General features: G+C 33.6%; 4 protein-coding genes across 4 annotated transcripts; 1 reads left to right on the top strand and 3 right to left on the bottom strand.

The window, feature by feature from the left end:
- Window positions 1–65,531: 65,531 nt before the first annotated feature.
- Window positions 65,532–66,281, bottom strand: LOC132718055 (nerve growth factor-like). Its single transcript, XM_060701668.1, has one exon. The coding sequence runs from the start codon at window positions 66,279–66,281 to the stop codon at window positions 65,532–65,534; it is 750 nt and encodes a 249-aa protein (XP_060557651.1).
- Window positions 66,282–72,764: 6,483 nt separating this feature from the next.
- Window positions 72,765–92,464, bottom strand: LOC132718001 (glycogen phosphorylase-like). The gene is made up of 6 exons (XM_060701613.1): window positions 91,932–92,464; window positions 88,129–89,215; window positions 87,023–87,157; window positions 76,920–77,244; window positions 74,340–74,625; window positions 72,765–73,159 (listed from the first exon to the last, which is right to left on the bottom strand). The coding sequence occupies exons 1-6, from the start codon at window positions 92,426–92,428 to the stop codon at window positions 72,916–72,918; spliced, it is 2,574 nt and encodes an 857-aa protein (XP_060557596.1). The 5' UTR covers window positions 92,429–92,464; the 3' UTR covers window positions 72,765–72,915.
- A 7,252-nt stretch (window positions 92,465–99,716) lies between these two features.
- LOC132717960 (uncharacterized) lies at window positions 99,717–104,541 on the top strand. The gene is made up of 2 exons (XM_060701559.1): window positions 99,717–100,716; window positions 103,528–104,541. The coding sequence occupies exons 1-2, from the start codon at window positions 99,755–99,757 to the stop codon at window positions 104,081–104,083; spliced, it is 1,518 nt and encodes a 505-aa protein (XP_060557542.1). The 5' UTR covers window positions 99,717–99,754; the 3' UTR covers window positions 104,084–104,541.
- Window positions 104,542–111,770: 7,229 nt separating this feature from the next.
- On the bottom strand, window positions 111,771–132,031 carry LOC132717991 (2-oxoisovalerate dehydrogenase subunit beta, mitochondrial-like; the record flags this gene model as incomplete). The annotated part of the gene is given in 4 exon segments (XM_060701605.1): window positions 111,771–112,769; window positions 113,695–113,781; window positions 117,186–117,331; window positions 131,860–132,031. Coding segments are annotated over 4 exon segments (546 nt in total), but the record flags the coding sequence as incomplete, so codon positions are not given.
- Window positions 132,032–137,545: the final 5,514 nt, after the last annotated feature.

Below are 137,545 nucleotides of genomic sequence, written 5' to 3'. Positions count from 1 at the left end.
ATATGCTTCCCCCAATGGTACCCTCTATTATGTACACGTATTAGTCGAATTTCTCATAAAACACAAGAAGTCTTGGGCTGGAAAATAAGTTCGATAATCAACGTTAAATGGCGGTGATATTATTCATTTTATTATAAAAATATGAATGATCGCTTGTTTTAATAATAAAAAAAAAATATTGTAGGAAAAAAGTCCAACCATCCATCAGATTTCTGTTACTTACTGCGAATTTATATTAGACCTGGCTCTGTTAAATGTAAACGGCCGCCATTTTTAAAAGTTGTGTATTTCACGGGAGGAAAATTATTGTGTTTGATTCAGAGGGATATCATTTGGATTTGTTAGTCATACACCTTTTTAAAAGAAAGAAAACTTATTTGAGGATTGTTACAGACAATATATAAGTGTTGACAGACGTGTAAACATTCAAAAAAACGACTAGAAAATTGGAAACTTGGAATTGTTGAAAGGCTGCCTTACGAACGCTGGGTTGTTTACTTATACTTCGGACTGATGGCTGTTTTCATAAAGCATACGGCAGTTATTGCTCTTAGGATACTTAAATATGCCCAAATGTCATCAAGAGCAGTTTTGCATGGGGAAAGAATGTATTTTTCAGATTGTAAAAATGAAACAAACAAAAAATAAGAGAGGAAATTTGGTGATTGGTAATTTGGATGAATAGAAGTAAATTTCTTCTTTTTATTACTTTTGACATTGAAGTAATTAATCAATTTCAGCTTTGCTTTTCTCTAAACATCCTGACAAAATTGTCAGCAAAAAAAATATTGAGGTACCACATTTGGAAAATCTTAAAAAAGTAGTTTCGTCATTGAAAAGTGTGAAATTATATTTTGAGTATTTTAACTGTGAAATTATCAGATATAATTTCACGGATAAATCACTAATCCACTGAAAAGCATAAAATAGTATATTGTAACTATATGATTTTCTTATTGTTTTTTTTGTTTAGGATAGTGACTCATATCTACGTGCGTATTTTCTTAATTATAGCTGTACGTGAATTTAAAAGGAAAATTTGTGATTTACGTCAATGAAAATATTGACAATAAAGTTTTGATTTAATGCCAAAGGTGTTTGTCCTTACATTGAAAAACATAAGTACTTAAATGGCGCAAAATAGTGTCCGTTAAGTAAAATGAAATCCTGACGAAACCGATCTCGGCATTTACAAAAGGTCATTTCCGATAAAGTTCGTTGCAAGAGGACTGTGTATGTTTGTTATAAAGGCACATGATGCCTCAGAAATGACTTTTATTGTTTTTTACTTAAACATCCTGTAACACATTTGTTATGGTTTTATATCATGAATATTATGCTCAAATAAAGATTTATCAATATTGTCAGTTCCAAAATAAGCATTATTTGTAAAGATATTACCGAATTAACATTTCATGCTAATAAAAGGAGATAATAAGAAATTTATTTTCTGTGAATTCTGAGTCAATTTTTTTCAAAAAGAAATGAATGCTTATATTTTAATGATTACATATAATGTGGACAAATATTTGCAGTACATATTTTACATATTCCTCAATGTTTGAATATTGTTTTAGAAGCATAATTATATACATGTATAAAATTTCACCTAAGTGTGGTTACAACCTTAATTACAACATTCAGGATCTTAAAGAAGGTGCAAACATGCTTGAAGAAATATTTTAAATTAAAGCATTTTTGTAAAAACTTATCATCAAAAATAAGTATTGCTGAATGTGAAATAACTTGTCTGAAAGGTAGCAAAATATAAACAAGATTTTATTTTGACTGCTATACAAAATATTAAATCGCTGTGACTGTTCTAATTACCAAGGAGCAAAGCATGTACAGGTTGTTAAAGATATACTATGCTCATCCTACAGTAAAATAGTTTTAATTACAGAAATTTATTTAAATCTATGGAAATCTTACTTAATATGTCTGATGTGAACAAAAGAATGAATTATGTATGGGAAGCTGCGTTCCTTATAAAAGGTCAAGTAAAGTTGTTCTTTTCTTTAAAAAAACTGCCAGTTTTATAAATGACACTATATATTCATAGTAGAATTATAAACATAACATAATAACTTTGTGTGAAGTCAAAACATGTTTATTTTTGTTTACAAAGAGACTGTCTAGCAATTTCAATATTTTCTTATATCAAATTTGAGCATAGTACTGAGCATAGAAGTGATCTTGAACAAGGGATAGGGATGCAGGTGTTGCGCATGACACATCGTTTTTGTTATAGTGACTATTTGTGGCAAGTATTTACAAAATCCTTTGATCTATGAAAAAGTTATGGACCGGACACAGAATATACCCCGTTACGGACTATGTTAATCTTTGACCTCCAAGTGTGACCTTGACCTTGGAGGTAAGTGACCGGTTGTTGCGCATGACACATCATCTCAAAATTGTGAACAATTATAGCAAGTATTTACAAAATTCTTCAAAGATAAGAAAGGAATGGACCGGACACGACATGTACCTACAAATAGACAATATTGACCTTGAATGAGCAAGTGCGACCTTGACTCTGAAGGTAGGCGTCTGGTTGTTGCGCATAACATATGGTAATAGTATAACAAACATTTGTGCCAGTTATTTCAGATTTCTTTGATAAATGACAAAGTTATGGACCGAACACGAAAATGTGACGGAAAATAAAATTATCTGTAGTGTTCAGCCATCCAGACTGACAAAACATTTCACTGACACCTCTGAAAGTTCTTATTGATAGCAGAATGACTACTCAAATTATCAGAAGGAATAATGAAAAGCAATCCTGTAAATAACCATAAAAAAGCACATTAATGTTAATGCCGGGAACTATGGGAGAAATACAAATTAATCATTGAAAGAAAGTGTAAAATTATATTTTTGGCTATGGTCGATTAATAAGATTTGCCTACAACGCTGTATCAGAGAAGTTGTCAAATGTACCAGTCACCTCTATTTGTTACTCAGCTTAGAAAACTTAGCCTGGTGCAGTAGACACCCTCGATTTTAATTTTTGAACAATCGTGTACTGAGATATTATAAGTGTAAATTTTCTTGCTCGAGGAAACATCGCCTTGTCCTTAACGAAATTTTAACTTACTTTGATTTCTAGTCCGACGCGTTAACTTATCAGTCTTGCAACGACAATAAATCACCAAAAAAGCCAATCAGTGTTAATCTTAATACTAAAGCTCGGTTTGATTGACCAATTCTAAGGATTATGTTATTATATCACTATTTAAATATGAGTAACTAGTAATAGTATGAGTTTATACTGGATTATTTTATATTGTATTATTTTACATTGTATTATTTTGCATTGTATTATTTTTTATTGTATTATTGTATATTGTATTATTTCATTTAAGACCAGAGGTTTGTTAAAAAATGTCAAAATAAAATATACCATCAATTTCGATTTCATATTTATCAGGTCTGCTTATGACGTCTGTAATGGCACCTTTATTTTTTTTTCTTAGAAATCGGTTTGCTAAATTAAGTGTACTCTGAGTAGCCACTCCTGTAGTCCATTTAAATGTGGCAGAAAACATGACAATATTTAATGAATCTTGGCAACCACTTGTACAATCATCGAACTTAGTGCTTACAGGGCATACATTGGGTTGTTATTTGTTTACAGGGGTATAACTAACAGAATGAACAAAAATATACAAAACAATATATTAATTCTTCTTAGTGTGTCATCCAATGATATGAATTACTGTGACATTGTGCCCATTCTGCTGTAAATTTTGAGAGTAAATTTAAAAGTCAAAATAATTTGTTTTTATTTTTTTCCATATTTATTCTATTTTTAATGAATATTCAATAACCCACGTGGCACTCGGAAATTTCTATACCGATAATGCTCAGTTCATGAAAAGTGTGGGGCAGTTTCGGCAGTTTTTTTTTTAAACTTTATCCTAAATATTTGAAATAATCAAGTATTGGTCAATACAATAAAAATAGTCAATCTTTTGAAATATATCTGAAACCATCTAATTTAACAGAACATTTTTATAACATTAAACATGACAAAGTTTGAATCCCCACAATGACCTTGACATAACTCGTAGAAACCCGAGTCTTGTTTGCGACACAGCATATATCTATAATTATTTCATATGTAAACGAAAATTGAAATCCTTTCATGCATACTGAAGTTTTAGAGCGGACACGACCACCACCATCTTTATTTATATAATATAAAAAAATGACAAAGTTTGAACCTCCACAGTGACCTTGACCTTTGTGGTAGAAACCCGAGTCTTGTTTGTGACACACCATACATCTATGGTTATTTCATATGTGAAAGAAAATTTGCAATCCTTCCGTGCTTACTGAAGTTTCAAAGCGGACAAAACCACCACTTTCTATATTTATATAACATAAAAATGATAAAGTTTGAACCCCCGCAGTGACCTTGACCTTAGTCATAGGAACACGAGTTTTGTTCGCTATACACCATACATCTATGGTCATTTCATATATGAAAGAAAAATTAAAGTCCTTTCATGCATACTGAAGTTTCAGAGCGGACAGGACCACCACCATCTATATTTATATAATATATAAAAAATGACAAAGTTTGAACCCCCATATTGACCTTGACCTGAGTCGTAGAAACCTGAGTCTTGTTTGCCACACACCATACATCTATGGTTAATTCATATGTGAAAGAAAAATTACAATCCTTCCATGAATACCGAAGTTTCAGAGCGGACCACCACCTTCTATTTTTTATAACATAAAAAATGACAAAGTTTGAATCCCCACAGTGACCTTGACCTAACTCGTAGAAACCCGAGTCTTGTTCGCGACATACCATTTATTATGGTTATTTCATATATGAAAGAAAAATTAAAATCCTTTCATGCATACTGAAGTTTTAGAGCGGACACGACCACCACTGTCTATATGTTTAAAGCCGGACGGACTGACAGACGGAAGTTCTCACGGGACAGTAATTATGTGGCTACTCTATTGTTCTCTCTATTGTTCTTTTTAGCCACACAAAAGAAAATAGCCACATAAAAGCATTACGGAATGAATGACATCAAAGAGAAAGAACAGTTACCTATTGTCCCTCTAGCCACATAATTAGTAATTACTCTCCTTGAGTGCGGACAAACAGACAGACGGACGTTTCGATTTTAAAAACAACATATGTATTAAAATCAAATGGACATGAAAGAATACAAACCAAATCATTCTGATGGCTTTGATATTTGAACTGTAAGTCTTATTTGACCTCGCTTTGCTCTTTGTTTTGTTTTTAATTCATCACATAGTTCCCTTTTATATGTTTTTTTCCTTTGTATCTTATGTAAACGTTATCGCAAATCATAATGTGGTAAAGACTTGCTGGCGATGTGCATAAAATTATTTCTAAGAGTGTTCAAATATAAATGTAACATTTAATTCTTCGTACTTCAATAATGTTGTTTTTTTAATTCATCTTCTACAGATATACAAAGTTTTAGTACCTGAATTCAATCTTTGAAGGTATTTTCATGCATAGTTTTAATGTATATTAAACCGAGGTGTTTGCGCTGAACAAATTTTCGACCTGAAATGTATTTTGTTTTGCTTTGAAAACAAAAACAAGTCACAAGGGAAAAGGTCAGGTAAATACACTGAATGATGGAGCACAACGACTTTTTTCTGCTTCAGAAAGTCTTGCACTTTAGACGCTTTGTCATGCAGCATTCTTTTGCCGGTCTTCATTTTTAAAAATATTATTTTTAGTTTCAGTATTGAGTTTTTGAACTAATTTTGTCCACTACTTCATTCACCTTCCTTCTTATAAAATGATATGTCCATTTTATTTATTGGATTTTCAAAGATGACTAATATGCTATCGTAAGCATATATGAAACATTTCAGTATAAAAGGGAAAACTTCTTAAGCGGCCGTCTCAGTATTTATCAATATAAGATAAACATAAGATAAGATATACATTGAAGTGGACAAAGAAGACAAAGAGGTGCAGCTATTTCATTGACTAAGGTTAGAAAATTTACAAATTTTATGCTTCAATAACATTTGCTATAAGATATTAGTTTGTTTTGATTTTTTATAACGGAAATAGTATTTATCTTATGCGTGATTTTTGCTCCAAATGCATGCGTACATTTGTTGAAGGCCCGTTATGCATCAAAAATGCTGTTATTTTAATTTCTCAAAATCTATTTTATTTGTCTTTATTTTTGGTATACTTTTATACTTTCCAAAACGATACTCATTTCTAATTAACTATCTTTCTCTTCGGTTTCTTTTTGGCAATATTACATTTAATTAATAAGTAATTTAGTGTTTTGTTTGGAATTTGAATCTTACATTTTGCTACTTTTATGACAATTAATTTCTTCAAGTTACAAATATCTAACATGCTCTAAAACCGTTATTTAAATATTATGATAACTCCTGGTTTTCCTTACTTAAGAAGTACAAAAATATTCGTTGCTGGGGAACAATGTGCCTTTTAAAAAGCTTGCTTTGAATTATTTCAGATGAGAGGATTTACCGTACAAAGTATGACCGCAATTGTTTTGTTGTCATCATGTCTGGTTATGGCAGCCGCGTCACAGAAAGGCGTAAGTGTCGCATCTATACCAGACGCCCGCAGATTTTCGTCAGGAGGTCAAAAGCAATCGGCATGCCCAACGAAGAGCCTTTACGTCATCAAGAAGACCGCACTAGATATTTTTGAAGACAAGGTATATGTCTATCCGGTTATAAATATGAAGAATCTTGCTTACGATCAAGGCTTTTACGAATCATTCTGTGACGAAGAAAATTGCAATTGCCTGGGAATTCAACGTAAGAAATACAAATCGTCCTGCCAAACAACATACAGTTATACCTACGCTCGGATTGTTAAAGGCGGCGAAATTGGCTGGGGCTACATCAAAATCAGGTCTGGGTGTAGATGCGTTGTTAGAGAGAAGCGAAGAAAAATACAACAAGAATAAATGCTCTTCAAGATCATTGTTTTTTAACATGATCAAAAACATTTTAAGAACAGTGAGTTACTTTTTTTGGAAACGTCCTTTTAACATGATCAAAAACATTTTAAGAACAGTGAGTTACTTTTTTTGGAAACGTCCTTTTTGGAATAATTGAACAAACATCTGTTTACTAAAATTTGTCAAAATTTTCAATTACATTTTTCACGTCTAATGTTTTCTTATTTATTTATTTTTCATTCATTCATTCATTCTAATTTCGTGACAGGATGACAATGCATAGAATACGCTTAATCTATGTACATAAATAACTTTATAAAAAAGTAAAAAATAAACATGTACATTTAAATTTAACAACATTTTCCGAGGGAGATTTTGACTTTTACGATTTTAATATTTAAAACATATTTGTACTTATTTCAAATTCATTTTTTTTAAATATTTATTCTATTCTTGGCATATGATTCAGTACTGTGTGGTAGCAACTATAATCTTTAATTCTTTCTCTTTTTAGACATTTCAAGATATTTATTGCAAGCGTTCATGTATTGCTCAATAAACTAATGCCTTTACAAAAGATGACATATTTCATTCAAAAACTGTTTTGGTAATCAATATTTAGGGGATAGGTGAATTCAGAAATAAGCCTGAAATATATAAATGTATTAAAACGAGAAACTTTTAAAATGTTGTGTAACCATTTATCACAATTGCAAACACCTCTCGCTTTGCCGATGATAAGGTATGGCACAACAATGTACAATGTATAAAATATGCAAATGAGCCGCTAAATATGAAATTTATTTTCTTCAGATGAACCTACGCAGTTATGTTTTCACTGATGTGATGTTAATTTGAAGTAACAATTTGAGTTGGTTAAAATTATAAAACAGTTACATATCGCTACATATATTTCAATACTTAATACCTATAATGTTTGCAACGGGATATTTTAAATGCCACTGAAGAACGTCTATGCATGTGAATTGTTTTTGTAGCGGGGTGAAACAGATATGGAAGTTTTCTCCGTATTTTAAGAATATGACAAAATTGTGATAAATTTTACCAGAGGTTCGCTAACAATTTATAAACGGAAAATGTAAAATAGAAATGAACGATAATTTTATACTATTTCACGGTAAAAGAAAATTGAGCTCGCTTTGAGGCTTTGCATTTTTCATATTAAGCATGTAAAAAAAATTATATACCACATAATTAGAAGTGTCAGTATTCATTTAAAGAATAATATCGATCTTAGCGGTGTTTATCGGCTAACACTGCTTTGGAGATTTGATGCGTAGAAATTGACCACGAATTCGAAGGCCGTAGGCCTGATTTTTGCGCATCAAACCAACAAAACCAGTGTCAAAATAGCCGATAAACACCATTAAGATCGATATTATTTCGATTCTAACAAGATAACATGAGAAAGATCACTAATGTTATTTTTCAATTTAACTTTTCTTGTATACTTGAATTGACGTCATTCTAGCGCGTTTATGAATGAGTTGTAAACTTAGGATGACGTCATTACGCTGCCTACAGATTTGCGACGTTTTGTCAAAATATTTATTAACTGATATGGATCAAATATGTTGCGTTAGTGACTGTGAGATATTATTACAGTATTAAGAAAACATTACAATAACAGTTAATATCAATAAAATGCCTTTTATCAATGCTTTAAATGCTTTGTAAACTATATAATCAAGGAAGAAAACATAACAGCCGCATATACAAGTTGTCCCTAACCAGTGTTTATTGGCAGTTTAAAACGGGTTTTTTTCTTCTTTGTCTTAAGTGACAAAATTACGAGGTGTGTTCGAAGTATTTTTCAAACCTTATTATATTGGGATTTCTATTAAAGACTTCAGAAATATATTTTTATACCCCCGCACAACGAAGTTGTAAGGGGGAGGGGAGGGGTATACTGGAATCAGGCTTGTCATGATGACCCTTATTGATTTTGAGGTCACTGGTTCAAAGGTCAAGGTCACGGGGGCCTTGACTGAAAACAGTTTGTCCGCCCAATAACTTAAGATTCCTTTGACCCATAGTCTTCATATTTGGTATGGAGATTAATCATGATAAGTAGATAATCCCTATTGATTTTTAGGTAATGGAATAAAGGTCAAGATCACAGGGGCCTTGACAGAAAAAAGCATGTCCACCAATAACTTAAGATTACTTTGACCCACAGTTTTCATATTTAGCATTGAGGTTATTCATGATTGGTAGATGCCCCTTATTGATTGTGTGGTCACTGGGTCAAAGGTTAGGGTCACAGGGGCCTTGACTATATAAAGCTTTTTGTCCAATAAATTAAGATTCCTTTGACCTACAATCTTTATATTTTGAATGGAGGTTTGGCATGATTAGTAGATGACGCCTATTGATTCTGAGGTCACACAAACCTTAACTAGAAAAACTTATTTTTGTTTAACTGCATTAACAAGTCAATTTACGTTAGAAAATTTAATATGTTCATCTTAATTGGAAGATATTTTCCTTGAACATGGTGTGTATTAATAAGAAAAAGGAAAGAATCTACAACAAAAAATAGCAAACTACCTTTTAAGTCAGAGACGCGTCCTTAAGCGGTTGTCCAACGTGAACGAAAAAAATGTTATGTGATCACCTACCCGGAGTTTGGTTTCGACTTGCTACAATATCATGTATTTTCAACATTTAGAAAGTAACACTATGTAGACGTCCATGGTCGAATTGGTAAAGTATTTGTCTTCAAACCACCCGCTCCTTGATGCTGCGGATTTGATTCCTACCAGGGACTTTTGTCTCCTTCTTGTGAGGAGGATATTCAGCGACCTGGTTTTACTCATAAGGAGCCGGCACAGTGTTTATAACATATAAAATGCTTATTTGAACATCTGAACACACTTGAAAAAATTCTCACCATCACATAGCAAAAGCACCGAAACCTAATTTTTTACACTTCATGTTGTAGTTGTTGTTGTTGATTTTTTTTTCTTAACTGAATCGGTTTTCAGAAAGGCAAATGTCCTTTAAAAAGTCTTTATGTCTACCTTTCTGAAAAACAAACCGAAAAAATATTCTTAAACCGCTTTTCGGTGCCAGGAATAAACATCACGTAAAAACATACAACCGCAAACTTTAACATTGCCCACAGGACCTCTACAAAAGTTTTGTTAGTCATGCCATTTTGGTCAGAAAGGCCCCGCCTTGTTAGCACTTTAAATAGATCTGCATAGTTACACTGCGTTTAAAATCCTTTTCTCGGAAGCCACAATGCCTGGACCATAGCGTTTGAAGATCGCATGAAGCATCCTCTTATGGGCATCTTTAAAAGTTATATAAACCATGTCGCTGAAGTTTAAATTAGGTCATAGCAAAAATGTTTTATTATTATTGTATAAGTCAAATAATTTTTCAGTTATCTTAACCATAATTAATTCAATTTGCAGCACATTATATAACGAAAGCATAAAATACTACAATGATGCTGTTTGAAAGCTATATTATATTTGACAAATATGTCTTTGTTAGTGGCAAAGCTTTTTCCTGTTCGACAATGCTGTCCTAATCACTCCACATATGTTGAAGGGAAGTTACTCTTAAAAACCAAATGTTTATATGATATTATTTGCCTCCCTTTGAATGTAACACGAACTGTATTTCGTCGGCATTCAATTATTTATCAGATAATTTGGTAGCACTTGCCTCGAAATCATAGTCTAAACATACAATTTAATCAAATGACATCTTTTAATTTCAATAAAGGCACACCCAATTATTTATTTACAAGTCATATGCCATTTTTACAAAGTTTACAAATAATTGTACCAATCGTTGCCCAATACTCTGTGAAAGCATTTATTTAAACAAATGCCATATTTAAAACCTTGAATAATTCACTAATTTCCCCTGCTTCCTGAAATAAGCTAACACTCTGAAAAATGACATTGTTATAAGAAAATAATGTACTTCTTTAGTCATAGTTTGATATAGATTGAACTCACTACAGTGTTGCAGCAGTACCTTCATCGATGATCATCATCGTGGAGAATAATATCTTCTGTGTCGATGGATTATGTGAAAATATTAGAAATGGAAAAGAATACATGGTGATTTTGACTGTAGGTGTGTGGAACATTTTTATTTTGTGTATTTATTATAGACTTTGAAATATGAATTTTTTTCAAACGCCTTATATTAAATTTTTGATATGTATAGATAAGTACATGTGCTGGCATTGACAAGTATACATTTTATTTGAATTTGACAGGCGCTTTAAGCTCGACATCCCATGTGTCTGTGGTTGTGATGGCAGAGATCTAATCATGAAAGGGGAGATCACTGCCTGGGAGATTGGCTTTCACGGTTGGCGCCAAACAAGTAAGAAACTTGGATAAATTTTGTGAAAATTCTTTACATATGACAGACACTTAATTTGTTATTTTTGAAAATGCCATTGATTGCACTGTATGTTAGTGATGTTTGTAAAGGAATCGGGCGAATTCTTGAGTATGCTGCAACCTCATGATGATTGCCCATATTGGTATATTTTAGGTGTGATTTCTGTTGGATGAGGGTATATAAATTGCTGTCAGTCATTATTTTCAGGGGCAATGCATGCAAACTATTATTTTATTCAATGTATGTCATATATCCTTGAATAATGCTGAGCAACTAGTAATCTGCCTGTGTAACAGATTTTGAAATATTTAGAATTGTGTTTCTGGCCCCACTGAACTAAAAAAATGTTCATTTTTAGAAAAAAATACAGGGATGAACTGAATATAAGAATAGTTTTCATTGGTCATTTTAAAATTACAAAATGAAATATGGGTATCTCATTGGCCATTCTGAAAATAAATGTAAAGAATAGATCTTGTCATTCTTAAATAGTTCTAAACTAAAATGTAAAGGCATTAATGAAATAAAATGTAAAGGAAACGTGCTAAATTCAGGGGTTATGACATTTTCTAGTGAACATTTTATTTTACGTAAGAACTTACTGAGTTTATTTTACACAAGATCTGAGTTTCAAAAGTTTGTCCAAAATAACGAGACTATAATACCAGAACTTATCAGGAAACCATTCTAAATAAATGCTTTCTGTTAATATAGAATTTTACTAATAAAAAATATTTTTGATTTCACTTTCGTGAAATTTAAATAAGTTTTTTAAATTGTATCAGTATGTCTAAATAATGATTTCGAAGAAATTGTCACACAGGATATGATTAAGATCAAAGGGAGGCTAATAATATCATACATGCATTGACATTTAAAGATTTACTTCCCTTCCCCTAAATAGTACACGTTTTTTAAAAAAAAAGGTATAAGACTTCACATTTGTCAAATAAAGAGTAGCTTTGCAAACAGTTATGACATCATTGACACAAAAAAAACGTAGATTTTCTGGCTAATTCTTCACACTAGCAACTGATTGTATACCTAATTATTTTATCACAGTATCTTATAACGCTATGTCGTACTGGAAACGTGGAATAATTTAGATACTTTATGCGAGCTACTTGACGATAGTATCATATCAGTCGCTATCTTACAGTTTCAAATGCGGACATACAATCGTATACTACTGGAAATCAGTATAGTTCTATACATATATAATAGTTCCAGGTTTACAAGAATAGATTTACCCAGAACAACGATTATGTAAGTGCTACCTTTCGCGAAGCCATAAGTAAACATTGCTTAATTAAAATCACAAAATGTTTATAAACCATTTCACAATTATATAAAAAAGGGGGTGGGGGGGGTAACTATGGCGGCTGATTTGGAACACTTTTGTACGTCGTTTTGTCGCTACCGACAGCACGACAAAGCGCCAAAAGGAGCGTTGTCGGACTGTAGTATTTCGTCCTGTCGCTAACGATGCACGTCACCAAACGGAGCGTTGTCGTGCGGTGTGTTGTCAGGATGTCACATTGATGCTCGGCTCAAATCAAAGGGTGGATTATTTATTTGTATATATATATCGATATATCGACAATGCGCCGTTTGGTGTGCTTCGCTATCGCTAGGAGCTCGTTATCGCCTCTTCGTCTTAACTTCTTGTCACTCCGAAATGAGCCAACATTTGTTGGTCATTTCAGTATCGGCTAAAGTACCAAATTTCCAAATTTACCTTTTTGCACTAATGTTTTTATAGCCTGATGCAAAGCTTGTGTGTTAATTTGATTTGCATGCTTAAGGATCGTAAATAACAGGCTTCGCACCTCATATTTACATGTATTGTGTATTGAGTTAATAATAAAATCTGGAAATCTTGAAATCACTAAACATAACTGAATTTTGCACTATACATAACTGAACCTCGCACTATAGATAATTGAACCTCGCACTATGTGAAGGAGAGGACTACTATGAGCTATTGTAGCTCTCGGTCCAATTCCTTACTGCTTGAATTGTAAATTAGTAACATGTATATATTTCTTTGAATAAAAATATGTTTAAACCAACGGGCATTATTTCAGGCACGAGCGGGCACCTGGGTAGAACCACCGACCTTCCGTAAGCCAGCTGGATGGCTTCCTCACGTGAAAGATTTCGACCCGAGTGAGGATCGAACCTACAGCGGTGAGGGACCTGTGATCTCAAGTCAGCGACCTTAACCACTCGGCCACGGAGGCCCCTAAAGGGGTGACATGCACAACTTTTGTTTTTAAACTGCACTTCTTTATTACCGCGTTTCAACACTATAAAATTATTAAAATATTATTATTATTATTATTATTATTATTATTATTATTATTATTATTATTATTATATTATTATTATTATTATTATTATTATAACTATCATTATTTTTATTATTATTATTAATATATTATTATTATTATTATTATTGTTGTTATTATTATTATTATTATTATTATTATTATTATTATTATTATTATTATTATTATTATTATTATTATTATTATATACTACAAAGACCGTTTGAGTTACTGCTATTTATGTATAAGAAAAGCTAACGTTGTACATGTATACTTTGGCACATGTTTATGCCAAACACGAAGAAGTAAAATATAATATTGAATATGATTATGTTAGAGCAGCCGACAAGTTGAGTTCTATGTTCTAAAGTAACGGAAGCTCCTGTAAAGGACTGCATACTTAAATAACGCTTTTTGTAGAACCTCGGCCTTATCTTTCACTAAATATTAATAAATTGCTTTTTGGCCTATATAATACAGAAATTTAAAAATAACGTTCCCATGATTTATGTCGTAAAATATTCTCAGGGAGTTTAAAAGTGTTTTATTTTTAGCTGATATTACATTCATTTTGTATCATTTTGAAAAAGTTTCATTGCGAGAATTCCATCCTCCTTAAGTGTATACCTAAATTTTGACACACAATAAAAGCTCTGCAACGATGATTAATAGTCGCTGGGTTTGTGTGCCCAGGATGGAAATCTGTGTGTGGGGAGTGGGGGAAGGTGGGAGGGGGAATCACATCATAAATGAAATACTTATCTTAATTGTAAATTGTTATATTCAAGCATTTCAAAACTGTCATATAATAGTATTGATTCGTGATTCGTATAAATGTGTAAACGTGAAAGTGAAATTTACTGATGACTTAAAAATAGAATCTTTTCCCATAACTAGTAAGTTTAATTTCTGGGATAGATGAATCCTATGTTTAAAGAAAATTTTACCAAGCCCAATTTCTTTTTTTTGTATTGTATTCAATAAGAACGCGGACATTGACGTATACGCGTACCGTATTTAGAACATATTTAATCTGCGACCTTAGCTAACCAAGCTGCACTATTTATTGACGATAAAATTGTTATTTCAATTATGTTGTTTTTTTTCCAGACAACGTAATATCAATTATCCTTAAGGGTGAAATTACTTAATTTCATTCATTGCATGTGACTTTTTTCAACTACTTCTTTAAATGGAATAACTGTAGTCAATTCTGTTTTTATCTAAGTAGACAAGATGTATTGAAAATATTGATATTTAAAGTAGAGATTTAAAGCATTATACTTTCTTCTATTTTTCTCATTTATATACGAAGGAAATATGACCCAATTTAAAAACGATTGAGGGCATTCGTGTCCTATGGAGACTTTTTGTTTATTTTAAACTACAAGAACGCAATAAGCCATTAGGTGGTATTTATATGAAAACCAGTTTTTAGTCACTTAGTCACCGGTATTGCTGTTGCCATTTGCTGGCTTGCATTTTAGATTTAAGTCCAGGTACATCTATATTACTAATAACTGTATGTATATGTTTCTGCTTAAAAAAAAAAGCCCAGCTGATCTATGTAAAAAAAATCAAATTATATATTGTTAGGCTTTTGGGTCTCAGTGGAATTTGTCTCTTTAATAATACTTTACAGTACTGTATTAATTTGGAAGAGAATTGCATTTAGTTTGTGTAGGCATCATATTAATTGTGTAGACATTTTAAGTTGTTTATAAAGTGTTTTAACGTCCTAATATACACTTGATCTAATAGTAGATCAAGTAATATGTTTAATTACTTTGATAATTCTGTCACTTTGTAAAAAGTACACTATAATCAATAAGCAAGGTTTTTTCTTTTTGAACAATATTTTTTGTTTTCACTAAATTTCAATAAACTGTATTAGTGCAAATTACAATTAAGGTATAAGATACCTAATGCAGAAGATAACGAGTTTACATCGGGCGTAAGTTCTAGAACTACTGATGTATTTATTTTTATTTATTTATCTTTTTTTATTATTTTTCTTTGCCCGGCCCAAATATGGTTTCATTTCATTATTTTTCATTTCATTCTTTAAATTGAATTCAGACATATTTGTAAATTTATATATTTTTATTTAAATGAGTGACCATAGGGTAGTTTTAGAAATTGAAATATTTATATTTCCAAATGGGGAAGGAAGGTAAACCTCACTCATTTATAGCACAAATATTCAGAACTGTATCTAGAAAATCATTATAGAGGCTCATAGGGAAGACTGTGCTTGCCTAACTATGTTGCCTCTTTAAATAAAGTCTTTACTATTATTATTATTATTATTATTATTATTATTATTATTATTATTATTATTATTATTATTATTTTATGAAAATATAAAGATTCCTCATTGAAAGGTGAAGAAATGACCGGTTTTCTAAACACACCCTCTTCTGTGATATCAAATATGACAGAAACCGCTTTCAATTCAGATATGCTTTTCATTGGTTCTGTTTCTTTTTATTTCAAAACAATGGATGTTTCTTGCCACTTCTAACGTTAGATGATGATGAAATAAAAATGGATCCTGATCTGACTGCGCGGATGCGCAGGCTGGTCTGGATCCATGCTGATCGCAAACGCACTATGTTGGTTTTGTCGTGACGCGGCTCATCTGGTGTATGTATTTACATGAATGTTCGTAAAACAAAATCTCAATAATATCCCCAATTCCTCGTTTATTTCCTGAAAGCAGTGTATACTACATGTATATTAAATGTCTATGATAATGAAACTGATAGCATGTTTGTACTTTGATTTCATTTGCTTATTTAAGTGGCCTTCAGTTTTTATTTTCTGATTGAAAAAACAATTCTGCTTTGTTTGCGATTAAGTATTTAAGTATTTTTATCTTTAAAAACGAATTATTACACTGTTAAGTTTTCTTCAAAGTTATTTATAATGCGTCATTGACGTTCGTTTCTAAAAAAAAGATCAGGGAAACGAATCTTCCGCTTGACTAATCTAAATTGAGAGAGGACATGTAGATTAGAGGAATCGAATGATTTCCTTATCATTTATGTATTATATCTTCGGCAAATTTCATTTCACACCTTAATTCGTTGATTTGACAATTATATAAAATGATTTATCTAACAATAACATATTAAACCTTTAGAAAATCAGAAGGCCATTTGTCTTGAAATTGCGAAGATACTTACAAGTTTAAATGATTATGTTGTTGTTGTTTTTTTCCTTATAGTTTGATCCTCTGTAGAAGTTCTGTGTGACTGAATGTGAGAATTCTAACAAAAATTAACAAGGAAGTCGCCACAAAAGTCTTGTCAATAAATGAAGCTGGTAGAATCTTGGGAGCGGTACGTTCAGTTTGTTTGCGCATGCGTTGTATCTTACATATAGAATGCACAGAGCTTTGATTTCTTTTCATATGTTTGATTCCTTTCAATTGTGAAAGTTTATCGTGGATGGATTTCAAGAATTTATCAGGTTAGAACAAACAAATTTGATATACAGTTCTATTACAAGAGATTTTATTTCTTTTATTTCGAATGCATTAAATTCTAAGGTTTTGTTTTTGTCCTTAGAATGTAAATCTTGAGTGTTTGATTCATATTACTCAATAATAACTGTCGAGTAGACTAGACAGTGCTAAATATGGTTTATTTAAGATGATAAATGCGTCCTTTCTTGCCCTTACATCCAAAGACCTAAGGGTGAGGGATTTAGAAGGACCGATGGATTTTGACTTTTTGCAGATGATAATGCACGAGAAAAGTTGCATTATTAACGCTTTTTTGAATTTCTTATTTTATCTTATTATAATGATTATTTAAGTTGATTAATCTATAATGGTAAGTCTGTATTAAAATAAATAATTACGTTAATAATATTTAGTATTAGACACAGTAGCAAACCAAGAAATAATTATACATGTATGTTGTTCGTAAGTACATGATCCAATACAAGTATATATTTTGTTAAGTGTGAGGTACATGATCTGATATGACATATATTTTTGTAGCAGGTAATAATGGTTTTTTTTAGAACAAGGTATTAGTAATCACTGTGAACTTATTATTTAATCAGCATCTTTTTTCAAAGAATAGTTTATGATAATATCCAAATAATACATTTCTGTTCCAAACATGATACATAGAATACGAAACAAGTGTCTGATATTACACAATTTATGAGGCAAGGCTACGAGAGAAAAAAGAAGGGTAATGCTCAGACACTTGTTTGGTATTCTGTTTATAATGTTTGAAATTTTAATATGCGTATTTTTCTTTGAATTTTAAATTTACAAAAATCTTGTCAATAAACCTATCGGGTAATATATACCAAGTGTCACATCTATAAGAAATAGTTCCAAATGTTTTTAGTCAAATGTAAGAGAGTAATATTTTTTTTTTAAAAATTATCCGATTCAAAGTTTAACAGTTTAATATTGAAACCTGCAACATTCCTACATGGAATTACATAAATTGATGTTCATAGAATACCATTTAAATGAATAATAAGACAAAAAAAAGCCACTTAAATTTTGATAATAGAATTATAACGGGACTGTGATTGTAGTCAGCTAATTTTACAAAACGCTTTTACTTGCGCATATTAAAAATGTGCTACAATGACACGTGATTTTGAATTCTATCCGTTTATGTATGTCTTCTCTTTCTTCAATGTAATTCTGAAATTGTTAAGCAAGATTAATATTCAATGTCTTGTTTCATTGCTAATAAAATGCATGTCTGTTTATCTATTTACTGTTTTCAGGAAAAATGGCATCAAACAAACTCGTCCCAATCACACTTATTGTTGTAATTTTGGTCACTGTCTTATCAGTGCTCGCAATACTTCAATATTATTCGGATGATGCTCACGTCAGTTTAACACAACTTCAATCAAATGACTCAGATACACACCCAAGTGACACTAAACATGAAAGCAGAGAACAGATCAATAGTAATGAAGGAATTGAACAGTTTTACACGCACGCATCACCACCATCAGTAATCATTTCAACTACGCAGATATCTGAAACTCGCCATACTCGCCAGCCAATGGTAAGAAAGTACGGTCGATATAACGAAACGCGCAATGGAGTCAAATCTGTTCAAAAGAAGCGTAAAAGACCCCAAAGATTAGAGATCAGCCGACAGTCTTGCATATCACGAACAAAATACGTCCATAAAAAGACGGCAGAAGATGTGTTTGGTGATACAGTTGACGTATACCCAGTGATAATTGTAGGCAGTCTGGCTATTGACCAGTACTTTTATGAGTCGTTCTGTGATGAAGAACGGTGCGAATGTGTTGGTATAAACAACAAAAGCTATTCATCATCATGTCAAACAACACATACTTACACGTATGCGAGGATTGTAAAAGGCGGCGAAATCGGTTGGGGCCTCATCAAAGTCAGATCTGGATGTAGCTGCGAAATTGAAGAAAAAGTGAGCAGAAGTGATTTTTCCATTGCAGACCTTATGAATTAAATGACTGGTTTAATGACACTATGTTTTCACACTTTGTTCAGCTTTAGTGTATTTGTATATGCACTCAAAAGATATTGATGTTTACATTTACAAAGAAACTTTTTACCTTACAACAATATTTTTCAATATCCGTGATATCTACACAACACAATGCACCTTATTGAAACAAATATTAAATTAAATTATAAGGAAAAGCTGTTAATTAAAACTCGCAAAAACTTTGGTGTTTAGCGTATACACGACTCACAGGTATTTGGACAAAAAAAAATCTTAAAAAAATATATGGCAACCTGTTCTATTTTGTGATGTAAAAATATTAGAGACTGATGGGGCATTCTACTTCATTAATTTTTCATTACATCTTCAATTTACAATTTCAACTTCATGAATTTCACGATTTCAATTTGATTAAATAACTATTTCAGCTTCATTAATTCAATCTTAAGTTTTGAATTTCTATGAAATTGACACAACGTTTTTGTATAGCATCTATATAAAAAGAAGAAATAAGTTAATGACATATAATATATGTTATCTTAATATAGGTGTGGCGTTCTAAAGTAATGAGTGAAACTGGACGTTATATCAGTGAAACACCAGAGCATGAATTTGTTTATTTTGTACCGTTAATAAAAAAGAAAATGAAATGCACTTTTAAGTTCAGCTACAGTCTCATAAACATCCCGGCAGAGCCCCGGTAGACGTCCGGGGTGCTCCGGGAACGACCGTGGTACGACCAGGAACAACCGCAGTACATCCGTAACTCTGCCGGTATCGTCCGGGATGATCCGGGAATATTCGGCATTCGACCCCGGATGGAATAAAAATTTTAATATCACCTGGGTGGTCCGGGATGATCCGGCAAGTATAGCTTTGCCGGCTTCATCCTTAGCTCTGCCGGGACCGACCGGGGTTACACCGGGGAAGCACCGTAGCTCTGCCGGCACAAACTGGGGATGATCCGGGTCATGATATAGCCTGTAGAGCTTCGGTAGAGCCACGGTGAATGCTGACAGAGCCCCGTTGAAGGCCGGCAAAGCCACGGTGAAGGCCGGTTGAGCCCCAGTGAATAACAGCAGAGCCCCGGAGGATGCCGGCAGAGCCTCGGAAGATGACGATGGAGCTACGGTTGATCCCGGTAGAGCCACGGCAAAGCCCGGTTCATTTCAAAATAATCACGATAATTTGCAATTATTTCACTTGTTTGTATAAAAATCCTTCCTTTCATCCAGTCTTGCATAATGATTTTTCAGAAAATTATCATGAATTACTGTTCTGGAACAATAGATTAAATAAAAATTATGCATCAATGTAATCATTTTATCGCGTTTTCAATCAACCGGGATTCTACCGGGATCGTCCTGGGCTTTGCCTGGATCAACCGGGGCTCTGTCTGGATCATCCGGGGCTCTTCCGGCGTCATCCGAGAACGATCAGGGAAGCACCGGCATGAACCGTAGCTTCACCTTGGCTCTGTCTGGATGATCTGGAGCTCATCCTGGGTGATTAGTTAGGAATTATCGTAGTGCTACCGGGAGAAATTTGACCGCAACAATAATTTCACCCCGGGTCGTCCCAAATCACCGGGTAACTTACCGGGATGGTCTGCCGGGAGTAATTTAGACCGCAGCTTAACAACAATATCAGAGTAGACATTCATAGAAAGCAATTGTTGAATTCAGGTTTTATGAACAAGAACGATAATATTAAAATTAAATATTGTAAACTTTCCACGAAAAGTAACTAAAAACCTAGTAAATGCTTATCTAAAAAAAATCTTTTTTTAATCGTTAGAATATATTTATTTGTGACAAAAGACTTTTTTCCCGAACATCTTAAAATTCAAATCTTTATGTAAATTCAAGTGAATGTAGATATGTACATTGTTTTGTATCATTCACGACTGTTAATACTAAAATATTGATGATGTGTATAGTATAATAATTTCATGAGAACAATTTAAAATGTATATATGTTGAAGGCGTTAGTTTGTTATGTTAAATTTTTCATTTTCATTATTTGTAAATTGTCATACACATTTCACTATAATAAAATATTTACTTTCTCGCTTGCTCACCCACTCACTCACTCACTCACTCACTCACTCACTCACTCACTCACTCACTCACTCACTCACTCACTCACTCACCAACTCACCAACTCACTCACTCATTCACTCACTTACCTAATTACTCACTTACCTAATTACTCACTTACTTACTCTATCGACTGTAAAATATGTGTTTGAATTTTGAAAAAAAAGAATCAAAACTGCTATTATAAAAATTATGGTAGTAATTGCCTTAAAATCGAATGACGCATGCGCAAAATCATTGCTTAATGGATAAAAGGTAGGATAAAGTTTTGTTGCGGAACAGTTTATTATGTTTACGTACTACATTAATAAGTTAGAGTCTATCCGAGGGTTTAATACAAGAATTCTACAAGAAGAAAACTTTGTATGTTTAAAGCCAGTTATTTTTCCCATAATATTTCATCGAAACCCCAAGCTCCTAAAATTCAAAATGGCTTGTCGATATTCACATATTCGTATATCTTTGTTGAAACTACCAAAATATAATATTCATTTCATTTTTTGATAAATATTAATAAAATTGTAAATGGACTGTTTTCTTAAATTTATTGATTTTTTATGAAAAAGAAGAATTACATAACAAATTTTAAAACATTTTATAGTTGAAGAATGTATGAAAAGATTTTATTATGAAAAACTAAGGTCCACTGTACTTGTGCTTCAAATGACTTAAGTATATAAAATAAAACACCATTAGAAAACTAGTTTGTGGTATATTTTGCCATTTTACAAAAGTTTGCTACACCTATGGCTTTTCTGTGTATCCTGGAAGCGAAACGTGGGTGTGGTAAACCGATCCTTATACAAAAAATGGTAATGACACACGCTACCTCTGTGCAATCCCAACACAACCACTGCTAAAAGTGAAAATAAATGGTTTAAAATCTTACTGATGTTTGGCTAAAATGCAGAAATGTTTACAGAATGTAAGATCAATTTCTCATTTTAATATTTATATTTCTATAAAAGGCACAGTATGCCTTAGAAACAAGTAATTTTTTACTTATTTAAAAAGGTCAAACAAATATCTTAATGTTAAGATATTGGTTTTAGAGAAATGTTATATGCTTATTACCTGCAAAAGTAGCAATGTATGTGAATTTTTTTGTCGTTAAAGTAGGAAAATGTAAACAAATTAGAATATTGACTATCCAAACAAAATACTTATTCACGATCAGTGTACTTAATGCCAAAAAAGCAGCAGACGAAAAAGATGGTTCCGGTTATTGGCCAATGAGTGACTTTTTGAATATTATCAAAGTGCACCAAAATCAAAAAGGTTTTTAGAAATAAAAATAAAAGCCTTTCTGATGCATAGTGGGCCTTTAAAATCCCGTGAAGTTGATCAGTTAAGAGTTGAATTTTGCACCGGCCGCTCTGCAGAACCCTTTGATATAAGCCAATACAAACACTGTTTACAAAATTTGGTCGGGACAAAAGAAACTGAACAAATGTTTCCATGACAGCCTCTGTGGACAAATTTGTTGCCAACAGCAAAATCATGTATGTATCTGTTAAAGTATTGCTGTACTTAGGAAAAGGGCTACTGCAGAAAATGTAAATGTCCTTAGGCTGATCTTCCATGCACATCGTTATGCGATTGTTACGGCTGCTGTAACAAGCTGCGAAATTTCAAACATTGTTTTATATATCATACAGTGGCCTTAAATTTTTCATTGTATTCTGTTCAATATACGTTTTAAAATGAGAATCTGACGTAAAAAATAGAAATGTTTCATTAAATTAGCGTTTCTTATAGAACTAAGTCATTAAAAGTTTCACTTTAAAGAAGTTTTCAGTGGTCACTGTAAAATGTATTGTTCTTACATTGATAATATAAGTTATATAAGGATAATAAGGTATAGAATAAGTTTCAAAAAATAATTTTAAAACTTCATTTTATTTAGAGTTATAAGGTGAAGTCCGAAATGTCTAAAAAAACGTGAATAATGTGTCATTTAATGTTAAACCATAAAAATCCTACACAATTTGTAATGCCACAAATTATGTGGAACTTTTCATTTTTTTTTTTGTTCAAAACACATTAGAATAACATATAACTCTAGATATTTCATTATTTTAATGGTATAAAATAAAACTCAGTTGAAACATACATTTTAAAAGTCTTATTTGCACTTTGTCCTCAATTTTGATGTACCTATTTGATAGCAGGAAAATATTGTTTGTATTTAAACTTCTAACTTAAATTTTGATACCCATTTAATATTGATATAGAAATGTATGTATTTGAACACATGTAATTACAAAATGTCACCTTGTAATCTGTGCCTCTCAAATAAAGATTATGTTATGTTATGTTATGTTATGTTTTTCAAGAATGCCTAACGCTTAACAGAATGATTTTGTTTCTTTCTGTAGAAAGTTCAAACATGTTTATAATGTTGTAATAAAACACTTAGAGCATCAGCAAGATGCTTCTCATTTGAAGTATGCAGGAAAAATATGAACAATATATGATAAAGGTGGCAAAATTTAAACAAATACCGGCAAAATGTAAACAAAGTGGTATTTTGACTTTAATACAAAATACCAAACACACTAAAACTTTACTTGTTTCCAAAACTCAAAAGAAGCAAAAGGTTGCTTAGCTATATGGCAAAAGAGTAAAGTTTTTGAAATTGTAAAAGGACATTAAAATAATATAAAGCTTTAAAAAAGGATGGCACTGATACAATCTGGACAATACTTATGTATAATTCTGTTGGTCACGGCGATTATTTGTTATTTTTAAACATAAATTTGACCATAATAATCACTATATTAATACAATCAGAATTTCACCAAAACATATTTGATAATTTTATAGGAAATTAATGAAAGAACATTTAACAAAATGTTATTGCTATTGGCCTTCTTTAAATAAATTTATATGTTTAATGAACAATTATGAGTATGGACAGATAATCAAAGTATATCTACTTCGCAAATATGTTTCGTGATAAAATAAATAATTGAATTTTTTTTCATGTATAGATATTTTTACATAAAGCATTCTATTATTTATAAACATACAATATACATGGAAATGCAATCATGTTTTTGGTTCTTTATAATAAAAAAAGAAACTGTATAGATAATTTGTATTCAGTTTACTTCATACTTTTCTCATTTACTTTTTTGTAATGGTCATTTTGTTTGTTGCAACAGACATTGTTAAATGTTTATCGCTTTTGAAATAAGATATTGTAGTGTTGGTAACAAACAATCAAATATTGTTGTTTATGGTTAAGTTCATCGTTGTTCAAATAAAAGGTTAGAGTAAAGATTGATCAATTATGGCCAAATGTCAAATTGTTTTGATTCCTGCCTGTTTGGTTACAATTAACATTTGGATGGACATAATGTCACTGACGCTTACCTGGTGATGTTTCATCTATTCTGTGACCTTTTGTTATTTTTTTCTTTTTGTAACAATACATATGTATTGGTGGGGTTCTTCAGAAAAACAACAGTGTGTGATGTTTTCTTAATTTATTCAGGTATAGAAGAAACCTATAACAAAATAAAAAGATTATAATACAAATAACAAAGGGAAATATAATACAATAGAAAATTCATGAATTGCATATTTCATAATTTACAATAATTACAATATAGACATTATAAACATTTCACAATTACAATTAAAATAAATATATACATACCAGGCTTTAAATAGATGAGATCTAATTTCAAATAAATAATTATGGATCAGAATAAATCTATGATATTTCTATAAAGAAATATATATACTTCGAATATCTGACTAAAGAGATGTTATTGCCTTGAATGCAATGAAAGGAGTGGTCAGTTACCAAGAAATATTAGCTATCCCAGAACCAAATCATCTAAAAATAACTTGCATACCAAAACCAATCATCCATCACTCAACTTGCAAAACCAGTTCAATCACTCATAACAAAAGGTACAAAGACAAACATGAACACATAACACCACAATAGATTTGGTTTGGCCTTAAAGGTAAATTATTACCGTAAACATTCTAAAAAGATAACTTGGCTTAATTTAACCTTATCTACACACTCCCCCCTCTAGTTAAAAATGACACCGGCATTTTCTTAAACAATTATTAATGAAACCTGGATTTATGAAAAAAATAACATTATGATCAATTCGAAAAACAAAAATGCAATTCACTGTATATTCATATGACGACATAAATATATCATATTATTTAAGATATACTGCCCTCCTATAACTATTTTGCAATAGTTAAACAGTAAAATATAAAGAAATAATGCAATACAGTAGAGTTGTCAATTCTACTTGAAAATAATAAATACATAGTATATACCTCCATACATAGGACCTATATGAAATTTAAAATGACTGCATACAAAAAAATGAAACAACATTATACAATAATTATATCCATTCTCCATACCTATCCGGTGGATGTATTACACGTCTAGGGCGTGGGATAGGGCGTGAAGATAAAACGGGCGTATGTACTGGAATGACTGGAATAGTCACTGGAGTACTTGGTCTACTCACTGGAGTAACTGGTACACTTACTGGAGTAACTGGAACACTTACTGGAGTAACTGGAACACTTACTGGAGTAACTGGGATAGTTACTGGAGTAACTGGAACACTTACTGGAGTAACTGGAACACTTACTGGAGTAACTGGTACACTCACTGGAGTAACTGGGACATTGTCTGGGGAATATGTCACAGGATTGGGGTGAATCCTGGGAACAAATGAAGGGATAGAAATAGAAGGAGCATCAGAAGAATGTCCATAATCAACGCGAGTATTGCGACTGCGAGTAACTGGAAATCTCCTCTGTGGTATGATGTATACACCAGATGATGATTCAGAAGAGCTAGAATCAGCATCATACTCTTTCTGTATAGGAACACGTCTAGGTTTTGGTTTAGGCTTAGTTTCAACAGGTAAATCTGTATCTTCTTCAGGGATAGAAATAAATGGAAGAAGCATATTTCTGTGAAGGGTTCTGACAGGACCTTTTCGAGACTCAAGTTGTACTTTATATACAGGTTGGTCAGGAAATGGTATGTCAATGATAACAAAAGGGTCCTTCTCCCACTTATCTGCCAGCTTCTGTCGCCCTTGAAGATTGACTTTTCGGACCAAAACAATATCGCCTACAACCAATTTGTTCTCGCGAACTCTACGGTCATATTGCTTCTTGTTTTGATCAGCCCGCTTCTTGGCAACATCACCAGCTAACCGATAAGCATATTGAAGGCGTTCCTTCAAACGAGAAACATAAGTAGTAGGAGAAAGATGTTCAGAGTTAGAAGGAAAAGTACCAAGATAGGCATCAACAGAAAGACGGGGATGCCATCCAAACATAAGAAAGTGAGGAGAAAAACCTGTAGAAGAGTTCTTGGTGGCGTTATAAGCCTGAACAAGAGAAGGAACAAAATCTGCCCACTTAGATTTATGATCTTCTGCCAGAGTACCTAACATTCTGAGAAGGGTCCGATTAAATCGTTCCGCTGATGGATTTCCCATAGGGTGGAAAGGAGTGGTTCTTGTCTTTCGAACATTTGCAATCTTGCAAAGTTCCTTGATGACTCGACTTTCAAAATTCCGCCCCTGGTCAGAATGCAGCTGCTCTGGAAAAGAATAGTGGACAATAAAATGTTCATATAAGGCACGAGCAGTGGTAGTCGCCTTTTGATTACGGCAAGGAATAGCCTTGGCGTATCTGGTAAAATGGTCGGTAATGACCAAGACGTCCTCATACCCTCCTTTGGACTTCTCCAGCTTCAAGAAATCCATACACACAAGTTGCATGGGTCTTGAAGTCTGGATTGGAACCAATTCTGCAGCAGGTACAACCGGTGTCTTTCTGCAAATACAACTTTTGCAACCTGAAATGCGACTATTAAAATCTGCCTCCATGCCAGGCCAATAAAAACGTTGACGAGCTAACCATAGAGATTTATCACGTCCGGGATGGCCTACATTGTCATGAACACCAGTAAAAGCTATATTCCTATGAGAATAAGGATTAACAAGTTGTTGTACTTTTTCTCCATCCAGAGTGGCGGTACGATAAAGAACACCATCTTTGATAGAAAGACGAGAGAAGTCACGAAGAGATTTGACGTCTTTCGACATCTCCTCCCCCCTCGGACGAGAACCAGAACGTAGGATGGAAAGAACAGAAGATATATCAGTAATATTTGGTCAGATATCTCTTAAATAATAAATTCCTGGTAAATACCAGTACTTATTTATTAAATATTTCCTGGTTGTCACCAGTACTTACCCATCAATTCACAAAAAATGTAGAATAATTATTACAATGTAATTCCTGGATATAACCAGTACTTTCATGACTCAAAAGTAATATACCAAATAATGAAATGGGCAGTTCAAATTAAATATCTGGGGAAAAAAATCAAAGGTGTTTATTTACCCAAAACAAAAAAAATGTCAACAATTAATACCCTTAATAAATTGCCAATTACCAGATGACTTGATACTGCTATGCCGTCCAACCAAATGACTTACCAATCAAACAAACGCCAAAAACAAAATAAACCGAATAAATCACACGACAGCACTCACTTTCAAACAATTAAAAATACTTTCATGCGAATTGGTTCTGGGTGTTAATTTGTTAGTTTGTAGACAAGTAAAGATAGAAAGATTAGAAATAGAATGCAATATATATATTCAATACACAAAGTAAACAAACACAGTAATCAAGATCCTTATATTTTTCTAAATATCTTTTTCTATGTCAACAAAATAATTGAAAGACCCTAAAGTTTTTTTATATCTATCTAAATATATCTAAACTATTAATTTCATTGTATCAACACAGATCAGCAAATCAATGTATATTCAATATAGCCAGTGAATCACCAAATATTTACAAACAGAATAATAATATATACACAAATATATAAAAAAAAACACACAACAAATAAACAGTAGCGGTATTTTAAAAAGACTTATCAAGATATAAATGAAATAGAATTAAGTTTCTTGTATATAGTATTAACTATCCGAAATTTATGGTTTATCCGAAATTACCTAAAGAAAAATATGAAAGATCGCGAAATTGTGTGACAAAATTACATTATCGGTGTTTACTTAAAATAAATCAAATGACAAGTCCTATTTAATGAGAGAATCAAAAATTTACCCTAAAAGAAACTGACTTAAACCAAAAATCTACTTAATTTATGTAAAAATATAAAGAAATTTACCTTGTTATTAAATGTTCCAAAAACAGGTCACACAAAATTTGGAATATGGGCCGAAAGTAGTACCTAAGTTAACAAAGAAAAATAGTCCTTACAAAAAATAAAAAATACCGCCAAAAACAATAAAAATACACAAGAATAAAATATGTACTTACATGATTATAAAAATTCCACAAAGACAAAAATAAAAATCACAAAATATCACAGTTCAGAGTTCCAAATTCCTCCGCGTCCTAGATATTGCACTTCTCCAGCTGATTACTATTTACAATTAAACGTTCATATATATGTACAGTCTAGAAGTTGTGGCGCGAAGAGCTCTTATGAAAAAAAGATGGGAGGGGGTGGGGAATAGGGGTGGGAGGTATACCTATGTACAGATGTAAGAAATCTCTCCTACTGCTGCCTTGGTTGCCGCGGTGAGGTTTCCTGGGATTGTCCTGGTCTTTGCCGCTGGATTCCAGGTGGCCTCCAACCAGAGAACAGCTCGCCTGGCCTTCCAATAATTCCTGTCCGTTGTCGGGGAGCCAATTTGTAGTGGTGGGGTTTCTTCAGAAAAACAACAGTGTGTGATGTTTTCTTAATTCATTCAGGTATAGAAGAAACCTATAACAAAATAAAAAGATTATAATACAAATAACAAAGAGAAATATTATACAATAGAAAATTCATGAATTACATATTTCATAATTACAATATATACATTATAAACATTTCACAATTACATTTATAGTAAATATATACATACCAGGCTTTAATTAGATGAGATCTTATTTCAAATAAATAATTATGGATCAGAATAAATCTATGATATTTCTATAAAGAAATATATATACTTCGAATATCTGACTTAAGAGATGTTATTGCCTTAAATGCAATGAAAGGAGTGGTCAGTTACCAAGAAATATTCGCTATCCCAGAACCAAATCATCTAAAAATACTTTGCATACCAAAACCAATCATCCATCACTCAACTTGCAAAACCAGTTCAATCACTCATAACAAAAGGTACAAAGACAAACATGAACACATAACACCACAATAGATTTGGTTTGGCCTTAAAGGTAAATTATTACCGTAAACATTCTAAAAAGATAACTTGGCTTAATTTAACCTTATCTACACACTCCCCCTCTAGTTAAAAATGACACCCGGCATTTTCTTAAACAATTATTAATGAAACCTGGATTTATGAAAAAAATAACATTATGATCAATTCGAAAAACAAAAAATGCAATTCACTGTATATTTCATATGACGACATAAATATATCATATTATTAAGATATACTGCCCTCCTATAACTATTTTGCAATAGTAAAACAGTGAAATATAAAGAAATAATGCAATACAGTAGAGTTGTCAATTCTACTTGAAAATAATAAATACATAGTATATACCTCCATACATAGGACTTATATGAAATTTAAAAATACTGCATAAAAAAAATGAAACAACATTATACAATAATTATACCCATTCTCCATACCTATCCGATGGATGTATCACACGTCTAGGGCGTGGGATAGGGCGTGAAGATAAAACGGGCGTATGTACTGGAATGACTGGAATAGTCACTGGAGTACTTGCTCCTACTCACTGGAATAACTGGTACACTTACTGGAGTAACTGGAACACTTACTGGAGTAACTGGAACATTACTGGAGTAACTGGGATAGTTACTGGTGTAACTGGAACACTATACTGGCGTAGTAACTGGAACACTTACTGGAGTAACTGGTACACTCACTGGAGTAACTGGGACATTGTCTGGGGGAATATGTCACAGGATTGGGGTGAATCCTGGGAACAAATGAAGGGATAGAAATAGAAGGAGCATCAGAAGAATGTCCATAATCAACGCGAGTATTGCGACTGCGAGTAACTGGAAATCTCCTCTGTGTATGATGTATACACCAGATGATGATTCAGAAGAGCTTAGAATCAGCATCATACTCTTTCTGTATAGGAACACGTCTAGGTTTCTAGGTAGGAACACATCCGTGTTATTTGTGCCGTGTGGCGGCTGTAAAAAGTCGCCCCGTACATTTAATCAATGATGTTATATTTTTCGATCCTTGAAGATCGTTTTCAGCACGACATTATTGTTGTGCTTGTGGTATTTTTTAGTTTCAACTTTTTGGTATTTTCTAGTTGGGTGGTTCCAATATTTCCTACTTGAATAATGTTGAATCACCCTTAGGATATGTTGCCTGCTTTTTAAATTTGTCTTTTGACGTCTTATCTGTGATACGCAGGCTTCATAACCTCTGATCCCCTTTCAAAATTCTATTTTATTTTAGTTCCGCCCATTGTTTCTCGTTTAGGGCACACGCCTTTTATCACTTGGGGACCATACGCCGCTTTTCATGGAATGGCACGGAAGTGTCACATTGAAGGTTCCATGATAACCGCCGTATGAACACATCTGCGGATGTTTTTTTAAAATCAAAATTCTACCATTTCATGTTTAAATGTTGAATTCTGCTTAAGCCGGTGCTAGGGGGCGTGGACGGTAACTTGCACTTTCCAGTACCGTCCATGAACAGACTCAATCAAACCGAGCCTGCAACATTTTCAATTTTGCCGTGTTGGGCTCTCTTTAGGGATTCTTTATTTATCTATTTTTTGGTTTAGGCTTAGTTTCAACAGGTAAATCTGTATCTTCTTCAGGGATAGAAATAAATGGATGAAGCATATTTCTGTGAAGGGTCCTGACAGGACCTTTTCGAGACTCAAGTTGTACTTTATATACAGGTTGGTCAGGAAATGGTATGTTAATGATAACAAAAGGGTCCTTCTCCCACTTATCTGCCAGCTTCTGTCGCCCTTGAAGATTGACTTTTCGGACCAAAACAATATCGCCTACAACCAATTTGTTCTCGCGAACTCTACGGTCATATTGCTTCTTGTTTTGATTAGCCCGTTTCTTGGCAACATCACCCAGCTAACCGATAAGCATATTGAAGGCGTTCCTTCAAACGAGAAACATAAGTAGTAGGAGAAAGATGTTCAGAGTTAGAAGGAAAAGTACCAAGATAGGCATCAACAGAAAGACGGGATGCCATCCAAACATAAGAAAGTGAGGAGAAAAACCTGTAGAGAAGAGTTCTTGGTGGCGTTATAAGCCTGAACAAGAGAAGGAACAAAATCTGCCCACTTAGATTTGTGTGATCTTCTGCCAGAGTACCTAACATTCTGAGAAGGGTCCGATTAAATCGTTCAGCTGATGGATTTCCATAGGTGGAAAGGAGTGGTTCTTGTCTTTCGAACATTTGCAATCTTGCAAAGTTCCTTGATGACTCGACTTTCAAAATTCCGCCCCTGGTCAGAATGCAGCTGCTCTGGAAAAGAATAGTGGACAATAAAATGTTCATATAAGGCACGAGCAGTGTAGTCGCCTTTTGATTACGGCAAGGAATAGCCTTGGCGTATCTGGTAAAATGGTCGGTAATGACCAAGACGTCCTCATACCCTCCTTTGGACTTCTCCAGCTTCAAGAAATCCATACACACAAGTTGCATGGGTCTTGAAGTCTGGTTTGGAACCAATTCTGCAGCAGGTACAACCGGTTTGTCTTTCTGCAAATACAACTTTTGCAACCTGAAATGCGACTATTAAAATCTGCCTCCATGCCAGGCCAATAAAAACGTTGACGAAGCTAACCATAGAGATTTATCACGTCCGGGATGGCCTACATTGTCATGAACACCAGTAAAAAGCTATATTCCTATGAGAATAAGGATTAACAAGTTGTTGTACTTTTTCTCCATCCAGAGTGGCGGTACGATAAAGAACACCATCTTTGATAGAAAGACGAGAGAAGTCACGAAGAGATTTGACGTCTTTCGACATCTCCTCCCCCTCGGGACGAGAACCAGAACGTAGGATGGAAAGAACAGAAGATATATCAGTTATATTTGTCAGATATCTCTTAAATAATAAATTCCTGGTAAATACCAGTACTTATTTATTAAATATTTCCTGGTTGTCACCAGTACTTACCCATCAATTTCACAAAAAATGTAGAATAATTATTACAATGTAATTCCTGGGATATAACCAGTACTTTCATGACTCAAAAGTAATATACCAAATAATGAAATGGGCAGTTCAAATTAAATATCTGGGGAAAAAAATCAAAGGTGTTTATTTACCCAAAAACAAAACAAAAATGTCAACAATAAATACCCTTAATAAATTGCCAATTACCAGATGACTTGATACTGCTATGCCGTCCAACCAAATGACTTACCAATCAAACAAACGCCAAAAACAAAATAAACCGAATAAATCACACGACAGCACTCACTTTCAAAACAATTAAAAATACTTTCATGCGAATTGGTTCTGGGTGTTAATTTGTTAGTTTGTAGACAAGTAAAGATAGAAAGATTAGAAATAGAATGCAATATATATATTCAATACACAAAGTAAACAAACACAGTAATCAAGATCCTTATATTTTTCTAAATATCTTTTTCTATGTCAAAAAAAATAATTGAAAGACCCTAAAGTTTTTTTATATCTATCTAAATATATCTAAACTATTAATTTCATTGTATCAACACAGATCAGCAAATCAATGTATATATTCAATATAGCCAGTGAATCACCAAATATTTACAAACAGAATAATAATATATACACAAATATATAAAAAACACACACAACAAATAAACAGTAGCGGTATTTTAAAAAGACTTATCAAGATATAAAATGAAATAGAATTAAGTTTCTTGTATATAGTATTAACTATCCGAAATTTATGGTTATCCGAAATTACCTAAGAAAAATATGAAAGATCGCGAAATTGTGTGACAAAAAATTACATTATCGGTGTTTACTAAAAATAAATCGAATGACAAGTCCTATTTAATGAGAGAATCAAAAATTTACCCTAAAAGAAACTGACTTAAACCAAAAATCTACTTAATTTATGTAAAAATATAAAGAAATTTACCTTGTTATTAAATTTTCCAAAAACAGGTCACACAAAATTTGGAATATGGGCCGAAAGTAGTACCTAAGTTAACAAAGAAAAATAGTCCTTACAAAAAAATAAAAAATACCGCCAAAAAACAATAAAAATACACAAGAATAAAATATGTACTTACATGATTATAAAAATTCCACAAAGACAAAAATAAAAATCACAAAATATCACAGTTCAGAGTTCCAAATTCCTCCGCGTCCTAGATATTGCACTTCTCCAGCTGATTACTATTTACAATTAAACGTTCATATATATGTACAGTCTAGAAGTTGTGGCGCGAAGAGCTCTTATGAAAAAAAGATGGGAGGGGTGGGGAATAGGGGTGGGAGGTATACCTATGTACAGATGTAAGAAATCTCTCCTACTGCTGCCTTGGTTGCCGCGGTGAGGTTTCCTGGGATTGTCCTGGTCTTTGCCGCTGGATTCCAGGTGGCCTCCAACCAGAGAACAGCTCGCCTGGCCTTCCAATAATTCCTGTCCGTTGTCGGGGAGCCAATTTGTAGTGGTGGGGTTTCTTCAGAAAAACAACAGTGTGTGATGTTTTCTTAATTCATTCAGGTATAGAAGAAACCTATAACAAAATAAAAAGATTATAATACAAATAACAAAGAGAAATATTATACAATAGAAAATTCATGAATTACATATTTCATAATTACAATAATTACAATATATACATTATAAACATTTCACAATTACAATTAAAGTAAATATATACATACCAGGCTTTAATTAGATGAGATCTTATTTCAAATAAATAATTATGGATCAGAATAAATCTATGATATTTCTATAAAGAAATATATATACTTCGAATATCTGACTTAAAAGATGTTATTGCCTTGAATGCAATGAAAGGAGTGGTCAGTTACCAAGAAATATTCGCTATCCAAGAACCAAATCATCTAAAAATAACTTGCATACCAAAACCAATCATCCATCACTCAACTTGCAAAACCAGTTCAATCACTCATAACAAAAGGTACAAAGACAAACATGAACACATAACACCACAATAGATTTGGTTTGGCCTTAAAGGTAAATTATTTCCGTAAACATTCTAAAAAGATAACTTGGCTTAATTTAACCTTATCTACACATAGTTTTGCAGCTTTCACTGGCTTCCCGTATAAATCAAGACATTTGGAATTTTTAAATATTCAGCTCAACTTGCCTTATCTATGCGTTTTGCCAGGATTTTTTATCTTTTACATTGCACTGTCTCCGTTCAAAATGTAAACAGTTTGTATTTTCACTTTTGCTGCTCCGTTTATCCTAGTCTGTGAAGTTTATGTGCTAAATCCAGTTAAAAATCGTTAATAACACATGTTTTCTTTTATTGTGTGAAGAAATTGTTTGAAATCCATGTTAAACCTTCCAAATGTATTGATTTAATTTGTAAGCACTTGCACATTGTTATTGTACAGTAGGCGGCCATTTTGTTATGACAACTTCCGGTTGTATTGCTACGGACGCCGGCGCGCTACGGATATTTTCCGTATTGTTTACACTGTCTTGATTTGAGTATATATAGCTATGGCCAGTTTGTTAAACTGTAGAAAACGTCCTTATCATGTAATTATTTTTGTCTTACATTTCTATCTTTATTTTTAGTGTCTACTCGGTATGATTATTCAAAATTTAAGAATTTATCATTTAATGATTAACCTGCCTTTGCCCTGTCTTTTTTTATGTTTGGGGTCCGCCTAAACTCCTTGCCATTGGTTCTTGTTGCTGGGTCATATAGAGTTTTTCCGCCTTTCCTTGTTGATCTTGTTTATCCTATTGCATCACTGCTGCAGTAGATGCGCGCTTTTGCTACGTCATTAATGCTGCATTGATGCGTTCTTGTTTAATGACACAAGAATGATGCATTTATGCATCATTTTGTTGCATGCTACATCGGTAGCACTCAGTTTTGTATAAACACCAGACGTCTTGCTGCGTTCTGGGACTTTAGATATTTTTTCGGCTTGGGCACCCGTTACTCTAGTAGCTATATTTAAAGAACAACTTAAAGCATTTATTTTCTGAAAGGTTAGTGTGACTTAACAAAATAGCGAATAGACACTAGACAAAAATCATTAATAGTACATTTTTCTTGGTTTAATAAAAGATTTTCTATTTTCAAAGTAATATTTTTGTAAGAGAAATCTTATAATATTTTGTAGATTTCTTATTGATAAGTAATAATAGAGTTTTCTAAATATCTTTAAATATCTTGTGCATTTTAAATCATTTATTACATTTCCATATGAGTTTGAGGCTTGTAAGGTCAATATACGATGAAGAGTAATTAGATTATAAGTTATACATATACTTGCACAAGGGTTTAACATTTCAGTAAATATAGTGGTTATCCATAGGTTGGTAGATAATTCAATGAGCGTTTATTAAGTTGTAAAAACATGAAACTTTGTTATCAATTCATGCACACTTTCTGGTTGCTTTAGATTTACCAGAAAATTAAATTGGTTATACTTTATCACTTGTCTTTTGTCATTGTGTACAAAAATAGATTTTAATTCTTATTTAGCCATACTGGTTGAGGCCCCCTTTATTGAGTATTGAAGTCCATAGCCCATTTGTTTGCCTTTTACCCTAAAGCCTAAGTCCTGTATCCTGACAATATTGTGAGGGACTCAGAACATTGTGATAACCAGCCTGGTGAACTGAGCAGTATTAGTGGAGCTGATATCAAGTTCGAGCACTCACACACTCAATCATCCGGACACTACATTGTCTATAGAATAATGTATTTTACAATACAAAGGCCATCCGGACGCCAGGACCGCTAGCGCGTAACATATTTTTGATAAGTGAAGCTGGTATCAAGGTCGAGCACTCACACACTTAGTCATCCGGACACTACATTGTCTATAGCATATTGTATTTTACAATACCAAGGCAAGCCAGACGCCAGGACCGCTAGCGCGTAACAGTATTTTCCGTTGTTTCTAAATCTGTTGAAAAACAGTTAAAAAACCATTGCATGAAATATATACAACTAAATGAAAATAAATTTGAAACTTAACTAAGAAAAGTATGCCTTTTGTGTAATAGTTTATGTAAATGAAACGAGTTAGTTATAACAGTGGCTGGACAACATCGAGGGAGACGTCTGCAAAAAAATGGCGAGGCCGTCCGGCAGAGACGATTTTTTGCAGAAACATCCCGAAAATAAGCGCCAGCCACTGTTATACCCCCGCAACTTACGAGTTTCATAAAATATAACTGTTTTATCGCAATTTAATTATTCTTATAACAGAAATTAGTTAAATATTAAACTATGTGCATTTCCCTTTCTTGTGCCCTTTCGCTTTATTTGGAAATAGAGGCCCCAGATAAAATGAATCAATACCAGCTAATCCTGTCTTAGGGACCTCACTGTAAGCTATATATAATAAAGCAGTGAGTGCAGCCGTTTTAAATTGTTGTCGCTGTTGCAAAAAAGGGAATATAACAATTACCTCTGAATACACAAGAGATATCAACAGGAAACTTTGTAGGTAGATAGATCTCATATGAGTAAATGTAACTCTGCCTTGCCTAATTTTGGAGTTATTGTCGTTTGTACATTTTTACACTGTGATCTTTGTCCAGGACATATCTCATAAACTATAAGAGAGATCAACAAGAAACTTTGTAGGTAGATTTATCTCATTGGGTAGAAGTGCAGTGGAAAAGAACCGTAACTTTGCTTATAGCCTATTTTTGGAGTTATTGCCATTTGTTCATGTTTACACTGTGAACTTTGTCCGTAGGTAGATAGAGCTCATTGAATAGATGTGCTTTGCAAATGAAACGTTACTCTGCTTTGCCTATTTTTGAAGTAATAGCCTTTTGCTTCATTTTACACTGTTAACTTTGTCCAGGTAGTAACTCTGAAACTACAAGAGATATCGACAATAAGTAGTTTACAAAAACTTTGCGAAGAGCAACACCCAGTTCAACCGAGTCGTTTTGTATTTTGAATATGTTTCCCAATGCCCCCTTTGACCATATGCCCGGTTTGGACCTCCGTAAAAAACTAAACCGATATATAGCCGGTGCATAAAAACACAACAATAATGTTTGTATTTTAGGGCTGCATTTACGCATGTTTTATTGTTTGGGTATATAGTATATTATGACTGTATCATGGGAACAACACAATTTTACTCTTTATAAAATCTATAAAAATACATGTTTTTCATAAGTTAAAATTTTTTACCACATAACGTTTTATTTCTATTCTTAAGCTGGTACAAGGGGTGGGGGCGTAGACTGCAGCTTTTTCTTAACTTCTGCATGCACAATCAAACTAAGCTTTTCAATTTTGTCGTGATGAAAATTTCTAAGGCTTCTAATGACCGCCTTTCTCTCCTAGAACGGAGAGTATATTACCCAATTTTACTATCCAATTACAAGAGGTTAAAGATATTATTGCAAATTTAACTTTAAATAAAGCAACAGGGCCTGACGAAATTAGCCATCGAATTTTGAAAGAAACGCGAAACAGTATTTGTTATCCTCTTAGTAATTTTTTTAATAGATCACTCAATGTAGGCTTCCTGGAAACTTGCAAAAGTTATGCCTCTTTTTAAAAAGGGTGACCCCATATCCCCTCCAATTATAGACCTATATCACAAACAAGCTGCTTTGGGAAAGTCACGGAAAGAATTGTACTTAAGCATATATTAAACCATTTGCATTGTAATAAATTGATATATCCGTTACAATCAGGGTTTCTTCCGGGCTATTCGACAGTTTATCAACTAATCGACATGTATCATCAAATTTGCGAATCATTTGACAAAAAGCAATCTTCTTGCATTGTATTTTGTGACATATCAAAAGCGTTCGATAGGGTGTATCATTCGGGTTTACTTTTCAAACTGAAACAATATGGTGTAAATAATGAACTTCTTACATAGATCGAAAATTATCTATCTAATCGTAAACAATCTGTTTTTGTTGGTCCTGAATGTTCTGAAGTGCTACATATATCAGCGGTATACCTACTGTATCAGAAACTACTTCTTATCCTTTGCGAAATAATAACAACTATGTTACTATAGCTAGACGCACTCAATTATATAATGCATCGTTTTTACCATCCTCGTTAGAATTATGGAATAACCTCGACACAAATGTTTCACCACCGCCCCCCCCCCCCCGCCAAATTTCTAACTTGAAATGCTACTGGTGTACTGAAAACACTACAAAATATCAAATTTGTGTAAAAGCCCTCTTCAGCTTTTCAGAAGGGCTCAATTTGGAAAAGTTCAGACTATAAGTAAAACTTTTATATTTCTAATAAGGACTCGACGAACTCCTAAAAATGTCTCAGAAACTCAAAACTAGATCAAAAACTTCCAATTAAGACTTTGTAAATTCTTATTTAGTCCGGATACCTTAAACAAACCTAGTAGGACCTTTCTACACTACAAAGACCGTTTGAGTAATCCTGTTTATGTATTAGAAAACCTTACATGGTTCATGTATACTTTTTCTGGGATGGATGAATCCTATGTTAAAAAAGAAAATTTTACCATCCCCAATTTGTATTGTGCGTACATTGACGTATACGCGTACCGTATTTAGACCTTATTTAATCTGCAACCTTGGCTAACCAAGCTGCACTATTTATTGACGATAAAACTGTTATTTCAATTATGTTTTTTCCAGACAACGTAATATAAATTTATCCTTAAGGGTGAAATTACTTAATTTCATTCATGGCATGTGGCTATTTTTCAAATTCTTCTTTTAATGGAATAACTTTAGTCAGTTCTGTTTTTATCTAAGTAGACAAGATGTATTGAAAATATTGATATTTAAAGTAGAGATTTTAAGTATTATACTTTCTTCTATTTTTCTCATTTATATACGAAGGAAATATGACCCAATTTAAAAAACAATTGAGGGCATTCGTGTCCTTTGGAGACTTTTTGTTTATTTTAAATTACAAGAATGCAATAAGTCATTAGGTCGTATTTATTTTCCAATGAATGCATAATAAAGAGTGTTCTGGACGAAGGTTGCTGGTTCGAACCCGAGAGGCCATTGTACATCGCAAATCAGTCTTATACAAGAAGAAAATACAACATTTTTTGTAATAACTTTTTTATTTCTTTTGGCGAATAATTTCCATCATGACTGGGTATAAAAGCAATTTAGGAACTTTAAATACACATCATATTTGCTCCGACAACGGTCGCAAATAGAAAAAAACGTTATGTTAAATTTCAGCTGAGAGGAGTAGTCAAATATGAAATTTTGCAAAATTAACACAATTAAAATGCACCGACAACGGTTTCACGTGTTATGTATGTCCGATAATTACACAAACATTTTTGATGTCCTTTGAATCATATCATAGTGTTGCAAGAGCACCGACAACGGTTGCATCAAGCAATTGACTAATGTCTATTCGATTAGCAATTGACTGTTATTTAGGTACTCCGTCGCCCAGCATAAAACATATGTCCCAATCATGACGAAGCGTTGTGATAGCTGACTCCTGAAATGTAAACAAAGCACAGCAGAAAAAAGGGTTGCGGAGGGCGGGAAATTAAAAACCTAGATTAAGATTTTAACAAAAATTTTAAAATATGATCAGCAGCTACCTTTCTCATAGAGTTCCAGAACGAAAAGGAAGCAGCGGGCTCGCGCAGCTCCTTATATATAGTGTTCTAAATATAGCTCTCAGACTGAGCATGCGTATTGATACGCAGTACAACTGATCGATAGATTAAGACATGTGTCATTCATGTAAAATAAAAGAGTTTAATCTTGAATGATTAAACTTTGATATTATTTTCCAATGAATGCATAATAAAGAGTGTTCTGGACGAAGGTTGCTGGTTCGAACCCGAGAGGCCATTGTACATCGCAAATCAGTCTTATACAAGAAGAAAATACAACATTTTTTTTGTAATAACTTTTTTATTTCTTTTGGCGAATAATTTCCATCATGACTGGGTATAAAAGCAATTTAGGAACTTTAAATACACATCCTATTTGCTCCGACAACGGTCGCAAATAGAAAAAACGTTATGTTAAATTTCAGCCAAAAAGGGACTCGAAGAATGAGAGTACCTTCCGCCAAAGCGGTTTAACATAACGACTAAACCCAGCCACGTTGAAAACTCTAGAAGTTAATATTAGAAACCTGATTTATATATAAATTGTTTAGGAATAACTAACAACCAATACTGATAAAAGTGACAAATCTGTCTTTACGTCACTAAATCACATCGGGAAGATAGGCTGAATGAATAAATGGTCTCGGAAATTTTATTTAGCATCAGGTCATACGTAAGAGCATTCAAGCAGATAATGACAACAAATTTAAGATCTAGGTAGGTGCTGACTTTAATATCAGTGGTCTCAATAGTGAGGTTAAATTAAGAATAAAACAATGAATTGGGACCGAATATGGTGGTCTTAAAAGTGGATAAGCGGGATGGTCTTAATTCTGGATTATGTAACCATTGACATAAAGAACAGAAAATTCCATTCTTTTAAAAAATGGTCTTAATAGCGGGGTGGTCTTAATTCCGGGTGGTCTTAAGGAGGGATTCTACTGTATATTATAGCTTCTTGGAGACAAGTGTGTATCGTCGTACCTAAAGAACATTGAGGCTAGAGTTTATATACCGGTATTTTAGGTAGCGACCTCGCCAGTTATTACATATAGGTGACTATAGAGCTGTTTTATACGTTTTCTTGCTCGGTCAGCGTGATATAACGCCATGATCGCCATGGTAAATTATGTGACCAAATTAGTTTTGTATATGGAAACTTACTTCTGATAATATCTATGAATTATTTTGAGATCCGCAATAATAGCCGCAGATGTTTTAAGGCCTATATCCTTGCTTCCACAATGAATACGAATACAGGTTTGGATTCATTCTGCTTAAAGGAAGTTAAGTAGGCTATACTTTGTTCGAGATCCTCGATTTTCATACCACCCATATGTTCCCAGCTATAGTGTTCCTAACACCGTCTGGTGTTGAACACAGTCTCTGATATGCACCGCTTAAAATGAAGGAACCAGTATAAAGTAAGGAACCAATTATCAATACCTTAAAGAGACTTGGAAATTTGGAGCTTAATCGTCAATATTAAGGTAAAGGTATCCGCCAGCGGTCTACCTATACTGTGATAGCAAATGTTACATTTAAGTTGCCAAAAGCGGATCGCCGACCAATAACAACATTATAATTGACATTGCGTTTGTTAGACTTATAGCAAATATCACCTCACCAATTATGACATAAATAATACATAAATATGTATACCATCGAATCGATCTGGTATTATTATTATCAATATCTTTGTCAAATTACCATTATCATTCTTAAATCATATTATCATTTCATCATTATATTTATCAAACTATCATTTAAAGTAGAGATTTTAAGTATTATACTTTCTTCTATTTTTCTCATTTATATACGAAGGAAATATGACCCAATTTAAAAAACAATTGAGGGCATTCGTGTCCTTTGGAGACTTTTTGTTTATTTTAAATTACAAGAATGCAATAAGTCATTAGGTCGTATTTATATGAAAACCAGTTTTTAGTCACTTAGTCACCCGGTATTGCTGCTGCCGTTTGCTGGCTTGCATTTTAGATTTATTTCCAGGTACATCTATATTACTAACAATTGTATGTATATGTTTCTGCTTTAAAAAACCCAACAAATGATCTTTGTAAAAGAACCAAATTTTATATTTTTAGGCTTTTGGGTCTCAGGGGAATTTGTCTCTTTAATAATACTTTACAGTACTGTATTGTTTTGGAAGAGAATCACATTAAGTTTGTGTCGGCATCATATTAATTGTGCAGACATTTTAAGTTGTTTATAAAGTGTTTTAACGTCCTAATATACACTTGATCTAATAGTAGATCAAGTAATATGTTTAATTACTTTGATAATTCTGTCACTCTGTAAAAAGTACACTATAGTCAATTAGAAGGTTTTTTCTTTTTGAAAAATATTTTTGTTAACAGTAAATTTCAATAAACTGTATTAGCGCAAATTACAATTAAGGTATAAGATACCTTATGCAGAAGATAACGATTTACATCGGGCTTAAGTTGTATGTATTTTTTTTATTTATTTATCTTTTTTTATTATTTTTCTTTGCCCGTCCCAAATATGGTTTCATTTCATTATTTTTCATTTCATTCTTTAAATTGAATTCAGACATATTTGTAAATTTATATATTTTTATTTAAATGAATGACCATATGGTAGTTTTAGAAATTGAAATATTTATATTTCCAAATGGGGAAGGAAGGTAAACCTCACTCATTTTTAGCACAAATATTCAGAACCGTATCTAGAAAATCGTAATATGAAACTATAAAGATTCCCAATTGATAGGTGATGAAATGACCGGTTTTCTAAACACACCCTCTTCTGTGATATCTAATATGACAGATACGCTTTCAATTCAGATATCAGCCGCGTCACAACAAAACCAACATAATGGGTTTGCGACCAGCATGGATCCAGAACAGCCAGCACATCCGCAAAAGCTGATCAGGATCCATGCTGTTCGCTATCAGTTTCTCTACTTGTTAAGGGGTTTGTAAGCAAACAGCATGGATCCTGATCAGACTGCGCGGATGAATCTGGATCCATGCTGGTCGCAAACGCACTATGTTGGTTTTGTCGTGACGCGGCTCATCTGGTGTATGTATTTACATGAATGTTCGTAAACCAAAATCTCAATATTTCCCCAATTCCTCATTTATTTCCTGAAAGCAGTGCATACTATATTAAATGTCTATGATAATAAATCTGATAGCATGTTTGTACTTTGATTTAAGTGACCTTCAGTTTTTATTATCTGATTGGAAAAAAAACAATTCTGCTTTGTTTGCAACTAAGTATTTTAGTTTTTTTTTTGTTTTTGTTTTAAAAATAATCATTAAACTGTTAAGTGTTCTTCAAAGCTATTTTTAATGCGTCATTGACGTTCGTTTCTAAACGAATCTTCCGCTCTTCTAATTTAAATTGAGAGAGAGGACAGGTAAATAAGAGGAATCGAGTGATTTCCTTATTGTTTATGTATTATATCTTCGGCAAATTTCATGTCCCATCTTAATTAATTCTTTTGATTTGACAATTGTATAAAACGATTTATCTAACAATAACATATTAAACCTATAGAAAATCAGAAGGCCGCTTGTTTTGAAATTGCGAAGATACTTACAGGTTTAAATGATTATGTTGTTGTTTTTCCTTATAGTTTGATTTTCTGTAGAAGTCCTGTGTGATTGAATGTGAGAATTCTAACAAAAATTAACGAGTAAGTCGGTACAATCTTGGAAGCGGTACGCTTAGTTTGTATGCGCGTTGAATCTTACTTATAGAATGCATAGAGCTTCGATTTTCATATGTTGATTACTTTCAATTGTGAAAGATTATCCTGGATGGATTTCAAGAATATTTCAGGTTAGAACAAACAAATTTGTTATACAGTAATATTACAAGACATTTTATTTTTATTTCGAATGCATTAAATTCTAAGGTTTTGTTTTTGTCCTTAGAATGTAAATCTTTAGGTTTTGATTCATATAACTCAATAACAACTGTCGAGTTGACTAGATAGTGCTAAATATGGTTTATTTAAGATGGTAAATGAGTCCTTTCTTGCCCTTACATCCAAAGACCTAAGGGTGAGGGATTTAAAAGGACCGATAGATTTTGACTTTTTGCGGATAATGCACGAGAAAAGTTGCATTCTTAACGCTTTTTTGAATCGGTAATTCAGCGTTTCTTTTTTTATCTTATTATAATTATTATTTAAACTATAATGGAAAGTATGTAATAAGATAAATAATTACATTAATAATATTTAGTATTAGACACACTAGCAGACCACGAAATAATTATACATGTATGTTGTTCGTAAGAACATGATCCAATACACGTATATATTTTGTTAAAAGTGAGATACATGATCAGATACAACATATATTTTTGTAGCAGGTAATAATGTTGTTTAAGAACAAACTATTATGATTCAACATGTAAATGTTCATTCGTAATCACTTGAATTTATTATTTAATCAACATCTTTTTTCAAAGAATAGTTTATGATAATATCCAAATGATACCTTTCTGTTCCAAACATGATAAATAGAATACCAAACAAGTGTCTTATATTTCAAAATTTATGAGGCAAGGCTAAGAGAAAAAAAGAAGGGCGAGGCTCAGACACTTATTTGGTATTCTTTTTATCGTGTTTGCAATTTTAATATGCGTATTTTTCGTTGAATTTTAAATGAACCAAAATTTTGTCAAGAACTTATCGAGTAATATACACCAAGGATCATATCTATAAGAAATAGTTCCAAATGTTTTAGTCAAATGTAAGATAGTAATATTAAAAAAAATTATCCGATTCAAAGTTTAACAGTTTAATATTGAAACCTGCAAAATTCCTACATGGAATTATATAAATTGATGTTCATAAAATACCATTTAAATAAATAATAAGACAAAAAAAAAACACTAAAATTTTGATAATAAAATTATAACCGGAGTGTCACTGTAGTCAGCTTATTTTACAAAACGCTTTTACTTGCGCATATTAAAAATGTGTTACAATGACACGTGATTTTGAATTCTATCCGTTTATGTATGTCTTCTCTTTCTTCATTGTACATCTGCTGAAAGTGTTAGGCAAAATTAATCTTCAATGTCTTCTTTCATTGCTAATAAAATGCATGTCTTTTTATTACTGTTTTCAGGAAAAATGGCATCAAACAAACTCGTTCCAATCACACTTATCGTTGTAATTTTGATCACTGTCTTATCAGTGCTCGAAATAATGCAATATTATTCGGATGATGCTCACGCCAGTTTAACACAACTTCAATCAAATGACACTAAACTTGAAAGCAGGGAACAGATCAACAGTACTGAAGAAATTGAACAGTTTTACACGCACGCATCATCACCACCAATTATCATTTCAACGACGAAGATATCTGAAACTCGCCATACTCGCCAGCCAATGGTAAGAAAGTACCATCGATATATCGAAACGCGCAATGGAGTCAAATCTGTTCAAAAGAAGCGTAAAAGACCCAAAAGATTAGAGATCAACCGACAGTCTTGCATATCACGAACAAAATACGTCCGTAAAAAGACGGCAGAAGATGTGTTTGGTGATACAGTTGACGTATACCCAGTGATAATTGTAGGCAGTCTGGCTATTGACCAGTACTTTTATGAATCGTTCTGTGATGAAGAACGGTGCGAATGTGTTGGTATGACAATAAAAACTATTCATCGTCGTGTCAAACAACACATACTTTCACATATGCGAGGATTGTAAAAGGCGGCGAAATCGGTTGGGGCCTCATCAAAGTCACATCTGGATGTAGAAAAGGTGAACAGAAGTGATTTTTTCATTGCCGACCCTATAAAATAAATGACTGGTTTAATGATACTATGTTCTCACACTCTGTTCAGCTTTAGTGTATATGTAAATGCACCCAAAAGATATTAATTTTTACATTGACAAAGAAACTATTTACCACATGATAGTATTTTTCAATATCCGTGATATCTACACACCTTATTGAAAGAAAATAATAAATTGAATTCTAGGGAAAAGCTGTCAATAACGTATATGTTTAGCGTATACAAGACTCACGGGTAATTGGTAAAGTTTTTTGTTTTTGTGTTATCTCAGAAAAAATATGACAACCTGTTCTATTTTGTGATGTAAAAAGATACTAGAGACTGATGGGGGCATTCATCTTCATTAGAATTTCATTACATCTTGGATTTACAATTTCAACTTCATAAATTTCAAAATTTCAATTTAATTAATTAACTATTTCAGTTTCATTTATTCAATCATAAGAATGCACGTTTTGAATTTTACATTTTCTTCTTACGACACAAATTTAATGTATAGCCTCTATTATTGTATAAAAAAAGGAATAAGTTATTGACATATAATATATGTTATCTCAACTAAGGTGTGGGGTTCTCAAGTAAAGGATTCAATCAGTGAAACACCCGAGCAGAGATTTTGTTTACTTTGTACCGTTGATAGAATAGAAGATGAAATGCACTTTTTATTTCGATGTCACTTTCACAACAATATCAGAGTAGACGTCTATAGAAAAACAATTATTGAATACAGGTTTTATGAACATGAACGATGTTATCAAAATCAAATATCTTGTTGTAAACTTTCCTAGAAAAGTAGCTAAATACCTTGTTAATGCTAATCTAAAAAGAAAGAAATATTTTTTAATCATTAGAATATTTTGTTTATAACAAAAGACTCATTTTTGTCCCGAACACCTTATGATTCAAATGTTAATGTAAATTCAAGTCAATGTAGATATGTTCATTCTTTGTATCATACACGACTGTTTATACTAAAATATTTATAATATGTACAATAATGTATATATGTTTTAGGGAGTTGGTTTGGTTTGTTCAAATATTTATGTTTGTTATTTGTAAATTGTCATAGATATGTCAATGTAATAAAAGATATACTTGTTCACTCTCTCACCCACTCACACACACACACACACACACACACACACACACACACACACACACACCAACACACACACACACACACACTCACTCACTCACTCACTCACTCACACACCAACCTATCTACCTACCTTCTTACCTATTTACTTACTTACTTTATCTAATGTAAAATATGTGTTTGAATTTTTTAAAAAAAAGAATCAAAAACTGCTTGTATAAAAAGTATGGCTTATCAAATTTTCACATATTCGTAGTTCTAAGTTCAACCTACCATATATTCTTATTATTTTTGTTAAATATAAATATTGTCAATGGACTATTTTCTTAAATTAATTGATTTCTTATGAAAAAGAAGAACAACATGACAAATTTTAGGCCATTTTATAGTTGAAAAATGTATGAAAAATCGATTTTATTAACAAAAACAAAGTTCCATTAATACCGGTGCTTAAAATGATTTAAGTATATCAAACAACCATAAGTAAACTAGTTAATGATATATTGGGCCATTTTACAAAAGTTTGCTACACCTATGGCTTTACTTTGTCTTCCTTGGCTCAAAAGTGTAAGTGGGGGGGGGGTAAACAGACCCTATTGCAAGTAATGGTAATGACACAAGCTGCCACTGTGCAATCCCAACACAATCACTATAGTGAAAATGAATTTGAAACCCTACTGATATTTGGCTAAATTGCAGATTCATTTATAAAATGTAAGATCAATTTCTCATTTTAATATATTTCAATTAAAGGTTCATTATGCCTCAGAATCAAATATTTTTTACTTACAAAAATGTATTTAAAAAGGGCAAACGTGAATATCTTAATGTTAAGATAATGGTTTTAGAGAAATGTTACATTCTTGTTACCTGAAAAAGTAGCAATGTATGTGAAATTATTTGTCAATAAAGTAGCAAATTGTCAACAAATTAGAATATTGACTTCCATACAAAATACTTATTCACGATCAGTGTACTCAATGCCAAAAAGCAGCAGATGAAAAAGATGGTTCTGGTAATTGGCCAGTGAGTGACTTTTTGAATATCATAAAAGTGCACCAAAATTAAAAAGCTTTTGAGAAATAGAAATAAAAGCATTTCTCTTTAAAACCCTGTGAAGTTGATCAGTTAAGAGTTGAATTTTGCACCGGCCGCTCTTCAGAACCATTTAACATAAGCCAATACAAACACTGGTTACAAAACTTGCACAAGACAAGAAAAGCTGATCCAATGTTTCTATGACAGCGTCTGCGGACAAATGTGTTACCAACAGCAAAATCATGTATGGAATTGTTAAGGTGTAGCTGTACTTAGGAAATGGGCTACCACAGAAGATGTAAATGTTCTAAAGCTGATCTTCCATGCACATCGTTATGCGATTGTTACGGCTGCTGTAACAAGCTGCGAAATTTCAAACATTGTTTTATATATCATACAGTGGCCTTAAATTTTTCATTGTATTCTGTTAAATATACGTTTTAAACTGATAATCTGACGTAAATAGTAAAAATGTGTCATTAAATTAGCGTTTCTTATAGAACTAAGTCATTTAAAGTTTCACTTTTAAAGAGGTTTTCAGTGGTCACTGTAAAATGTATTGTTCTTACATTGATAATATAAGTTATATCAGGATAATTAGGTATAGAATAAATTACAAAAAATAATCTTCAAAACTTCATTTTATTTAGAGTTATAAGGTGAAGTCCGAAATGTCTAAAAAATACGTGAATAATGTGTCATTAAATGTTAAACCATAAAAATCCTACACAATTTGTAATGCCAAAAATTATGTGGAACTCTTCATTTTTTTCTTTGTTCAAAACACATTAGAATAACATATAACTCTAGATATTTCATTATTTTAATGGTATAAAATAAAACTCAGTTGAAACACACATTTTAAAAGTCTTATTTGCACTTTGTCCTCAATGTTGATGTACATATTTGATAGCAGGAAAATATTGTTTATATTTAAACTTATAACTTGAATTTTGATACCCATTTAATATTGATATAGAAATGTATATATTTGTACACATGTAATTACAAAATGTCACATTGTTATCTGTGCCTCTCAAATAAAGATTATGTTATGTTATGTTATGATATTCAAGAATGCCTAACGCTTTACAGAATGATTTTGTTTCTTTCTGTAGAAAATCCAAATATGTTTATAATGTTGTAATAAAACACTAAGAGCATCAGCAAGATACTTATCATTTGAGGTTTGCAAGAATGCACAGTTTAAACGCTAAAAGTTTAAACGATTTATTCTATCCAATCAAAGGGCTGCAAGCTGTGTGGTATTTTCTGATCTTTGCAAAATCATACTGACTATCTGTATGTATTTTCCTGTATAAGTTTATTTTTATATACTGTAATTCATCTTACGCAGTGACTGCATTTAGATTTTTTCATTAACAGTTTGAGATTGATACATATGGAATTTTGCATGACTAGAGTTGCATCAAAAAATCATTTTTCATTTTTTATGACAGCCACACGTTATCCTAGCATATCGTGGCTACTTCCTTAAAATGGAACTTCAAAAAAAAATAGTCTCAACTAGGATTTGAACCTTAGGCCTCTCACATCTTAAACGAGCGCACTCCCTCTGCTCCAAGGTGAAGTAATATGTATCTACTTTGAATAATCAAAGGGCTGCAAGCTCTGTGGTATTTTCTGATCTTTGCATCTAAATCATACTGACTATCTGTATGTATTGTCCTATATAGGTTTATTTTTATATACTATACTATAATTCATCTTACGCAGCGACTGCGTTAAGATTTTTTTCTAGAACAGTTTGAGATTGATACATATGGAATTTTGCATGACTAGAGTTGCATCAAAATCATTTTTTATGATAGCCACATTTTATCCTTGCATATCGTGGCTACTTCCTTAAAACAGACACTTCAAAAAAAAGTTGACTCGACTAGGATTTGAACCTTAGGCCTCTCACACCCTAAACGAGCGCGATACGAGCGCGATACCCATGCACCATGGTGAAGTAATACGTAATATGTAGCCTGAATAAAAACAAATACATTGTAATTCTAAATTGAGAATTCTCATTTCGTGTTTGTAATCCTTATCAATTTCGAGGTATTTTGTTCACGATAAACCTGTTTAACACTGATAAAAATAATTTAGCGAAAATCTTCTCGCCAAAACAGTCCGACATGTATATATTCCACTACTCGGCAGTCAGATTTATTTGTATACTACGCCCTGGAGTATTCAGTAATCGACATAGCTAAAAATAGCATTTTCATTGATTAAAATGATATTCATCCGCGAAATTTGTGATTGTAACCGCATATTTCTATTGACTAATCTGAACTTTCAATGCACTGTAATTCGTTAAATGCCTACATTAAAAATTATTCTGTCTTTTGAATAGCTGGTTTTTAAGCAGTTTTGAGTAAGAACTACTTTGCGTTGTTAGGTCTGTTAGGAAATTTTGTGTTAGATCGTGAATGTTAGCTATGTATTTACTGATCTTGCGATCAGAAAATACAAAAACAAATACATTGTAATTACACCGATAAACACTTTCCCCAACTAGCAGATGACAGGGTATTCTTACCAGTAGGCTAACCGGTTGCCTATCTCACTGTATAAATAGTATGTAAAATGAGCTGACATATGGTAGGTATAACAGTTAATTTAAATACTTTGGTGTTAAAAGATATGTAAAATTATATACTGTGACAAAGCTAAGATCCTAAGCTTTCCATTGATGTAATAATTTTTAAAATCGGACATTCAATCACAACAAACTAGCGGTTTTAAAATGGCTTGATTTGTATTGTTTCATCGTAAGTCTCGAAGATAAGGGAAACAACTCGTATTTTTTTCACTTGATATACCTCGGTTATTTACGTAGTTCATATGAAAAGTGTTTATGGGAATCCATTTCGTGTTTGTAATCCTTATTAATTTCGAGGTATTTTGTTCACGATAAAACTGTTGTTTAACACTGATGAAAATAATTTAGCGAAAATCTTCCCGCCAAAACAGTCCGACATGTATATTTTCCACTACTCGACAGTCAGATTTATTTGTGTACTACGCTCTGGTGTATGGTAATCGACATAGCTAAAAAACGCATTTTCATTGATGAAAATGATATTCATCTGCGTAATTTGTCATTGTGCATTCATGATAATCCGAAGCCTTACGGAAATATACGAACATTTTTCACTGGGTAAAAAAGATATTCATTCGCGAAATTTGCGATTAAACCTCATATATCTATTGACTAATCTAAACTTTTAATGCACTGTAATTCGTTAAATGCCTAAATTGAAAATTATTCTTTCTTTTAAATTGCTGGTTTTTAAGAAGTTTTAAGTGAGAACTACTTTGCGTTATAAGGTCTGTGAGGAAATTTGTGTTAAACTTTGTATGTTAGCTTTATATTTACCGATCTTGCGATCAGAAAATACAATCAAAGTGCTGCTGCACTGAATGCGACGGACATGCAACCGGAGAGACATAAAGGCTTGTTTTAGAAAAAACAAAACAAAAACAAAACACAAAATATATAACAGAGAAAATTTGTCCCATACAAGTTCGAGATTTGTAGAGCAATGTATTTTGTGTCCCAAACTAATATAATTCAGATTTTCTACTTTCAAGCACTTAAATACAGAATGATATTTATGCCTAAAAACTCTGGTCAAACTTGTATATCAGTGTCCTTATCGATTTATTCCAAGAAATGATATGTAAAAAGAGAGAAAAATACTGTCAACGAAATATTTCTAAAATAAAACCATGCAAATAAACTTCAAGCATAATACCGGTACATTATACATTTGAGAATGCTATTTAGAATTGCTTCGTGTTATATCATAGTGGGCATATAGACAATAAAATATAAGTCATTTGTATTTTTATTTCTCTTGAATATGTCTCATTAAAAAAGTTTAGTTAAAATCATCAGAAATTAATATTGTTTTTTTAGATCTTTTTTATTTACAAGGTAAAGATGTAGAGGCCAGAGCACATCGTTTTTATTTTAATTTAAATGTCACTTAAGCACTACAGTGTTTAGTTGTCCTTTTCAATTTCACACTAAATTCCATTTTGAACTTGTTTGTTTCTTACAATTGTATAGAATTTCTTAGAGTATTGCATGTAATCCGCTGGTTTATTACATGTATAATGTGTACTCCTTAGTCGCCTGTCCAAAAATCAGGCCAGGTGAAGCAGAATCTATTTTTAGAATAACGTGACCTAGAAAAATATGTAAACAAACCACAAGAATGGGAAGTAGAACTGATATTATAACTTCCTGACCATGAAAGGCTACATGGTGGTGAAGTGTTGAAAAACTCTCTTCTTACATGCATTTTTAAAAATAGATATTTATACTAACCATTGTACTGTATCTAATTTATCAATAACTGCTGAATATTCAGCTAAACCCGTGAGTCACGAAAATAGTTCTTCTTTTATTAATGCACAAGTTATCCTAGAGTCACGAAAAACTTTTGATTTGTTTATAATAATGTTTTGTATAAAGTAGAAATATTTATTTCCTACTAATAATGTCTTGGAACTCAGAGCTTACACCTTTATTGTAGTACAATTTGCTGTCCTACTTTTTCGACAGCGGTAAATCGTTTCGGCAGTAATTTGCATATTGCGCAATAATACTACGGGACTACAACGTTTGTATCAATAATAGACGTTCATATTTTAACTTGGATAACTTAATTTGAAATTGAAAAGGCTAAATATGGAAGATTTTAAGATATCCCGACAAAGTATGGGAGTTTTGAAGGATCAAATTCATGTACTATTTCTTGGGCTGGTAATCAGTTTAGGACACTTTGCGCGATTGTAGCCGACAAAATCCCATGTGTAGATTATTTAGCTCGAAACGCGCCTGAGGGCGCGTCCGTCGCAAAAAAAGACGGTACTACATCTGCATCAATTAGTTAACCCCTCCGCAAGCTATATTTAGCCGCGTATATAAGAAGCTGCAGACCACGCTCCCAGCCCCTTCTCTCTTCCCCTCGAAGCGTGCACGTCGCTGAGAAGGCACAGGGCATTGGCAGAAGATTTACAACTTGGCTGGTAGACAACTTTAATTTTGCCTTCAACCGTGGGCGGTAACTACGGAACTACTACTTCGTCACTTCTGCGGACCAGCTGCCGATGTCCTGACTAATGCCGAGGGGAGTGGCCCTACAAAGTAGGCTGAGACGACGAGGATGGTGTACTAGGGTGCGTGAGCCCCTAGTACAGATAGACGGCTTGTAAGGCAGGCCTATAGCTGGCACAAACAGCCCTGTTCAGGGCTAAACACCTTTCCTATTGTCACAGGTTACTGTACATTTAGGTTCTCATTGACTGCCGTACAGTGACTTACTTTTCGGCTCAAAATTCATATCTTTGGCTAATACTCCGTGGAAATTGCATGGAGGTAAATTATCACTATTTTGTGCTTCAAAATTAACTCTTTAAGGACATGACTTGTGACATGTCCGGGGTCCGTACTCGACAGCGAAAGCTGCATTTTGTGCCCGAGAGGGCGGATGGACCCTTATTAAGCTTCAACTAAATACATACATGCCCCCAGCCTTTTCAACTTCGCCAGCGTTAAAGAAGGTACGGGACATTATTAAACTTTATGTAGAACACAATATTTCAAAATACTGAATACTAAACTGGAAAGATAATGACCTGTCGTCATTTTCAAATTAATTAAGTTCCTTTGTTGTTGTTTTTGTACAAGCAATAAACAAATTTCATTGTTGGAAATTGAAGGTTTATTTTAAAGATTTAAGTCGGTCCTCGTGGGCAAGTTGTTTTGAATATGGTCATGATCAATTTATTATTTAGTCGCTGCTTAATACATTTGATCAACATTTGATCAATTAAATGAATTTCAATATGTCATAGATATAACATTGCTGCTGCGTTGACGATTTCTGGGTTTGCGTAAATCATACCATTATACCTTTCTTATGCCTTGACCTCACGAGACGAAGTTGAGTGAGGTTGCATAAGAAATGTCACGTGATTATGGTTTAATTTACGCAAACCCAGAAATCGCCAACGCACCAATGGTGTATCTGTTTTAACCTATAGCTCCGCCCAGAAACACTTACTCCTTCGATCTTAATTTGCATAGCAGAAATGACATTTAAATGAGCTGTCAATCAAAATAACATGACGCTACCTATTGCTCCGCCCAGAAAAACTGAAAATTATACCATAGTCTGGGTATGGTATAATTTACAGTTATGGGAAATTATACTTGGAAGAATTTTACATAAGAAGCTTCGTCTTGTGAGGTTAAGGCATAAGAAAGGTCACGTGATGATGGTATAATTTACGCAAACCCAGAAATCGTCAACGCAGCAATGGTATATCTATTACTTTAGATCTTAAGAGAAGTAAAAAGATTCAATATTTAATAAAATATGAAACAATATATGATAAAGGTGGCAAAATGTAAACAAAGTGGTATTTTGACTTCAATACAAAATACCAAACACACTAAAACTTTACTTGTTTTCCAAAACTCAAAAGAAGCAAAAGATTGCTTAGCTATATGGCAAAAGAGTAAAGTTTTTGAAATTGTAAAAGGACACTTAAATAATATAAAGCTTTAAAAAAGAATGGCACTGATACAGTATGGACACTATTTATGGATAATTATGTTGGTCACGGCGATTATTTGTTATTTTGTAAAACATAAATTTGACCATAAAAATCACTTTATTAATACAATCAAAATTTCACCAAAACATATTTGGTAATTTTATAGGAAATTAATGAAAGAACATTTAACAAAATGTTATTGCTCTTGGCCTACTTTTAATAAATTTATATGTTTAATGAACAATTATGAATATGGACATGTTAACAGATTATCAAAGTATATCTTCTTTGCAAATGTATTTCGTGATAGAATGAATAATTGATCTTTTTCATGTATAGATATTGTTTATATAAAGCATACTATTATTTATAAACATATATGGAAATACAATCATGTTTTTGGTGCTTTATAATAGAAAAATGTTACTGTATAGATAATTTGTATTCAGTTTACTACATACTTTTCTCATTTACTTTTTTAGAAAGGTCATTTTGTTTGTGGCAACGGGCATTGGTAAATGTATATCGCTTTTGAAATAAGATATTGAAATATCAGTAACAAACAATCACATGTTGTTGTTTATGGTTAAGTTCATCGTTGTTCAAATAAAATGTGAATAAAATGTGTTTGTAAAATAGACTGAAATGCTATAAATGTTGTAACATTTAATGCTGAATTAATATTATAGATTGATCAATTATGGCAAAATGTCAAGTTATCTAAATTTCTACCTGTTTGGTTACAATAAACATGTTGATGGACATTATGTCGCTTCAACGAGCCTTTAAATTCAACAATATTAAAGGACAGTAAACTTTTTCTTGTGTCATCCAGTAATTTGCCTTTCTCAAAAATAAAATCTTTTGAAAGACTTAATTCTTGGATGCGGATTTGATGCTGTAGCTATATGGACCTTATTGGAGAATTGTATTTTCAGTTGTTTCTAAATCTGTTGAAAAACACCATTGCATGAAATGTATACCTCTAAATGAAAATAAATTTGAAGCTTATCTTAAAAACAATATGTCATTTTATGTAATAGGTAAGTATATGAAACAAGTTAGTTATAACAGTGGCTGGGCGACATCGAGGGATGTTTCGACAAAAAAATGGCGAGGCCGTTAGGCCGAGACGACTTTTTGCAGAAACATCCTAAGATGTCGCGCGAGCCGCTGTAATAACCCCATAACTTACAAGCTTCATATAATATTACTGTTTATCGCAATTTAATTATTCTTATAACAGAAATTAGTAAAAAAAATAATACTATGTGCATTTCCCTTTCTCTTGCCCTTTCGCTTTTTTTTGGAAATAGAAACCCCGGATAAAATGAACCAATATTAGCTAATGCTGTTTTAGGAACCTCACAGTTAGCTATATATCATAAAGCAGTGAGCGCAGGCGTTTAAAGTTGTTTTCGCTGTTGCAAAAAAAAAGGAATATAACAATTACCTCTGAATACACAAGAGATTTCAACAAGAAACTTTGTAGGTAGATAGATCTCATATGAGTAAAAGTGCAGTGCAAAAAGAACCGTAACTCTGCCTTGCCTAATTTTGGAGTTATTGTCCTTTGTTCATTTTAACACTGTGATCTTTGTCCAGGACACATCTCATTAACTATCAGAGAGATCAACAAGAAACTTTGTGAGTATATATCTCATTTGGTAGAAGTGCAGTGGAAAAGAACCGTTACTTTGCCTACAGTCTATTTTTTGAGTTTTTGTCCTTTGTTCATTTTTACACTGTGATGTTTGTCCGGGACGCAATTTTTAAACTATAAGAGAGATAAACAAGAAACGTTGTAGGTAGATATACTAGTATCTCATTTGGTAGAAGTGCAGTGTAATAGACCCGTAACTTTGCCTATAGCCTAATTTTGGAGTTATTGCCCTTTGTTCAATTTTACACTTTGAACTTTGTCCGGAACATAATTTTGAAATCACAAGAGACATCAACAAGAAATTTGTAGATGGATAGAGCTCATTGAATAGATGTGCTTTGCAAATAAAACGTAACTCTGCTTTGCCTATTTTTGGAGTGATAGCCTTTTGCTTCATTTTCACTGTTAACTTTGTCCGGGCCGTAACTCTGAAAATACAAGGGATATCGACAATAAGTAGTTTCGCTGTGTACAAAATGTGCAAAGAGCATCACCCAGTTCAACCGGCTAGTTTTGTATTATGAATATGTTTCCCAATGCCCCCTTTGACCATATGCCCAGTTTGGACCTCCCGATATATAGCAGGTGTATAAAAAACACAACTGTAATAAATCATTTGAGTTATCAAGTGAAAATACTGTGCTGTTATATATGAATACAGTTTTCAAATCATAAAAGGAAGTGTACCGAGTATATTATGGGTAAGAAAAAAAAAACAATGAAAAAGCTCAAAGCCATGCGATAATTTATAATGTTGGTATTTTAGGGCTGCATTTACTCATGTTTGGATATATAATATATGATGCCTGTATCATGGGAACAACACAATTTTACTCTTTGTAAAATTTAAAGAGATACATGTTTTTCATAAGTTAAAACTTTATACCACTTAAGGGATTGCGTTATTTCTACTCTTAAGCTGGTACTAGGGGTGGGGGCGTAGACTGGAGCTTTTTCCTACCTTCTGCATGCATAATCAAACCAAGCTTTTCAATTTTGTCGTGTTGAACATTTTTAAGGCTTCTAATTATTTGTTTATACAAGTTTCTTAAAGGTCACCATGCAAAATAAAAACAAAACAAAAATAACGAAGAAACAAACAAAACACAAAAAAACCCACAAAAAACGGACAGCTTTCTTAATAACTATTATTGTGCATGTGTGTTGCTTTTTAAATAATCTGCACGTCAAAATGGAAATTAACTGGGAAATAGACAAATCAAGCATACTTATCTAAAGCATTGCAAAAAGATTAGAATTCACGATTTCAACTTCACGAATTCACGATTTCAACTTCATGAATTTAATTTTGTGAATTCACGATTTCAGCCTCACAAATTCACGACTTCAACCTCACGAATTCACGATTTCAACTTCATAAATTCACAATTTCAACTTCACGAAGTTGAAATCGTGAATTCGTGAAGTGAAATCATGAATTCGAAATCGTGAATTTCACGGAGATGAATTCGTGAAGTAAAAATCGTGACTTTATTTAATTGAAATAGTTTAATCAGGAATTATTGAATTTGAAATCGGGAATTCCTGAAGTTTATATCAGGAATTCGTGATGTTGAAATCGGGAATTCATGAAGATGAAATCGCGAAATCATGAAGTTGAAATGTCCCGCCGGTCTTTCGTAACTGAGTGTACATTTGCACTTGTTTACTTATTTACTATACAATTATCGAAGTTTGCTTTTAAAACTGATAGTGTTTTGATTTCTTATGAACTAATCGATAGTTCATCATTAATTTACAACTCGTACTTTTACAAAATGTACTAATCAAATAAACACTATACATGTACTTTATCGCAAAACAATTTCGTTTCAGTTTAAGATTTATACCATGTGATGCATGCATGTTTGTCTACACCCAATAAACTTTTGCCTATGATGATCATCAGGTTCAAGAAAATATCGTTACTAATGTCCTTATATGTATTTTTTATCGTCATTCGTGTCTTAATGCGTCGATAAAAAATGGAAAAAAAATGCTAGCAGGCTCATAGGAACGGGGGATCCACCGCTTAATTTCAACCAATCGCTTCGTAATATCATTGCTAATATTTCCCTAAAACATATAGTCTCGTCGCTTTGATGCATCGTCCCTTGTGTCATTGAAGTATCGTTTTGTCATTTGGCACATCGTCTCGTCGCTTTGCTGCATCGTCACCATCATGCCAAGGCATTGTCATTTCACTGCTTCAGCGCATTGTCTTGTTACTTCGGTGTTTGGTCCTGTTGTTTTAGCACATCGTCTCATCGCTTCGACATATCGTTTTGTCGTTCCTGAGCGGGCAATGTCTAATCATGAAATTACGTTATTGTCCCATCTCTTTTGTCCATCGTTTCGTTGACGAACTGCCAAAGCGTCGATCTCTTAATTAGAAGCATTTACAAAATTATCTTGGTTGAATGTCTGCGCAGCTCTTGACCAATGCTTTCTAATGAACACTAACATATTCTTAGAACATCATCTCATAGATTAGCAATATAAATAGGAAGGTACATATATATGAATATAAAGACGTGAAAATGTATTCAATGTTCAATTACTGAATGTGATTGAAACAGAATTTCACTTTTTAGAGAAAAAAAAATTGAAACCGTATTACTGTCATTGGCAAACATAACCAAATAAAGTATTGATGCTCTTTGTTAATTTTTGAAATATTTTATGTTCTCCAGAAAACGCTGTGTTAATATGACTGATATTGTATTTTCTCTGATCATATGTTGATGCTTAAATTTTGACAGCAATAAATATTTTGAACTTGACAGAAATGTGCCAGTTTATCATTAATTCGAAACAAACAACCAAGCAAACAACATCGGAATTTTATGGCTGGAAAATTATGCTTAATTATTGCTTTTATCACAAAAAACATGCAATATAAATAAATACACATGTACAAAACTGAACAGGTGCTTATTGTAGAAGCTTTGTGATAAAATCATATGATGTACAGTGTCACATGTTTTGAATGTTCACACGCTTTGTGCTGTCCTTTCTAGTAAAAATTGTCATTAAACTTTAAGTATTTTCATTCTATAACCTCATATCCAATTTTGTACCCTTTTTCCTTCTTTCCTCCTTAGTTCTTTTCATTTCACTTATTACCTGTCACTCCCTTTCCTTAATCACCGTTCCTACCTCTCCCGTCTGTGGTTCGGTGCATTCTGGGCGCCCTGCTGGTGTGGCTGGGTTGTGTCTGGCCTGCGTTCTGTGAACATTGCCAAAGAGAGTTCCCATTTGAATTTAAACATAAGAAATGCGGTAGGTAATTCATTATTAATTTTAATGAATATATGAACTATATCAATCTATATCATTAACTAAAGGTCAGCATATAATGGTGGCTGTACTCTGCGGGGCTCTGGACAAAAATATGAAAGTACCTTTTTTGTCGTACTTTCGCTCCGCAGAGCGTCAGGCGAAAAAGCGATAATTCGAGGGTCACCACTTTATGGTATTTTCGCTCCGCGGGGCGATAGGCAAAAACACAATAATACGACAAATATACTACTTTGTCGAGATTTCGCTCCGCGGGGCGCCACGCGGAAAAAATACGACAATGCCACCACTTGTTGTGCTTTGATACCAAGGGCAAAGGTACGACAAAGTTGTTACTGTCTGGCGCCTGCGAAGCAAATATACGACATGGCACAAATCAGCCACCATAGAATATTATGAAATAATTAACAGTATTATGTACTTTAATGCTCGCCCATATGGTCTCTCCGGTGGCGAGAGTAAACAAACAAACATACAATGTGTACGTAAAGACCTTTGATAGTAGTATTTAAAACCTTTTTATCAGTTATTTATACATTTATGTGTTTGTGATAATAGGTGTTCTCATCTAAATCTATGTAACTTTAAATACCTGTTGTTTTTCTTTCGTTCAAGGCCTGAATGCACTTGTAGTAAGACCAGCCTGTGCATCTGCGCAGTCTGCTGTTCGCTTACCAACTCTTTTACAAGTAGAGAAACTGATAGCGAACATCATGGATCCTGATCAGACTGCGCAGATGGGCAGTCTGGTCTGGATCCATGCTGGTCGCAAACGCATTACGTTGGTTTTGTCATGACGCGGCTCAATAGTATCTCTTCATCTCTTTTACTCTTACAAACAGCTTTAACAGGAGATAAAAGATCGGAAATGGGAGGTAACTTGTACAGATTATCGTTTATCAGTATTCTCTTCTTTTGTTGGCTGTGTAATTGCAAACGGAAATTGGTTACAATTGTAAAATAATCACAATACGATACAAATTAGACAAGGTTAAAAATAATGTCAAATTTCACAGACTGTATCAGTTCTATTTACATTAGTTTTCTTATTAAACATTTAACATTGCTATCGAGGACTAGCTTGACATTGAAAGATGTGCCTGTCTAAAAAGTTAGATGTCCGCAGATTGCTTTTGTAACTATAAAATAGCCCGTGATGGTTTTGGGGTGTTGAGAGTGTTAGGTCCTTCTTGGCATGGCTTCGAAATATATGCCATTCAAAGCTATGCATTCAAACCCTTCCGGTGACTTTCTCTATCATGTGAGGATGTTATGGAGATTAAAAGTTGGAATATAATTTATAATTTATTCAGGTGTTTATACACAGAACAAACTGTATAATAACAGTGAAAGCTTAACGATGGATGCTCTACTGTACCAATGTTTAATTATACATGTATAAACAAAACCTCGTCGAGTCCGGTATAATTAAAAAAAAGACCTTTGGACAAAACATAAAATGCTTTCAAAACAAATGTCGTTTCTATCTTTTTCTGAAGTTTATTATTTATCCGTTAAAACACTTATACAGTATTTCAAAAAATCTTTATCACAGTATGACAGAAATGATCATCTTGAAACCTTCCTAAACAGCATAAATAGTGACATATTCAATATTATATTATCAAATATATTTAAGTGTATATGTTCTCATTTTATTAAATTACAGTCAAAAGTAATTTTTCAATTTCCTTTTTGAATAAACACAATAATTATATTAAAAGTATAAAAGTAAATTTGTAATAAATAAACAAAAAAGAAAACAATGTTCATTCAAACAATCACATCAATAACTAGTATATGGGAACGATTGTACGATACATATATTTATGTCAAAAGGTCAGAAATATTTATAACATTGCTTCTTCTTTTTTCGTTTACTACACAACTACACCCTGATCTGATTTTAAGAAGACCCCATCCAATTTCCCCACTTTTTACAATCCTTGCATATGAGTAGCTATGTGTTGTTCGGCAGGAAGATTCGTATTTAGTAGTGTCTACCCCAGCACATTCGCATTTTTCAACATCACAGAAAGTCTCATAAAAATATTGATCAAGTGCAAGATTTCCTATGTCAAGCACAGGGTAAACTTCAACAGTATCATCATAAACGTCTTCTGCAGTCTTTTTGTAAACGTAGTTAGTGTGCGTTTGGCACGATGTTTGTTTTAGTCCTAACCGTTCGAGACTTATACACCCCTTTTGATCAAATTTGTTCCTGTTGTGTTTCCTGGATGTTTGGTCTTATTTTCGTTCCATTCTGCGGATACGCTTTAAAGTTCTTAAATATAGGCCGTTAAGTTTAGAACTCTAAAATTTCTTCAGCTAATACTGATTCCTGGTCATCTAATTTAAAATATTTCTCATTTCGCAATCGTAGCATACATGCCTTTGTCTTGTTCCGGTGAAAAATTGTCAGAGCATCCGCGCAGTCTGATCAGGATCCATGCTGTTCGCTTACCAACCCTATAACAAGTAAAGAAACTGATATCGAACAGCATGGATCCCGATCAGACTGCGCGGATGCGCAGGCTGGTCTGGATCCATCCTGGTCGCAAACCCATTATGTTGGTTTTGTCATGACGCGGCTCATTTGTATTCGAGAAGTATCTATATTTCAGAATATAATAAAGTTAAAGGCTAATTTGCTTTTAAAGTTCATATCTGACATAGAATCTATAATAACTGACTGTATACCTTGCTAAAGTTTCATCTTACATTATTGTATTTCCGATTGTAGAAAATTATATAAATGAACCTGGCCGACATTACGAAACATCGTTCATATCTGTGTTAATAATACATTAAGAATAACAAAGAAGCTGAAAGATTTTCTGTCATCATATAAAAATATAATTATTCATTTTTTAAAATTATCTGTTACAAGTAAGTGAATTTTCCTTATCTGAAGGGAACGTCGGCCTCAAATCGTGATGTTTTAATGAAATTATATTAAAAGATTCTTCTAACTGATGTTCCTGGGTAATGTACGTAAATTATCTATGTTAGATCAGTAGGTAATTGTTGTTCTAACATTAAAGCAGCATGCCTCCAAAATTATTATTTTTCAATGAAAATTAAGGCAGTGTTGGAAATAGTAAAAAAACAATGTCATACAAAGTCTTCAAAGTAGATTCAAAATGGAAACAACATAAGTTGATTAAATGTTATGGTATATATCAATTTTAACGTACTTTAGTTTGATGTTTTTCAATTGTCCATAGGCTTGCCGCTCTAAATAGTTCTAATATTCATTTTATATAACTGTACTTTTGTCAGAAATTTAGTCACTTATATTCAGACGGAAAATCATCTTTTTCTTGCTAGAAGGTATCTCTTTATTTCCTTAGAAAATTATGTCCATTTTTTTGATGAAAAAAATGTCTGTTGGACTATTGAGGCGACTGTTGTAAAGTTCATGTTAAGAGATAAAGACGCTCACGTTTCTTGAACAAACCATACTTAGCTAAGAGTATTACGATTGTTGTAACGAAAGGCTTGCTCCTGGCCGGATTTGAACCCTCTCGGTCAGCAATCCTAAGATTACATGTCTGGTGCGTTAACCACTCGATCATACCACATGAAAACCACATGTGTTGACAGAGGAATAAACAAACAAAATCTTGCCCGTTTAAAAATGGGCAAATACTATTTACAATGTCCAAAGATACAACTCGTCATTACCTGCAATGATCAGGCGTTTGATCATGTATTATAAACCTACACAGTTTTCTAATTTTATTACTTGTTTTAATACACTTGAGCCGTGTCACGACAAAACCAACATAATGGGTTTGCGACCAGCATGGATCCAGACCAGCCTGCGCATCCGCGCAGTCTGATCAGGATCCATGCTGTTCGCTTACAAACCCTACAACAAGTAGTGAAACTGATAGCGAACAGCATGGATCCTGATCAGACTGCGCGGATGCGCAGGCTGGTCTGGATCCATGCTGGTCGCAAACCCATTATGTTGGTTTTGTCGTGACGTGGCTCATTTCTTATTGCGACCTCTTTTCGGGCCCCAGTCATCATGATATTCTGATCGGTCCAGAATAGTGTAAAACGTGTAGAACATGAAGATTGTGAACCATACTTCAGACAGCACACCGTAGTAATGGAAATCAAAGCTTCGTGTGGCTATGGAGGTTTTCTTGGATATAGTGACAGTTCTGGATTTAAATGACAAGTTGTCTTTAAAGTTCATTTTCATCATGCAAATTTGGTTCTGTGACATCTAATATGATCACTGGCAAATTCGGAAACATTGCAAAATATCAAATGCTGTTGGTTATAGATGTCAAAGCCGCCATTTTTGTAAACATTATTTTTAAACAGAATGCTCGGTAAAAACATGTTATTTAACAGAAGATATTTAAATAAATTCCTCATGTTCCCGTTAAATGTGCTTTTGTACAAATTCTGTTAAACGTTTGTAAGAAATCAAAGTTTTGTTTTGTCTAGTGCGAATAAAACTACAGTAATTATTGCATGTCTTTTTGTCTTAATTAAATATGTCTGTGTAAAATAAAGATGGTAGACGACTTAATCTGAAGTTTTCACGACCATTAAACCGTTAACCAGTAACAAAGAACATGTAGTGGAGAAAGGGAGACAATCAGTACGAAATAATAGTTTACTATTCTCCCCATTTGTCTACGTTTATGAGATGCCGTAATGTGATACAAATTAAACAAGGTTAGTAATATTGTTGGAATATTTAAATTATATACCTCATATTATGCATTGATATCTAGAGATAGAGAAAAGAAGAACGCTAAAATGGCAAAATTGAAAAAGTTGCAGGCAAAAAATACTGCAACTATTGGTATTATTTGTAAATGTTTGCATTGAAGGTAATGACTTTTGATAGCGACCGATGTCTTATGAAAAATGAAAAAGCCCTAGACGTAATTCGGTGTGATAGGAGCCTTCGTAGCCGAGTGATTTCATTGCTGACTTTGGAACACTTTCGCGGTCCGCAACGCTGTTGGTTTAAATCCTTTCAGTGTCTGTAAAGTGTTCCTTGTCAGAAAGTTATCCAGTTAGCTTACTGCAAGTCAGTGAAATATTACACTCGTAACAAATGAGCCACACATGGATCCAGAACGGTCTGCGCGGATGCATAGGCTGGTCTGGATGTATGCTGGTCGCAAACGCATCATGTTGGTTTTGACATGGCGCGGCTCAAATGGTGTCTTCTTCAACTAGTGCAGTTCAAAAATTGCCATATTTTTACGGCATTGAAGGAACCTCACACTGAGGTTTTTGGCATAGGAGATCTGGAAATATTATTCGAGATTTGTTTACCATTTGTTGTAGGTTTGTACTTATAACTTAATTCGCTTCTCAGTTTTCCAAGAATAATCATTTTCATTGGGTAAAATGACCTAAAAAGGAAAAGAGTTTAACGCTTTAAGCTCAAATCAGACCAGACTCTTGAAAAACAAAAATTCGACTGTAACATCGAGTGCATTTCTTATTTTGTCGCCCCAGTTGATCTATGTAAGAAATTCAAATGATATTCTTTGATCGTCGTAACCCAGTGGTATTGCTCTAAATCGAAACTAAATTTGCTCGGGTGTTAGTAACTTAATTTACGAATTTCACAATGACATCTTGTATTGTAGGAAACTGTATGACACATATTAGCTCTAAGTCCTGTGCTAAAATTGAATCAATCAATATACTATAATAATTATTACAGCCGCATATGTTTAAAAGAGTGTATCTGTACTCATCAAATTCAAACAAAGTCAAAAGTAATTATTCAATTTTATTTCCAACAAATATAATACAAAAGTATAAAAATATATATTGATAAATAAATACATTAAACAAGAAACAATTTCCATTCAAACAAATAGATCAATCATTCGGCATTCACAATTTAACAACCACTGTACAAAGTTTACATTTATGTCAAAAGGTCAGCAATAGACATACCACCGCTTCTTCTTTTTTCGTTTACTACACAACTACACCCTGATCTAACTTTAATGAGACCCCATCCGATTTCTCCACTTTTTACAATCCTTGCATATGAGTAGCTATGTGTTGTTCGGCAGGAAGATTCGTATTTAGTAGTGTCTACCCCAGCACATTCGCATTTTTCAACATCACAGAAAGTCTCATAAAAGTACTGGTCAAGTGCAAGATTTCCTATTTGTATCACAGGGTAAACATCAACAGTATCACCAAAAACATCTTCTGCAGTCTTTTTGTAAACGTATTCAGTGCGCGTTGGGCATGATTTTCGTTTTAATCCCATCCGCTCGAGACCCTTATGCTTCTTTCGACCAGATTTGTTTCTGTTGTGTTTCCTACCGTTTCGAGACTTCTTGCGGTCTATGCTACGTGTTTGCCTCACATTCTGTGACTGTCGTCTGCTTGTTTTTGGCCTGACAGAGGACTCCAAAACAGCTGCAGCTAAAGTTGATTCCTGACTATCTACATATGTATCAAATATACCCTTGTTATAGCCTTGTTCCCGTGATAATTTTGTCTTAGGATGCAAAATTGACACTTCTGAAGGCGGTCTGTGCATCTGAGAATGACTATTGTCATTTGAGTGCTGATTTTTAGAGTCGGAGGATCTTGCAAATAATGTACTAATGTGTAAGCACATTATCACCAATATAATGGAAATGACTCTCTGTATTGACATGTTTATCTGAAAATGATAAAAAAAACGAATGAAAAACACTGCTAAAATCATTTCATCTGAATTAAACATCCAGTATTTTCAAGACGTTATATGACTAACAACAGAGAACAAAAAAAGTTTAAAAACATTCACATGTATATCATAAAAGGTTGGTACATGTAATATCCTACACATGAAAAATATGTCTATGTTCCTGGCGGCAATAAACTTACGGCAAAGTCCAACATTAAGTATCATATCTTGATTTTTTTAACTAGAATTATCTAAGTATGGTTTAAGTCAATATAAAATAAAACTAAATTACCTTATATAAACGATTTTCTTCCGTGCAAAAGGCAAGCTCAACGAATTGTGATGAACCGTTTGTACCACTGCTGGTCTATTTATTGAAAAATTTCGCCAGCAATGCGCATGCGTTGTCAACATGAAAAAACTGTTATCCAATAGACATTGATACGCTTTCACAGAGAGTCTTCCTTGTTGTTGATTTGATCTTTTATACACGATAATAGTATAGAGGACGTACACGTTCACAAACCTTAAAAGTACATGAGATACTGGTATGAATAATCATGTAAGAATTGTTCATTTCCTCAAGTTTTGAAGTAAGTCTTTAAATTCTCTGACAATAAAGCAAACTAGTATTTCTAAAGAGACAACATTTTAATGTGTTGCCTTATTATATAAACATTTTGTTCATATTTGGTCATTGAAAAAAAAAGTTCAATATTAACTGTAATCATATCACCTACTTCTTAGAAAAAAAAATTTCGTCTTGTAGACACATGAAATGATATTAACATTTTGATAACTCTTATCAAATAAAAACAACCGATATTGCTCCGCAGTGCAAATTGTAAAAGATTTTTTTTTTAACTTTTCTCTTTTTTTTCTTGCGAGATACATTTACAGGAAGATTGTCCGCTTAACTGGTTATCAAGGGCCACCTCGTGCGCCACTCCGTCCTGTAATTCAAGAAAGTGAGATAGCATTTCCGCGAAAATAAATAAACAGCTTGATCCATATGTGATTATGTAAAAGCATGAAAATGGTGAAAAATCGCATATTCGTGTGCGTAAAAAGTATTTGTATGTAAAATGCATTGTTCATATTCAGTGCGATGTGGATAAAAAAGAAATTTGCTTGAATCTTTTAAAGCACCTCTGATGCATCGCACAAAAAGCACCTGAAAAATGTTTGGAGACATGTGTACATTCGCACTTTCCAAGTCTTAAGATGTTTGGCATCGTCGGATACCCACAGCGGATATAAAGGATCTTTCCGCCTTTCGAAATAATACTGTTTTTAAAGCGCTCTCAGTGAAATAAAATTTCATCTGACACAACAAACAAACAAAAAACTCATGCTCCATAACAAATACCTTATCCGGAATACTTTACTTTTATCTTTTTAAAGATCGTCAGTCTACGATATAATAGGGGTACCAGTATTCCGGGTAAAGTTTGTGTACAGTGACGAAGAAAATACCCGTTTTATTGGGTTCTATTTCGTGTATATGGTATAAAATAGATTTGGACTGGATTTTCGTTGGTGAGTTTCGTCGATCATCTGGCGGCTATAAATCTGGAAAACATGGAATTGTTGAAAGGTTGTCTAACGAACGCTGGGTTGTCTACTTATTCTTCGGGCTGATGACTAATGATTAAAATAAATAACATCATCGCCATTTAAATAAACGTTGGTTGTCGAACTTATTTTTCAGCTCAAGACTTCTTGTATTTCTGAGAAAATTGAGGCTACCAGTGGGGAAAACAGATTTTTAATATTTAAGTGACTAACCGGGAATTTTCATTTAAACTTGTTTTAAGCATAAAATAAAAACAAAATTTGTTTGTTTGTTGCGTAAGATGTAATTTATTTCATCTCTGGAACTTTAAAAACAGTATTTTCACCCCGTGATAAAACAAATCTTACACAAAAACAAACAAATATCCTCTATATAAACATAGCGTAAAGACGCGCAAAAATGTTAGCATTATACACTTTAGGCGCATCAATGAAAAATGGTTCTTTTTCACTTCAAACGGTCTTTATTTTTGGTAAATGATAAATAGAATGCTAAATTCGTGTAAGTTCATTACTGAATTTATTGTTTAATAAAATAATATCATGCTCGCCAAATTCAGTATTAAACTATTCAATATCCTCTTTTAATGTGTATTATAATACTGCACGTTTGTAACGTTGCTTTTCATTGGATAATCTTGACGTTTATATAGTTTATTCTAACACTCCTCGTGATTTTGTCACTATAGACAAACAAGAAGAAAAACGATGTTAAACTGCCAATAACTACTTGTATATGCGACTGTTATGTTTTCTCCCTCGATTATATAGTTTACAAAGCCTTTTAAAGCAACAATAAAAAAGCATTTTTAATTATATTTTCAGTTCTTATAAATTGAATGTTTTCTTTTCAAACAATACCGAAGTAATATCTCACATAAACTAACACCACATATTTGATCCATATCAGTTTTTGACAAAACGGCGCCAATCCGTAAGCAGCGTAATGACGTCATCTTAAGTATACAAACCATAAACGCTGACGTCAATTCAAACATACAAGAATGATAAATTGGGCAATGATGTTAACATAATACAATCCATTCTAAGACTTAAGTTTTTATTCTTGAAAACTTGATAAAATAACTTTTTTTCTTATTATTTTTTGTGTTTAATAATTTCTATATCTTAACAACAGTAGGAGCGTTATACGAAAATCGGCACCAGAAATTATTTCCGCTTGAAAAAAAAAAACATTAGTAATCTTCCTTATTTTATCTTGTTATAATCGAAATAATATCGGTCTGAGCGGTGTTTATCGGCTATTTAACACCGGTTTTGTCGTTTTGATGCGAAAAAAATAACCACTCAGGCCTACGGCTTTCGTGGTCAATTCCTACGCATCAAAACTCCAAACCGCTTAATATGTTATTTTTGAAGCGGTGCCGATTTTCGTATAACGCTGTTCGATTTTCGCACCCTACAGTACTGTTGCGAAGATATAGAGAATATTTGTTTAGTTCAGTGTAAGATCGGAATATATTTCACCGAGTGAGCACCAAAAGGTATATTTCACGAGTGGCGCAGCCACGAGTGAAATATGAACTTTTGGTGTTCACAAGGTGAAATATATTTCGAACTTACACTAAACTAAACAAATTTTCTTTTTATTATATGTAAAGAAACGTTTTAAAAAGACATTAAACCTCATACTGAATGAAAAGCGCGCCAAATAATAATACAACGTGACGTCATTTACGACGTCACGTCATTAAGTTGGTACCCAGTTCTGTGCACGCTGGTATTTCACTGAAACAACGTAAGGGGCTTAAATTTAAAACAGTGAAATTATCAAAGTGGTAATTTCACTGTTTCAAACAGTGAAATTACCAGTTTTATATCACTGATATATTTCTATAAACCACCGAAAAGCATGTAATAAATAGAGGATATTTGTTTAGTTCAGTGTAAGATTGGAATATATTTCACCGAGTGAGCACCAAAAGGTATATTTCACGAGTGGCGCAGCCACGAGTGAAATATGAACTTTTGGTGTTCACAAGGCGAAATATATTTCGATCTTACACTAAACTAAACAAATTTTCTTTTTATTATATGCAAGGAAACGTTTTAAAAAGACATTAAACCTAATACTGAATGAAAAGCGCGCCAAATAATAATACAACGTGACGTCATTTACGACGTCACGTCATGAAGTTGGTACCCGGTACTGTGCACGCTGGTATTTCACTGAAACAACGTAAGGGGCTAAAATTCAAAACAGTGAAATTATCAAAGTGGTAATTTCACTGTTTCAAACAGTGAAATTACCAGTTTTATTTCACTGATATATTTCTATAAACCACCGAAAAGCATGTAATAAATAGAAATTGTATCATAGTTCGGAGACCTTTCTGTTGAAAATGTGTCAGGGTTAAATCGTATACATATACATGCACAGTGCGTTAACTGGAGTGCGGGTATTAGTTACCCATTGATTGGCTCATTTTTGCTGGGGTTTACATATTGTGACGGCAGAGAAAGGGAAAGAGACAGAAATGTCATATTCAGATGTTCGTTCATTGGTTCATTTTTGCCGGGGTTTCATTTTGTGACAACAGGGAACGTGCTTTTATGTTTGACTATGATACAAAAGAGAAAGAACACCAAAACACTCGGCAATCTGATTTATACTCGGGGGCTACGCCCCCTCGTACAAATCAGATAGCCTCGTGTTTCGGTGCTCTTTCTATTACTTATCAAACAAAAGAAATAAGAAAAAAAAAACGTTATTTTATAAAGCTTTCAACAATAAAAACTTACGTCGTATTGTGTTTACATCAGAGCCCCATTTATCATTCTTGCACGTATGAAATAATGTCAGCTTGTTTATGAATGAGTTGTTTACTTATGCCTACGTCACATTACAAGCGGGAACCGGCCGATATAGAGAGATCGATAGGACACCGTTGATAATTTGAGATCGGAGAGAAACATTTCAATCATGTCCCGGGAAGAAGTGGGCGTCTTTTTCCCCTCCGTGGTCAGTTAGGTATTCGGACGGTTTCCGAAGGTACTCGCCCGGCCACCCGGCTGAAAACCCCTTGTTTTTCTTCTTATCTGGACACCGGTCGATATTCTAAAGGTACCCGGCAGACTACCGTACGATAAATGTCCAGTTACCTTCCGTTATCTGGCCTGTTTGCAACAATCGTACGGTGACGGTAAAGTATTCTGGCGATATCTGGTCGGCTGTCGGACGGTATTCGTATGGCATGCTATCCCATTTTCCGGCCGTTATTCACACCCCCTCTTTTGTTGGTATTTTTCCTTGCCTTCTTCTCCTCTGATTTCTCCCCCACCACTTCTTTGAAGATATATTACACTCTGAAATCAAAGTTTTCAATAAAAGATTGTAAATGAAACTTGAAAACTTTTAGAAACCTCCATGGACGTGTGTGAAAACTGAGAGAATATGTGTGTGTAATTGAGTTTCTAAATACTCGACATCGGTTGCCCATATAGGCGAGACCTCCAGAAGAGAATTAATCGTTCTAGATGTTGGAGGACAGCGCAGGATACAGATAGCAAGATGCCCCAATTTCAGAAAAATATGAAAAACAAGGTCAATAAGAGCAACACAGGATGACCAACGTCAAAAAGCCAAGCAGGACCACAAACAATCTTCTTCTTTTTTACCTAGCCAAGTATTTAAAGCACCCAACGGGGGACCCTCGTTTTAAAGTCCGTCTAAAGTTCCCAAAGTAATTTCATTTGGTCACCCGGGAATCAAACCCCAAATTTTCCCAGATTACAAGTCAAAGCGTTTTAAAACCCCAAATTAATTTTCCCGCCACTGGCTTTTGAGAGAAGAGGGTTGTTTTTTTTTGGATTTACCCTGAGGATTTTGGCAGAAACCCAAATTTTGGAATTAAATACCAGAGCCCCATTTCAGCACCGCATCGTTCCCTTTGACGGGTCTGTCAAGAATTAACATAAAATTTCTTTCACTTTCGAAAGGGGTACTGTTTAAACCGTACAACGTGGGACCTTCCCGTCGCCCGGGAAAAATTTGAACACGGTCAAAGGCTTTCCCTTGCCTAAGATCTTTTTAATACCCAACGCTATCCTTACGGACATTTTAGGACCATACGTACGACGTACTGCGTCCATCCGGGTCCCGCTCAGATACCGCTCGGAAACTGGGGGAATATTTGGCGCACAGGAGGTAAAAATTCTAACCGGTATGTAACCGATAACAAAAGGTGTCCGGCCGGGTATCGGAGGGTATTTTACCGTGTCTGCTTCGTTGCGCTGGCGATATACCGGATGCCGGAAGAAAATAACTGCACTAAAATTCTCCGATTACCCGTACAGTGCCCCACCGGTCACTTGACACCGGAGGGTCACCGGCCGGAGACCTTTAAAAAATTGGCAATTTCAGCCCGTTCAGGCATCGGTACTCCATCGTACTCCATCGTAAACCTAATCGGAGTGTAATGTGACGCAGGCTTTAGGATGACGTCATTTCGCTGCTTACGGATTGGCGCCGTTTTGTCAAAATATTTATTAACTGATATGGATCTAATATGTGGCGTTAGTGTATGTGAGATATTATTTCGGTATTGTATGAAAAGAAAACATTATACGAACTGAAAATATAAATAAAAATGCTTTTTACTGTTGCTTTAAAATGTTTGTAAACTATACAATCGAGGGTGAAAACATAACAGCGCATATACAAGTAGTCCCTAACCGGTGTTTATTGGCAGTTTAACACCAGTTTTTTTTTCCTTCTTTGTCTATAGTGACAAAATCACGTGAGTGTTAGAATAAGTGATATATACTGTTTAAACAATGAACAACATTAACCGTTAGATCTATTGAATTGATTTTTCATAGCAAAATCATATCATATCATATAGATCTAAATAAATAAATAGAGAACAAACCTAATTTTGAGACTGTTGATATTTTTTTAATCATTAAGCTAGAATAAAATTCTTAAAACTTTTACATTATTTTATTTTTTTACTTTATTTAACCATTAAACTTTAAAAATGTCGGTTTTGTTTCTTTTCTAGTTGCCGACTGTGTCCTCTTTTCTTTACATATCAACACCTATTGACGGTGCAAGCGGTTGCTCTGATGGGGCTGGGATGACGTCATAATTTGGCGTCATATTCCAAATTTCACGTGCATACTCTTCTATGGTCCTGTCCGCTGAAAATTTTCCCGATGAAGCTATGTTTAGAAGGCACATTCTAGCCCATCTGTACGGATCATTATAAAATGCATTTACTTTATCCTGACTCTCAACGTACGCTTTGAAATCCGCCATCAGCAAATAACTACAAAGATATGAAGCAAAGAAATAAAAAAGTACATATTGAAGAGTCCTAGAGAATGAAATCACACACGACACTTTATAGTTGCATGATTCAAATCTTATCAATTATATAATTATACTTAATTCTAACACGACTCGCATTTTTCTCTATTGAACATAGAATATCCGAAAGTGTGAGTGTGTTATTATGCTATATAAAGTCACTGTTTGTCGTTCTATATTCAGACATGTGACAAAATCATTATACATGTGACGTAACCTATATAAAATCCGACGCGCTGACAATAAGTACGGAAACAAATCAGGCGCAATTTTGCTTAATATCAGGTACGGCAGCATTTATTTGTTAATGTCGTGTTAGAATCGAAATAATATATCCAAATAGGTGATTTTATCGCTGGATAACATCACTGTTTGTCATTTGGATGCGAATCATTATATTTCTCGCATCCGAACTCCAAACAGTGATGTTATATTGAGCGATAAAATCACTGTTTGGAATATATTATTTCTTAATTATCACATGCTTCTCGGTGGTTTATGGGCATTTATTACATGCTTTTCAGTGGTTTATTGAAATATATCAGTGAAATAAAACTGGTAATTTCACTGTTTGAAACAGTGAAATTACCACTTTGATAATTTCACTGTTTTTAATTTAAGCCCCTTACGTTCTTTCAGTGAAATACCAGCGTGCACAGTACTGGGTACCAACTAAATGACGTGACGTCGTAAATGACGTCACGTTGTATTATTATTTGGCGCGCTTTTCACTCTCTATTAGGTTGAATGTCTTTTTAAAACGTTTCTTTGCATGTAATAAAAAGAAAATTTGTTTAGTTTAGTGTAAGATTGAAATATATTTCACCTTGTGAACACCAAAAGTTCATACTTCACTCGTGGCTGCACCTCTCGTTAAATATACCTTTTGGTGCTCACTCGGTGAAATATATTCCGATCTTACACTGAACTAAACAAATATCCTCTATATATCAGTGAAATAATTCGTGAACCAGCTATTCTATTTTCACTCGTGGTTGCGCCACACGTTAAAATATTGCAAGTGAAATATATTTCAATCTTACATGCAAAACACACAGATAACATCTTTTTATTATTTCGATATAGATCTATTAGAACATAGCGTCTAGTAAGTTAAATTTCAATTTTAAGGTACTAACTGATCATGGTGTATGAGGTTATTTGCGATATCCTGAAACATCCCGGGACTTTCTGGACAGAATGTTCCGTCTTTCAGTTGCTCGAGAGCTAAGGAAAGTTCCTCATTACATGTGATAAAATCAGACGGATTGTAGCCTTGCTTTCGTAATGCCTCTACCTCGTGCAGCTTGAGTCCGAAGATAAACATGTTGTCCTCGCCCATCTCCTCTGCCATTTCGACGTTAGCGCCATCTAGTGTCCCAATCGTCAACGCTCCATTTAGCATAAATTTCATGTTCCCAGTACCTATGCAAAAGCAAATTTATAGATTTAGAACTTGTAAAGTACACTTAGGGTATATATACACAAATTTGACTTACGTAAAAAGATTGGCAATAGGTGATTTTTTTCTAGAAACATTTATTTCTCACATACAGGAATAGAAGGAGGTATAACAACGGCTTGACATATCAGGGTGCTATGAGACACACTTGAAGAATTCAGATTTATGTTTTTGATTGGAAATTCCTTGGAAATTGATGGAAATTTATCATTTCATTACAATATTGTTTTTGTTTTTGCTTTGTTGTTGTTGTTGTGCACTCCATATCTGATAACTTTAGCTTAATCAGTCACCCCCGCTTTATCAGACATCTCATTAATACATATTGAAATGAAATGAAGAGAACAATATAATTTACCTCCTGTTGGTTTGAAAATATTCAACCCTTAATTTTTTTTAATTTTTAAATGGAAATAAGTTAAGCACACCCCGGATATTTGAAATTGATTGTGATCATGAGATGACGACTTAATTGAGCTTGATAAGTAGCGATACCAAATTAGTATTCATAAACCAGTAACTTTATGAGTTTAGTTTACTCTTAACCAAATCAAAATGTGTTGTATTGTTTTTTCTTTAACAAAAATGTAAGTGTTCTATTTTAAAAAGGGAATGAACACTCATTCCCAATTCAAGTACCAATTTTGGCCAAATTACACTACAAAAAGATGCCATTTTTACCATTTTTTAAAAAGTAAACAACAAAGACAAACAAAGAATCAATATGAATGTATTTGAATCTTTTATTTCACATTGATTGTTTTCATATAACTCTGTGTTTAGCCACCGTAACATAAAAACAAACAAGGTATTAGCGTGAACAAAGTAATATTAGTATGAAGAAATATTAAGCTGGCTAAACAAATAAATACAAAGGCTGTATACCAACAAATTTGTGAAAGCAGTAAAAAACCAATAACTCAATTTAAATTGAAAGACAAAAAATGTTATGCCGGTTTAACAATGTTTTATACAATAGACAAACTTAATTGAATCAAATTTCAACACATTCCCATGTGTCTTTTCAAAATTGAAATTCATTTCATTAGATTAAATGTATCTATTTAGATCAATTGTTATGCCGGCTTAACAAAATTACAATTCATTTTCATTACATGAAGAGAAATGTTACGCCGGCTTAACAATTTCTCATATCCAAGTATTTGACAAAGAAGATCAAGAAAATTGTTATGCCGGCTTAACAAAATTAAAATTCATTTTCATTACATGAAGAAAAAATGTTATGCCGGCTAAACAAATTCTCATATCCAAGTTTTTGACAAAGAAAATTTCAAACTATCAAATAATTTGTTAGACCAGCTTAACAAAATTAAAATTCCTTTTCATTTACTGGTGGATATTTTTGGTAAATGCTGACGATTACCTAATCTTAAATGGCAGTATGCAGTGAGCCAAATTTTTTATAATGTGTGTAACGGCACATGCCTGGATGATATCCTCAACCCTTGTCCTCATACTACCAGTAAGGCATCTAATGCGATTTTAAGGTAAACTTTAACAAATTTGGGGCAGAGCTTGTTCCTGTTGTTGCAAGTTGACTACCGATGGTTCGTACAATTGCCCAAATAAAATTTGAGTTTTGGTCATGTCAAAATTTAGCCAAAATGACGGGTGTACTTAAGTTGTTTCCTGGTGTATATTAAAGTCTTTTTACGATTGACTTTAAACATTCGGGACTATTTCATGTCAATATGATTGTAACCTGTAAAATCGCATCGCGGCATACACTCGAGAGGTTCTTGACAGGTTTTAATTTAAAAAAGAAAAGAAAAGGAAATTAAAGTTGAAAATACAGTAAATAGAATGCCAGACAAGTGTCTGATATTATAATTTTTTTATCTAGAAAAAAAATGGAGGCCTCGCCTTTCATTATTCTAAGCATCAAGATAGGTTTTATAGCATTAGACACAAGCTTAGTATTCTCTATGTATTGAGAAGATTAATGCTCAAAGAAACGCCGGAGAGCCTTATCTTAATAGAAAAAAAGAGCCGCGTCACGACAAAACCAACATAATGGGTTTGCGACCAGCATGGATCCAGACCATCCTGCGTATCCGCGCAGTCTGATCAGGATCCATGCTGTTCGCTAAATGTTTCTCTACTTGTAATAGGGTTTGTAAGCGAACAGCATGGATCTTGATCAGACTGCGCGGATGCGCAGGCTGGTCTGGATCCATGCTGGTCGCAAACCCATTATGCTAGTTTTGTCATGACGCGGCACAAATATCACTCCTACCAGAGGCCTCTGTTCCGGCCGTTGAAATTTGTTCACTGAGATCGGCTGCTGGGATAACAATCTCTGCCAATGTCACTCTGTAGTTCTCCAAGAAAACGAGTTTAAGCCTGCCCCCTACATCAATATCATTGTTAATCTTTTTAGCAAGGTTGTTAAACAACTTGATAATTTTCTTAGCCATATGATAGCCCGGTGCAGCTTTTCCTCCGAGCATTACAGTTCGGGGTGTAAACGGAGCCCCTGGATTACGCTTGATTCTGTTGAGCATCACGATCACGTGTAGACAGTTTAAAAGTTGTCGTTTGTATTCATGGATTCTTTTGACCTGACAAATAAAGATGAATTAAAAATTACTTTTATCACTCACATACCCGTGCCGCTTTTGCCATTCCGTAAAAAACGGCCGTGCACTTATTTTGACGTAATGTCATTTGCGTTATACAAACATAGCGTAGAGATGCCCTTAATGTGTATGTGAGAAGTTAGCAGTGAACAGTGAGCTAAGCAAATAGGCATTTCAATTTATATAGGGAAGGTAATGATCTGTTGTAATGCTCAGCTGTTTTGGGCATCTAGCAGGGCATTCCTAAATATAGCTGCAATACTCAGCTGTCTTGGCAATCTAGCAGAGCATTCCTACCTTTAGTGAAAATGCTCTGCTGGAACGCTCAGCTGGCTAGGCAATCTAGCAGTGCATTACTAAATATAGTGTTAAAATGCTCTGCTGGCTAGCTCAGCTGGCTAGCTCAGCTGGCTAGGCAATCTAGCAGGGCATTACTAAATATAGTGAGAAAATGCTCTGCTCGAAATGCTAAGCTGGCTAGGCAATCTAGCAGGGCATTACTAAATATAGTGTAAAAATGCTCTGCTGGAATGCTAAGCTGGCTAGGCAATCTAGCAGGACATTACTAAATATAGTGTAAAAATGCTCTGCTGGAATGCTAAGCTGGCTAGGCAATCTAGCAGGGCATTCCTAAATATAGTGAAAAAATGCTCTGCTGGAATGCTAAGCTGGCTAGGCAATCTAGCAGAGCATTACTAAATATAGTGTAAAAATGCTCTGCTGGAATGCTAAGCTGGCTAGGAAATCTAGCAGAGGACATTACTAAATACCATGTAAAAATGCTCATTACTAAATATAGTGTAAAAATGCTCTGCTGGAATGCTAAGCTGGCTAGGCAATCTAGCAGGGCATTCCTAAATATAGTGAAAAAATGCTCTGCTCGAATGCTAAGCTGGCTAGGCAATCTAGCAGAGCATTACTAAATATAGTGTAAAAATGCTCTGCTGGAATGCTAAGCTGGCTAGGAAATCTAGCAGAGGACATTACTAAATACCATGTAAAAATGCTCTGCTGGAATGCTAAGCTGGCTAGGCAATCTAGCAGGGCATTACTAAATATAGTGTAAAAATGCTCTGCTCGAATGCTAAACTGGCTAGGCAATCTAGCAGGGCATTTCTAAATATAGTGTAAAAATGTTCTGGTGGAATGCTAAGCTGCTAGGCAATCTAGGCAGAGCATTACGAAATATAGTGTAAAAATGCTCTGCTGGAATGCAAAGCTGGCTAGGCAATCTAGCAGGGCATTACTAAATAAAGTGTTAAAATGCTCTGCAGGAATGCTCAGCTGGCTAGGCACTATAGCAGAGCATTCCTTAATATAGTGAAAAAATGCTCTGCTGGAATGCTCAGCTGGCTAGGCAATATAGCAGAGCATTACTAGATATAGTGTAAAAATGCTCCGCTGGAATGCTCAACTGGCTAGGCACTATAGCAGAGCATTCCTTAATATAGTGAAAAAAATGCTCTGGTGGAATGCTCAGCTGGGGCTGAGGCAATCTAGCAGGGCATTACTAAATATGGTGTAAAAATGCTCTGGTGGAATGCTAAGCTAGCAGGGCATTCCGAAATATAGTTAAAAATGCTCTGGTGGAAATGCTCAGTTGGGAGACTGATCTGAGTTCCAGGATTTATTGTTGCCAAAGTTTTATTGACATTTTCGACTTCTGGGCAATTCTGAGGCGCACTCGCAGACTTTCAGGAATTTTCGTGCCAATAGAAATAATGATATTTTTGACTTCTAAGGACCTTAAAGAGACTATTTCATTGTCCTGCGACTTTTGAAGGACACTCGCAGACTTTCAGGAATTTTGGTGCCAATGCTGATATTGACAATTAAGACTTCTAGGGGCCCTCAAGAGTCCATTTTGGTCGTCTGCGACTGATTCTTTGACACTCACGGACTTTCAGGAATGGTTGGTGCCAATGGAAATAATCATATTTTTGACTTCTAGGGACCTTTAAGAGTCCATTTCATTGGCCTGCAGCGTATTGTTGGACACTTGCAGACTTTCAGGAAAGTTTGGTGCCAATAGAGATGATGGCAATGTTTACTTCTAGTGACCCGCCAGAGTCCATTTTTATGGTGTGCGACTGATTCTGGGACATTCGCAGACTTTCAGGAATCTCTGGTGCCAATGGAGATAATGACATTTTTGACTTCTAGCGACCCACCAGAGTTCATTTCGCTGGTCTGCGACTGATTTTGGGACACTTGCAGACTTTCAGGAATTTTGATGCCAATGGAGATAATGACATTTCTGACTTTTAAGGGAACCGCCAGAGTTACATTTCTTGGGTCTGCGACTGATTCCTTTGAGACTCGCAGACTTTCAGGATGTTTAGTGCCATTTCAGATCATGACTTTTTTACTTTTAATGACCCCTTAGTCATAAGCAGAGCATTTTTACCCTAAAATGTCATTATCTGCATTAGCACCAAAAAATTCCTGAAAGTCTGCAAGTGCCCAATAATCAGTCGCAGACCAACGAAATAGACTCTGGATGGTCAAAAATGTCATAAATTGTAATTATCTCTATTGGCACCAACAATTCCTGAAAGTCTGTGACTGTCCAAGATTAAGTCGCAGACCAAAAAAAATGGATCCTGGATGGTCCCTAGAAGTAAAAAATGTCATTATCTGCCTTGACATAAAAAATTCCTGAAAGTCTGTGAGTGCCTCAGAATCAGTCGTAGACCAAAAAAATGGATTCAGAAAGGTCCAATAAGTCAGAAATATCATTTTCTGCATTGACACCAAAATTCCTGAAAGTCTGCGAGTGACTCAGAATCAGTCGCAGACCAACGAAATAGACTCAGGAGGGTCCTTTTGAAGTAAAAAATGTCATTATCTCCATTGGCACCGAAAATTTCTGAAAGTCTGCGATTCTTCCAGAAACATTCGCAGACCAACGAAATGGACTCTGGATGGTCCTAAAAATTCACAAATGTCATTATCTGCATTAACACCAAAAATTCCTGAAAGTCTGCGATCGTCCACAGAATCAGTCGGAGACCAAAGAAATAGACACTTGAGGGTCCCGTAGAAGTCAAAAAATGTCATTATCTGCATTGGCACTAAAATTTCAGAAAGTCTACGAGTGCCAAATAATCGGTTGCAGACCAACGAAATTTATACTTTATTTAAGAATGCCCTGCTAGTTTGCCTAGACAGCTCAGCATTCCGGCAGAACATTTTTACACTAATTTTCAGAATGCTTTGCTGGATTGCCTAGCCAGCTGAGCATTTTTAACACTATATTTAGGAATGCCCTGCTAGATTGCTTAGCTAGCTGAGCATACCAGCAGAGCATTTTTCGCACTATATTTTGGAACGCTCTGCTAGATTGCTTAGCCAGCTGAGCTTGCCAGCAGAACATTTTTACACTATATTTAGGAATGCTCTGCTGGATTGCCTAGCCAGCTGAGCATTTTTAACACTATATTTAGGAATGCCCTTCTGGATTGCCTAGCCAGCTGAGCAATTCAGCAGAGCATTTTTACACTATATTTTGGAATGTCCCGCTAGATTGCTTACCAAGCTGAGCATAACAGCTAAGCATTTTTACACTATATTTAGGAATGCCCTGCTAGATTGCCTAGCCAGCTGAGCATACCAGCAGATCATGTTTACACTATATTTTGGAATGCCCCGCTAGATTGCTTACCAAGCTGAGCATAACAGCAGAGCATTTTTACACTTTATTTTGGAATGTCCGCGATAGATTGCTTAGCCTGCTGAGCATAACAGCAGAGCATTTTTACACTATATTTTGGAATGCCCGCTAGATTGTTTAGCCAGCTGAGCATAACAGCAGAGCATTTTTACACTATATTTTGGAATGTCCCGCTAGATTGCTTAGCCAGCTGAGCATAACAGCAGAGCATTTTTACACTATATTTTGGAATGCCCGCTAGATTGCTTAGCCAGCTGAGCATAACAGCAGAGCTTTTTGCACTTTATTTTGGAATGCCCCGCTAGATTGCTTAGCCAGCTGAGTATAACAGCAGAGTATTTTTTACACTATATTTAGAATTGCCCTGCTAGATTGCCTAGCAAGCTGAGCATACCAGCAGAGCATTTTTACGCTATATTTTGGAACGCCCCGCTAGATTGCCTAGCCAGCTGAGCATACCAGCAGAGCATTTTTACACTATATTTTAGTAATGGCCTGCTAGATTGCTTACCCAGCTGAGCATACCAGCAAAGCATTTCTACACTTTATTTTGGAATGCTCTGCTAGATTGCTTACCCAGCTGAGCATACCAGCAAAGCATTTCTACACTTTATTTTGGAATGCTCTGCTAGATTGCTTACCCAGCTGAGCATAACAGCAGATCATTGATTTCCCTATATAAATCGTAATGCCTTTTTGCTTAGCTCACTGTTAACTGCTAACTTCTCACATACCCTTTAATGTTACAATACATGCCACATCAATATTAAATATTTTTTCACTGCAAACAGTTCTTATTTTGGTGTGTGATGAATGTATAGAGGATAGTTTGCGCCACTCGTGAAATATACATTTTTGTGCTCACTCGGTGAAAGATATTTCGATCTTACAGCAATAAGCCTAACACATTTTTTTTGTTATGCAAAGAACGTTTTTAAAAGAAATTATAACTATTATTTAATGATTTTAAATATATTGCATCCTCATTGGGCCAAACATGTAGTCAACAGAACTTTTTTATAAAAAATATATTCACATGGGTGTAAGTAATCATATTTCTGGCTGAATTTTGGATTTTTCCCCAGTCTAAAATAGGATTTGAGACTCATATTATTTCGGATGATCATGACACCGTAAGACTTTTAATTAGCGAGGCGTGTTAATTTAAAATAATTTTGTTGCTTTTTGTTCTTTATGGACTTTCTCGAATAAAATATCATTACTTTAACTATTATTCTTAAAGTTACACTAGCCAATGAGGATAAATCGAATATATTTTGTATGCGCAGGGTTCGGCGTAGTCGTTGCGACGTCTAAAACGTGCGCTTTTTTTTTCCACACGCTTCAACGAGGCAAAATTTGGGTACATGTATATATAAGGTTGTGCTCTATTGTGCATTTTTTTTTTATTTCTTAGCCTATTCATATAATATTCATATATAAATGAGGCTTTCCCTTTGGTCAATTGTCATCTGCCGGTGAATATCACATCATATTCAATGGCTCACTAGTCAATAATTGTATAATACATGTACTAAATGTAAATCGTGCCAAATAATAATTCATCGTGATTGTTACAAACAATAAATAATAGTTGACAGATGTGTAAACATTAAAAAAGCGGCTAAGAAGTAGGAAAACATAGAATTGTTAAAAGGCTGTCTTACGAACGCTAGGTTGTTTACTTATTCTTTAGGCTGATGTCTGTCATTGCTTTTCAAGTTTTCATATTGCATGAGGCAGTTATTGCTCGTAGGATACTTAAATATGCCCAAATGTCATCAAGAGCAGTCTTGCATGTGGAAGGAAAAAATTCTGCATGTGGAAGGAAATGTATTTTTCAGACTGTAAAAATCAAACAAAAAATTTAGAGACGATATTTGGTGGTTGGTAATTTAAATGCATTGAAGTAAGTTTTTTTCTTTTTATTACATTTGAAATTTAAGATATTTATCAATTGCAGTTTTCCTTTTCTCTAAACAGCCCTGACAATATCAGAATTGTTAGCAAAAATAAAATTTAGGTACCACATGTGGAAAATCTTTAAAAAGTAGCCTCGTCATTAAAAAGTGTGAAATTATATAGAGGATATTTGTTAAGTTCAGTGTAAGATCGGAATATATTTCACCGAGTGAGCACCAAAAGGTATATTTCACGAGTGGCGCAGCCACGAGTGAAATATGAACTTTTGGTGTTCACAAGGTGAAATATATTTCGATCTTACACTAAACTAAACAAATTTTCTTTTTATTACATGCAAAGAAACTTTTTAAAAACACATTTAACCTAATACTGAATGAAAAGCGCGCCAAATAATAATACAACGTGACGTCATTTACGACGTCACGTCATTAAGTTGGTACCCAGTACTGTGCACGCTGGTATTTCACTGAAACAACGTAAGGGGCTTAAATTCAAAACAGTGAAATTATCAAAGTGGTAATTTCACTGTTTCAAACAGTGAAATTACCAGTTTTATATCACTGATATATTTCTATAAACCACCGAAAAGCATGTAATAAATTTTGATAATTTTTACTGTGAAATTATCAAAATATAATTTTTACGGATAAATCTGTAATCCACTCAAAAACATAAAATAAGGTGTAATTACATCACTTGTTCGATATTGTCCAATGTCGATATATATCTTATTAAACGATTTACAATATGCTGATCCGGACATAACTAGTTATAATGTATATTATTCAGACATATAAACATTGTTTTAAAAATGAAATGTAAGCATTTCTTACTTTGACCTCTACAATTGTTGACGAGATATAAGGGCAAAAGTCCTTCATTTATGCACGTACACGAGTTCAATGCACTTTCTGTTTTGTATCAAGCACTAACAGCACAATCATGTTTTCTTTCTCAGTGTGAGAATAGTGGCACATCGGTCATTTTAATATCTCACAAATATATGCTAGTAGTAAGAGTACGATTTTGTTCTTTATTTAAAATATCAAAAATGTGGGTTACTCAAAAAGCCGTATTTTCAAGACGGTAGAACTACATTAAATTAATTGATCTACGATTATGGTCACTTTGCTTACCTATTTAAGCGTAGGGCACTATATTAGAAATGAGTGGTTAGTTTACATTAATTAAGTGTCTCTTAAATTTGATAATAAACGTGTCTAAATATAATATTGCTACATGTAGTATATTGCTCTGTGAGCCTCTATTATATCAAATGTTTACCAAGCTGATCTCCAATAATGTTATAAATATATACATGCACTAGGATTAACAGTTTAGGATACACCTACCAATCAATGAAATATATAGAGGATATTTGTTTGTTTTGCATGTAAGATTGAAATATAATTTCACTGAGTGAACACCAGATGCAATATTTTCATGAGTGGCGTAGCCACGAGTGAAAATATAATAGCTGGTGTTCACGAATGAAATATATTTCAATCTTATATGTAAAACAAATAAATTTTCTTTTTATTTCATGCTTTTTAAGTGATTTTAAGTATTTTTTTACTGATTTTGCCGCGTAACGTCGCGCATTCTCCTTTGTGACGTCATCACATCATGACATCACATCATTAATTTTGAAATATAGTTCTGTTAAATTTTGTCTAATTTTGTTACATTTTTAATATGATGTATGGTGACATCGACTTTCTTTTCCTAAAGAAGCAAAATTTACGCATGACAGCATTTATTTCTGCCTGTTATTCCATTTCGTTATCATTTTCTATTCATCCGCATCCAGATATAATCCGGCTACTGTGAAAATTATATTTTATAAATTTCACTAGTGGTTTATCAGAATATAATCATCTGATATATTACAATAAAACACTGGAAAGCATGAAATATTGACAAATATTGATGGAAAGAAGCAAATTTTCATTTTCCGTATTTTCACATTAACAATGATTTTTTTCACAGCAGTAAATCATTTTTTTTTCATATTTTCACAGGTGTCATGCCCACAAAATTAAAGGGGAAGATCTTCGAAAACAGAGAAAAGGTATATAATAAACAAAAAAATCAATATGCACCGCTCTTGGCCAATTTAATTTTGTAAATGCTTACTAATTAATCTAACCCATGCTTAAAAAAGAAATACGTTAGTAGTTTTTGTTACCTTCACTAACATATATTTTTGCGTCACATATATTGGCATTGGCCACAAAGGTTGAGACATACAGAAAAGAACATTTATTTACAAACGATTATTCTAGTGGAAAAGGTTAAATTTTATTTTCTCTGTCAAAAGAATTGGTAAAACAAGCAGCCGTCTAATTGAACATTTAATAAATACCTTTACCTCTATAATATAAATGACGTTTTCTTGTCGTCAAAATTGGAGTAGCCATGACGTATTTAACATAATTATCATTCCATTCTAAATAAATGTTTTTTTCTGACGTCAACAACTGACCGTTTCGTGTTATTCCAATTTTCGGATAATAAACGAGTTCACTGATTTATCAAGTTTCATGTGTTCACACTTACCACACTAAATTTCTTAACTTTCAAACTGGACAAAATCATTCATCTCTTATAGAGAAAATTGCTAAAGCTATATGTTGTGTATATTTTAAACGTCTGCTTATAAAATTCTGGATTCTAGATTAGCCAAAATATTTTAAGAAAATTAGACTTGAGAAAGATGTACACAGATATTATGAAAAAGAGACAGATTTAAGATTCTCGTAATGATTTACATTTAATGTGCAATAAAGGACTGATTTTTGCAGTATTTATCACCATATTTCTACTGCGTTACTAAGGCAGTAAGTGCTATTATTGCTTATTTGGATCTCTTTTTTTTGATAATTTGAAAGCGCTGTTTGCAATGTGCAAATTATTTTCTTTGTTCACTTCACAATACTTAACACTTAAATTTTCACAAAAATTAATCGGCATGCTGCATTTAGACTAAAATAAAAACACGATTGTTTCTTAAAATCAAAGTTTACTTAAATAAAAGTCAAAACAATATGACAAAATTCTTGCATATATATAAACATTTGATAGCTTGTGTATGTTTTGAGTTTGTGGGTCTAAGTCATTACGTATACGTACGTATAATGAAAACAAAAGCATTTATTTTGCCGCTAAACAGAAAAACAGAAAAACAGAGACTTAACTTAATTTAGCATTGGGTTGGGGCGGGGGTCAGTAAATATACAGTAACTGCGCGGATTCCCTAAGAACTTTGTAATTGTTCATGAAGATTGGCCGTATTCCATTATTCTGAGAATAAGGAGTGGAGATTAATTGCTAACATATTTTCTATAATGAGGAGTAATTAATGCAAACAGTCATTTTCTTCAACGTTTATCGTATCTTTAAATGAGCCGCGTCACGACAAAACCAACATAGTCGGTTTGCGACCAGCATGGATCCAGACCAGCCTGCGCATCCGCGCAGTCTGGTCAGGATCCATGCTGTTCACTGTCAGTTTCTCCACTTGTAATAGAGTTGGTAAGCGAACAGCATGGATCCTGATCAGACTGCGCGGATGCGCAGGCTGGTCTGGATCCATGCTGGTCGCAAACCCACTGTGTTGGTTTTGTCGTGACGCGGCTCAAATAATGTTAAAAAACAGGTTTGTTGCTTGTACTTTCAGAAATAACTTAAATTGTGTGTGGTCCTCGCGGACGTATAAAAAATCGTTGAAACAGATGTCAAATTTGTGTTCAAATATTAAAATATTTTTGATAGAGTGTTAACAAGGGCGTATCACGTGGGGGCAGGATCTGACCCCTAAGCGTCTTGGATTTGAACAGTGAAAATAAGGAGGGGCAGGATTGCAAGGTGTCAGATGGTGCAATGATGAAAGAAAAGTAAAAAAATCAATGGCGGGTTTTCTTTTCTCGTAACGTTTAGATGCAATTTAATATATTTTTTCATCGGTTCTGCCGTTTGATCGAATGAATCCCTGATCGTGGCATAATACACAGGACTTTCGTTGCCGCGTGTATTTTATTTTGTCTAAACGAATAATACAAATTACGCAACAAATTAAAATAAGTGTGTCATTTAAGGGGATCCGTACAACATCGAATGCGTGAGGAATAGTTAGGTATATAAAATGGTTTCCTTTATTCTTACCTGAACGTCAAATATTGAGTTACAGTTGACTTGTACCCCGTAATTTTTCTGTATATAGTCGGCTAGTTTTCTTTTGTTGTTCTCTTTCACTGAAATTATTTTCTGTAGAAAGCCTTCATCGTCAACGTAGACTTTCTGTAATATTGTAAATAAATCCGTTTTAAACATACTTTAACAAATGATCATTTTAAGCTACCCCCAAGAACAATTTAACAGTAGATCTAATTTCTTACAAGCTTGTTGGTCATTCTTACAAAATGGAAAAATCAATCGTTAATCAATTTTTCTTTCTGATCAGATCACGAATCACTTGTCTTAATAACTGATATAAACTTTTATTACCCTTCCAGATTTTTTATTCCTTTTTGATTGGATATTGGTCACCCGAAAGAAATTGATATTACCGAGCCAGACGGGTAATATACACACTAAATTTCCCCGCTGGATACCCCACGCTGTAAACAACATGCGCTGTGGCGATGCGCGTACAGTTTGATTTTACGCGTTTACAAGCACCTTTTAAGTGTCAAATGATAAATATTTACCAAAATAGAGTAATGATAAATATTATCATAAGTATTGAAAACAAATATGACCTTGTGGATGCTTGATATTAATTCCAAAAAGTGCGTTCAACGGACTACTCCTTTTCTCTTGTTTACATTCGTAAGGTTCGAAAGAAAATACGTCATGTATTTATGTGACGTCATGTTGTGGTGAAGGGGTACCCTAAAGGGAATCTTATTTCGACGTTTCATTTGAAGTAGCAATGATTTATATTAAAATCTTCTTAAAGTAACTCGGCAGGGGAAGGGTAATAAAATTATTATTTTGGTTTTGGAGTAATATATGTAGATATATTACCTGCCAAGATAAAATATCACCCTCACCTAACGGCTCCGGTGATATAAAATCCTGACAGGTAATATATCCACATATATCACTCCAAACCCAAAATAACATATAATAGTTTTAACCAACATAAAATGTTTCATATTTTATAATTCGAATGAATGAGAATCTTATCACAGCCATGAGTATTTTAACAAAAATATGAATTTATGTCACGAAAGTACACTGTAATATAAGATAATACGAAATCTTACCAGTTTTTTAAGTTGATCAAGGTGTTTTACCCATCCATCTCCTATACGCTCAGTGATTAAATCGGCTAGCTCTGGGTTGCATAGCAACAACCATCTCCGTGGAGTTATTCCATTCGTCTTGTTCTGGAATCTACCGGGAAACATTTCGTAGAAGTCTTTGAATACCTGCCTCTTCAGAATCTCAGAGTGTATCTTTGCGACTCCGTTCACAGCATGGGAACCAACGATCGCTAAATGCGCCATGTTGACTTGCTTTTGTGGCGTTTCCTCTACTATTGACATTCGTCTTAATCTATCGTCATCATTTGGAAACCTTTGCTTCACTTCTATTAGAAAGAGGTGGTTTATGTAATAGATGATGTCAAGAAGACGAGGCAATAAGCTTTCCATCAGCTCTACTGGCCATCTTTCCAAAGCTTCCGGAAGAACTGTGTGATTTGTGTATGCGCATGTGCGGTAAGTGATATTCCAGGCTTGTTCCCACTGCAGCCCTTCTTCGTCCATCAGAAGCCGCATAAGCTCGGGCACAGCAAGGGCAGGATGGGTGTCGTTTAACTGAAATGCTAGCTTGTTATGAAATTCCTCAAACGATTTTCGTTTACATACAAATACACCAGGCTGGGACGATTTGTACCGCCTGATGGCGTCTTGAAGTGAGGCAGATACTAGAAAGTACTCCTGCTTTAGTCGTAGCGCTTTTCCCTCAAACATGTTATCATTAGGATAAAGAACTCTTGTGATGTTCTCAGCTAAATTTCTATCAAATACTGCCTTAATGTATTCTCCGTCGTTGAAAAACTCTAGACTAAAAGAGTTTGGAGCCCTGGCCGACCATAACCGTACTACATTCACAACGTTGTTCTTGTACCCGGGCACCGGGGTATCATATGGCACTGCTAGCACATCTTGTGTGTCCACCCACTGTACCCTTTCACCTTTATTGTGGATAACTCTTCCACCAAATTTTACCTTCTGCGTGTATTCATGTCTCACAATTTCCCATGGGTTACCGTTCTTTAACCATTGGTCAGGCTCCTCGTACTGCTGGCCGTCTTTGATCTTCTGTGCAAATATACCATAGTCGTATCTACAAATATATTATTATCATTATTATTATTATTATTATTATTATTATTATTATAACATTTATTATTATTATTATTATTATTATTATTATTATTATTATTATTATTATTATTATTATTATTATAATGAAAAAAATGTTATGCTAAAAATGAGGAAAATGTATATAATAAAATATTTATTTTCATACTACTTGATGTATTTATAGTAAAAAACCTTAAACATCATTAATCTATATGACGATATTTATAACTAAGTATCAATATCTCATCATCGAAAATTAAAGGATAAAGAAACAAGAGTGTCTAAAATAAATAAATGAAATAATAATATAAAAGAAATAACAACAAACTCCATTTGTTCAGTTATTACAGTAGCGCTTTCAATGCTTATTGTGCTTATATCATCAGCCGATAACAAGCATTGATAGCGCTACCGAAATAATGGAAAATATGGATTTTGTTGTTATTTTGTTGTCAATATTATTATTTTATTTAAGTATAAGTATATACATATAAGTAAAATCATTATCGTTTTTTTTTTATTTCTCTTTTCAGTTTTAAAGTGCAATGTTGCCGGATATGGGGAGTGACTTTTCTGATTGAACTGTGCTGTATTTCTGGCACCTATCTATAACTACTATAGTCAACATCTCTAATTTCGCGTCATCACTATCACGTTATTTCAAGGTAAAGGCTTATTTCAATGTGACTAGTGTTAACATTGCTAAAATTTGACATATTTTAGTCATACACCTTAACAAAAAAGTTTTTGTACAAAGAATTTTAAATCTGTAGATTCTTTTGGTAAAACAGAATAACATTTTACCCATTTCTGCAAAAGACACATTAGTCGTTAAAATGTAAGCATATGTCTGAAACAATCATCAATTTCTAAATGTTCCTGTTTTTTGTTGTTTTTTTTTTAATAATTCACGAAGTAACGATAGTTTTAATATTTCAAATTGAGCATTCTAACACTATCGGAATTTTTTCTATATAGACAAAGAAGGCCGGAAGCGTGCATTATTCTACAACAATGCACTCGCCGTTCTTATTATCTCCCTGTGTATTTTCACATTGAAGGCGCCATTTTGTTTAAAAAATCTGATAAATTAAAACAGTTTTTTTCGAATTTTGTTGTGAAAACTATCTAGAATGAAAGAAAAGGGTCTAACTAAGAAAATTAATCCGAACACCAATATCTTTAATTTAGTCGTTAACGCTGTACAGACGTTTAAAGTGTTGTTTACGTGACGTCACAATGTAGCGCCAAACAGCACGTGCAAAACAATCAAATCAAGTTCGCTATTTAATGTCGCAAACGAGTTTAGTTTTACATTTATTTCACTTTTAATAATTTGTATTTCGCTTGGAAAATTATAAACTGAAATAAATAAACAAACAAAGTTGTATCAACGTTTTCAAAATTCGTTATTTTCAAAATGTTTCTACAAACGGTAGATTTAACAGTTTTTTTTCAACCCACTGGAACGGCCTCTAAAGAACGTTTCTATTGAAAACTCTGAGGCGAAAACAAATTCAACCACCAAACATAAAGTCCAACGTTATAATAAAAATTATATTTTTCTTGACGTATTAGAATGGAAATAGATATCAATTCTTCGTGCATTATTGTATAATAATGCACGTTTTTCGTTCAAATGCTTTGTAATTAATCACTCAGGCCTATCGGCCTTCGTGATTATATTACTACGCATTTGAACTCAAACCGTGCATTATTCTACAACAATGCACTCAGAATTGATATCTATTTCCTAAATATAACATTTTATAAATTCAACTGAAACATAAAAAAACTATAAAAGAAAATGTTCATTTCCATTCTTCATGAGACAGACTAGAGTGTAGCACCATTTACCGCGATTTAATTGGTGACATACTGTTTTCAAAATGTCCGACCCATGATCTACGTCTGACAAATTAAATCTGATTTTGATTGAATGTTTTTTTGTTTCATTGTGTCATACAGCAGAAAATATCTATAGATGTTACAGCTCATGATTATTTTTTGTCCTGAAAGTTCATTGTTTTCCTTCTTGTTTTAAAGCGTTAAGTACCCTAAACTAAGAGGAGCACAGCATACATTTGTAACTTTAAACAATCTTGCAAACTTATCAAATAACAGAAATTAAAAGTCCCGCGGCTGTGGCGGAAACAGTATTTGAGGGGAAGTCAACACATATTCATTATTAGAAAATAAGCATAATTTTCCATTGAAATACAACTATAATTATACTATATGACTTTTTGCACATGTTTCACGAATAGGAAAATGACCATCAAGCAAAAATAGTTCTACCATAACTATGTTTATATCCAACCAGAATGTTAGCCTTAATTTGGTGACAAAGGGTTCATTCATTCATTCATTCATTCATTCATTCATTCATTCATTCATTCATTCATTCATTCATTCATTCATTCATTCATTCATTCATTCATTCATTCATTCGTTATTTATTTATTTATTTATTTATTTATTTATTTGATAATCCCCGTTAGTCCGAAATTTCATTACAAAGCTTTTACCGCTCTGCATGTGTCATCTCATAAAAGAAATATAGCACAAATGTGGCACCTTTGGATTCATTCTACAAAACTAAAATTGAATTTGAAAGGAAATATTTGAAAGTAGGAAATACTTTGAATTTAATTATTTTGTAAAATATAACTGAACTGAGAGCTTTTTTATCGAACCTTATTCCATATCCGTATGCAGCAAGTCCGAGGGTCGCCATTGAATCAAGGAAACAAGCCGCAAGCCTCCCAAGCCCGCCATTTCCTAGACCTGCATCTTCCTCCATATCTTCCATAACGTTCAAGCTCAATCCCATGCTCGACATAGCGGATTCGCAGACGTCTTTGATACCAAGATTGATCATGGTGTTCTTCAACGTGCGCCCCATATAAAACTCTAGCGATAGGTAGGATATTCTCTTCACGTCATTTCTATAATAATGCTGGTACGTACGTAACCATCTTCCGGATAAATAATCTCGCACGGTTAACGCAAGCGCGTTGAAGAAGTCTATATTTGAAGCACTGGACCTATCTTTCACAAGAGTAAAATGTAAATGTCTGTTGAATTGTTGTTTGATTGACTCTTCTTCATTATCATCTTTGGTGCCAATTCCTGTTATACTTATCTGCTTACGTTTAAAATCAGTACTAGGCGTCCGCTCTGCCAACGCCATCTTGAAATGAAAAGTAAGTATTGTCTGTAAAGGATATGACGTCAAAAGATAACGCGGTGTTTTCGCGGGGTTTTACGTCCTGTTAAACGTCGACGTTCATCATAAAAGCAATACAGGATTTGACAATAAACATGTTATGAAAATGTTATAAACTGATATAAATATTATGGGGAGAGATTTCTTTTTAAGTAACAGATTGGTATTTTGAAACCGCAGATTTTAACTTTGTACCATTTGAAGAGTGATTTGTCCGTAATGTTTTCATTTTTCAATACAGTTAGACTTCTTTCAGGGATTTTCAAAGGTTGGGGAAGCAGTCCTGCCCTTAATATTTTTGGGTTAAATACACAGCATATTTGCAAAAGGGGAGTAAAAACTTGATGTATATTCAATTTTTGAGAAAAACTGCATGATTTTAAAGAATGTTTCTTTTGGGAAGCAGCCCCTTCTATAGAATGAGAAAAGCCCTGCTTTGAGTTGATTTTGAAAATTATGGACCTACACACATACACATCGCTTAGGAAATCTTAATCAAATGATTTTTAAAAATTTTGAGCAAAGGTTCTTGAATTATTATATAAGTAAATCATTCGTATTATCATTTTGCATCGTATTGGCTTTCTAATTTGTTAACAATCATTGTTATATGATCGTATGATTCTATTAAAAGCCTGATAGACAGGGGGAAGGTGTTGCATACCTTTTTTTTTTGCTTCCTATTTAGGGATTTTATTCTTTTACATATTTTTGATATTTGGATATAATTCATTACACCCCTTCTTTGCACAGGCTTCTTGTTATACAAGGAACGCTATATGATATTAAATAAGTGTAACGGGATTAAAGGGATACTCAGGCAAATAAATGACAAAAATATCAAAATGATTTATTGTACTCAAATCACGCTAAAATGACATTTTCTAAAGTCCCAGCATGAAATTCTGTATAAATTCTACTTATTTTGGGTTTGAAGCGTAAATAGATCTAGATGTATTGAACGAAATTTGGACGCCGACAGAACAACCGAATCGTTTTAAAACAAGCAATGTGACTTGAACAAACCCTGGAAGTTACAATAACAGATTTTGTGTTGAAACAAGTCTAAGTCATTCATTTGATATGTTCTTTTATGTTTCCAGTTCACTGTGGGAATTTATATGATATCTTAACGCTCTAACCTGATCCACGTGGGTCAAGTTAGGAAACCAGCATTTTATTCTTTATAAGGAAAAATATTTTGTTCCTATGACAGCCTAGTCATTTATTTTGATGACATTTACAGAATAATGAATGAAAAAATCAAAACGAAGAAATGAAAATTATGCCTGTGTCTCCTTTAATACATTTTTGTTATTGACTAACGAAGTAAAAAACAACACTATTATTTCTTACATTTCATGAACAAACATGACACAGCGAGGTGGCAAACATGAATAAAAGTACAATAAAGCTCAAATTGCAACTAATTAACATCAGATAAGGTTATAGTAACTGAAAACTATGAAAGTAAAGATATCAAATGTTAGGTTTGTATACTTTCAAGGTTAGTGGAGTGCAAGAACTGTTCTGTATATTTATCAAACACGTGTGTTCAACTCCATTCACCTAGCAGTTATATAAAAGTGCTTAACATACAATATAATTACTATCAAGAATACAATTATTCATGGCATAATAATATTTTCAACATAGGCAAAAAGAAGAAGAATATTCTTTTTGTATACAGTGAATTGAAATGACTACTTTTTTATAAATATGAAAAGTGAATTGATATTTGACGTCCTCCTGTACTTTATTTGAAATATGAAGAGACCGAAACAAAGAAACGATTTCTCATAAGTAATTTATTCTTGAATAAAAAAATAATTATTTTAATAATAAAAACAACAACAACAACCAAAATTAAATGTATGAATACACGAAACAGATACATGTACGGTATTCCGGTTTTACATAGACAAAATAAAATGTCGGGATTTTTTTCATTATATCGTGTCAAAATACTTAAATTTAGTATTTTTAATGTATTGCTATAGAAATGTTAAGATATTAAATAAGATTTTTATTATTTTTTTAATTAATAGACTCTTATTATATATGTATTAAATACGACGGTATTTCGGATAATAATCGTTTACACCTAAAGTCAATTGGAATCCAAACGTTTTATAATGCATGGTTATAAGTGAGTGCTTAATATAAGTAAATTGATATCTATTTTAATATAACAATGGTGAGTTATAAATTCAAATCAGTATATAAGTTGTTGTTGTTGTTGTTGTTGTTGTTGTGGGAGTCTATAAATAAGTTGAAGTAAACTTTCAAGGATACAAAGTTTAAGTTATAGATTTTAAATTTAAAGTATTCACCAAAGCTATTTATTCGATGCAACATGTAATATTAAATTATTTACAGTCTCCAAAAATTTTAATAAGAGAAAGATTACATTAAACAATGAAATTTTACTATGACTGCGATTCTTGAAATTTTGCAATAATGGGATATTGTGTATGGATTTATTCATACTTTATCGTCTGGGAACACAATAAAGACAACGAGAGAATGCAAAATATATTTATTTGTCCAAATTAGAGAAATAGCATATCATTAGAAAGATTTAATGTTTCATTGTAAGTAAAGATATCTATGCTATATAGATTGTGATAGAAAGTTATCTGAAGGTACTTGTAATGTAGTTTCTTTTTCATGTTTAAGAGAAGGAATTCAGCACTTTTTCTGGATTTCGGATAAAAAAAATTACATTTTTTAGCACTGTATGTTTTGTGGGATAAAGTATATATACCGCTAAGAAAAAGAAAGTACTACGAAATAATGCACTTTTTCGGACGAGTTCTGGAGTATTGTGTTTCTGTAATCATGAAGATAGTCGGTAGTCGTATATTTCAAGTCTTATTTCGGATGAGTTGCTAAAATATAAATATCAGATTACCAAAGAATACAAAGATAGATAGATAGATTTATTTCAGTATTCAGTAAATAACATGGTAAAAACATATCCAATACAAAGGGGATATTTGTGATATGAAAAATATCATATTTCACTTCTGGCTACCGACACTTATGAATTATTTATTATATACTTATAAATGAAGTATTGATGAAATAAAATTTTCATTTTCCGTATTTTCACTGTAAAAAATTATTTTTCACTGCAGTGAAACATATTTTCCGTATTTTCACTGGTGTCTTGCCGGATTACTTTCTTTAAATTCTGCCAGTACACACAATTTAGGGGAAAGTCTTTCAAATTTTATCGCGAAAAAGAGAAAAATGTATATAATAAACAGAAAATTCAAGTTTTTTTCTATAAATACATGATCTATTTTCATCTTGTGGCATGAAAATTACCATATTTCACTCGTGGCTTCCGCCACTCATGAAATATTTATTTTCATACCACTCGATGGAAATAAATCATGTATTTATAGAAAAAACTTGAATATCCTCTATTTATTTTCATACCATTCGATAAAAATGAATCCTTTATCCATGGAAAAAACTTGAATTTTTGCTTTTATATTCATTTTTTTTTATTTTACTTTTTTATTTTTTACTTTATTTATTTATTTATTTCTTTTATTTATTTATTTATTTATTTTTTATTTTTTATTTATTTATTTATTTATTTTGACATAACAATTTGAAATATTTTGGTTGAATTTAAAAGAAAGTAGTCCGGCAAGACAGAAGTGAAAATACGGAAGATATGTTTCACTGCAGTAATTTTTACAGTGAAAATACAAAAATAAAGATAAGCATTTATTTCATCAATATTTCTCAAAACAACATTTATAAGTATATGATAAAAATTGTTATCTTATACTTATAAATGAAATATAGGGAAATGAAATAAAATGCGTATATTCATTATCCGTATTTTCACCGTAAAAATTTTTTTCATTGCATTCACTGCAGTGAAACATATTTTCCGTATTTTCACTGGTGTATAGCCGGACTACTTTCTTCTAAATTCATAAAGTGGAAATCTTTCAAATTGTTATGTTAAAAAAAAGAAAAATGTTCATAATAAACAGAAAATTCAAGTTTCTTTTCTATAAATACAGGATTTATTTTCATCTTGTAATATGAACATTATCATATTTCACGAGTGGCTATCACCACTCGTGAAATATTTATTTTCATACCACTCAAAGAAAACAAATCCTGTATTTATAGAAGAAACTTGAACATCCTCAATTTGTTTTCTTCAATGTAAGCCATATGTTCTTTGTTTCCTGATTAATTAATTCATTATATGTAAAAAAAATATTTATTTTATCATAAATTGGTTATATACAAACTTTTAACATATTATGTGTATGTATAGACGATTGTTTAACTGACCTATAGCACTTGTCAAAGTGCAAAACAGACGTCATAACGGAACATGCGTTAAACGTGCGAACCACGTTATGGTGTTAAGCGGCAAAAAATTGGTAACATGTAGAAATTTATTTATTTATTTTTTTATTTTTTTTGAGGCCCCATCTGGGTAACCCCTTTATTTACCCCGTAATAGGGGATCGGGGTCATACTCCATCATAATATACAATATATATGTTGCAAAATAATTATATTAATGTAAATATTGTCAAAAACATCTAAAAGGGATATATTTTTTTATATTTAAAAATAAAAAACATTTCCCTACAATTAAAAACCCAAACTATTTTCCAAAAAATTTTTACCAAAAAAAAACTACTAAAAAATTAAATTTAAACAAAAACAAAATTTTTACGAGGAAAAATTTTTTGTTTCACATAAAGAAATTTAAGGATTTTATAATTGACCATCTATTATTTTTCATCTTGTCAATTTGTAATTCTATAGATATAGTTCCATGCTAATTTCAAAAAACCTATTTTTTTAAAAACCAAATAGGCATGTTAGGTAAAAAAGTTTTTCTCTTTAGACAAATAAATATATCTTTCCAAATTCCTAGAAAAACAATTTTTGTCATATTTAAAAATCTTTAAGTTTCTGTACCTAATATGGGAATGATTTACAACAAAGAACAATCATCAAATTTATGTAAGTTTTCTCTAAGATATTGAAAAATAGGCTTGAATTTTCTGACATTCCCAAAATAAATGTAAAAGTGTTTCTTCACAGCATTTTACAAAAAGTACACATTTATTGTCAACAATTTTTTTCATTTTAAACAAAAATTGAGTTTGTAGCTAAAGTTCTATGAATAATTCTTTGTTTGGAAGGCATTGAATATATGAATCTTTAGAACTTTTGAAAAAATAACTACAAATAACTAATTGCATGTACATTTTTATTGCCTGTTTTAAACTATGATACTGTAAAAAGTTCACAGGTTTACCTGTGACCTGTTCTAAATATATCATGTAGAAATTTATCAATAAAGCGGTACATGAACAAATGGATCAATAGTGATACAGATGTCTATAAGACAGTGTTAATAAAAAGAGGATAAAAGACAAACATTTTAATACTCATGTAAAACATTTATAAATCAAACAATACTTTTTTATATACATGTTTTATACATGTATATGTAAAACATTATAATATTATGCAACAACAGAAAGCAGCTAAAATCAATTATACTTCACCAATTCACGGGAAATTAATACATGAAGTAATTATGGGCCGATAAATAATCACAATGGTCCCTCTCTAATGATTTTGCAATTCATAATGCTATAATGCATAAAGAGTAAAACATAAGAGAATTTAAACTTTTAAAAACAGCTTTCTGATCAATGAAATTCATTGTTGCATTTTGAACAATCAAATAATCATTTTATTGATTTGACTGTAACGTTAAGTGATCGGTTTTGTAATAAATACTACGTATGCATACATACATGAAAAAGGGACATTCTTTAAGGTTAAGTTTACTTCAAAATTATACTTTAAGGAGTGAAAGTTGAAATAAGGTTCTTGAAACATTTTAAAGTGTCATAGCCTTCATAAAATCTGAAGAGCAGAAACCGATTTATTAAATACTTAATCGATATTTAAACTCTGTGCTGCGTAAGAATTTATGGTCGTGAAAATTGAAATACCTCTTTTAAAACTCTAAAAGGGCATCTTAAATGTAATTTACAATGTTTTAAAAACAGGCTAACATTTTCCTTCCCAAAATGGGTTTAAACGTTAAATATAAATAAAGGGACGTTGGGTTTTCAACATTAACTTCGTGTACACAATAGATGTGGGTAAACAATGAAAGTTTTATGAGAGGCTTAGGTTACAAGGAGGTATAAATAATTTGTAATTAATAAGTCAACATGTTTGAACAGTGCTTTTGAACAAAAGTTCGCCCACATTTACGCTTGCGAGTGAAAATGATGGATTGTTTTTGAAAAAAAAAATGAAAAAAAAGGTTTAAAGCAAACTGAAAAAAAGGAATACAGAATTAATTAAGGTTAATTTAAACAAAACAAATTAAAAACGCTGTATTTACAATAAATATATATGGGGAGGATTTTAATGGAGTGTTTGATGGCATTATAAAAAAATTGTAATTCTTAAATAAATGTTCACTTATTTTCATTACGAATATCTGTAGAAAAGATTTGTTCGCAAACTAGTTTATATGTTTCAATACTTTCATTAGAAAGGCATGAATGTTGGTACTGAGCTACATATGGTATTTATATTTTTTGTCAAGGAGGTAGAAATATAGAATTTCCTGGACTCTTTCATAATTTTTATATTTGACAGATGCCAACCTCAAGCCAGTCTTTGATTCTTCAGACGACAAACGGGCAGCTGCCGCCCTTTTTTGGCCGCCATGTTTGGAGGGCGGAGCCACCTCCAGGTCTTGAATGGAGCAGTTCTGAATATCCTATGACGACCGTGCAGGTTAGAACCAACTTTACAGAATCTGACAATAAACGGTATAAAACTGGGAGAAAACCACAGCCTTTGAAAAGAACAGGTTCTGCACCGGAGCTGACATGTAAAGTAGATTTTTCTACACTTCCAAATTTATTGAAAATAAGAGGTTTGCATGGGACAGTTAGGTATGATTCGGATGACAAGTACGTAAGTTGGAAGATAAACTCTATCGGTCCGTTCTATAACCGCGTGAATCTAAGAGGACAGTATCCATTGACGGGGAAAACAACACCTGGCACCTTGCGGTATTTTCATGCGGATCGAAAAATTTTTCAATGTATCCCGGGGGGCGAGACCCTTTTTTTCCGAGGAAAAATATCAAACACCCCGGAAATTCAGGAAAACAGGTTTTCTTTTACACCAAGAAAAAAAACTTTAATAAGGCAATCACATCCAGATGCAAGTTCCCCTTTGAAAGATAATGTTTTCATGTCAGTTGAAGTTAACGGTGGGAAGTTACGAATGATAAAAACAAACATGGAAAAAGCAGGTTATTTTAAGTTAGTTCAAATACAGGATCCGCATTATGAATCAGAAGATTTTCATGGAAATAGAGTCCCTATATTTCGACTTGAGAGTTGCCAACCTACCGAAGCTGGATGTTTTCGGTTGGCTCCAACAGAACCTAGAGAAGTTGGTGATTTCAAACTTGTTCCGCCGCAAGGTTATCTGGCTGATGACTTCAGACTGGTACCATCTCCTGAAGTGCAAGGTGCGTTCGTGTTACTGCAGTCCGAGACTGGCAACCCTGGTCAATATCATCCGGTGCTGCGCAATAAAGATGCGCATGAAGACTTCCGTTTTGTTCAAGCCAAGATACAACAGAGATCAAATGCGGATATTAATGTGCCAAGAGAAGCTTGGGGAAATAACCATACCTACATCGAACAAGAGAATAGATACAGATACTATAATATGAGTAAGGATAAAACTAATCATGGCAGTTCAAGCGATCACAGATACGATTATTTTGATGACGTAAGAGATCGATACAGCCCTGTTGAAAACAATAATTTGCCTGATATAAGTCTATATGAATCAAATAAAGGCAACGTATTGCATCATCAACCCACGGCTGCTAAGAAATACGGTGCATCAAGCACGTTCGATAATGATTTAAGAACGTTTAACCGGCATTTAGACGAATTCAACCAAAGATACCAAGACAGTATGCGGCGTGTTTCTTCACAAGATTCAAAGAGACCTGTTCAACTTGATGATGAGACACAGGATAACGATAAAGAAAATAAGCAAGGTCCTGTCGTTGGAGCAGGATTTAGCTCAAAAGTATTAAGCAGCGAATGGAAAACTCATGATTTTGACCAATGGAGCAGAACTACGAAGAACACACTTCTAGAACCGGTGGAAACGCCGACAGCTGGAGTTACTCGGTAAGTTGTAATGTTCAGAATTTTAAGTCAAATACAAGAAGACCTTGTTAAAACATGACAAGTTATCAAATGTTACATTTGAACACCTGAAAAAGCTGTTATGATTTGATTTTGTAAATTGACTTCAAGTGTGTTATAGATATAGTAAACACGTGACGGTATTTGTTGTAATTAATCATATATCTAATATCATATTTTTTTTTAATAAGACGCGCCAAATCTAGCTTTTACGCCTCTTCCAATCAATATTATAACCTTCGTTAAGATGGCTTGTAACGGCGTTTGACGAAATTTTATATCTAATAATGTTTTTTTTTTTAATTTAGTTTTTCATTTATTATTACCTTTATTTATCTTTTTTTAAGTGGGTGGGGGCAAATGCATAAAATGACGAAGAAAATGATAAATGGTGTACGAGCATTCATTGATTTCGTGCCGGAAGGAAAAATAAACTATATCATTTTTGATTTCATTACTATAGTCTTTATTTAAAAAGGTTACACTCATCATTCAAGGCAAAGCATTATGGTTTTTTTAAATTACTCGAAGATATTCCACTGAGACTTTTAACATGTCGGGATTGAAAATATCTTTTCGAGATCTGTGTTCTGTTCGATAAAGTTCCGAAGCAATTACGTATTTGTAAAATTTTATTCGCTCACTTCATTTACCCGGAATAATTAATTTGATTGTGCGAAATGGTTCAAAAATAAATATGCGTGAATATAATCAAATCTAACAATGAATTGCAAAAGAAATCGACCGGAATATGCCTGATTTCGAAGATAAGGGGTATATTGTTTTGCAAATGGCGTTGGAATGTATTTTGGTGGTTAGAACAGTTCGTTTCCGCTCAATAACTAGACAACCATTTGACCAATAACATTTAAACTTCATAGGAGGACTCTCTGTAATGAGTATGAAAACAGTTTCTAATTAATGTCAGAAGTATGGTCAATAATAAAAACCACAGTATTTGTTAGTTAATACATAGAACACATTTATTATCTAATATCTGTGTTTATCACACACCCGTGCCGCTTTTGTGTCTCCGTAAAAATGGTATTGCACGGCCGTGCATATATTTACATATATTTACCGGTACCGTTGGCCTAGTGGTTAAGGCGTCCGCCTTCGGACCGGGAGGTCGAACGTTCAAGCCCCACGGGGAGTGTTAATTGAAGGATGAATGTTTCTAGTGGGACTCGTTCCGAAATGAATTCATTGAACTCGTTGAATAAAATTATATAATGTTGCATATTATAAATTTATTCAACTCCTTCAATAAAGATAGTATTGAAATTACACTCATTCAATATCCTCTTTAAGATATGATGCAATTTAGAAGTGGAATTATGAACTATTATCATTATAGTAATTGACATGCACCGGGTGCATTTGATTGCTGATCCAAATACCAATACTATTGTTTTTTTAAAAAAGATTTTCAACTTTTAGAGACATACTTAGGTTGCTGAAAACTTTTATTATGTTTCTTTTGTTCGCTCTCAGTGCACAAGAACTTCAGAGAGCACAGTGAACTTCAGAGAAAAAAATCCAAATCTATTTCATCCCCTGGATGGGCATTAATTAGCACCCATTGCCGTAGACCTCCTCGAAGAACAAAAAAAAAAAAACCCATTTCGGTCGAGTTATAAAACAACATCTTGTTTTTGATATAAGGCATTAACATTTATTTACAATAACAAAGTGATTTCTGTTGTTGTTTTCTTTTCTTTATTTCTTTCCTTTTTTTTGGGGGGGGGGGGGGGTTTTGATGGGGGTTAATGAATTCTGTTAAACTAGGAGGGTACTTTTATCTGGCTATACACAAATATTTACCGGCTAAAATTTCGCTTGAAAACGGAAAATCTTAAGTTTGGTTGAAATATAAAATATAACTTCTAGTTTTCTCGTTTCCATGTGATATATTCTTGAATATAAAAAAATATATTAAGTCTGGTGCCTTATATCACACCTTTCTGTTCTTACTTTTCGTTCTAATTTTGTCATGTTCAACAAAAATACATGTAATGGTATAATGGCATACATGCACTTTGATTTGAATTAATTTCATTCTTATAAATCACACTCTGAGAGATACTTCTTCTTCCAAGCTGCAAAATACATCAATTGTTACTAGTAGTTGCCGAATTACAAACGATAATCCTAAATACTTGGATTTTTATTTTTAGTTACTTTGCTTTCAAATTATCAAATTAAAAATTTACTTTGTGTAAGACAGGACTTTGTCGAAAATAGGGACTTCTAAAAGTAAGTGAGGTTCAATTATACAAAAAACAACAACAAAAAAACGAAAAAACGTCTTCAAATGAAATGGAAGAATGATAGAGGGATACCTCTATATCAATGCAGACATTCATCTTAAGAAATCAAGTCCTCTGACCTTAAAGGAACTCAACTAAAGTCCACAAGACTAAATTTTTGTATACATCATCTGGTGCATTTAAAGATGACATATATACAAAATATGATAAGGATAGATCTACTCCTAATCAAATACAACAAAATCGTATTTTTTTCTTATCCCGATTTATGCTACCGTTACATATTAAACGCTTTTCATTTTTGGTCTTTTTTCCACATTATGGTAAAAACATAGTGAGCTAATGATCTGAAATTTTAGACACAAGTTACCGGTCTAGTCTTACATCAAATGGTATTAAAGTCTCGGAATTATTACAAGTGTCGTCATATGAAAGAAAAGTGGCGTGCCTTTAAGTTTGATTTGAGATATAAACTAAAAACTATTCATCGAAACTCCATTTAAATTTTCCTCTATTATTTCAGAGCTGTTCAGAAGATGCCAGCAATCAACACAGACATGACACAGTCGAATCAAGAAAAAGATTCGTTGTTAAATGAAGTTCAGTTCAAAGCAAATTACAAGCAATGGAAAAAGAAAAAGATGGCAACTGTGCGCATGCGCAAAACTCTCCCAGCAAGTGATCCTTATGCGGTGTGTATTCGGTTTGAGGAAAATGATATATCTCATGACGAATTGAAAGCTAAAATTGAAAGGGAAACAAATCAGAAAGTAGCAGGGCTGCAATTTGATCCTGTTTCTGTGCACTCGATTGACCCGGAAGCCACTAGCAGATGGATCGTTCGATTTCCCGAGACAACGATTTGTGAAGAACTTTCCCAAAATGGCTTAAAAATAAATGGAGTTAAGCTCCGAGTTCGAAAATTTGATGACGTAATGCGGGAGGAGCATGAGGCATATAAATTGTATAAACTAGTGAAAGATTTCACGGATAAAAAATCACAGAAAACCCCAGGCAGAAAAGACGTTAAAATGCCTAAAGTACTGAAAACAATGCATACACAAACAAAACAGGCATGAATAAGTAACATCATAGGTTCTTATTTTTATTGATTACGCGAAATAGAAGCTAACAATGACTTCAAGAAATGTTATAATTTTAGATGGAAGAAGAAAAAAACAACTAGTTGTACAGAATCTATTTTATATAAACTTTGTATATAGATCTATATATATTGTACAAGAAGATTGGTTCCATCATTATTTTAGATAGGTTAAAACGATATTGATTGCTACCCTATAGTTAAAAAAACCCCAAAAAACAACATATTTTCTCCAGTGTATGTTGTCATACGCCCATTAAGGTCTGCTGTTTGTATATATGTACATGTATTTAAGTTTAAAAATATTGGAATTGTGTTTTTGGCCACTTGTAGCTCAACAATTGCTCATTTTGTGCATCCCGCCCCATGGTCGGATACCTATGGTTGATTTACAGGCTGATAAGTGTTAACAGTTCGGCCGTCGGTATCCGACGATGCCCGTCCCCTTGATAATTTATAATCGATATTATACTCAACCGAAACACATCGTGTCCGAAGATTATTATACATGTATACATGAAAATTTAAATGAATTATTACACTTTTTGTCTTCTTCAGTGCTACATTAACCAATTTTCCATTTCCTTCTGCGGTTAACTAAGTACAAAAACGTCATTACCTATATAGTTATAGTTATTCAGAGACGGTGAAATTTCGGGGAAAATGATGGCCCTGTATCGCTCACCCGAGATACATTGCTAAAACAAGATACACTTTTTATTGGGTTTGTCATTTTGTACTCCAGCTGTATTATTCTTAAAGTATTTTAAGATGTCTGCCACGATATGATTCATGACTAATATCTAAGCTTTTCGTATTGCAATCTGAAACTAGAAGGCTAAGTAACATGTATTTCACTAAGCAAGTCAATATATTATACTAAATGACCCCCAGAACAAGACCTGATATTTCCAGGGGCGTTATTTTTATAACTTTCGTAGAGGACCACAAGGTGATGCTACATGCCAAATATCTGAACTCTTAGCAGGTACTTTACTGCACAAGTCTATGTAAACTAAATTACCCCAAGGCGTTGCCATGTTGGCCTCAGGGGCATGACTTACATGACTTTTGTGGGGGTTCACTAGGCAATGATTCATGCCAAAAAAACTAAGCTCTTGGCATTAAAGTTTCACAACAAATTAAATGATTTTTAAAGATTTCTTTTTGTAAAGTCTTTTTTTTTTGTTCCTGTGACCTACTTCTGCATCGGACTGGAAACATGGATATAAGTTTTTAGGACCACCTAAAGGTCACCTTTCGATTAGCTCAATTAGTAGAGCGTTTGACTGTGAATCTGGCGACACGGGTCCGATTGCCGTATGCATAGTGCAGGTGACTTTCGTTGTAATTTGATCATGAAATCATTTCTTCGGTCATTCGTATTTTACCTCAGCCTTGGCATTTATCAGTCCCTTGTGAAAGTGAAGGCACTTGTACTGATCAACTGCTGGAAAGCCTGCACAGGAACGATGCGCTTGCTGAACTGAATCCAAGGTGGCTTGTGGTCGTTATTCGAAAGGTAAACTACAATAACCAACACTATAACCTAAGTATCAATCATGTGAAGTTTGGCTGTTTGTTTAAAGAAATTATGGATAACGGCAAACGACGGTGACACTGCAATCACAAAAAATTATCCCTGAGCACTTTGTACCTCAGGTGCGCTGAAAATACACAAACCATAATGATCAGTTAGAAACATGTATGCTTTTTATATAGGGAAAAATGTTTATTGTGACAGTAATGGCGTTCCATAGAAATGGGTTGCTTTTGGTGCTGTGTTATAAAATTTATAAGTACCAAACAAGAGAACGAGATCAGAGATCAACTATCGCAATGCTAACTGGTTCTGAGCTTAACAAAAGGATTTTTCTTATCTTCTAGCCCAACAAGTTTCGATTGCTGATGCTATGTAACGCTCCCAGTTTACTGTGCATTGGTCTCTAACTTTCTTATTTCAGTAAATGATAACGAACAGGCTTGACATGTTAATGTGAAATCCAAAATAATTAGGTTTCTTTTAATTGCCGGAGTCTAGGTTACACACTCTTTGTAAAGGTCAATCTTTCCCTTCCCTCCCCGCTTACAAACGAGGTGGAACCAGCACCAAGAGCCCATCTATGTCATATTTAGACATGATAAAACCCAACATGTACATTGTAGGAGCCGAAAATTAGGCAACATTCAGATAACATGAAATTAAATGTACATGTTTTATGAAAATTACTGTGTTGCCTCTTCGAAAACAACCAAGTTCACCTGATGACTTTAAAGTGCACCAGGAATCTGGACGATTGCCCTACTACATTTCATCTGCATGATACTGTTTTACAATCAATTCTGATTATGACTAGCAGGCGCGTTGTCAGGGAACGGTTAAAAAATGACATTATTTATAAGCAAATTTAAAAAGATAAAAGAATAAAAGTTCTACATGACAATTAATTTAAAAGACATAGTGTGCAAATTAGAATTTGTAGAATGGGTCAAGCCTCTCACTGGGGCTAGACTGAACAGTTAAAGCAAGGCTATTCCAAAGACGTATGCTCCTAGGAAAGAATGAACTTTGATGCTTTAGATTTCTTCTTCTTCTCCTTCTCCTTATTATTATTATTATTATTAATTATTATTAATTATTATTATTATTATTATTATTATTATTATTATTATTATTATTATTATTATCTGTATCAGTCCAAGATGGATGTATGCAGTATATTTTCTTATATAACTTTTTTCGGCCGAATACCATAATACAACTAAAACTTATCCTCTTTAAACCAGATAGCTTTTAAAAGTCACATATTTTTGTACGTTCATTGAAAAATATCCTATAAATACCGGAACCTCTGAATTCCGTAAACAGGACGATTTCTTATGGCAGGTATCATGTTCAGTTACCAGTAATGACACCTAATTTGCAGGTGTGAAAACATTTGTCAGTGTGTACTAATTTCATATTTAAGTTATAGCTCACAGGAACTCGGAAAATGTGAGTTTTTTTTCCATTCTAATACCCTGGTACAAACAAACAAACCGTTTGTTTTTCTGCCCCAAGATTAGCTGGGGAAAAACAGAATATTCCGGAGTAAGTGACTTTGGCGCATGTAGGCCCCTATGAATTTGTTGCTTTCTTTCTTTTTTATAAAATACCGAAAAGAATTGGGCAACATTGCTAAATGAAAATAGATAGTTACTTGTTTTGCTTAAAAGATTGATCGTATAGTTAACTTTATTTTAGCATTGATTTTATGTAAAAATAATAACAATAAATTCCATTGATTATATATTTCAATAGCCAATAAAAAAAGTTCTGATTCAGATAAGGTATTGTTTAATATCCAATTTTCTGATTTCTATTTACGAATTGGGAAAACTTAATAACTCATGACATTTACAATATAACTTTAGATAAAAGAATTGAGATAAAAGAGTTGAACAGTAATCGGATTCAAACAAAGACACCATAATGATCAATTAATCACTTTGTATGAAAATTTGAAAACCGAAAGAAGTCCGGGCAAGGTACGATTTTCCGAGGTTTTGCTGTACTTTTATTTAATGATGAAATGATTGCTATACATGTTTGTCCTGTACCCAACGTTACAGATCCAGGAACTTTTATGGGGAAAAATCTGACACTTTAAAAAACGGATGAAAAACTGTTACACGGATGAATAAACTATTTAAATTGTAATACATGTACGGATGAAAAACTCTGTCAAACATAGACGGTCTTTGGAGACTGTCGATTTTGTGGAGACCGTCGATTAGTATTCCCGTAATATAGATGAATAAACTCTGTATTACAGATGAATAAACTCTGTAATACAGATGAATAAACTCCGTAATACGGATGAATAAACTCTGTAATACAGATGAATAAACTCTGTAATACAGATGAATAACTCTGTAATACCGATGAAAAACTGAAAACTCTCAATTACGGATGAAAAAAACTCCGAATAACGGATGAAAAAAACTCTGAATTACAGGTGAAAGACTTTTAAGACTAATACAGTGGAACCTGCCTAATCCGAACTCCTCCGGACCAGAAGAAAAGTTCGGATTAGAAAGGTTTCCGGATTAGAAGGTTTGTTCATTTTATTTGCAGAATAGTTTAAGGAAAGAAAACGGAAATGCATTTGAAATTGCAATTTAAATATTTTATTTTTGCAATCTCTTATCGTTCTTTTTAATACATGTTAGTACAAAAATAAATAAATAAATGAGCAAAAATGTTTAGTCTGTAGTATATCCAGATTTCAGAAATAATATTGCATGTATGTAAGTACAAAAAATAATAACATTTGTAAAGTAGGTATGTTAGTGAATTATAAATTAATTGTAGGAGGATTTAAGTGTAGGTTATAGTTCATATCTAAAACGCATTCAGTAAAACATTCAATCATTAATTACTGCTGGCTTGATAGCTAATATGAGTAAGTCAATTAGGTGATATTTGCTATAATTATGCTGTTTGTTAGACACCTTATAAAATGTGACAAATGAACTTTCAGCATCTGTACAAAGTCATCTTACAATATAAATCGTTATTGGATCACTTGATCTACACAATTAGCAGTTAAGAAAATACAGCCATTTAATTTTTTGAATGAAGTCTACAAATGGAGTAAAGCCTACGGCTTCATTATAAATCCAATGAAACACAAGTTATCTTTATTGAAGAAAACATTCACTGCCTCCGTGGTCGAGGGGTTAGGGGTTAGAATCGATGACTTCTAATCCAGTTACCTCTCTGGCGTGGGTTCGATCCCCGGGAGATGCTTTGGTAGTTTAGCACGGAGGAAGGCAGTCTAGTACTGGTGTAACTCTCCAGGAACGATGGTTAGGAAACTACCCGCCTATATGACTGAAATACTGTTAGGAAAATGCGTAAAATGAAACAAACAAACAAATAAACGAAAAATCATCCAAACAATCTTTAATTAAGAAAGTAACTTTAGGGTACAAGGGCCTGTATAAGGGCCTTAGTAAAAGCTGAAAATGAAAATTTCGAAGTAAGTAACTTTAGCAAATTGGGGCCTAAGAAAAAGCTGAAAATGAAAATCTAAGTCAAGTAATATTAAGAGTATAAGGGCCTAAGTAAAAGCTGAATATAAAAATCTGAAATTAAGTAACTTTAGAGTATTGGCAGTGATTTACAGAAACGTAACTCCATGGTATTAGGTAGTAACAAATGGAAATATACACCCTTAAAAACAGTTGAGCTGTAACTGTATAGTTATGACCAGTAACATGACTACCCTTAGTAACTGGACTGTTAAAACTTCGCAGTATTTCACCTCTTGTCTCAGCAACTTCTTATATTCTTTGTCAATATTTTACATAATAATTTACAATATTTGATTTATTTCAGATATCTAATTCTGTTGTCAGCTCCTTTAAGTTTTTACTTCGAGTTAAAAATCAAGGCAAAATTAACAGTATGTCAGAGGTAACTCATCTTACATTTCATTGAAGAAGTGTCTAACGAGGAAAAGTTATATCATATACTACTAAAGTTTGGTAAGCACCAAGAGCATTTTTGTGTCTATATCTTAAGTTGTATGTCAATATTAGATTTATTTCTGTTCTTATATATGACATAGTGATTTATAAACATTATTTAGGAATTTGTTACCAATTGTAATGTGTTTTCATGTTGATTTGCTTTGATTGTAACGAAATTGTGTTTTAGACGAATATGGTTTATGCCCCCAGAAATCCTTGCAAATACCTGATTTTGCTTTAATAGCGAATGTGTGACCCAGTGTTGCCAATGACAGCTTGGCACCGTTGTTGCATACTCCCTATCAGGTTTCTTAGGACGGCTTATGAGATGGTATTCCACACATCGACAAGGGCAGCACCCAGCTCCTGGGTGCTTCTTCGCTGGATCTAACGGGCTGAAATACTGACCTGTAGCTCATTCCATACACACTTAATGGGATTAAGATCCGGGGATCGGGCCGGCCAGTCAAAACGAGTACTACCCTGTCTATCAAAGTACTCTTGGGTTACATTGGCTGTATGAGGGCGGCATTATCATCCATTAAAATTAACCCATTACCAATTGCACCAGCATACAACCTTATCTGGGTGTTGAGGATCTCGTCTCGATACCGCTGGGCAGTCAATGACAAAGAGGTCAGTACACCCATCCCAGTAGTCACCCTTGTTCTGCCACAACCATTTCTCTAACATATGTACCATGCTGTTGGAACCTCGCCCAGGCTCTGGTGATAACCGTATGGTCTGCACCAAACACCTCACGATGTCGAGCACCCTGCTCCAACATACCAACTGTCCGCCACAATTCTGCTTCTGATAAATGCCTTCTAACATTAGCATTCGCCATTATTCAATCTTAAATGTTCCATATTTCAATGGAAAATGAATACCCTACAGTGTCGGCACATGTATGCTGTGTCTAATAAGACTATCAAAATACCGGGTCACCTTGTTTGCACTACTTGCACGTGGAAATGGCCTGTCATTCAAGGTTATGTGAACACAGGGTACACTCTCGATACATTATACAATTTATAATGTAAATATCATAACATTAAATGATGATGATGTAGAATGCACGATGCTATGTGTTAGCAAACTTTGAGTAGTATAGTAACTTGAGAACAAAGACAACAACAAAGTACAATGATATCACCCAATGTATTGACTGTTTATATGAAGTACAATGTACATGCATACAGTAAAAACAAATGCCTAATTACCGGCAGATACCTAGGAAAGACAAATGCCGTATTTGTTTCCTTAATTTTATAAATTGATGTGTAACAATGCTAAATATCTGGAAAGTCATATACATTAACTTACAATTTTACATAAAAATATCTTTCATGTAGATGATGAAAGAAAAAAAATCTAAAATATTTCATCCTCTTGTAGAAAATGTGTCAAAGGTAATGACGTTTTAATATTCATATCATTTTTCTGCAAAAAATAATGATAAATAAATAATAAATACAAAAAAAATCCAAGAAAAGTTATCTTTTGTTTCAATTTTTATGATCTTAGATTTTACAATATTTATAAACAATGATTGCTTTGTACTGATTAATTCTGGTAAATTCCTATGTTATCTAATTAATCAATCATAAAATAAATATAAAGTTGCTAAAATACACATGTATAAGCCATTCATAGCCATTTTGGTCCTTGTAGCAATAAACAAATTGTTGGGTATTTTTTCTTCAAAATTTTATAATACAAAATAAAGTTTATTCAATATTTTACTTATGTTTCAGTTGAACTCTCATCATAAGGAAACTGATAATTTGTAAGGTTGCTCAAAACAATTTGAGCCGCGTCACGACAAAACCAACATAGTGGGTTTGCGACCAGCATGGATCCAGACCAGTCTGCGCATCCGCGCAGTCTGATCAGGATCCATGCTGTTCGCTTACAAACCCTATAACAAATAGAGAAACTGATAGCAAACAGCATGGATCCTGATTAGACTGCACGGATAAGCAGGCTGGTCTGGATCCATGCTGGTCGCAAACCCATTATGTTGGTTTTGTCGTGACGCAGCTCATTTTTACAACCAATACCCATTTTATATGACAAACAACATAATGTTGGTGATTAACTTACAATGTCACTTTATAGGGCCATGTCTATGTTTTGTTTGTTTGTTTTGTTTGCTTTTACGGCACAACAACACAGTTTAGGTCATATGGCGCCAAAACAGGAAAGATGACATTGGCTATCCTTGGGCATTACAAAAGTCATCTTTCCTGTTTGGTTATGCCTCTGACATCACTTGTATGTTCACAAGGACAGAAAGTAGATCACTAAACCTATGTTATATACATGTATAATATAACAGCTTTCCTAGAGTATTAACCAACAGTAGCAGTAACAACAACAACAACATTATTGAGAATTTTACTTTTGATGTTCATGCATCTCTAACAAACTGAAATCAATACATATTTTATGAGTATTCTTACAATAAAAGATCAGGGGGTCAAGCAACTTTGAAGACATTTCTCCAGTTAAAAACTGACTAGCAGTTTAACTAAAATACAAGTATTTTAGTTTATGATTAAATAAGAACAAAGTTATGTGCAAATTAAGCCAACACATTTATAAAAGCCATGCTCAGACTAAACCTTGGATGACCTTTGTCCACAGGTTTGACTGTATTGTCAAAATTAAAACTGGGACTTTCTCATGTCAAAAGAGTTACCATGGTAAAGTTTTAAAGAACATGATAATAAGGCCAGTTATACTTTGACTCTACAAGACCCCTTGACAGTATTCTGTATCAAATTTCTGGTGATCTATAGTGCTGCAATAAAATGACAATGTGAAATACCTTAACACATAATGTAAGAAGGTCATAACCTTCAGCTGACTGTGTAAATCCCCTGATAGTTTTATCTTAGCAAAATGATATCTCAAAACTGATCACCACCATCACACTCAATATCTCAGATCTACATATGATACATATATCACTAACCAACAACACTTCAAACATAACATTCTCAAAAGTTAACAACTTTCTTCACAGCTTCAAACAGTCTCCATTTGTCTGGCATATAAAACGGTTCATATACATGAGCAAAAGGTGTATCGTAACCACACACTCTCTGTATAGGTGCCTCGAGGTTGAGAAAACATTCCTCCTGAAAAATATTAACATTGTTTAAATATCAGTAATATAACATAACATTATTCAGTATTTTGTTTACAACTTCTAAAGAATATTGTTATTTGAAATTAACAAATCAAGACTCACTGGGAGGCAAATTCTAATTTATACTCCATTAAGGCCCACTGGGAGGCAAATTCTAATTTACATTCCATGTATATTTCAAGCACTTGAAAAGTGCCATCGGCCCTCTTGAGTTTCAAACCATAATAGTTTGGGGTAAGTCTCAGCATTTATTATTGTAACATTATACATATTGCAGTTCAACTTGATAGTGATGCAAGATTCAAGCTCCTAAATCCATTTCATAGTCAAGTAATCATGATAAAAAATGGCTCAAACCCAGAAATCCTCGGTTAAGACTATGAAACCTTATCTGTTAAAATTAGCACTCCAGATATGTTAATAAAATGAGCCGTGTCATGACAAAACCAACATAATGGGTTTGCGACCAGCATGGATCCAGACCAGCCTGCACATCCGCGCAGTCTGATCAGGATCCATGCTGTTCGCTTACAAACCCTATAACAAGTAGAGAAACTGATACGAACAGCATGGATCCTGATTAGACTGCGTGGATGAGCAGGCTGGTCTGGATCCATGCTGGTCGCAAACCCATTATGTTGGTTTTGTCATGACACGGCTCAAATTTCAAAACAATACTGTTTACAAAAGAATCGTATACATTAGGCAAATGTTCCTTAACAATAAGTGACTGTTTGTCAAAGTGCCGCTACAGTTTTTACGTTACCTAAATGTAAGAAAACTTACTAATATCAACTTGTGTAAAAGATTTCAAAATGTTTGAAATAAATTTCAGAAATGTTAATCAATAATGATACAGCATCTTTCTACATTCATTTTAACCCATATATGTTTCGCAATGATAAAATACTAACCTGTACAGCAGTGGCAATTTCAGCTGCATAACCCATTGTTTGTGGTGCCTCATGGGTAATTATCATCCTGCCAGTTTTTATCACAGACTGAAATGTAAATATAAATATATATAATCATATTCTATATAATTATTTATCAGAATATTTCACTGATTTATTCAGATTAATAACCCCAGTCAAATAATTGGTTTATACAGAATTTATTTTTAGTTAGATTGTGTAGGAAGTAAGGCTCTCGCATTTACATTTTTTTTGTAAATGTTTAAACGTTTTCGTGCTTAAAACTGAAACGATACCATTTAAATGGTGGTACTTCCATGTACTATACTATACCATGTATTCGAGTTGCCAAATGATGACTCTATTTAATACATGTACAAATAAATAATGTTCAGGGCTCATTGCACATTTTCTGCATTGTATCCCCATTTCGCCCTTTTGAAAGATCAAAGGAAAATCAACTTTACCAAAAATGTATTATATCAGGAGCAATTATTCAAGGTGATGCTGTGTGGAGTGTTGTAAACACCCACTTTCAGTTTTTTACTATGGAATAAATCATTTAGAATTAATAAACAAGAGGGCCATGATGGCCCTGAGGTCGCTCACCTGTATATAGCCCCCCCCCCCCCAACCCCCCCCCAAACGTTGCAGGGCTAATTTAACCCAAGGGCTTTTATTTGCACAAACTTGGTAGACACCCATAAGAAGATGTTTCATGCTAAACATCTAAGCTCTAGCTCATTGGGCTTTTTAAAAGAAGATTTTTTTTAAGTTTTTACTATACACATATAGTTAAAAACAATGACACCCCTGGGGCCGGGCCAGTTTTGACCCCAGGGCTTTAATTTGAACAAACTTTGTAGACACTTACTAGAAGATGTTTCATGCTTAATATCTAAACTCTAGCTATTTGGGTTTTTTCAAAGAAGATTTTAAGTTTTTGCTATACACATATAAAGAAAATCAATGACCCCCGGGGCGGGGCCAATTTTGACCCCAGGTCTTTTATTTGAACAAACTTTGTAGACACTCACTAAAAGATGTTTCATGCTTAATATTTTAACTCTAGCTATTTGGGTTTTTTCAAAGAAGATTTTTTAAGTTTTTGCTATACACATATAAGGAAAATCAATGACCCCCGGGGCGGTGCCAATTTTGACCCCAGGGCTTTTATTTGAACAAACTTGGTAGACACCTATTAGAACATGTTTGATGCTCAATATCTTAGCCAAAGCTCTTTGAGTTCTTTAAAAGAAGATTTTTTAAGCTTTTACTATTGCATATAGGGAAAATCAATGACCCCCTGGGGCAGGGCCAATTTTGACCCCAGGGCTTTTATTTGAACAAACTTGGTAGACACCTATTAGAACATGTTTGATGCTCAATATCTTAGCCAAAGCTCTTTGAGTTCTTTAAAAGAAGATTTTTTAAGTTTTTACTATATGCATATAGGGAAAATCAATGACCCCCGGGGCGGGGCCAATTTTGACCCCAGGGCTTTTATTTGAACAAACTTGGTAGACACCCATTAGAACATGTTTCATGCTAAATATCTTAGCTCTAGCTCTTTGGGTTCTTTAAAAGAAGATTTTTTAAGTTTTTACTATATGCATATAGGGAAAATCAATGACCCCCCGGGGCGGGGCCAATTTTGACCCCAGGGCTTTTATTTGAACAAATTTGGTAGACACTCACTAGAAGATGTTTCATGCCAAATATCTAAGCTCTAGCTCTTATGGTTTCTTAAAAGAAGATATTTTAAGATTTTTCTTTCGGTTGCCATGGCAACCAGAGTTCTGCATGGAATTAAATTCTTTGAACAATTTTTAAAGGTGACCACCAAAGGAACATTCCTGTGAAGTTTGGATGAAATTGGCTTAGTGGTTTATGAGGAGATGTCATTTAAAGTAAAAGTTTACGGACGGACGACGGACGGACGGACGCCGGACGAAAAGCGATCACAAAAGCTCACCCTGTCACTTTGTGACAGCTGAGCTAAAAATAATCAAAAGTTCAAAAAGAGCAATAATTCTGTCAAAATGAATAGACATCTGTAATTTTGTAACCATAATGTTATTTGGTGTTTGACTATCCTGCAGCTGAAGTGTACTTAAACATATAAACCAATTAAAAAATACATTTTTAAGTATAATATAAAATGTTGTTTTATTGAATTTCAAATTTCTGATAAATATATATTAACATTTATTCAATTTTTAACCCCTGAAAATTTACACAGTCATATTTGTTAGCAGTAAACAATACCCCACTGAGATTTAAAGTGCATGTGCCTGATTATCAACAATTACCTGCTCACATATTTAAAGGGACTCCACTGAGGTTTTTTGACATGATGGGACTGAAAATATTTTTTCCAGATAAATGTTCCTTTTGATGTAGGTTTAGACCACTAATCTTTGTGCAAAATTTCAGATCATTCGCACTCTTCATTTTTCCAGAATAATTATTTAAATTGTAAAGAAATGACCCAAAATGAAAAGCGTTTAAACGCTTTTCACTCAAATCGGGCAAAGAAAAACATAAAAATACGATTTTCATTTTATTTCAAAGTATATTTCTTAACTATCTTTGCATATATTTCTGTTTAAAGTGTCCCAGCTCATTTATGTAAGAAATTCAAATGTTATGTTTTTAGGCTTTTAAACCTCAGTGGAGTCCCTTTAATAAGAGAAAATAATGAAATGATCAGAATTGGTCAGATGGGACAAACACAAGGGGAGTTGTCTATGGTATCAACAAAAGGTGTCTAAGGAGTCATTTTGTCAATGCTGCATTGTATGTCAAAAGGAAAATAGAAAAATGGGGCATAATTAAGTAAAATGGCTTCAAAGAATCATCTGCTCTTGATATTAAACAAGTTTGAAGTGTGATGGTTTTTGAGAAAAAATAGGAATATATAAAAATTCACAAAAAGAAGATTATAAAGCAAACACTTAGAGCCACCGCCAAGTGGGGGGCCTCACTCAAATGTTTCTTTATAAAGTCAAACACATCAGAGGAAGAATATTAAAGAGTACTACTAGAAAACAATTGTCAATGTTGCTGTAAATTCTAAGTATTGGAAATGTTTAACCATTAGCTAGCTGAATTTACAGAACTTGAGATCAAAAGATTGTTACGACTGCAACACCATAATGAAAACAGTACAGCTTATACAAACTTAAATAAGCTTCTTAATTACTGATGAAGGCATAAGACAAAGATCAATAAGCCATGCACTTTATAATATTTAAACAGTATAAACAGTTCAGCAATGGAAAGAATAACCTGAAAGATGACTACAGCTGTGACTTAGAATAGGCGGTGAGGATGTTTTTTTGTTTTTTTTTGACATCCATTAAATTTGCATCAACTGAATAGCGAACAGTGCCGACCGTGATCAGACAGGGTGATCTTGGTCTGCACTGGTTGCATAGATAGAATCAGCTATGGATGAAATTTTCATTATTGATGATCTTTTAACTTACCTTTAAAATTGTGTTTAGGTCATACGGTAACAATGTTCTTAGATCTATAACTTCACATGAAACATTTAACTTCTCTTGTGCCATACTTGCCACTTCTCGAAGCACATGAACTTGTGTACCATATCCTACCATTGTAACATCACTACCTGTTTAAAATAAAAGACGAATATCTATCGAAAAATTCACAAAAAAAATCACAAAATTCCCTATATACTTTTAAAAAATTTAATATCATGCTTTGAAACTCGATCTGTCATCCAGTATATTGTTAATTATAAAGATTCCAACAACAAAATCCGTAAAGTAATATGTTTTTAATATGTTGTAAAGTATTGCAGTCTGATCAGTATCCATGCTGTTCGAATACAAACCGTATAACAAGTAGAGAAACTGATAGCGAACAGCATGGATCCTGATCAGACTGCGCGGATGCGCAGGCTGGTCTGGATCCATGCTGGTCGCAAACCCATTACATTGGTTTTGTCATGATGCGGCTCAATTATGTTTTGTCAAACTGTAAGGATAAGATGGCCTAGATTACAGGCCCCAGACAAGTCATCATTCATGTGCTTAAAGGTTATAATCTGCCAAAAGGTGACCTACAATTTTAGGGGTGTCATTTTCCCCTCTAAACGGGTAGTTTTTAGCTAAAAACTGGTTAAAAAATTCAAGAACTGAGGTTAGCATTTGACTACGGGGTGAAAAAGTTTAAAATTGATTCTTAATAACACCTTAGTTTATTTATGACAAGATATGACAATTGTTTGTATTTTAGTTGTACTCAACAATGTATTTTTTCCAATATGATCAAATACGGTACGACCCTAGCAGAAAATAGTTAATCCATATTCAGATATGTATTGTAATCATTTTGAATACTACAAAATACGATCAAAATGGAATATCTTGTCATAAAGAAACAAAGTAAATGTTGAAAATGTATGGATTTTATTAACACAGTTATTACATCATCAACAATCAACATAAAGACTGAGGCATTTAATGACAATCATTGTAAAGACCAAGGCATTTGATGACAATTAATGTAAAGACGGAGGCATTTGATGACAATTAATGTAAAGACGGAGGCATTTGGTGACAATTAATGTAAAGACGGAGGCATTTGGTGACAATTAATGTAAAGACGGAGGCATTTGGTGACAATCAACATAAAGACCGGGGCATTTAATGACAATCATTGTAAAGACCAAGGCATTTGATGACAATTAATGTAAAGACGGAGGCATTTGGTGACAATCAACATAAAGACCGGGGCATTTAATGACAATCATTGTAAAGACCAAGGCATTTGATGACAATTAATGTAATGACCAAGGCATTTGAAGACAATCAATTCAAAGATTGAGGCATTTGAAGACAATCAATGTAAAGACCGATGCATTTGAAGACAATCAGTGTAAAGATGGAGGCATTTGAAGACAATCAGTGTAAAGATGGAGGCATTTGAAGACAATCAGTGTAAAGACAGAGGCATTTGAAGACAATCAGTGTAAAGATCAAGGCATTTGATGACAATCAGAGTAAAGACCAAGGCATTTGATGACAATTAGTATAAAGACGGAGGCATTTGAAGACAATGAGTGTAAAGATGGAGGCATTTGAAGACAATCAGTGTAAAGACAGAGGCATTTGAAGACAATCAGTGTAAAGATCAAGGCATTTGACGACAATCAGAGTAAAGACCAAGACATTTGATGACAATTAGTATAAAGACGGAGGCATTTGAAGACAATCAGTGTTAAGATCAAGGCATTTGATGACAATCAGAGTTAAGACCAAGGCATTTGATAACAATAAATGTAAAGACCGAGGCATTTGATGACAATTAATGTAAAGACCAAGGCATATGATTACAAGTGGGGCGTCCGTGGCCGAGTGGTTAAGGTTGTTGACTTCAAACCACTTGCCCCTCACCGCTGTGGGTTCGAATGCCGACAGGGACTTTGAATTCTTTCATGTGAGGAAGCTATCTAGCTAGCTTACGGAACGTCCATGGTTCTACTCAGGTACCCGCTCGTGCCTGAAATAATGCACAGAAGGGCACCTGAGGTCTTCCTCCGGGATCGGGGGATTTGATGACAAACGATTTAAAAACCAAGGCATTTGATGACAATCAACGTAAAGACCAAGGCATTTGATGACAATTACTATAAATACCGAGGCTTTTGCTGACAATCATTGTTAAGACCAAGGCATTTGTTAACAATCAATGTAATGATCAAGGCATTTGAATACAATCACAGTAGTGACCAAGGCATTTGAAACCAAGAAATGTAAAGACCAAGGCATTTGAAGACAATCAATCACAGTATAGATGGAGGTATTTGATGACTTTTAATGTAGACAGAGGCATTTGATGACAATCAACATAAAGACCAAGGCATTTGATGACAATCAATGTAAAGACCAAGGCATTTGGTGACAATCAATGTAAAGACCATTAGGCATTTGATGACAATCAATGTAAAGACCAAGGCATTTGATGACAATCAATGTAAAGACCAAGGCATTTGGTGACAATCAACGTAAAGACCAAGGCATTTGGTGACAATCAACGTAAAGACCAAAGCATTTGATGACAATCAATGTAAAGACAGAGGCAATAAATGTAAAGACCAAAGCATATGATGATAATCAATGTTAAAGACCAAGGCATTTGGTGGCAATCATTCAGTGGAGGTTTGGTTAAACTTGCTTGTTACATTTTTTATTATCTGATACATAAATGTGGACAAGGACAATAAATTGATTTTCAATTAACAATTTTATAAACATTTAAAACTGATCTCCCACGATAAGGACCAAAACACCCATTTATCATTATATGTCATGTTTTTGTAAATCACATTTAATTTTCACTGCATGTTAACCAATTTTAAAGCATTTGATTGCATCACTCACTTATGTTTGCCTGAGCAAACTCAATCATTAAAATATGAATTACTATTATTATTGTAAATGATTTCATTCATTCAAATGCAGCCAACAATCTCTAATCTTTTATGATGATATTATCTAAATGGATATCAATTTTCTTATTTGTAACAGCACAAGTACCTCCCTATTTATTAATTGTCACAGTTTGCTTATAAAATGCTTCGCCTTTTAAAGCTCTCAACTTGCATTATAGACAAAAATGCCACCACTGAGAAAATGTGAAAAATACAAATGTTTGCTGTTCAAGGCTATGTAGATAAACATTTACATGTACATACACAATCCCTGGCAACCGCAAAAACAAATGCAGTCTGAGATTTCAGGTCTACCTGGGTTGCAAATTTCTCAAGTTCATTTATGTGAAACATTCAGATATTTGCAATATTGTAAGGGATAAGCAAGATTCAAACAAAATATTTATCTGCAAAATATTGCATGATTAATTCAACAAGCGTAGAAATTATCAGTGCAAAAGATTTCTGTACCCTTCTTTATTTATTACCCAACCATTCCAGGGAATTACATTTCATGCAGATATCAGCATCTTTTAAATATGTAAGAAGATTTGTTTTGTTTGTTTGTTTGTTTCATTTTAAGCCTTTTCCCAACAGTATTTCAGTCATTTAGCCGAAATTAGGCAAATAGTTTCTTTACCATCGTTCCTGGAAAATAACACCAGTACTAGACTACCTTCCTCCAAGCTTAACTACCAAAGCATCTCTCAGGATCGAACCCACGCCAGAGAAGTAACTGGATTAAAAGTCATCGACTCAAACCCTCGACCACAGAGGCGGTTATGTAAGAAGAACAAGAGGGCCATGATGGCCCTGAAGTCGCTCACCTGTATATAAACCCCAGGGCTTTTATTTGAACAAACTTGGTAGACACCCATTAGAAGATGTTTCATGCTAAACATCTAAGGTCCAGCTGGTCAAGTTTTTTCTTTACACATATAGTTAAAAACAATGACACACCTGGGGCAGGGCCAGTTTTGACCCAAGGGCTTTTATTTGAACAATCTTTGTAGACACTTACTAGAAAATGTTTCATGCTTAATATCTAAACTCTAGCTATTCGGGTTTTTTCAAAGAAGATTTTATAAGTTTTTGCTATACACATATAAGAAAAATCAATGTCCCCCGGGGCGGGGCCAATTTTGATCCCAGGGCTTTTATTTGAACAAACTTTGTAGACACTCACTAGAAGATGCTTCGTGTTTAATATCTAAACTCTAGCTATTTGAGTTTTTTCAAAGAAGATTTTTTTAAGTTTTTGTTATACACATATAAGGAAAATGAATGACCCCCGGGGCGGGCCAATTTTGACACCAGGGCTTTTATTACAACAAACTTGGTAGACACTCACTAGAAGATGTTTCATGCTTAGTATCTAAACTCTAGCTATTTGGTTTTTTTCAAAGAAGATTTTTAAAGTTTTTGTTATACACATATAAGGAAATACAATGACCCCCGGGGCGGGGCCAATTTTGACCCCAGGGCTCTTATTTGAACAAACTTGGTAGACATCCATTAGAACATGTTTCATGCTAAATATCTTAGCTCTAGCTCTTTGGGTTCTTTAAAAGAAGATTTTTTAAGTTTTTACTATATGCATATAGGGAAAATCAATGACCCCCTGGGGCGGGCCCAATTTTGACCCAAGGGCTTTTATTTGAACAAACTTGGTAGACACCCATTAGAGGATGTTTCATGCTAAATATCTTAGCTCTAGCTCTTTGGGTTTTTTAAAAGAAGATTTTTTAAGTTTTTACTATATGCATATAGGGAAAATCAATGACCCCCTGGGGCGGGGCCAATTTTGACCCCAGGGCTTTAATTTGAACAAACTTGGTAGACACCCATTAGAGGATGTTTCATGCTAAATATCTTAGCTCTAGCTCTTTGGGTTCTTTAAAAGAAGAATTTTTAAGTTTTTACTATATGCATATACATTGTGTAGGGAAAATCAATGACCCCCTGGGGCGGGGCCAATTTTGACCCCAGGGCTTTTATTTGAACAAACTTGGTAGACACCCATTAGAGGATGTTTCATGCTAAATATCTTAGCTCTAGCTCTTTGGGTTCTTTAAAAGAAGATTTTTTAAGTTTTTACTTTATGCATATAGGGAAAATCAATGACCCCCTGGGGCGGGGCCAATTTTGACCCCAGGGCTTTTATTTGAACAAACTTGGTAGACACTCACTAGAAGATGTTTCATGCTAAATATCTAAGCTCTAGCTCTTTGGATATTTAAAGTTTTTTCTTTTGGTTGCCATGGCAACCAGAGTTCTGCATGGAACTGAATTCTTTGAACAATTTTCAAAGGTGACCACCAAAGGAACATTCCTGTGAAGTTTGGATGAAATTGGCTTAGTGGTTTATGAGGAGATGTCATTTAAAGTAAAAGTTTACGGACGGCCGGACGCCGGACGAACGGACGCCGGACGAAAAGCGATTTCAAAAGCTCACCCTGTCACTTTGTGACAGGTGAGCTAAAAACAGTATAAATTATATATGTATTGTTTTTTCATTTTCTTGGATTTTCAGTGCAAACTAGTTTTTTTTGTTTTCAGTCTGCACAAATATCACTGCATTCTACAGGTAAATGTCCAAAAGCTGCATGATTACAGTTTTAATCTAAACTGTATGTCAGCAACTACATTATAACTATATTGCACTAACAAATGAATAAACATTGTAAAATATATGTTCTGTGTCTGCAGTAAAAAATAAAGGGAGCTTTTATAATATATAAATCAAGAAGAAATTGTTTGTAATATCACTTTTGATGTTATTGTCTCTTCCTAAACAAATTGAGATTAAAAAGTAAATCTACAAGAATCTGAGTACTAATGGATACTATACAGGCAAAATGTCTATAGAAACTAATGATAGGTGAACATAGCAAACAAACATTTAAATTTGACCTAGGAACACTGCCAACTGTCCATAAACAAATTCATATCTAGTTCTTCAATTAGGAGATAGAAATAAGTTCTTCAATTAGGAGATAGAAATGTAAGTAAATTACAAGCTGTCTAGACTCACAACATCAAATCTCTAAATTGTACAATTAAAATAAATTTAATGTTTTCAGAAAAATATAAAATTTCAAATAATTGACAGAATGAAAACAACTTTGATACACAAAATCTATACAAACGTGATCATTATTGTAGCATGTTGAGTTACAAGATATGGAAAACAATTATTTTATTAAACACAGACTCAATTAAAGTCACTGTTTGTAAATTCATATTATTCCTTTAGCAGATTTAAACAAGAGCTGTCCACCAGGGATAATCAACTGTATTTTGATTTTATGACAAATTTTATTTTTTGCTATTACAGGTACAACTGACCCTGACCTTTGACCTTTTGACCATGACATGTAGAATTAATCAATTTACATCCACTTATTACGTTTCAATGTATATGCAAGTCTGTTATAGGGATTATATATGGGATTTATGTTGCATCAATGGAGTATAAGTCATATGGTAATTTTCCAGCTTTACTGGTAGTGGAAGACCTCAGGTACCTCTCTGTACATTATTTCAGACACAAACAGGCACCTGAATAGAACCATCAACATTCCTAATTTTTTAGCTAGCTGATTAGCTTCTCACACCTGTCATGAAGCTTGCAGCCAAGCATTGTGGCCAAGTATGAAGACAATACACCAAGAACTTTAGAAACTCAAGAAATTATGATCAAGGTTAAAGTTTGCGAATGGCAACGGCTACAGCAACGCCATCATGACTTTCAGTAACAATAGCTCTATTCTTTTTCTTCGAGCTAACAAAAGTTTAGTTCCACCAAATCTGTTATACAAAAACTCAGTGAGCATCATAAATGTCAGATATCTATTTTTTTCAAAATGGTATATAAAGTGCAATGACCCACTTTTTTAACAAGGCTGATTATATTGCCATTAATCCTACATCATTTGATAAAGATATGTTACAGCTTTATTATTGTTATTATTCACCATTCTGACAATTCGCTTTCTAAATAAACTAATTTTAAGTTTTCTTGCGATATGAATGTATGATTCCTAATAAATGCCTTTCCCTACAAAGAGAAAATGAGACATTACAGTAATAATAGTATTATTTTAACAAATGGGCTAGAATCTAAACAGAACAAAGAGCTGTCCGCAAATGTGACCAATACCCTGAAAAGGTATCATTAAATATTGCAGAAAGAGGTATTATGAAAAGAAAAGATAACAAGAACTATCGGAGGACAGTAACGCTCGACTATTCGAAAAGTTGTCACAAGTGTGTTTCATTGAGTATAATAATGCTTCCCTATATGAATACATAAAATTGTCCCAAAAAGTACAAAGGCTTGTTATTAAGATGTTTTATCGAGTGAATCACTGCTTTATTATTATGAATGCATAAAATTGTTCCAAAACAGGCTCAAACCCTTCAGTAGTTATGGAGATACCAGCTTACAAGCAAAAACTTTACCAAGAATTTCAAAGCCTAAAAAGGTGCATAATTATGAAAAAAAAATCAGAATAATGGGACTTGTGCCAATAATGTTAAATAATCACAGAGAACAAGTGTGTGAAGTTTCAATCCATTCCCTTCAGTAGTTATGGAGATACTAGCTTACACGCAAAAACTTAACCAAGAATTTCTCAGTTGAAAAAGGAGCATAATTATGCAAAAAAGCAAATCAGAGTTATGGGACTTGTGCCAATCATGTTAAATAATCACAGAGAACAAGTGTGTGAAGTTTCAATCCATTCCCTTCAGAAGTTATGGAGATACCAGCTTGCACGCAAAAACTTAACCAAGAATTTCTCAGTTGAAAAAGGGGCATAATTATGCAATAAAGCAAATCAGAGTTATGGGACTTGTGCCAATCATGTTAGATAATCACAGAGAACAAGTGTGTGAAGATTCAATCCATTCCCTTCAGTAGTTATGGAGATACCAGCTTGCTCGCAAAAACTTAACCAAGAATTTCTCAGTTGAAAAAGGGGCATAATTATGCCAAAAAAAGCAAATCAGAGTTATGGGACTTGTGCCAATCATGTAACATAATCACAGAGAACAAGTGTGTGAAGTTTCAATCCATTCCCTTCAGTAGTTATGGGGATACCAGCTTACACGCAAAAATTTAACCACAGGGAGGCCGACGCCGACAAATGGGTGACTGCATTTGCTCAATTATTCTGCGAATAGTCGAGCTAAAAAGGTAACTAATAGCTTAATATTGTTCTTGTGAAATGAAGTGGCATTCATAGCAAACTTACCACCTTGACCCTGAATGTAGGGACATGGGTCTTGGAAGCGACATGTCTTCTTGATGTGGTATACAATTTATGCCAAGTTAATTTAAAATCCTTTAATGAGTGACAAAGTTACAGTCCGGACACAAATGTTTACCTTCAAACACTTCTTGTGAGATTACGTATTTTTAAACTATATGTGTGACCTTGACCTTGGAGGTAAGGACATGGGTCTTGGACAGAACATGTCGTCTTGATGTCTGGTAGACAAAATTGCAAGGTTATTCAAAAATCCTTCCATGAATAACAAAGTTACAGTCCAGACAAAAATCTGTGTATCTTCAAACTCTTATTGTGAGAATGTGAACCTTCAAACTGTAACCTTGATCTTTGAGGTAGGGACATGGGTCGCGACACATTATCATGATGTGATACTATAATAAGTGCTCTTAGAGACTACATTTAAATTCTTAGTGAAGTACAGAAAGGTTAAAGAAAAGGGATATCGCAGAAAAATTTGGAATACCATTTAGCACATTAATGACAATCCAGAAAAAAAACAAGAGCGATCAGTAATCACATGCGTCGCCTCATGATGGCCAATTTCATGTTGGGACAAATTTTTCGACAGACGGACAGTGCACAACTAGACTTGGTACTGATCATTCCTGTAAAGTTTGGATAAAATTGCACCAGTAGTTTATGAGGAGTAGTCCAGACAAGCTTTTGCGTATCTGGCAACACACAGAAAAAAACACCTTTTTATCAAAAGGCCATAACTCGGCCAAAAATCATTCAACCGGAAAACCCGTGCAATATGCGCAAGGACTTGAGCTACAGATCAATCCTGTAAAGTTTCATTGAAATTGCATTAGTGGTATAAGAGAAGTAGTCCGGACAAACTTTAAAATTAAAAATTATTAAAGGGCCATAACTCTGACAAAAATCATTGAACCGGAAAATTCTGACAATATGCACAACTAGACTTGGTACTGATCATTCCTGTAAAGTTTGGATGAAATTGCACCAGTAGTTTATGAGGAGTAGTCCTGACAAGTTTTGTGACGGTCGGACAGACAGACGGACGACGTAGAAGTGATCCCTAATTGTAGAGACGACACAAAAAAGAAAAAAAAATGAAAACAAAAAAATGATTCTTAACAAAGCTAATTGCTTTCACCTAATAGAAAGAGTCACTGCATGGTTCTTTTATCATTGTGGACGTAATGTTAAAATATCATCATTATCTAAAAAACTTATCATCATGTATTCTAAGTTTTTATTTAATATAAACAACAATAAGTATGTTTAAAATACTTTTGTATTAAATAGTAATAGATGTTTTATATTATTGTAATATTATAACGTTTCAGTATATCAGTGAAATAAAAACTGATAATTTCACTGCTTTAAACAGTGAAATTATCAATTTGATAATTTCACTGTTTTGAATATTTGAGCCCGTTATGTTGTTTCAGTGAAATACAAGCGTTCACAGTACTGGAAACCGACTTAATGATGTGACGTCGTAAATGACATCACGTTGTATTATTATTTGGCGCCCTTTTCATGTAGTACTAGGTTAAAATGTCTTTTTAAACATTATTTTGCATATAATAAAAAGAAAATTTGTTTAGTTTAATGTGAGATCGACTCGTGAATACAAAAAGTTCATAAATCACTCGTGGCTGCGCCACTCGTGAAATATACCTTTTGGTGCTCACTCGGTGAAATATATTACAATCTTACACTGAACTAAACAAATATCCTCTATTTATTTCCTTAAATTCTAAATGAATAATAAGCCTCCCTGAGATATTTGAAGTATGCCAACTCTTTCTCATAATAATGTCCCATGCAATGTCAAGATCATCTCCACATTCCAATAGTCAACCTGCTAATTCCTGTTTCATAACCAGTCAAAAAGCTGCTTTAATCAACATGTGACATATTGAACCAAAATATGCCCAACTTTAAGCTACAGTCATGTTCATTTTATATAATACAGTACAAAAACCATGGAAATAAAATTGTCTTAATATTCTCACAACCTTTAAACAGAAGCCCTTTATATAATACTAGTCGCAAATGTCAAATCAGATATTTTAGAAATGTCTTCACTTAATAACCATCCTTACTTTTACCAGTAAGATGACATTTGTAAGTGAAGACATTCAAAGACCTCAGTCAGTCAACTGTAAGTACTTTGATGAAAAACACACTACTCTTACATAAAAGCAGAACAAATAAGCTATTAGTATCCTTCATTATCAAGCTTATATAAAAGGAAAACTTTTCAAACAAACAAAATTCAACATCTGAACTTTTGGCATCACAGGTGAATGACAGCAGGAACCTTGGTCAAATGTTAAAGAAATCCAGATATTATTGAAATATTGACAAGACAATTTAATACAATGTCTTTATGAAAACTATCATGAACACTTATTAGTGTTACACTGGTAGCAGTCATTATGTAGCTTTCTTCGCAAGTGTGATTTTAAATCATGATAAAAAACTTTGAAATATCTTAATACGTATTTTTACACCATCATTAAGCTTGAAACTAAATTCTAGACAAGAGATCAATTGATGTGGCAGTTAATGAGTCACTGCTCGACAATCTGATAATATAAATCATTATACATGTTGAAATTTCATAAAAATATAATTATTTAATAGATTAAAGGAACTCTATTGAGATCAAAAAGCCTAAAGACTTAAAGGGACTCCACTGACGTTTTTTTACATGACGGGACTGAAAACTTTTTTTTGAGATTATTACATCATTTGATGTAGATCTATACCAACAACTTATGTGCTAAATTTTTGATCATTTGGTTGCTCCGTTTTTCCAGAATCATTATTATAATAGTGAAAAATGACCCAAAATTGAAAAGCGTTTAAACGCTTTTCACACATTAAATCAGACTGAGAATATCACAAACATATGATTTTCAATGTATTTCTTGTAGATCTATATATTTCTTCATTAAATTTTATTTATACATGTTATATTTCTGTTTTAATTAGTGTTCATGTTTATCTATGTGAAAAATTAAAATTTTATGTTTTTTGGCTTATAAACCTCAGTTGAGTACCTTTTAAATTTGAATTTCTTACATCGATTAGCTGGGGCACATAAAAAAGGAACATATGCAAAACATAATTAAGACATATACTCAGAAATAAATAACTTGTATTTTTGTGCTATTACTAATCAGATTTGAGTGAAAAGTGTTGTAACGCTTTTCAATTTTGGGTCAACTTCCACAAAATGAATTCTGGAAAAATGATCTGAAATTTTGCAAACAAGTTATTGGTCTAGACCTACATCAAATGGAACATTAATCTTGAAAAAAATATTTGAAGTCCTGCCATGTCAAAACAAATCAGTGGATAAATTATTCTGCTCATAGTATTTCACTTTTTCCAAGACATTTGTTTTGTTATGTTATGCATCAATTAAACAGTACTTAAAAAGTATAAAGCTTAATATATCTGCCACAAAATTATTGTTATATTTTAAACAAGAGGGCCATGATGGCCCTGAGATCGCTCACCTGTATGGGGCCAATTTTGACTCAGGGGATTTTATTTGAATAAATTTGGTAGACACCCATTAGAAGATGTTTCTTGATAAATATCTAAAGCTCTAGCTCTTTGGGATTTTTACATGGAATTTTTTTAAGTTTTCACTATACACATATAGGGAAAAACAATGACCCCCCACTCCAAGCTGGGCCAATTCTGACCGCATGGCTTTTATTTGAACAAACTTGGTAGACACTCACTAGAAGATATTTCATGCTTAGTATCTTAACTCTAGCTCTTTCATTTTTTTTCAAAAGAAGATTTTTTTTATAGTTTTTACTATACACATATAAGGAAAATCAATAACTCTGGGTCAGGGCCAATTTTAACCCAAGGGCCCTTATTTGAACAAACTTGGTAGACACTCATCAGAAGATGTTTCATGCTAAATATTTTAGCTCAATCTCTTAGGGTTTTTTAAAAGAAGATTTTTTGAAGTGTTTACTAAATACATCAAAGTAAAAACAATGACCCCTGGCCGGGGCGGTGCCAATTTTGACCCCAGGGCTTTTATTTGAACAAACTTGGTAGACACCCACTAGAAGATGTTTCATGCGTAATATCTAAGCTCTAGCTATTTGGGTTTTTTAAAAGATTTTTTTAAGTTTTTACTACATAATTATACAAATAAGGAAAATCAATGACGGGGCGGGGCCAAATGTTTCATGCCAAATATTTAAGCTCTAGCTCTTTTGGTTTTTTAAAAGAAGATTTTTAAAGTTTTTTCTTTCGGTTGCCATGACAACCAGAGTTCTGTCTTTGAACAATCTTTAAAGTTGACTATCAAAGGAACATTCCTGTGAAGTTTGGATAAAATTGGCTTAGGGGTTTATAAGGAGATGTTGTTTAAAGTAAAAGTTTACGGCCGGACGCCGGAAAAGTGATCACAAAAGCTCCCCATGTCACTTTGTGACAGGTGAGCTTAAAAGAATACTTCCAAAATGCTTGTATCTTCCAAAATGCTTGTATTAAATAAATACATGTATGATACATGTAGTTCAAATTGCCTTCAAAGCAAATGGCATATACATGAAATCATCGTTTGAGAGCAAAAACCCTATCAAAATAGCAGAATAATATTTTGTTCCTAAACATTTTATTCTGTTAAAGTACAATATGTGTTAATTTACAAAAACTTGTTCCCAAATACCCCTTATGAAGATATTCTACAACAAAAATGTCATCAAATTGAAGAAACAAGAGGGCCATGATGGCCCTGAGGTCGCTCACCTGTATATAGGCCCCCCCCCCCCCCCCAAACGTTGCAGGGCCAATTTAACCAAAGGGCTTTTATTTGCACAAACTTGGTAGATACCCATAAGAAGATGTTTCATGCTAAACATCTAAGCTCTAGCTTATTGGGCTATTTAAAAAGAAGATTTTTTTTAAGTTTTTACTATACACATATAGTTAAAAACAATGACACCCCTGGGGCCGGGCCAGTTATGACCCCAGGGTTTTTATTTGAACAAACTTTGTAGACACTTACTAGAATATATTTCATGCTTAATATCTAAACTCTAGCTATTTGGGTTTTTTCAAAGAAGATTTTAAGTTTTTGCTATACACATATAAGGAAAATCAATGACCCCGGGGCGGGCCAATTTTGACCCAAGGTCTTTTATTTGAACAAACTTGGTAGACACTCACTAAAAGATGTTTCATGCTTAATATCTTAACTCTAGCTATTTGGGTTTTTTCAAAAAAGATTTTTTAAGTTTTTGCTATACACATATAAGGAAAATCTATGACCCCTGGGGCGGGGCCAATTTTGACCCCAGGCCTTTTATTTGAACAAACTTGGTAGACACCTATTAGAACATGTTTGATGCTAAATATCTTAACCATAGCTCTTTGAGTTCTTTAAAAGAAGATTTTTTAAGTTTTTACTATATGCATATATTGGGAAAATAAATGACCCCCGGGGCGGGGTCAATTTTGACCCCAGGGCTTTTATTTGAACAAACTTGGTAGACACTTATAAGAACATGTTTCATGCTAAATATCTTAGCTCTAACTCTTTTGGTTCTTTAAAAGAAGATTTTTTAAGTTTTTACTATATGCATATAGGGAAAATCAATGACCCCCTGGGGCGGGGCCAATTTTGACCCCAGGGCTTTTCTTTGAACAAACTTGGTAGACACCTATTAGAACATGTTTGATGCTCAATATCTTAGCCATAGCTCTTTGAGTTCTTTAAAAGAAGAATTTTTAAGTTTTTACTACATGCATATAGGGAAAATCAATGACCCCCCGGGGCGGGGCCAATTTTGACCCCAGGGCTTTTATTTGAACAAACTTGGTAGACACTCACTAGAAGATGTTTCATGCCAAATATCTAAGCTCTAGCTCTTATGGTTTTTTAAAAGAAGATATTTAAAGTTTTTTCTTTCGGTTGCCATGGCAACCAGTGTTCTGCATGGAATTAAATTCTTTGAACAATTTTTAAAGGTGACCACCAAAGGAACATTCCTGTGAAGTTTGGATGAAATTGGCCTTGTGGTTTATGAGGAGATGTCATTTAAAGTAAAAGTTTACGGACGACGGACGGACGACGGAAGCAGGACAAAAAGCGATCACAAAAGCTCACCCTGTCACTTTGTGACAGGTGAGCTAAAAATTGTTATTGTAATTTCAAATATCAAATACCAGGGGAAAACAGAGGAGTGACAACAGCAGCTGCTGTCTTATCAGTATTTAGTGTTTGAAGGGAGACAACTCACAGTTGTTCACAGTGAATGTCATATGTCAATAAAAGTACTGTTAAGGATTACCTAGATCTCGTGTGTGGATACTGGGGGAGAGGTGGTCACAAACCCACTTGGATTTGACTATATTGACATAAAAAATATAATCTGTAAAATTCAAATTTACCTTCAATTACAACTTCAGCTTTGCCTAATGGTATTGTGTAATCACCGGTGGGTACTTCTTCTATAGCTGCTCTATATAAAATCTTTGGTTCAAAAAATATACATGGATCTTCTTCTTTTATACAACTTAGTAACAGTCCTTTAGCCTGGATTGGACCTCTGGGCATCACAACCTGTGTAAATAATAAAAGAAGCTTTGAAGAAAGAAAAACACAGTCATACTAGACATCTTGTTTGGGTAATGGTCCGAACTGTGTTAAATGTGCATTGTAACAAGATATGTTTGTAAAACATGTATGCCCCCTATCAGCAGCCAATTAGTCATGTGCTAAGGTTATTATGCATGACTTCTGACCCAGTGATCAAACAATTAATAAGGGTTATCAAGTATCTACTGGTCATGACCTTGACCTTTGAGCCCTTGACCCAAAACTCAATAGGGGTCATCTGCTGGCCACGACCAATCATCATACAAAGTTTGAAGTTCCTAGACCTAAGCGTTTTTAGTAAATTGATCAGAAACCGTTTTTACCAACAAGGTCAATGTGACCTTGACCTTTGGCCCCTTGACCCCAAAATCAATAGGGGTCATCTGCTGGTCATGACCAATCACCATGCCAAGTTTGAAGTTCCAAGGCCTAAGTGTCCTTTCATTATTGATCGGAAACCGTTTTAACATACAGGGTCAATGTGACCTTGACCTTTGACCCCAAAATCAATAGGGATCATCTGCTGGTCATGACCAATCACCATGCCAAGTTTTGAGTACCTAGGCCGAAGCGTTCTTTAGTTATTGATCAGAAACCATTTTTACTTACAAGGTCAATGTGACCTTGACCTTTGACCCCTTGATCCAAAAATCAATAGGGGTAATCTGCTGGTCATGACAAATCACCATACCAAGTTTATAGTTCCTAGGCCTAAGCGTTCTTAAGTTATTGATGAGAAACCGTTTTTACTTACAAGGTCAATGTGACCTTGACCTTTGACCCTTTGACCAAAAACTCAAAAGGGGTCATCTGCTGGTCACGACCAATCATCATACAAAGTTTGAAGTTCCTAGGCCTAAGCGTTTTTAGTTAATTGATCGGAAACCGTTTTTACTTACAAGGTCAATGTGACCTTGACCTTTGACCCCTTGACCCCAAAATCAATAGGTCATCTGCTGGTCATGACCAATCACCATACCAAGTTTGAAGTTCCTAGGCCTAAGGGTTCTTAAGTTATTGATCGGAAAGCATTTTTACCTACAAGGTCAATGTGACCTTGCCCTTTGACCCCTTAACCCCAAAATCAATAGGGGTCATCTGCTTGTCATGACCAATCACCATACCAAGTTTGAAGTTCCTAGGCCTAAGGATTCTTTAGTTATTGATCAGAAACCGTTTTTACCTTAGAGGTCAATGTGACCTTGACCTTAGACCCCTTGACCCCAAAATCAATAGGGGTCATCTACTGATCATGACCAATCACCATGTCAAGTTTGAAGTCCCTACGCCTAAGGGTTCTTTTGTTATTGATCGGAAACCGTTTTTACCCAAGAGGTCAATGTGACCTTGACCTTTGACCCCTTGACCCTAAAATCAATAGGGGTCATCTACTGATCATGACCAATCACCATACCAAGTTTGAAGTTCCTAGGCCTTCAGGTTCTTTAGTTATTGATCAGAAACCGTTTTTGCTTACAAGGTCAATGTGACCTTGACCTTTGACCCCTTGACCCCAAAATCAATAGGGGTCATCTACTGATCATGACCAATCACCATACCAAGTTTAAAGTTCCTAGGCCTTAAGGTTCTTTAGTTATTGATCGGAAACCGTTTTTGCTTACAAGGTCAATGTGACCTTGACCTTTGACCCCTTGACCCCAAAATCAATAGGGGTCATCTGCTTGTCATGACCAATCACCATACCAAGTTTAAAGTTCCTAGGCCTAAGGGTTCTTTAGTTATTGATCGGAAACCGTTTTTATCTAAGAGGTCAATGTGACCTTGACCTTTGACCCCTTGACCCCAAAACTCAATGTGGGTCATGTACTGATCATGACCAATCACCATATCAAGTTTGAAGTCCCTACGCCTAAGGGTTCTTTTGTATTTGATCGGAAACGGTTTTTACCCAAGAGGTCAATGTGACCTTGACCATTGACCCCTTGACCCCAAAATCAATAGGGGTCATCTACTGATCATGACCAATCACCATACCAAGTTTGAAGTTCCTAGGCCTTAAGGTTCTTTAGTTATTGATCGAAAACCGTTTTTGCTTACAAGGTCAATGTGACCTTGACCTTTGACCCCTTGACCCCAAAATCAATAGGGGTCATCTACTGGTCATGACCAATCACCATACCAAGTTTGAAGTTCCTAGGCTTTAAGGTTCTTTAGTTATTGATCGGAAACCGTTTTTGCTTACAAGGTCAATGTGACCTTGACCTTTGACCCCTTAACCCCAAAATCAATAGGGGTCATCTGCTTGTCATGACCAATCACCATACCAAGTTTGAAGTTCCTAGGCCTAAGTGTTCTTTAGTTATTGATCGGAAACTGTTTTATCTAAGAGGTCAATGTGACCTTGACCTTTGACCCCTTGACCCCAAAATCAATAGGGGTCATCTACTGATCATGACCAATCACCATACCAAGTTTGAAGTTCCTAGGCCTTAAGGTTCTTTAGTTATTGATCGGAAACCGTTTTTGCTTACAAGGTCAATGTGACCTTGACCTTTGACCTCTTGACCCCAAAATCAATAGGGGTCATCTACTGGTCATGACCAATCACCATACCAAGTTTGAAGTTCCTAGGCCTAAGGGTTCTTTAGTTATCACTCGGAAACCATTTGGTCTACGGACCGACAAGTGCAAAGCAATATACCCCCTTTTCTTCGAAATGGGGGCATAATAAGAAGAGAGCCATAAAGAACCTAGATTGCTTACAATTGCTAGATTGCTAGGGAAGGTCAATATACCCTTCGTGGATCATTGGTTTAAGCCCTAATAGGGTCAGGACAATGTTTCTTCATATGACACAAGAAATGGTTGGATCCAGGAGGTGGACCCGAAAGTGATTAATATAAGTTGCAAGAACTTGTTTCGCAATCGAGCTTAAATAAATATATATAAACCAATATATCCTTCAAAACAGATGTAATTAGTTCAAAATGGGTGACTCATTTCTGTTCACAATGACATGATCTATAAAACATTTGTAGACGTCTGCAAGGAAAATATACATTGTTTTCCTTTAAAAGTCTATATCAACTATCCTTTGAGTGGCATGATTTGTGTAACTTTTGTGGAGCTACACAAGGTGATGCTACATGCCAAATATCTGTGCTCTAGGTATTGAACTTTCAGAGACTCCCTGGTAGGGCAGAGTCTGATCCAAGTGGCATGATTAATCATTTTTTTGCAAAGGACAACAAGGTACTGTTTGACACTGTTTTCAGTAAAAGCTAAAAAATATTGTCTGCATACAGTGCAAGTAGCATTAAGAATTTATTTATTTGAGATTTAGCACTGTAATTTGTGTTTATATTTCTCAAAAGTAGTATAACTATATTTCTTTTTAACAGTTTATCATAAGAGGGGCACCAAAAAGGGTGAATCCAATTGACAGTTCAAATGTAAATAAATATTTGTAAGCATACTTAACTATAGAAGAAGCTATTAATAGACTTGGGTCTTTGTGAAACTTAGCTGGAATGGAAGTTAAAAAATTGCACAAATTGCTTTTTCTTATCTTTAATAATGGTCCCAATAAAACAAATTGTTTCTAAATGCCTTAGATGAATATTATGCTTTTCGTTTATTTATAGTACCTTAATTATAAACATGCAGGGATTTTTTTTCATATATCCTTAGCCAAATAAAGGCTATTTTCCCTTGTCCAAAGTTATATTTTACCCTGAAATGCCTTGGGTACATTCTTCAACATGAACCATGCCTTAACATCACCTGACTTATATTTGCTAGTTGATAAATTTAATCTGTTTTTTTTTTATCTGTTTCAATCTGTTTTCTTAAGGCAGTTCAAGATGACTTATGATAAATTGTGTAAAATTAATATGCTTTTTTGATACAACATGCAGGTGGTCAACACCAGGTTTAGAAGCAAAACCATAAAAAAGATGTCAGTAAAAAAACTAGATGATATGAAAACTTGTACAGAAAACAAGTACAGGTGAATGCCACAACATAACAAATTTTAGCTAATTAGACCTCTTAAGGTACCGTGGACACACTGCAATCACAGAAAGATCATATCTGTGCACTTTGTGCTTAGTAGGGATTAAAAAACCCACTGAGTTTTACATTATAATAATAAAAATGTAAATGAAGAATTCAAAATATCATCAGAACTAGAACTGAAAACAGCATAGGTTTTCTTTATTTTACAAAGATTTTTACTTTAATCATAATAATTGTAACCTGAGTCAAAGAACTTTCTATAAAGGGATGATTTAAAAAATATAACCAAAATATCAGAAAGGATGGATAGTGGCATTATATAAAAACTGTTCCAGCAGTCACTGACTGTTTTTGCAAAGTCATCATGTTATTGATAAAGCAATTAATTTCTGTAAATATTCAACCCTTTTATAGTCAACTTATTTGCACCCTTAATTGCCTACGTGACTTTAGCATTGCAAAACAACCTGACTTGACAATAGCCAACCATTTTTTTCTTTTCTGGGCAGGAAACTTCCATGCTTCATGCTTAATATCTAAGCTCTAGTTTTTTAGGTTAACTTTATTAAAAGAAGATTTTTAAAGTTTTTACTATACGCATATGAAGAAAATCAATGACCCTCGGGCCTGCAAATTTTGACCCCAGGGATTTTATTTGAACAAACTTTGCTAACACTCACTAAAACTAGAAATGTGTCCATAGGACACGGATGCCCCCACAGCCACTGTTTTGTCAATCTCTAGGTCAAATATTTTTGGACTACATCATCACAGTGCCACAAGTTGAAAACTAAAAATCAACAAAGGGCCATAATTCTGTTAAATTTAGTGGCAGCAAAAATTCCTTTCCTTAACTTCCATCTACACATTAAGGTTGGTCATCCCTGGAAGTTTAAGCAAAATCTGCCATCCGGTTTAAGAGGAGTTGCATTCACAAAATTTCTACATAGTATAAAGTGAAACAAGAGCCACCGCCGGGCGGGGGCAACGCTCGACTTTTTACTTTTTCTAAACGCAAACATAGAAAGGTTTGAACATATATTGACGTTTCCTTTTTATAAATTTAGTTGGTCTGTCTTGTCACATTAGTTTTGATTATATATTTTGTATATATATATGAATAGAAACATTAAGCATATTTCTAAAAATAGCAACAGTACGCAATTTCTTAAAATAGCAACATGACGCAATTTCTAAAAAATAGAAAAAATGTCGCAATTTCTAAAAATAAAAAGAAATGACATAATTTCTAAAAATAAAAAAAATGACGCAATTTCTAAAAATAGCAACAATGATGCAATTTCTAAAAATAGAAAAAATTTGATGCAATTTCTAAAATAACAACAATGACGCAATTTCTAAAAATAGCAACAATGACGCAATTTCTAAAAATAGAAAAAATGACGCAATTTCTAAAAATAGAAAAAAATGACGCAATTTCTAAAAATAGAAAAAAATGACGCAATTTCTAAAAATAGAAAAAAAAGGATGCAATTTTTC

The sequence above is a fragment of the Ruditapes philippinarum genome, unplaced genomic scaffold, assembly GCF_026571515.1.
Source record: "Ruditapes philippinarum isolate M1 unplaced genomic scaffold, ASM2657151v2 ctg1922_1_1_1_1, whole genome shotgun sequence".
NCBI classification, from domain to species: domain Eukaryota; kingdom Metazoa; phylum Mollusca; class Bivalvia; order Venerida; family Veneridae; genus Ruditapes; species Ruditapes philippinarum.
The sequence above is the reverse complement of the archived record's forward strand: the minus strand, read 5'-3'. Positions and strand labels throughout refer to the sequence as shown.

What these genes read in the sequence shown, in the direction of transcription:
- LOC132718055 (XM_060701668.1), bottom strand. Translation starts at nt 66,281, where the DNA reads ATGTCAATACAGAGAGTCATTTCCATTATATTGGTGATAATGTGCTTA.
- LOC132718001 (XM_060701613.1), bottom strand. Translation starts at nt 92,428, where the DNA reads ATGGCGTTGGCAGAGCGGACGCCTAGTACTGATTTTAAACGTAAGCAG. An exon ending in ACTCAATATTTGACGTTCAG is followed by an intron (nt 77,245 to 87,022) that starts GTAAGAATAAAG and finishes TTTATTTGTCAG; the next exon opens with GTCAAAAGAATCCATGAATA. An exon ending in GGCCGGAACAGAGGCCTCTG is followed by an intron (nt 74,626 to 76,919) that starts GTAGGAGTGATA and finishes GCTTTTGCATAG; the next exon opens with GTACTGGGAACATGAAATTT.
- LOC132717960 (XM_060701559.1), top strand. Translation starts at nt 99,755, where the DNA reads ATGTCAGTTGAAGTTAACGGTGGGAAGTTACGAATGATAAAAACAAAC. An exon ending in CCGACAGCTGGAGTTACTCG is followed by an intron (nt 100,717 to 103,527) that starts GTAAGTTGTAAT and finishes CTATTATTTCAG; the next exon opens with AGCTGTTCAGAAGATGCCAG.